At 40.7% G+C, this 144,179-nt stretch overlaps 2 protein-coding genes across 5 annotated transcripts in view; both read right to left on the bottom strand.

The window, feature by feature from the left end:
* The window catches only part of KICS2 (KICSTOR subunit 2), a 21,749-nt gene extending 5,867 nt beyond the window's left edge, over positions 1-15,882 (bottom strand). For both annotated transcript variants that reach the window (XM_058557728.1, XM_058557727.1), the window contains exons 1-2: positions 15,508-15,882; positions 9,893-10,178 (exon numbers count right to left, since the gene is read on the bottom strand). In XM_058557728.1, the coding sequence (XP_058413711.1) occupies positions 9,893-10,178; positions 15,508-15,742 (521 nt within the window). In that variant the 5' untranslated portion in view covers positions 15,743-15,882. The remainder of the gene's footprint in view (positions 1-9,892; positions 10,179-15,507) is intronic.
* A 25,031-nt stretch (positions 15,883-40,913) lies between these two features.
* C17H12orf56 (chromosome 17 C12orf56 homolog) lies at positions 40,914-136,186 on the bottom strand. 3 transcript variants are annotated; one of them, XR_009222519.1, is made up of 14 exons: positions 135,899-136,186; positions 93,521-93,683; positions 86,057-86,129; positions 72,591-72,999; positions 69,571-69,644; positions 63,976-64,120; positions 57,273-57,379; positions 56,547-56,636; positions 51,309-51,432; positions 49,098-49,172; positions 48,697-48,771; positions 44,857-45,035; positions 43,655-43,853; positions 42,677-42,738 (listed from the first exon to the last, which is right to left on the bottom strand). XR_009222519.1 is itself a non-coding variant. In XM_058557724.1 (13 exons), the coding sequence occupies exons 1-13, from the start codon at positions 136,148-136,150 to the stop codon at positions 42,612-42,614; spliced, it is 1,893 nt and encodes a 630-aa protein (XP_058413707.1). In that variant the 5' UTR covers positions 136,151-136,186; the 3' UTR covers positions 40,914-42,611. The 3 variants fall into 3 exon arrangements, 2 of the variants coding, with proteins under 2 accessions (XP_058413707.1, XP_058413709.1); XM_058557724.1 differs by lacking the exon at positions 43,655-43,853 and having other exon boundaries at positions 40,914-42,738; XM_058557726.1 differs by lacking the exon at positions 42,677-42,738 and having other exon boundaries at positions 43,337-43,853.
* Positions 136,187-144,179: the final 7,993 nt, after the last annotated feature.

Below are 144,179 nucleotides of genomic sequence, written 5' to 3'. Positions count from 1 at the left end.
AGGATAGACTACAAATCGATATTTGAAACATAGTATATAATCAATAAATGTTTATTAAAGAAATAGAACATTTACCAGAAAGCCCTTATTCAATCCTACTTCCCAAATTCCCTTCACATTTAATCAGGGTTAAAAACAAAATGGTAACTAAATAAAAAATACCTAACACTTTAGTCACTTTCCATTTATCTTAAGATAAAACTCAAAACCCTTAAAAAGGCTCACAAGGCCACATTCTCATCCTTCTCACTTTCTCCAGATATTAAATAAATAATTAGAAATGCAATGATATCACAAAAAAAGTTAAGGGAGTAATATGATTTCATTTCTACTTGTTCTAGACAAAATGTTTAAAAAATTTTTTGACCATTATCTACAATAAGAAATACATTTTATACTGTGATTAAGAACACACACATATATCAATAAAGGTTTTTAAAATGTCTTATTTACATTTACTTATGCACAATGTACTCGATTTTAATAATATATATATTTTAATCAGATTAGTACTCACTAAATTAATTTTATGACTCATGGACTGCTACCTGCTGTTTGTAAAACATTTTCTACTTTAGTAGTAACAGTAATACTGAGGAGGAAGGAGATGGGATGTGGGAGTATCCTCCCTTCCAGGTAGAAGGAAGAGGGGCAAGTACAAAGGCCCTGAGGCAAGTGAGAGCCAGACCCTCTTTCATCAATACTTCTTTCTGATGCTTCAGGTCCCTCTTCAGAGTCAGTTCCTTAGAAATGTCTTCTCTGTCCACCCCCAGACTAGGTCAGGTCCCCCAATTATAACCTCTAATTTCTTAATACCTGTCTGCCCTTTTAGTAGCTTAATCATATAGTAATTTATCAGACAAATGGGGACATATGGTCACCTTTGCTTTGACCACCTTCTTCTACCACCTTAGCTTTATTAAGTATCACAAGATTCTATAATCATGGGTATCAAGAAAACTTGCCAAGGAGCTATAAACACAGTGAGACTGTTAATAACAGGAAAACAGCATGAGTTTGGATAAAATTCTACCACAAATAACAACAGGCTAAGTTATTTTTCTGCTTCCAGCTGGAAATCATCATTTATATTCAACGTTCTCCTTGAAAGAACATGAATTCTCTGTACAAACCTTCAGAAAGAATTCTGAACAAGCTCTCCCATACATGTATACTACAAGTGTTTAAATGCTCAACAATTATTAGGATGAATGTGAATGTTGAAGCTATTTTTCATCCTTAAGAAGAGCTAAAAATTCATGCTGATGTTATTCTGCCAAGACTCTGAGATCAGCATTATGATGTATCATTTCTCCATTTCCACTGTGCTCTGTGCCCCATACCTATCACAACACACACTACAGGGGGATCTGTTAAATTGTGGTAATCCAAAAATACACACCTAGGCTACGGCTGCAAGCTTCAAAGAGTCTGAATACAGAATAAATTGACACTATTTGCAGAGAACATCTGCTGAAAAAAAAGCCAAAAAAGAAAGACAGAAAAAGAGAGGGAGAGCGAGAGAATACACCCTCCTTCACAAATCCACATCTCGGAGTTCCCTCCAAAGGAAGGGTGCAGGTCTCACACCTGAGCAGTCAGAAGCCCAATTAAAAATAAATCTGTAGCACAATGTGAATGTACCAAATGCCACAGAACTGTACACTTAAAATGGTACATTTTATGTATATTTTACCACAATAAAAATCTGCAGTCTCTTCTGATTTAAAACAGTTTACTAGTTTTTAGATACAAATACACTGAAGATATAAAGACGAATGAGCCAGAGGACTCATTGCCCTACAGGACCTCCCACGGAAGAAGTAGGTATTTATGATGGATACAAGTGGAAAGCTATACATCTCTTATGAGGAGTACAAACAAAATAAGTTTAGAAGAAGGAGCAATCCCTTTGGTTGAGATTGTGGAGGCCACAGATGAGAGAGGGTTTGAACTGAGCCATAAAGATTAAAGAGCAGGCAGGATTTAGCCATGGGAAGACGAGACTTAAATTTCTGGGCCAATCCTAACCACCCTGATTCCCCACCCTTTGCCATGTGACTCCAGTTCCTCCCACGAGGCGTGTACTTTCCCACCCTGGGAAAACGGTGGGACTTGATGGACTGGGCCCTGTGACCTGCTTTGGCCAAAGGGAGTGTTAGCAGATCTGACGCAAGCAAAGCCCAGCTTGGCTGGGCTCGTCCTTTTGCCCCCTGACCCTCGCCACAGGGTAGCTGCTTCCCCTCTAACCTTGGGCTCAGAATGAACAAACGTGGAGCAGACTAAGCCCAAAGCTCACAGTGAGAAGCCACGCCCAGAGAGACTGGGAGTGTTAAGCAGAACTACCCAGCCGAGCCCAGCCCAGGTCAGCCAACTCCCAGGAAACCCTCAAGCCCATATGTGTGAATGTTGAGGTGATATGTGATACAGGATTATTGTGGCAATAGCTAACTGATAGATAACGGAACAATGTGACAGGGTTCAGAACATGCTACCCCAAAATCTAGCACCTTGGCATAACGAATATCTTAAGCTGAAGGCAGGTGAGAAACAGCATGCACGTGAAGGACTTGCTGACCTTCCCCTGAAGCAGGTCATGAAACCCTCACGTGAGAGGTGCCCTCCCCACACCCTGAGGAAAGGAACTCCTTATCTCCAAGACGAAAGGGCACAGAGGAATGTGGACGAACAGGCCTTGCTGTTCCCCCAGTTCACTACAGTTGGCTCAGACCCTTTTTCATCCTGGCACATTTTCCACGACTCTCCACTCTCATTAAACCCAGTATAAAAACGCAGGGGTAACCGACTCTTCAGGTCTTCATTCCCTTATGAAGGCTCCCATGCCACATAAAACTTATATTAAATAAATCTGTATGCTTTTCTCTTGTTAATCTGTCTTTTGTTAAAGGGCTCCCAGTTGAGAACTTAGAAGACTAAAGGAAAGAGATACTTTTCCTCCCCTACAAATTCAAGGACATTCTAAACAAAAGAAATAACAGAAAACAAGGTAGGAAATGGCAAATACGGGGAACACATTAGATTATGGACTGTGTTTTGGCTTCTGCTTAAAATGCTCAATGATTTCTCTTTGAAGCTTCTTCCTTTTTACTAAGAGTTTGGGTGCAACTTAAGGCATGTGACGGGCCTCTGATGAATTTGATAAGGTAGGCTGGGCAAGATAGCAGAAGGCCTGAGTCTTCACTGTTAAGATTGGGGCATGTCAAAGGCTAGAGGAGAATGCGTCCCCAGAAACTGCACTATTATTAATTTTGCTGAAATGAAATTTTCAGAGTGTAATAATTAACCTTTTTGAACTAGACACACACAACTAACTGTTTCATTAACAGTTTTATCACAAATTTTTTTTTAAAGTAAAAAGGACATAAAGTCTAAATAAATCACAGTTCTGCCTTTGGTGAGAATTCTGTCATTTGAAGCATTCAGATCAAGAAACTGCTTCCTAAAATGCAAACAGAAATTTCATGTAACTCAATTTAAAAAAAAAAAAGTTCTTTAGGGACAGGCCCAGTGGCGCAAGGGTTGGGTGCGCATGCTCCACTGCGGTGGCCCGGGGTTCGCCGGTTCGGATCCCGGGCGCGCACCAACGCACTGCTTAGCAAGCCATGCTGTGGCGGTGTCCCATATAAAGTGGAGGAAGATGGGCATGGATGTTAGCCCACGGCCAGTCTTCCTCAGCAAAAAGAGGAAGATTAGCAGATATTAGCTCAGGGCTGATCTTCCTCACCAAAGGAAAAAAAAAAAAAGGTTCTTTAAATCCTAGCTATAAAATTATATGATTAAAGAATAAAAATCACTGATTGGTATATTGTTCCCATACCAGAGGGATTTTAAAAAGCTGTCTAGGATGCATAAATAATTGCTGACTTCTTTAAAAGCATTATTTCTTAAAATTACATTCTTGATTTAGAATAAATATTAATTTGCATTTATAATCTATCTTCCAGTTTTGTTTTAATCACAAAACAGAAAGATTAGCCAGAATTTTCTTTTATGCTCACTGTACAAAACAGTTAAATAAATTCAAAATGAATTCTACAGAATCAAAAAAAATTCTATTGATGCTTCCTGGCAAAAAAAACCCAAGTTCTACCTCTCCTCAAAAGTATTCAAGGAATAACAGACACCCTGACCATGTATCAGCTAAATTCATGTTTTTCTTCTAAAGGACACACAGTAAAAACTCTTATAGGATTAATGTTAATTATTCAATTTGAAATGCAGCATCACACGTGACTGTGATTCTTAGACAAGAATTTGCATTTGCTTAATAATGTAATAAGTTTACCAGATGAAGAAACCTTTAACACCATTCTACTCTGAACATAACTGGCTCCCAGAGAAAAAAAAAAAAACATGCTTTTCACCCCTCTCTGAAAGCAGATGGGACATTGCAATAACTCACACAGGATCCGCATCTCAAATCAGGGCCAGAGGTTTAAACTTCACGTTATACATCACACTTGTTAATTTATTTAATACAAAGACATTTCACCGTTTGAAAGATGAAAGATTCACACAATTTTTAATAAGCATCTGACATGGACCAGATAATACTGGGGCAAATAAGCAGTCCCTGAAGATAAATTAGGTCCTTTGGGAAAACGATTAACTCTTTCAATACAACAGAATACTAAAATATAAATTATTTCTCTAGAACACTGGAACTATGAAAGAAATATGTTTGGTGTAGGACAGATGCCAAATCAAAAAGTCTATAGAAAAAAGGATGTTATCCTGGCAAAGGGCAAATCACATTAATTTATACCTAAAATAATCTCACTTCCCAAAGAAAATCAATATATCATACAGAATTTCGAGTTCTCAGAATTTCTTAACTAAGAAATTTATATTGTTCAAATTAACACAAAGCCTCTAATTTAGATAATTTCCAGGCTAGGGTGTGTCTGTGATCAGTAATTCCCTATTAATTGGAGAAAGGCAGCATGGGTGGACGGCGGAGACTGGAGACAGAAACATTTATTGACCATATGTGATCAGCTCCATCAGGTTCCAGCAGCACCCACTCAGAAGGAGGAGGGATACAGCCAAGTGCTGCCCTAAGAGCTTCACGAATGAAATCAGGTCTTTTGCAGAAATGGGAGAAATTTTCAAGGCTCCAGGAAGTGGGATATTTCAAAGAATGTTCAAAGATGATAGATCACAAATCAAATAAAAACGAAAACAGTTAAATAGTGATAGTCATTCCTAGGAGAGACGCACACGTACACACACACCTGCACACGCACACATCGGTAAGGTTCAATACGTGGTATATCCCAGTGTCGGCATCTTTCTCTTCTTTATCCAAACATTTTTTCACGCAGACTGTGTATCAGTATCACAGGGAACTTTAAAACATACAGGTTTCGGGGCACCCTATCCATAATCACTAAGTTTTACCCTCTCGGGAAAGAAGAGAGGCCCAGGGATGGGTATTTTTCTTAAGCTTCTCAGATGGTTCAGCAAACCACACTCACAGTAGCCTTTGGGAATCACCACGTGAGCCCTCTTCCCCTTGAGACTCATGCTTCCAACTGTACTTCAGCTTTTGGTTTTCAAAAAACTATTTTATTAAAAGAAAACATATACTAATCAGATTTGATGAAGAAATAAAAGACTATTTCCAAACACAGAAAACTTGTAACCATGTAAAATTTGTTTAAAAAAAACAAAACGTGGGGCCAGCCTGGTGGCGCAGCGGTTAAGTTTGCACAGTCCACTTTGGCGGCCAGGGGTTCGCAGGTTCGCATCCTGGCCACGCACTAAGGCACCGCTTGTCAAGCCATGCTGTGGCGGCATCCCATATAAAGTGGAGGAAGATAGGCATGGATGTTAGCCCAGGGCCAATCTTCCTCAGCAAAAAGAGGAGGATTGGCATTGGATGTTAGCTCAGGGCTGATCTTCCTCAACAAAAAAAAAAACGTGTATTTTTATATGCACAGGCTATCTCTCAGGATCATAGGAAGAACTTGCTAACATTCATTGCCTCCTAGGGAGGGAATTAAGTAGCTAAGGGAAGGGGGAAGAGGGAGACTTTTCAATATGTATTCTTCTGTACTTTATAATTTTGAGCCATGTTAACGTATTACCTATTAAAAATAAATAAAAAGAAAATTTAGACTATATCATAAAGATCAAAAATACATGACAATAAAAGATAACAACTATAGAGGACATTTTGGGACAATCGGGGAAATCTGAGTATGGACTATACATTAGATGATGGTAGAAAATCAGTGTTACATTTCCTGAGTGTGAAACTAGGTTATAGTTTTGTATGGTTTCCAGAAGATATAACCTGAGTATTTAGGAGTGAAGTGTCATGACGTTTGCCTTTTACTTCCAAACAACTCAGAGAAATACAATTATATACAGAGAGATAAAGCCAATGTGGTAAAATTTTAATAATAGTGAATCTAGGTAAAGGATATATTTTTTTGTGTGTGTGAGGAAGATCAGCCCTGAGCTAACATCCATGCTAATCCTCCTTTTTATTTTTTCTTTTTTTTGCTGAGGAAGACTGGCTCTGCGCAGCATCTATTGCCAACCCTCCTCCTTTTTTTCCCCAAAGCCCCAGCAGATAGTTGTATGTCATAGTTGCACATCCTTCTAGTTGCTGTATGTGGGACGCGGCCTCAGCATGGCCGGAGAAGTGGTGCGTCGGGGCGCGCCTGGGATCCGAACCCGGGCCGCCAGTAGCAGAGCACGTGCACTTAACCGCTAGGCCACAGGGCCAGCCCCACTTCACTGGTATTAAATTCACATACATAAAATACATACCCTTTTAAAGTATAGAATTCAATGGTTTTAGCATATGCAGAGTTGTGCAACCATCACCACTATCTAATTTTAGAACAGTCTCATGACCCCCCAAAAGAAACCCTAAACCCATTAGCAGTCACTCCCCATTCTCCCTTCCCCCCCAACGCCTGGCAACCATTTTCTGTGTCTATAAATTTGTAATCTACTTTCTGTATCTATGACTTTGCCTATTCTAGATGCTTCATATAAATGAAATGATACAATATGTGATCTTTTGTGATGGGCTTCTTTCATCTAGCATCATTTTTCAAGGTTCATCCATGTTGTAGCATGTATCAGTACTTCATACCTTTTTATTGCTGAATAATATTCCATCATATAGATATACTGCATTTATTTACCCATTCACCCATCAGCTGATGGACATTTTGGTTGTTTCCACCTTTTGGCTATTATCAATAATGCTGTTATGAACATCCATGTAAGAGTTTTTATGTGCGAACATATTTTTTCATTTTTCTTGGGTATATACCTAGGAATGGAATTCCTGGTCATACTAAAACTCTTATGTTCATTACACTATTCTTGAAACTTTTCTGTAGGATTAAAAATTTCAAGATAAATTGGGGAAAAACTATAAAGTAATAATAAGAATATAATAATATATTAACCAAACTATCTTGTGCTCAGAGAGAACATGCACATTAAATGATTTTAAGTAGTACACAACTCTTATTCCCTGCAGGGGAATGTAGTAAGTGCCTACGATGTCTTCTGTCTTACTAACAGAAGACTATTACTTCATAGTCTTATCATTTATTCAGTAAATAAAGACTGATCTTATTTATTGACTTGCAAAATGATCGACAGAGACAAACTACTTATCTGGACTGGACAAGAAGTACCTCAATATTTGATACAAGCAATGATGCATACAGAATACGGGCTCTGGAGTCACAGGGCGGTGGGTTCAAACACCAGCTGCAGGACTCTGAGCATAAAAGCAGCACCATCTACACCTGTAGCTCAAATCAGATAACACACAAGAGGGTCTCGCAAGTGCCTAGCACACAGTAGTTACTCAATATGTGCTAGTTTCCTTCAAAATAGCTATACAGAAATATCCCCCCTTTACCCGCAAGCTTAAAAATCAAAAGCCGCTTTATTAAAGATACGTTGATATTGTAATTTCGAAACCAAAGACCTGTTTAAGTCTACGTCTCTATACAGGTGACCTCCGATTGTTTTGTCTGTTTCCAGCCTTTCATCTGAGCTCTAGACCCCCATTTCCAACCACCTGCTGAGTCTCCCCTTGAAAATCTGCCTGCAACTCAAACTCAGCTTGCCTCAACTTTTGCTTGCTACCTTCCTCCTCCGCCTGCCCCTCCTGACTTCTCAGTCCTATAAATGATATTATCATTGAGGTGCAAAACCGCCAAACCACCTTTGCCAAGACTTGTAGACCTTTCTTGTCATCATCTCCTTTCCCATTGTCCTGAAACCATGAGGCCCTGCTACCGCCCATCGGATTACCATAACAGCTTGCTAAACTAACCTCCCCTCCTGTAACCACTCCCTTCACCATCCCGTCCCACACTCCAGCGCCACGGAATCGGTCTAAGATAAGGATAAGAACACGATACTTCCCTCTTCAAAAACCTTTCATGGTTCCCTACTATTTACCGACTATTCACTTATTCATTCAACAAACATCTACTGAGCACCTACTATGGTGCTAGGCTTTGTTCAAGGTGCTAGAGACACAGAAGCTGTCGTGGAGCTCACATTCTAGTCGTGAGGAAAAAAACAACACCCTAAGCAAACAACAGTAACTTCAGATGGCAATAAGGGATGGGAAGAAAAAAAGGCCGGGGAACAGGACAGTGACTGACGGAGTGATAGTTCCGGTAGGAGAATGAGAGGAGGCTTCTCTGACACTGGGACCAAGCCCTAAATGATGAGTAGACCACTGGGACAGGACCATCTCAGGAAGAGAGAAGGGAAGGACTCAAACCCTGAACCTTTCAGCATTCTGGAATCAACTCTCATCTCAAAGCACCCGCGTCCTCCTTTCCTGCCTTTGCTGTCAAAATCCTCCCTGCCCTGAAAGTCATCTCAGATGCTCCCTCCTCCAGGAAGTCTCTTTGAATCTCCCCACTTTGCCCCCTTCCCCCAGTCCCTTAATCACATGAGTATTATCCTTCATTTGGGAATATAAATTAACACATCTACCTTTCTTTTTTAAGCAAAGATATCTGAACTCATATACCCAAAGGAGTGGTGTCCTTCAGAGGGATCAGTTTCCTTTCAGTCCATCATCCAGTGATTGAGCACCTACTATATGCCATGCTACAGAGACCCCAAAATAAAACGGGGTCATTCACATCAGTGATGTTCACAACGCTTCTCAAACTCTTTAGGTATTGCTTTTTGGGTCAGGCAGTGAGCAATACACTACAACCAGTCTCATTTCTTTATAAGTAGCAACTTCCTTCAAATAAAAGTTTTCCAGTTGATCAATATCTTTTTTCTCAAAAAATGAAACTGACTACAAATAACTTTTTGATTATCAAAAAAAGTTAAGTATGCCCTTTTCAAAAGCACAGATGCCTGCCTCCACTAAGGAAATTCAAAACAAAACCATGCCACAGGCACCAAAAGCAGTTATAAAGGAGTTTCCCACACATGTTAAGGCATAGCTACACCAGAGGAAGAAGTGGGTAACTCACCAAGGTGATTACTCTGAAAGGGACATTTGTTTGAATGGTGTTCTGTTAAAAAGTCATATTATTTTATATGCAATTCTTTTGTTAACTCATGCAAAAGCAGCAAAACCAGTTATAATACATCTTTTAAGGATGACCATTCTTGGTCTTTCGCTATTGCTTAGAGCAGTATCCATCCAACATTGTGTTAACTAAGCCCAAAGAAGGTGCCTAACGTATACCTGTTGATTGATTAACATGTATAAAATCTAATACAGCCATTTCTCCTTCACAGTTGTGTCATCATAGCTTTTCATAAGAGTGTCTGGAAAAACTGAGTCTGTGTGAGATTGAGAGGCTGCCCCGTTCTGGCCCCCACCCCCTCCCTCCCCACCTACACTGACCTGGAGCTGTATTTCTTGAGGATGGTGTCCAAAAGGCCAACGAGCTCCTCCGCGTTGATGAACTTCTGTGTGCTGAGGGTGTACATCTTCTCGTAGAAGTCTGCGATCTCCATCCGAGCCTGAACGAAGAAGCAGAGCTGCTCCGACAGGTGGGAGAGGAGTTCTTCCACGTGAGGAGCCGTCCCACCCAGGGCCCCGCGGCTGGTCACCACCTTCTTCAGCTCGTTGTGCAGGGAAGTGTAGATGGTGCGGATGGAATCCTTCCTGCTGAAGAAAGACTGGCCCCCTGGAAGGCAGACGACACAAGCACGTGGCAGGTCAGGAAGAGAAATCAGAAACACAAGACACCTCCCAGCACCCAAGAGGAAAGAACCTGAGCCTGCTACCTCAGTGAGTTGTCATCTGCCACGTTCTCCAACTCCTACGATTGGGGTCTAAATATTGTTTGATTCATAACTTCACTGAGGAAGAAGTTAAATGAATGCTTGGCACAACTCACTAGTATAGCGAGGGACCTGGGTATGATTTCCTTACCCAGAGACCAATTCTCCCCCACTCCACTTCAGTGAGGATTCAGATTTATTTCAGAGGAAAATTAACCCAGCAAATGACATCAACCTGGATCTAAAAAGCCTCCTTTCACATAAACTTTTTATTTATTTATTTATTTATTTATTTAATTTTTGTGAGGCAGATCAGCCCTGAGCTAACATCCATGCTAATCCTCCTCTTTTTGCTGAGGAAGACCGGCTCTGAGCTAACATCTATTGTCAATCCTCCTCCTTTTTTTTTCCCCAAAGCCCCAGTAGATAGTTGTATGTCATAGCTGCACATCCTTCTAGTTGCTGTATATGGGACGCGGCCTCAGCATGGCCAGAGAAGTGGTGCGTCGGTGCACGCCCAGGATCCGAACCCGGGCCGCCAGTAGCGGAGCGCGCCCACTTAACCACTAAGCCACAGGGCCGGCCCCCACATAAACATATTTAAAACAAAAGAGAACACCCAAATATGAAACACTGTTGTTATTCATGATAAATCAGAAAATTTTATTTCTGCTTTGCATTTTCCTTTGAATCTTATCTTTTAAACCATACCACAAAAAGGAAAACACCCACATGCATCTCCCTTACACAAAAATCCAGACTACTGGGATCCCAGGGGAAAAAGAAAACCTTAGTACTCTTGCAAGGTTGACACTAGAGGCTATAACATCATAAGCACCAAATTGTGAATCATTAAGAGCAGGAAGCAATTATAAATAAGTGCTGCTGTCACTCAGGGGACCCAAAGGAAATTGGCAAAAAATAAGAGAAAATACATCCTTTTCAAGAGTCAAAAAGGATCAAATGGCAGAGACATCATTTCCTTACTTCTGTATTAATACATGATCAACTATATTTCTAATAATTACAGGGCCAGCTGCATAGATGTTTTCTACAGCAATTCCACACCCACCAATGGGTCAGAGGAAGACATTAGGGGAATGAAAAGAAACAGGGCAGGTTTAAAACAGTAATTCTTAGGAATATATACAAAGCTCAGAGATGGGCGACAGTTTAAATTTTCTATTGATATACACAGAATGCTTTAATGAATGAATTTATTACTATTCCAAACATACCAATTTGGAGTTAAAATTATTTATCAAGGCATTTGTAAAACATCCTCTTAAAGAATGAAACATTTTACAACATTGTTTTTAGTTTATTGCCCAGTTTATGTTTCAAGAAATGAATCTTACATCCCTTCCTACGATGGTGACCACCTTGTCCCAGATTACCCATGACTTTCCAGGTTTTGGCACTGAAAGTCTGGCTTCTCTGGAAACACTTAGTCCCACATCCTGGGAACCCCTCAGCCTGGGCACACGTGGAGGGTTGGTCACCCTACTTACTACCAATTCCACAGACAAAGTACTAATACATGAACAGGATTTTCTCCAATATACCGCCTAAACAGACCGTCTAGCATTCACATCATTTCTCCTACTAATAGCAGCAAAAACCGTAAGGTACAGGTGGACTGACCCTGACACCAACATCCCACACAGGACCGTACCCTTCCTTCCGTGCCCATATTCAGTTGGGCTTTGCAGATTTTGTAAAGCGGTATGGAATAAACAGACCTCTGTGCCCAGGTCTAGGACAAAATCTCTTCGGTTAGGAAGGTAATAAGAGTACCACACAAATCCCATAAACCCTGGAAGTCTGACAGACCTAGTTCCAAATCCCAGCTTCCAAACTTACAAGCTGTGTGATGTGCAAACCACTCAGTCACTTTCAGCCTTAGGTGGTGTTGTTTTTAACATGAAACTAGTAATAGAGCTGCTAAGAAGACAAAATGCAGTAACATTTGGTCTGTAATGTGCCTGTAGCAAAGTACATCTTCAATAACGCTAATCCCTTTCCCTCCCATTTATCACTGATATAAGAAACTCTCAATACTTCACAACTGAGCTTCTGAAACTCTACAGTAAATTGGGAGCTTCAAGTACTGTAAAAAGAACAGCTATCTACTTGACAGATAGCTAGGTGACCTCAATTGTGTACTCACTTCCACTGTTAAACAGGGTGGCCTTGGTGAAAATTTTAACTCTGAGTGAAAAAGGGATACTTTCCTTCATCAGATTACCCTTATCTGGGAGAGTGGAAACACCACATAAGTACAAAGAATACCTTTAAAAGCTTATCAATAAACATCAAGCAGTAGTATGTGAACCAAGTAAAATGACACCATAAGAAAGGGAGAGACCACCAACACATTCTTCCAAACAGCTCTCTTCTAACGCTCTGAGGAGCACAATCCTATTTGTGGACTACCCTGGTTAGGGGAGTGGCCTTCCTTCATGCTGAGAAACAGGATCAAGAGACACTAGACTTCCTTCTCTTTTCAATTTTTTGAATTTACAAAATATGATTAGTTTGAATTATTTCCAGAAGGCTCTATTTATGAATTCTCATTATTTCTCAAGAGTTCAACAGTCTATCTCACATTATGAAATTTCAAGTAACAAATATTAAAGGAGTACACAAAACACCTAATTGAGTATTTTATTCTACAACTTGTTGCTAATAATAATTTTTAAACAATAGTTCTCAAGTTAAGTCATTCTCTACCATGCTAGATTCTGGCAACTAGAGGTTGAGGAAATTCTCCAGTAATGAAACAAAGGGGAGAAAAGTCTGACCTTCTAAAATCATCCACAGGCATTGAGTCAGCATATTTTAATCAGTGATCTTCCCCAAACAGGTATATTCTTCCCTCAAAGGAAAAAGCAGACTCCAAGATAAGAGCTCTGCCCAAGTTTTTCATAACTGAGCCAAGACAGAAAGACAAGGCTCCCTGTCGGGTCTGTCCGTTGTTTAAAGGCCCACACTTGCATCTATAATCAGGATTCACTGCTAAGGTCTTTGATAAACACCAGTCACAAGAGTGAGGTCAAAAAGACTTTTAAATATTTAAAAAAAGCACATTAACTTTTTGTTTTGCTTTTTAAAGAAAACTATATAAACGTTCTAATTAGCAAAGTAGTTGAAGAACATGGGAATGTTTTAAATGGCAACACAAAAATTTCTTCTCAAGTTTTTAAAAAAATGGAGAGTCAACCCAATAATCATGAAGTCATATTGTAAGCACGCTGATATCACAAACATTCCAGTACCAAAAAACTGTAAGATATTTGCAAAGTTAAAATTTAAAATCTGGAACCTAAATTTACTGTACATGTGAATAAGTTATGAGGCCTTAAAGTGAAACTCATCATTTTCAGAACATTTACTCACAAGTGATGAGTAAGGGACCTGGGACACTGAACAGTGCCTGGGCATGTTTCACAACATAAACTGCTCTGTGGTCAATTTCAAGGCGCAGCCCTCAGGCTCACCATGCAATCTGGGGTCCATGCAGAACTAATCACTTTATATAAAAAGGACCACTTCACAGAACCCAAGTCAGAGACAGTGATGGACTTCCACACAGGGGAGCCAGTTCTGTTTACCTCAAACCAGGCACATACAACTTAAACTAGAGTAGCAGATTTTTTAACTGGGGTCCATAAATAGGATTTAGGAAATCCAACTCAACCCTCTCAGATTGTAGGCAAAATTGTATTACACATATATTTGTCTGGGGAGTAAGTCCACGTGTTTATCAAATTCTCATAGATAAGCTAAAACAAAAATAAGAATCATGGTACTGGGGTCAATCACTGTTCTTCACGAGGTGGGGTAATCTAAAAACAACAAAACTGTCAGAAAATTACGCACCTACAATTTTACGGCCAGGATCCTCCCCATTTTCATACATATATACACACACACACATATATAGTATATGTAAATTATAATACATGTACAAATTTTTTATAAATCATACAGATAGAAGCACAGTCTGACAGTTCAAAGGCAGGTATTCTGGTTTGGGCTCTGTCACCTACCCACACAAGTGCACGTACACAATTTGCCCATCTGCAGAAAGGGGAATAATAACACTGCAACAGCAACTGCAAATTTGTGAGATGTGCCAGAGTGAAAAAGAGGAGGAAAAAATACACAAGGTGAAACTATCTGACCAGTTTTTGCCAATAAGTCAATGTACTAAATAACAAGTTACCTGAATAGCTAAGGCAGATGGGAAGATCTCAGAAAGCCCTGTCCCTTGAGTGTTTACCCGAAGCAAGATGTATACGGTCACCTTCAGGCAATATAAGGACGCGGGGTGGGGGTGGGGGGTATCAAAATGGAATCTGCACTCTATTTTACATTTCTATTCTATATTCTATATATGTGTCCTTCATTCATACCTGACCCTATGCCTCGGATAATTAAAGGATATAAATTAGGCCAAAGTACTAAAACAACTCTAAAAGCTCTGGGATTCATAATATTTATTATTGGTAATTATAAGTGGTAATACTTTGTATGCATGGCCCTTGGCTTTCACATATATTATTTCCTTGTGATCTACTTATACTGTTTCTGCTAGTGAAAATCAGTTGACTCAGCTCTTGCATCTTATTTTTAGGGGCAAGATTTACCATGGACGATAAGAGTGTTTACCACTTTCCCCTAAGTCCTTTTCTGCTGGTGTTAGGCATATTTCCTGCCTTTCCTATCTAGTATTCATTTATTTCTTCATTCATTAAATATTTACGGAGGGCCTACGAAGAGGGGGTAGGACTCCATCTGCAACTCTCGGGGGCTTTAACCTTAAGAAGCCAGACGATAGTGTTCATTAACTCTAACAAGGTTGTACTGCCAAATTTTGCTCCTCTGGCCGCAGCGTCACTGGTTAGATGAGTGAAGACACAGAGTTTGCTTAACTTCTCATTTATGGCACCAACCCATGCACTGGGCAAAATGGATACACCCATCGGTTTGGGGCACAGCCCTGCCAACAGCATCCACGCGATCGGCCAATCTATCTGCAGTGGAGGCCGGTGGGCGGGGCTTGTGGAAGCCGAGGGAAGGAAGGGAACGGTGGGAGGAGACCTGCGAGTGCCGAGTTGAGCCTGCGGCTAGGAGTGACAGAGACAGGGGACCCACGCCACTGCCGAGCGGGCAATTACACCCCCTTTCCTTCCTCTTCCAGGGGCACGGGGGGCGCGGCGGAGGTACCTAGTTTCTGCCCCAGGTAGGTGAGGCTGTGATAGACCTTCTCGGCCGCGGCCAGGTGGGCCAAGGCCGCCAGCAGCGACAGCCAGCTGCCCCCCGCGCTCTTGTTGGCCTCTCGTTCCTTCTCCACATTGTCCTTGGCCTTGTCGTAGGAGAAGATACCCAGGTGAGAGAAGAACGTCTCCAGCACCGCCTGTTCCACCGGGACCGGGGCGGCCAGCGGGATAGACTCCCCCATGCGAGCCGCGCTGCACCTCCACCCACGTGGCTCTCCTCTCCCTCGCACTTCCGGGTTCTCAGGGAACGTGCGCACCGGCGTGCGTGCGTGCGCGCGCGCGACCGCGCAAGCGGCGGGCTCGTGGGCGCGCAGCCGCCTGGACCCCGCCTGGGCCCTAGAGAGGATGCGGGAGAGGGCCAGAGGGGGGGAGGGGCCGCCTCTCAGCTCCTGGGCACCGTCGGCGCGTCGGTTCCCGCGGCTCTGACTATTCAGACCTCAGGGCAGAACGCGAGGCGGCTGACTCGCTGCTCGGTGGAGCTGACCGCGTTCTGAGGTGAGCTCAGCGGCCCCTCCCTGAGGCTGCGTCAGTGCCGATGACGTCACGTGCACATGACGTCAGCGGTGCGGGCCCTCACGTCTGACCTGAGGGGCGGGCGAGAAGGTGAGGCTGGTGCCTGGAGCTGTGCTCACCTTCGCGACGAGGGGTCAGTCCTCATGGCTTGTAAACCAGCCCACGTAAGTGGTTTCTAGATTAGAAGCCTGACATAGGTCAAGGTTTATGTCTTCTCGCCGTGTCTGATTCTCAGCCAGGCACACCTGTGGGTTCATGCTCACCTGTATCCTTTCTCGTCATCTCAGGTTCGTGCTCACAAACAGCTGCCAGGCAGAGCTGCTCTTCAGCTTGCCCATACGACCCAAACTACGTTAGGCTTCCTTAAAAAGTTCCCAGGATGAAGGATAAATTAATATAACTTCTGTTAAAGGATCTAAATTGATATACTTTGTCATTCAGATTAGTTACAAATTCCGTAATATTTAAGAAACACCGTAAACTCAGCTCACAGGTGTGCCTGCTACTCTGAAACACTGCTCACTACTAGCTAAGTTTTTTCCTTTCTCCTTCCTTGTACGTGCTTATTGTATGCTACTTAGTGGCGCTGTATTTAATCCTGCATATTTACATGTCTCTTTCCCATACTGAGTGGTGAACTCCCTAAGGCAGAATCTAGGGTTCATTCACCTTTACGGTCTTTTCATAATGGATAGCACAATGCTGTTTGTTGAACAAGTGAGCGAATTGCCTATTTCCATTTTTTTTTATCAAACTAGATCTGTTCTGCCATCACTACCTTATAATGCAAATCTCATAATTTTAATGAGTGTGTAGTACACCTTTTCCCTGCTCTCAAGCATATAACTGGATAAGATCAACCCTGTTAACTGCGATACAAGGCAGAATTTTATGTTATAAAGGTGGAAAAGGAGGCAGCGATCTTATCTTTTGGGAAGAATCAGGGAGGCTTCCTGGAGGAGAATGTGATGGTTCTTGGTGAATGAGTAGAAGTCAGTAATCAAAAAAGGTGTAGTACTAGCACCAAAACCAACAGACACTGAAAGAGGGTTATAAAGCTCATAAACACACCAAGTAATAAGAGAATTCCTTAGATAATAAAGGTGGCATCATAAATCAGTGGAGAAAGGAAAATATTTAATAAATAAGGAGATGTGATTGAGGAAAAAAAAGATCTTTACTCTGTACACTGCAACAGAAAATAATTACATGTGTAAAGAACAAAACCATAAACTAGAAAAAAATACAAGTGAAAATTTAATTGATCTAGGGGTAGAAAGGAGCCTTCTAATTATAAAAGAATTGGAAGAAATTACAAAGAAAGAGATTGACTTGACTCTATGAAAATGCCAAGAAAACATGATGCCAACCTGGGAAAAAAATATTTGTAACAATATGTCAGACAAAGGTTTAGCGTGCTTAACATATCAAGATCTAGTAATCAAAAGTGCAGGTTGAACTATTTTTCACCTATCAGATTGAAAAAAAGCCTTTTTTTAAAGTGCTGGTAAACATACAGTAAGTCTGTTCTTATGCATTGCAGATGGGAGTGTAACTTGGTACAACCTTTCTGGAAAACATTTGGCAATATATGTTAAGATTAAAGGACAGTATATATACAGTGTCTAAAACAGTGTCGAAGACAATGTAGATCCTCAATAAATATTAGTAATACCTATCATGATTGTTACTATTATTATCATTAGCATCATCATATCTTTTAATCAGCAGAGACCTCGAATAATACCTTGAACTTAATGGATATTCACTAAATATTTGATTGGCTAATTCTCCTTGCCTCATAAAAATTTTAAAGGAAAAGCGATAGAGTTCATGACATATCAAGCTGTTAAAACATTCAAGTTATAAGGCAAGAAGTTACCTTGAATGATCATATGATTCAGCCCATAAGCAAGATACTTTCTACAGTAGCAATAAATGTTTGTTATTGGTGATAGGTTAGCTGTCTATTGCTGCATATCAAATAACCCCAAAACTTAGTGGCTTAAAATTATAAAAATCATGTATTATCTCTCACAATTTCTGTCAGTCAGGAATTCAGGAGCAGCTCAATTGGGCATTTCTGTTTCAGTCTCCCATAAAGTTGTGGTCATCTGAAGACTTTTGGAGCTGGAGAGTCCACTTCCAAGGTGGCGCTCTCACATGTCTGTCGAGCTAGCACAGGCTGTTGGCCACATGGGCCTCTCTACGGAATGGCTTAAGTGTCCTCCTCACAGCATGGCATGGCAACTGGCTTATCCTGGAGCAGGTGATCAATCTAAGAGACCAAAGCAGAAGCTGCAACACCTTTTATGACATAGCCTTGGAACTCACACGTCACCTCGGCCATATTCAGTGCCGGCTTTGGTTGAATTTGAGCAGGAGACCAGTGAAGGGCATGAATGCTGGGAAGTGGGGATCAGTGGAGGCTGTCCTGGAGGCTGCCTACCACAGATGATGATGACATTTCCAGCATGGAGAATTATCTGTCTCTTAAAAATGTCTAAGGATGGGAGCCCTTAACTGCTCCTTTAGTGATATTGCTCAAGAAGTTGTTTCTTAATTTCAGCCGTCATCTCTCCTAAGTCTAGAAAAACAACTCTGCTCAAGACCGTTGATTTGATATTGCTCTTTACAGGCCCTTTGAAAATATCCCTAGTGACACTGCCAGTGACAAAACCATTTTAGTGATGACAGCCTATTTTGGGGCAAAAGGACATTAAGAACAGGGCAAAGCATTCCTTCCTTCATTTATTTGATAAACAGTGCACTAAATTTCATGTGTGGTCAATATACACATAAAGCGACATATACCAAAAATAATTTTACAAATTAATGATTATGCCAGTTAATCACTACCAAAATTTTATTTATCTGGGCTTCCCTTTTGCTGATCTGTTTTCTTGACCTAATACTAATATAATAATAAAACTGTCATTGATCTAACACTTACTGTGTGCCAATTCCTTTATGTATCACTAATCTTCCAACAAATCTTCAAGGTGGGTGCAGTTATCACCATTTGATTATGGAGAAATTAAGTGATGTGTTCAAAGTGCACATAACCAGTGACTGGCAGGGCTGAGACGCAAACCGAGATCTGTCTGTCTTTCCTCCACAGACATGGCTGCTGTTAGTGAGTTATCCCCATACATATATGCCTCCCACCTGAGGGGTAAGAGACTTCCACTTTGTTACTTGGGCATTTTCAAATTGTTTCTGCAGTTACCTCCCTTACTATATTGACGAAATGGTTGAAAGATATGATTTCAGTGAGAAGTCTTTTTTGGCTTACCAAGAGGAACCGGATATTTGATATGGAACAACCTCCTTCATTTTCTTTTCACATTATTTACTGAAAAATACTATACAATTAGCAATACATTATATGGCTCTTTAGCACCTAACTTTCAACTGAATTACTTTCCCCGTTGTATGTAAGAAAGTCTGACCAAAAAAACCCAACAAATTTTTTCACAATTAACTCTTCCCATTTTGTTTTTCTACATATCTAAATAAAATGTGATTTTGAAATCAAGATTAGGAGATTATACAGGGTAGTGAGTTGAGGAACTAATCCATTCTTCAAAAGAGAAAGAATATTTTAGATCTGTTCTAAATAACCATTGCCTAGTATTGGTGTAGAGCTACCCTGGCCAATATGGGAGCCATTCGCAATGTGTGGCTATTTCCATGTAAATAAATTGAAACAAAATTTAAAATTTGTTTTTCCGTTTGCACTAACCACATTTCAAATGCTCAGTAGCCACCTGTGGTTAGTGGCTACCGTATTGGATGGCACAGATACTGAAGTTTCCATCATCACAAAAAGTTCTATTGGACAGTGCTGGAAAGAAACAAGGTCATAAGAAAGAATTTCGCAGATAAAATAAGCCAAAATGAACAGCAAGTTCTGTTATTATTTTAATCCTATTTCATACTTTTTTTTTGGCAATATCCACATTTATGTTTTCTCTTTAAAATGTTATTTATGTATACATATATATATTGCTAAATACAAAATGATTATACCTAAATTTATTGAGTGGTTAATAAATTCCAGGAATTGTGCTAAGTGCTTTACATGAACTAACTCATTTAATCCTTAGGACAATGCTGTGTTTGTTGTGGAAAATATTTTTTTTAAAAAAAGGGGAGAGAAAACCAACCTTAATCCCTAACACAGAGAAAATCACTGTTGACATTTCTAGCGGATGCTGTGGTGTGCTGCCCGGATCCCGGGATGCAGCTGCCAGGAATGTTGAATTCCTCTCCAGAATTGCCTCCTGTGGAAGAAACAGCCTCACCCTAGGTTATATCCAGTAGCTGGTCAGTTGTGGAGGTACAAAGGCACAGTCGCTCCATGGGGACAATCTGGGACATCAGCTTTAGAACTTCCCATGGGACCCGTGAAAGCCTCTGTGGCAACTGCCCCGCAGTTCACCCTCTCCCTCCACGAAGTCCTGCCTCCCTTGCAGTGCTGTTCCTGCGAGCTCCCTCCGGTGAACGACCCGCATGCAGGGCTCTGCCTCAGAGTCTGTTTCCTGGAAAACCCAACCTGGGTCGGCATGTTCAGACTCTAAGATCTGGTTTTTTCTTTTTACATTTATCTATTTAAAAATTTAAAATCTATCTAAACTTATTTCATCCCAACAAATTTGATTTTTCTTATCCATTGTTTTATATGTTAATTTTTAACATTTTATGAATAATTTTGCATGCAACTAATATTTTTCTCTACCACAATTTTTAACAGTCACCTGGGATTCGTATGGCACATCACACACAGCCAGTCTTGTATTCTTGAATATTTTGGTGTTTCTTGGTTTTCACTGTAGCAGACCCTAAAACTTGGCAGACCGACACCCATTCGCAACTTCCCTCTCACTCGCCTGCCTATAGAATGGGAAAACCAAATATTCCCGTGTCTGTCATTTTCCTAGCCTTGCTTACACCTGGGGTGGTGTAAGTTCCAGCCGTTGGGAAGTAAGCTGGAGATTTCTGAGGTTGAGGGGGAAGTCCCAGGAAACCTTCTGCCTTCCAAATAAGATGGGGCGGCCCAAACTGGTGTCATCTCTTACTTATTGTTTCTGCTTTGTAAGGAATGAGACATCTAGAGCTGTAGGAGCCACCTTTCATCCATGAGGGAACAGCCAAGAAAATGAAAGGCTTTTGGCCTTGGGATCATTGAACACTTAAACCAACGCTAGCAACTACCTATGTCTGGATTTCTTGTTGTGATGAGAAAAATGCCTATTTTTTTAACCCACTAGTGTTTGCGTTTCTGTTATGTACAGCTAAAATCATTTATAGGGGCTGGCCTGGTGGCGTAAGCAGTTAAGTGCTCGCGTTCCACCACTGTGGCGGCCCGGGGTTTGCCGGTTCAGATCCTGGGTGCGCACTGACGCACGGCTTGTCAACCCATGCTGTGGTGGCGTCCCATATAAAGTAGAGGAAGATGGGCATGGATGTTAGCCCACGGCCAGTCTTCCTCAGCAAAAAAAAAAAAAGAGGAGGATTGGCAGATGTTAGCTCAGGTCCGATCTTCCTCACCAAAAATAAATGAATAAATAAAAATAAAATCATTTATAAATGTCACTATTCTTGATGTTCGTGATTAGAAGTGATGCCGTGATGAACGTCATTGTACATAAATACTTGAATAGCAACAACTTAACAGAAAAGTTAGGGAGGAAGAGAATTAGGAACCTCCATTTCCAAAGTTTCCTCTTCTTGACTATATGCAGCTTTGTCCTTAACCTTCCCATTAGCTTTTTCTTTTGGAGACCAGAAAAGTAATGCACATAAGGCTTCCTAAGTTCTTCCAAGAGGCAGTAGTAGTTGGAAGAGGAAAGAGACCTTTTATAAATCAGAATCTTATCTCTTTGAATAGGATATTTTAGCAAATGCACCATGCCCTGGTGTTCATATCCATTAATATAGAATCAGCAAGGATTTTTTGAGCAAGTATTGTGTAAACTGGGCTGCATTTTAGATTAAGTCATAAATTAACTCTCCATATACTTGACTGGAAATCATTAAGGCCTCTGGGGTTGGAATATTTTATGCCTTTGGAATAAACATGGAGAATCAGAAGCTGAACTGAACTACCATTTGAAGTAAACAGAAGCAATATTAAATTGCAAAATAGATACTGAAGTTGTGTTTGATTTCAGCCTTCTAGTGGCAGGCACTCAACAAAGCAACACCTGAATCTGGTGAGTCCCCCTCCGTGACTCCCACTTACTCACCTGGTCTTGAGACTCTTTTTAATTCTGCAGCCCCAGAAACTTCAGGTTGGCTGGTTCTGGTTCAAAGTAATGGTATGGGGATGCTTTTCAATATCATAGAGAATCAGAGTATCTGGGACCTGAAATGTCCAAGATAGACATGCTCTGAAGATGGCTCCACATCTGGCCAGACTGCCTGCAAGTTGCTCCAGACTAGACTTCCATTCATGAACACAGACGAAAACTGGACTGGTGTAAGCAACAGAGTGAAAAAGCAACCTAAGGAAATCATATATCTGATAAGGGGCTAATATCCAGAATAAAGAACTCCTACAATTCAATGGAAAAGCATAACCCAATTTAAAAATGGGCAAAGAAATCATACAAATGGCCAAGAAACATGTGAAAAGATGCTCAACATCAGTAATCATTAGGAAAATGCAAACCAAAACCACAATGAGATATCGCCTCACACTCATTAAGATAGCTACTATCAAAAAAAGAGAAAATAACAAGTGTTGGCAAGGATGTGGAGAAATTGGAACCCTTGTGTACTGTTGGTAGGAATGTAATATGGTGCAGCCACTATGGAAAACAGTGTAGTGGTTCCTCAAAAAGTTAAAAACGTAATTACCATATGATCAAAGAGATATTTACACACTCATATTCATAACTGCATAATTCACAATAGCCAAGAGGTGGAAACAACCCAGATGTCCATAAACAGATGAATGGATAAACAAAATGTGGTATATACATACAGTGGAATATTATTCAGCCTTACAAAGGAGGGAAATCCTGTGACATGCTACAACATGGATTTTGAGGACATTATGGTAAGTGAAATCAGCCAGTTATGAAAAGACAAATACTGTATGATTCCACTTAAGCGAGGTATCTAGAGTAGACGAATTTATAGAGACAGAAAGTAGAATAGTGGTTGCCAGAGGCCAGGAGCAGGGGAGAGGAAATGAGGAGTTGTTATTTAAGGAGTATGGAGTTTCAGTTTTGCAAAATGAAAATGTTCTGGAGATCATTGCACAACAACATGAATATAATTAACACTGAGGAAGAGGAGATCAACATCATAAATGGCCCATAACACTTAAAATATTTACTATCTTATAAATTACAGAAAAAGTTTTCTGACCCCTGCAAACTATATGATGTATGGCACATTTTGCATTTTTGTATTCTCTTGATGTATTAGGTGCAAGAAATGGGAACCACTCATGCCATTTTAAGCAACAAGGGATTTAATACAGGGAATCATAAGCTTACAAAATCATGGGAAAGGCTAAAGGAAGGGTCACTTAGTGGGGCCTCCAGGAATGATTCCTGGGACAAGACTGCTGGACTGGCGTACCTCGGGGAGCTGCTACCTGTACAGTAATCAGACAGCGGGGGAAGCAGGGACTCCATTGATACTGTTGAGTTCAAAGACACACCACTGTAGCTGTGATCCGAGGGTCAGGAAGCCACTGCTGCCCACGCGACTACGTCTCAACGCCCACGGAGCCAGTACCTAGACTCTGAAAGAACGCTGCAGAAAAGCCCCGTTGTGTCCACAGCTCGGTTTGCCAGCAGAAGCAAAGCAGATGACTCCAGCCTGGGGTCCACCTTCCAAGTGCTCCTAATTGGCGGAAGCAAAACCACAACTGCAGGGAGATGGGGGAGCAGTGGTTTTTCCTTCTCAGCCCCTGCAGTGTGAGAAAGCACACCGGAGGTTTGGAAGGGATGCTGAGAGCCAGTTCAGAGTACCCACGACAGCGGGTTTGTGGCTTTAGGCTCTTTCCACCTCTTCTCTGTGGCCAACTCCTTATTCTTTTATTTGAGAAAGCTTCTCTGACCCTTCCTTCTCTACCTCCACCCTTCCTGGAAGGGATGCCCCTCTGTGAGCTTCCATAGCGCTAAGCTCTAGCTCTGCAGTGTGTATGTCACTCCATCTTATAATAGCCTGGTTCTTTCCTCCCCTAGACTGCAAGCTCCTTGAAAGCAGAAACTCAGTCTTGTTCATCGTTGTGTAGGTAATCAGTGAATATTTGTTGAGAGTAATAAATAGTTCCTATATTATAACATCCCAAGTAGCATTTCATCTCCTATTTTCTTTGTTCCATACTCTTGTGTGCCAATATCTGTATATAGTGAAAGCTCAGTAGATGTTAACTTTCTGGCTTGCTTTTTGGCAGGGCAAAGAGACGTTCCACCAATATCCTATATGTGTGTGTCGTTGCTTGACTCTCTGTATACCTGTACAGAACAGCTAATATTTGAACAGTTTCAACGTATATATATGTATGTATGTGTATATATAATCCTCACAACTATCCTATTAGGTGGACACTACTTTTATTCCCATTTCATAGATGAAGACTGGGGCTTAGAGAAGGGAAGTAGCTTATCTACAGTTACACAGTGGGTGGCAGAGCTGGGACTCACATCAAGGTCTGTCTAATACCAAAATTTGTTCTTAACCATTACGACGATGATGATGATGATTGTGATAATGATGACAGCTGATGGTTCCAGACATTGTGCTAGGCGTTTTACATGTGTTATGTCAAGCAATATATTTCCTAGCATAGAATTCACGCTTAATAGTTGTTACATGTGGTAAGGTAGACAAAGCTCTTGCTATCTGTGGTCTCTTCCTGGCTCTGCTGCTAATTCACTGTGTGACCTCAGGTAAACTACTAACTCTTCTGAGCTCCAGTTTTCCCTCTGCAAATCAGTAAATGATCTTTAAAATACTTATAGTTCTAAAATTCCAGAACTCTATGAATGAATTCTACTTTGTTTTTCATTCCATAATTATTACTTCTGTATAGTAAGACTTTTCTCCTTCTCTAAACTCTTAAGCTCCTGTAGGATCTCGACTTTGTTTTATAATTTTCTTACGTCTTCCGTGGTACCTAGTCCAATCCTCTGCATAGTACATAACAGGCTCATGAGAGGTGAATATATAGATAAATAGATTGAGATCTGCCCAAGGGGAAATACCCATCTTCACAAGAAGTTGTTCTTATTGTCATATGTTACCTTCTTTTGGGGATGAAGTTCAAATCAAGTTCAAATTTCTTGCTGCCTCAGAGAAATCAGCACTCAGCACCTTTGGAAACTTTTCTGTGGTTGGAGATAATGTTATCCTTAAAGCAGAGCTGTGGTCACTGCCCGAGCATCTACTCCTGTGACTGAAGGAAGAAAGGTTTCTTTTATAAAAGTTGTGCTGCGTGTATGTAAAAGGGTCTTGGCCTGTGGGTAATGCCAGATACAGTAAAGAGTTTTCTACAGGGAACCAGTTTTTCTTCTCTCTATCTCTTATAGGGCAATCAGAAAATCACAGATCATTCCGTAGCTTTTCTGAATCTTTGAGGAATCGCTTTTTAGAAAATAAAGTTAAAACAAAGGAACTCTCCCCAAACATGTAAATGACTTATGAACAATACAAAATGTTTCTGAAACTTGGACTTTACGTCTGTAGTTCAGATAGTCTCAAGAAAAAAGCTGTCTTAAATACAAATCAAATGGGAGAATTAAGCCAAAAAGCATGTGAACAGGGAAAGAAAATAAATAACTTTTTTAAATAGCTAATTTTAGCTGCTATTTTACATTCTAGGGGAATGGCAAAATTCACCTCTGGTGTAAATGAAGCTTTTGTTTGAGGAGCGGGAAAAAAAAAAGATGGGCCTTTGGGGTTGTGAGTTGATTTAGATGGGGGAGGGTTTGACAGCAAGAATTACGTTGCTTAGAATAATAAAATTGCAGAGATTTGTAATCTCAGAAGACTCTGAGATTACAGAAGATTACAAAACTCAAAAAAGAGATGGAGGAGAAGGAAATCTGAGCAAATGGCAGCCAGCAGGGCCTGCGAAGAAAATTCAGTGAGAAATACCCTCTGTTGAAGATGGCCGAAGAACTTTTGGATACTTATGTTTCCTGTCCTGTGCTGTAGTCTAGTATACTACCTCCTCAGTATTCCTAGACTTGCAGTAGAGGTCTGTTATAAACAACCACTTGACCTAGTGGTGCTTGGGAAATAAATGAGGAGGGGACAGTGGTCACGACTAGGATGAGGTGGGGCAAAGAGAAGATAGCAACACAGGAGAGACAAAAGCAGGCATTTAGAGGGAGATGATCAAGGATTCTTTCTTAACCTTGCAGTAACCTTGGGGAATCACAGCCTGGGACACTGAGGTTATTCCAAATTACATGAAGGGTGAAAGCCTGCTCCCCAGAATGGGAAAACGTCCAAACTGTGCAGCGTCAGTATGGATGGGTCCACATGCTCTTGGTTCAATTTTCTTTAAGGACTTGAATACAGAGAATCCCTAGGGAAAATTGGAGACTGATATTAAGAACCATTCATCTGACTGGAGAAACACTATATATTTAAAAACAGTAACAACAAAACAGAACTCTGTAACTTGTTCATATGTGGATCTGTGCATTTCTTAGTAACTGTCACCATGGTAGCAAGGCAGTTTGACAAGGGTGACTTCTCAGCACAGTCCATACAAAGGAGAGAGAGGACAGCCAATCACAGACTCTCTTATATCTTCTTTATTTAATTGTGTTGATCCCATATCCCTGACTACTAGCCTCTGACACTTCTCTCCCTAATAGCATCCAGCACAGTGCTAGGAACATATTAGGCACTCAAGCATATATACTGATTGACTGAATTAAATAAACGGTGTTTCTGCTATGTCTTCCTTTCCAAGCTACAGAGAGAGTCACCCGGCAGAAATGTGATTTTAAAAATGGCTCCTGCGTTTGTCTAGGGGATCAAAACTAGGCCATTTTCCTGGTTGGGCTGGCCCAACATGGGTTCAAGTTGAGGGGAGAAAGGATGGTGAATAGGTTCTCTGAGACACTGTGTTATTAGAAGACTAACATAAGTGGTCAGGAGAGTAGTAGATTCACCTTCATCAGTGGAGCCGTTCAAAGTTCCGTGTAAGGACTTGCAGTGCTGTTTCCTGAGTGCAAAGACAAGTTTGGCAGCAGTTCCTGAAGTGTTTAATGTCAGGCCTGAGTTACAACCCTGAGGACAGGGAGTTGCATCGATCTGGGCTTCAAACTGAGAAAGCTTTTTAAGCCCCTACCCTCACCTTGTACCCAATTGACGCTCAGCCTGGGAAGCCTCCTTATTATAACTCCTTAAATTAATAATAATCTTTTATTATAGCCTTTTCCCTCATATATTCTTACATTTCATTTGCCATCTATATAATTTCTCTGTTTCAATTACTTCCATTTCTATTTTATTGTTTTGTTATTTCACATTTCTTTTTAACAGTGTTTAAATGTAGACACACCCTCTTTATTTCAATAGCCAGCGTACCCATATTTGCCACTTTAAAACCCGGGTTACTGTAGTTTCAACAGACCCCCAAAGTGTGCCACCTCCAGCTTATGGATTGATATTCTAACCGTGTTCAAGGCTGAAAGCTGCTGGAACAATTTGTCCTTGGAATTCTTTAGTGGTAGCTTCCAGTTGGTAAAGCCCAAATTTGGCCAGTCTGGTGGATCAGCCACTGGACATGATTATCATGTCACCCTCACTGGGACAGACTGAGCAGGACCAGCCTCCTGTGGAACAGCCTCCAGAAGTCACTATGCCCAGGGAGGAACAGGTTAAATCCTTCCAAACCTGCTAAGGAATTTGACCTAGTTCCTTGACACTAGAGTGTAAGTTGGAAGTATAATTGGTTGCAAATATGTTTCTTTCTTCCTCAAAGTTACTTTTGAACCCTTGTGAGATGGGGAGGAGGCATCTCTCTTCTCGGGGACTCAGATCACCACCATTGATAAGCTTGACTAATTCAATATGAAATTTGGGGAGCAGACAAATAATGTGACTGCATTTTATCGAAAAAACATTTAGGCCTCTGGTTGTGAACCTCTCTGAACACACAGTTGATGTGGTCATAGCACTCCCGTCTCCTGTCTATTTTTTGCCCCTGGGTTTAGCACAAGGCCAGGCACAGGTGCTCAGTGGATGTTTGTTGAAGGAATGTGTGACTGAATGAAAAGCTCCTCACAATCTGACTCCTATCTACCTTTCCAGTTGTATTTCCTATTGCCTCCCTTCCCAAAAGCAAATAGTTTACACTCTGGCAAAATAGCTATTTGGGTTTCCCAAAAATCTCTCCTGCTTTTCCCACGTCTGTATCTTTGCTGTTACTGTACCCACTGCCTGGAATGCTCTCATCCCTGACTATGAAAATGTTACTCTTTCCCTGACTATGAAAATTTTGCTCTTTCCTTGACTATGAAAGTGTTACTCTTTCCCCGACTATGAAAGTGTTACTTTTTTCAAGCTTCATCTCAAATCTTACTTCCTTCATGAAAATTTTACTGATTATCTCAATAAGATGTAAGCTTTTTCACCTTCTAACTCTCATAAAACTTTCAACCTCCTGGTGATTTATTATCAACTACCTTATAATTATTTTTGTGATTAGCTTATTTGCCTTGCTATATGAGGATAGGCACGGGGTCTTATTAATCTTTATAGTGACTAGCACATAGTTGATTCTCAATAATTAGTTGAAATAATTACAGTAATCAGTTTTGCTAATGCTTTACCGTGAACCCCAGCAAATTTTTATCGTTTTTCTTAATAAAATCTAAATGTTGTTCTCATACATGGACATTATTTAAACTCTAGAACTAGATTGGAATTGTATCTTTGTCAACATTTTCTCCCCAGTTAATTCTTCAGGAGATTGGAGCACACACTAAGACTCCCTCTGTGTTTTAAATCATCATGGACTTGTTGGATTCTTTTAGTGACATCATTAAAATTCGTATCTTGTGCTCCTCGAGGAAGACCTTTTGAGTGTTTTTTTCTTAAGTATGTATGTATCATTAAATTCTTAATTCTTCTGATCATTCATCCCTGTGGTCCTTGCCTGCATTACTAAAAGGTGGCATTTCTATCCATTCATCCATTTACATATGAGGCAGAGGTCTTCATGGAGACCCTTGGGGCTGTGCTTTCTGCATATTATTAAAATTTCTTTCCACAAATGACCTCTTCTTGACACTTAATGATAAAACCAAAGATTCTATTCCAATTTTTTAAAATTAGCTATCACCACCTGCAAGGCATGAAGAGAGAGGAGATGGAGCACAAATTATCCCAGAATTGAGCCTGGAAGTGAACTGAGAAACTTCCCTCTTAAAGCAGTGACACTGCTATGTGCTTTATTTCCTAAAATTTCTAGCCCTCCTGAGGAAGGCTTGTAATATCTCATTTGGGAGACTCTAGGGATTTAAGACAAAAGATAGAAAAAGGTGAACAAATTGTTCTTTACGAGATTTGGGGTAGTCTTTAATATTTATATACCAGTGTATGGGTAGCAGACCTGGATTTCAACTTTCCAAGTCTCTCGGAAGCATTATCCCTAAAATAAATGCTCCTCCAGTCAAGCCCTCGCTAGTTATTATTTTAAATAAGATTCTCTCTCTTCACCATGCTCCTTCTCTTGCAATATAGCTGTGATTCTGCCTATTTCCTCTCTGTCTCTTTATCACTCTCTCCCTATCTCCTTTCCTCCTTTCCTGATTATGTCTCTATCCTTTTTTTCATTCTCTTTACATCATAATATCTGCTCATAAAATACTTTTCCATTTTTTATGGTAATTTCATAGTCTTTTTGTCTTAATTGAGCTTGTTTTTCAAAACATCTATTTCTTATTAAAAACATCTATTGAGCATCTATGATTAGCCAGGTCCTGGGCTAGGTAAGGAGATAACAGTCGTAAATAAATCATCTATGGCTCTGCCTTCATGGGGCTCATAGTCTGTCTAATGGAGGTGGCATTCATTAAATAAATAATAGCATAAGTAACTATCTAATAACTAAAAGTGTGTGATAGGGTGGAATCAGAGATAGCCTTACTGAGAAAGTGACATTTAAGCTGAATCTTGTGAATACAAGTGTGAACGAGGTATGAAGGGCCTTGGCATGTTCAAGATAGAGACGACCAACGTGGTGGGAACATTTCGAGCCAAGGGTAGAGTGATTTGAGGGGAAGTAGGTAGGGACCAGTACATGCAGTGCCACCACAGGCCAGGTTAAGTATTTTGGACTTAATCCTAAGAAAAAGGGAAAAGCTACTGGAAAGTTTTAAGTAAGGAAAGGATATGATCAGATTTGATTATTTTAACAATAATTATGGGGAAATTGAAGATTCAGGGAACCCATAAAAAAGCTATTGCTGTAGACTAGGTGTGTAATGATACCAGTTTGGACTAGTACAGATGGAGAGAGGTGGATGTTTTTTAACTACACTGTGGACAGAACTCACAGGAGTTAACACTTCCAACTGGATGAGTTTAGATCTCTCCTGCCTAGAGGCAAAAGGAGAGGTGAAATGACCTCTCATGGAGCATAAGAATCTTACTCAAGATTAACTCATGGTAATAAAGCACAGTATTTCATTATGGAAGGAAGCAGATAAAAGAAGGAGCGACTCCATCTTATTAGAATATAAATACCACTAGGGCAGTGATTTTTATTTCTTGTTCACTACTGTATCTCTAGCACCTGGAATAGTAGTGCCTGATGCGTGGTTGTTGCTCAATAAATATTTGTGGGGTGAATGTCTAGGACCACAAGTGCAGCACAGAAGCTGTCTAAGCAAGTTGCCTTGGCAAAGACTCTGATTACAAGAAGAAAATTTTAGATTAAATTTTATCATCACCTCCTCTCATTACCTCCCCAAAGAGGCAATGAGATGAAGCTTTATTTTTCAGCCATGGGAAGTTGGGGAATTTAAGCCAATTAGCCTGCTGATCTAGAAGAAAAGAGATGGACAAAATGATGGCTTGCCTGGGACCAAGCGCAGGTCCTCGAAGCCCAGTAGCTGTGCAAGAACCCAATACTGCAAACTACAGTGAGTCTGAGGATGTGGGCGGAATTCCCGGCTTTAATTACAAACTACCAGGTATACAGGAGTTCACCACTGCTTACAGCACACATCTGTAAGACATATAGATCCCCCCTAGCCAGCAAGACCCAGGAACAAAGGCGTATCTGACTACAGTCGTCTTCCAGCTCTCCTAAATTGAAGTTTCCAAATTTAAGTAGCTGACACCACTAGTAACCTTCTGAAAGGAATCAGTTCGTCTGGGGTCTACGACAGAGGCTGGCAAACTACCACCTGCAGGACCAATTGGCCTGCCGCCTGTTATTATTTATTTTTTAACAGATTTATTAAGATATAATTCACATACCATACAATTACTCTTTTAAAGTGTACAGTTCAATGGTTTTTAGTATATTTACTGAGTTATGCTACCATCACCACAATCAATTTTATAATATTTTCATCATACCCCAAAAAAAACCCACACCTGTGAGCAGTCACTCCCCGGTCCCAATAACCAACCCAGCCCTGGGCTAGGTAACCATTAATCTACTTTCTGTCTCTATAGATTTGCCTTCTCTGGACATTCCATATAAATGGAATCATACCATTTGTCGTCTTTCGTGACTGGCTTGCACTTAGCATGTTTTGAGGATTCATCCATGTTGTAGCACATCAATATTTCATTCCTTTTTATTGCGAAATAATCCATTGTATGGATGTTTCCACATTTTGGTTATTATGAATAATGCTGCCGTGAACATCTGTGTACAATATTTTGTGTGGACATATGTTTTCATTTCTCTTGGGTATATACCTAAGAGTGGATTTGCTGGATCATATGGTAACCCTGTGTTTAACCATTTGAGGAACTGCCAAACTGTTTTCCAAGGCTTCTGGTACATTTTACATTCCCACCAGCAGTATGTGAGGGTTCTAGTTTCTCCATATTCTTGTCAACACTTGTTATTATCTGTCTTTTTGATTATAGCCATCTAGGAGGTGAGCAAGGGTATCTCGTTGTGGCTTTCTTTTGCATTTCTCTAAGCTGCAGACTGTTTTTATACAGCCTGAAAACTAAGAATGGTTTTTACATTTTTAAATTGTTGAAAAAAATCAAAAGAAAAATACTTCATGATACATGCAAATTATCTGAAATTTAAATTTGTGTCTAAATAAAATTTTATTAGAATGAAGCCACACTCATTCATTATGTATTGTCTGTGGCTGCTTTTCTCACTACAAGAGTTGAATAGTTGCAAGAGAGACTGTATGGCCGCCAAAGCCTGAAATATTTACTCTCTGGCCATTTACACCCTGATCTACAATATGGTTGGATGAGACGACAGAGGATCTGGGGTAGGAAGAAGGAAATGTGGCTGCCCAGTGGAAGTGGATTTATTTGGAATAAAAACGGAATGCAAGCAGAGACGGAAGAAATCAGGACGCTATGGAGCTTAGGCAGACCACCCTATTTTTACCTGAACCGTTGTTTTAAGATCCTTTCAAATCTGGGCTCTCCCCATCCTGCAGATTTCTCTTGGAGTTCTATTCCTGATCTGCTGCTCTGATTATACATTGTTCATCAGAAACCTCCGGGGGTTCCCCACCCCTTGCAGCCCTCTTAGTTAGGACCACTTAGCCAGCGTCCTGCATGATTAGACCTCATCCTAATTTTCCAGCCTTATTTTCTGGCACTTGCCTTCAAAAGAACCAGACACTGGCCTGAATATCAGGATTCTATGCTTTTGCTCATTCTCTTCTATTTGGAATGCTTTTCTCTTCTCCAGATCCTAGGCACAGTTTATTATGGTTATTGTGAAATATTTCAAACATGCAGAGAAGTAAAGAGAATAATATAGGAATATCTGTGCACTCACCACCAAATTTTGTCAACTCTTATCATTTTGCCATGTTCTTTAGTTTTAAAAAAAATTACAGCCTTAGATATTTTTAAAACCTCCTCAAATACCAAATCTTCTAAGTAGACCTCTTTGATGCACCTGATCAGAATTAAACTCCTCTTCCTGTGATGTCCTGTAACATTTTCTTTGTACCTCTATCATCTGACTTATTCTGCCCTTGTATAATGTTTTCTTTGAGTATTCGTTCTATGGTCATTCCCATAGAATGATAGATTATTTTAGAGAGTCCAAGGAAAAGACATTTCACATTTTTTTTCATTGTATTTATTTAAAAATGTACATAGAAATATGTACACACAAGTATTTAAAAATATATGTCTAGAACATAAAATCATGATTTCCCAGATATTCTTTAGGACATGGCTAAAGTAGATAGAGATATTAGAAAATTATGGAGTAAATAATGATGTTAAAAAAATATTGAGTAAATAAAAATACAGATGATACGGCAAAAATTTTGGAGGTTTACTCAAATAATTTAGCTTAGAAAACTTAGCTTATTAGAACAGGGACCCCATTTTCTTTATTTTTGAATACCCTAAGCATCCGGCTAACTCAGAATAGATGCTTATTGAATTGAATTGATTTCCCTCTGGGACAGCATGGTTCTGGAAAATCATACAGAACCTGCTAAACCTTCCGACAGACCACTTTTAAGACACTTTCCCCACGTTGAGTGCCCCTGGCACATACGCCAGGGACAGATGGTGCTTTTCTCCTCTCCCTTCCCTGTCCATTATGACAAGTTGCCCCAGTTGGGGCTTGATAAATATGAAATAATGCTATTAATAGTCGTTTTCTGAAGGAATGGAGACTTGGGTTGCCAGAAGGCTCTCATTAGTGTCACTTAACGGACCACTCTTAGCATGCTTCAGTTGTAGACGCTTTGGTCCACAAGCACACACTTCTCAGAACACTGTGTATGTTTTAGAGAAATCTTAGTCTTTTTAAAAATCACGAGTTCATGGCATCTTTTCATTATTGTCAACACTGAACCATCTGAAGTCACGTTGGCAGCTGAATTTGGTCTCGAAACTCGGTGGTGAGGAATCATTTTGTTGTGTAGCAAACCCTATCCGCAGTGTTAGCCACGTGATGTCATAGGTTACAAAACTACCGTCCCGTCTCCCGGCTTTTCTGAGTGAATGTGACCCTCTCGGAAGTTTCGCTCCTCCTTCTCTAAAATGATCTCATGCTCTGATATCAGAGGACCCTGATGGTGATGGATCTTTCACTTGATTTCTCAGAGCCTGTGTCTTGAGGTGATGCTTGGGAGTGTGGGGAGTAGGGGCAGCCCCTGAGGCCTCTGAGTCACAGAAGAAGATGAAAACGTGCCTGAAGTTTGGTTTAACCCCCAAAGCTTCACTCATATTGGACTAGATATGCTTCTGAGAGAAGCCTATGAAACTTCTGTACGGCTTTCTCTTCTCTCTTTCCTAACTCCCACTGCTGAGGCACAGGTCATTCGCGGTCTTCAAGACCCACTCCAGGACTGGCTTATAACCAGGGTGTGTAACCTTATACTTTATCATCCCAATGAGGACATTTCTGAAAATGAAACAGGATGCTGGGGAAAAAGGCACAAACCACCCAGGGAAACTGATGTGAAGTCACCATACTTAAAACATTTTGATCCACTTATCCCCTATAGCAGAGCCTCTCAAATTGAGGTCTAGATTTCAACTTGAAAGTCTGTGGGATTTCTTAGAGACTTTAAAGTTTTTTCATTTCAGTGAGATGCCTGTGATTTAAGAGCCTGTGTTTGCCTTGTATACATTGATCCATTAGTTTGTTCCTAAGTAGGAGAACTTGCATTGTCCCTGGCCAAAAAGAGAGCAGAAGCAGACTTCACATATGGTGACATGTTCAAGCCACATGAAGGTCAGAGGTCAGCATGGCCTGTAAATGAAGACGTAGCACTGAAAGAGAAAAGTGGAACATGATAGTAGAAGGCTGCTGAGCTCAAGAGCCTATGGTGCAGCATGCTCCCATATTCATTTTGCAGGAGGAGACAGAGTTTCAGCAAAACAACATGCATTACATTAATGATATTAATTTGCATTTAATTTTATAAGCAATAAATTATAAATTTATTTTAATTTTAAAATATAAATTTTATTTTAAATTATAAATTTATGTTGATTTTATAAGAGCATAGGAGCTTTCTTACACCTAGATTTATGTTTGTACATATTAAAGAAGCATGACAGCAAAAAATAATTTAATTTTGAAGGTCTGCAGGGATTTTAAAGTTTAAGAATCAATGCTCCTGGTTAGAGCAAAGTTTTGCTTTTCTTTCTTTGTCTTCCTAATCCAACTATGCCCTCTGGTGGTTATAGTTGCTAACAGACGTTAAATACTCGACTCCCTTTATAAATGTGTCCCTTCCAAATTCATTTGTAGGTTAGCTGTGCAGGAGGCAGAATAATCTCCTGTAGAAACAATGTTAGAAATAATGGCAGATATCACAGGATGCCCCACTGTTGACGCAAAATAACCAACGACCATTCTATAGATAGGAGAAATAAGGTGAGTTTACTTGAGCCAGAGTGAGGATTATAACCTGGAAAAGCCTTAGAAAGCGGTCCAGGGAAGCATGGTTTTCAGTACAGTCTTACATCTTTTTAGAACAAAGAACATACATTAAACACATCCAGGATACATTTTAATCAAAATTTCAAAGAGATATTCTATTGCAAATTAGCAGGTCAAGTGACCGAGATGTCAGGAAAGGGACTAATCCGGGCATCACCAATAGGGCGTCGGAGGGAAAGTGTGCATTCTTACCTTGAGAGAGTGCATTCTTTACTGGTCAAGCAGATGCACAGTGTATGTTTGATAGGCCATAAGTCAGGATTTTTAGTTCAAGCTCAATCAGTTTTGAACCCAAATGGTTACCCCATATACCTCAATATGTGAAAATCTCTTGTCACCACAAAAACCCATGGTGGCCCTGTGTCACTTGATGTTACACCCTCCTTCTCCCTCCTCCACTGTCCTCACCATATCCACAGTCACTGCCCCCACCACCACTGCTCTGTGCCCATCACCACCAAAAGCAGAAAGAGGAGAGAAGGGGGTTAGTGCTGGGCCGGCCCCGTGGCTTAGTGGTTAACTGCGCGCGCTCGGCTACTGGTGGCCGGGATTTGGATCCCGGGTGCGCACTGATGCACCGCTTCTCCGGCCATGCTGAGGCTGCGACCCACATACAGCAACTAGAAGGATGTGCAACTACGACATACAACTAGCTACTGGGGCTTTGGGGAAAAAAAAAAAAAAGGAGGAGGATTGACAATAGATGTTAGCTCAGAGCTGGTCTTCCTCAGCAAAAAGAGGAGGATTAGCACAGATGTTAGTTCAGGGCTGATCTTCCTCACAAAAAAAAAAAAAAGAAGGGGGTTAGTGCTTCCGTCAAATCCAGCATCTTTATTTAAGGGGACAACTTCTGCCCAGAAACCTCACACCCCTCCTGGGGCCTTCAAAGGAGTGGACCACCTAGTAGGAAATTTAAAGGTCCTCTTTGCCCCTCTCAGAATCTGGGACAAATATTAATCTTGCTTCCTTTTCTCTTGCCTCACCCACGGTCCCTCTTAGTTCTCCAGGGTCGAAGTCACCTTCCAAGTAGGAGGCAACAAGAAAGGAGAAGGAGATCCTTTGACCCAAGGTTTCCCCAAACCCAGCAGCCAGAAGTCTCTCAGATACATAACCAATAAACCTTCAAAGACCTTGTCTCCCCCGAGGTTTGTAACCTTCCCTCACCAGTCCTTTCTAGGTCTGGCTGGAAGAGGGAGGGTTGGGGGAGAAGCAGTCTGTCTAGTTAGTGTCCTTCACACACCACCAGCACTCACGTGCTCAGCTGTCAGCGGCACTGTGATTCCTAGGGCCCCTCCCTGGTAAGGGACGGTGACAACGTGGACTCTGCTGCGTCTAGACAGATAGAAACCGCATTTGACAGGGACTAGAACAACTCTGGAGTACTAGCGAATTCATTTAAAGTGACAAAGGGGAAATTTATATGATTTTAACAATGTAGGAAAAAATAGCTAGAAGAACATATGGACAAGTCAAACACTTAGGCTGATTAGAGTGCCTGATGGTGGTGAATTATTTAATTTGGAATTACCCTAACATTGATATAATGTATAATTTTATTGAAAATAAATGAAAATGTTCTTGATTGTTTTGTTCATCTATTGTGACGTAATAAACCACTCCAGAACTTAGAGGCTTAAAACCACCCTTTATTTAAAAAAAAGTCAAGCTCATAGAAACAGAGAGTAGAAAGTAGTTACCAGGGGCTAGGGGGTCAGGGAAACAGGGCGAGGTTGTACCTCTCCAAACCTTCAAGGGTACAAACTTTCAGTTATAAGATGAATAAGGTCTGAGAATCTAATGTATAACATGGTGACTGTAGTTGATAACACTGGATTATAAAATTGAAATCTGCTAAGACAGTAGAACTTAAATGTTCTCCTCCCCCCCCAAAGAAAAGAAAAATATGTGAGGTGATGGATGGGTTAACTCGATGGGGGGAAATCCTTTCACAATGTATACGCATATCAAACCATCACTTTGTACACTTTAAATATCTTACAATTTTATTTTCAATTATTCCTCAATAAAGCTGAAAAAAAAACAACCCTTTATTGTATCTCACAATTCTATGGATTGGCTGGGCGGTTCTACAGGTCTCACTTGGGGTGGCTCATGAGTTTGCTATGAGGTGCAACTGGGGCTGGTGCTCCTCTCTGTGGTCTCCATCTACATGTTTCCTTAGTCTGTTCCTTCACTCAACGTAGAGGAGGCACTCTGCGCCAGGCATTATTCCAGGTGTTGGGATATAGTAATGAACAAGACGAACAAGGGCCAGACCCTCATGGAGCCTCCATTCTTAAATTCTCACAGTGCAAAGAATAAGCAAGTGAACAAACACATTCTAAGGTGATATGGGTGGGGAGGCGGCTACTTTGGAGTGATCAACAAAGCCCCCTTGAAGGGACATTGGAAGATCTGGGGGAAAAGCATTTGCTAGTGCAGATTTCCAGGGCTTGAAAGAATTTGGGGATTTGAAGGAAAACCACAAAGGCCACCGTGTTTTGGGAGTAGTGAGTGAGGAGGGGAATGTCTGGGTCAGGTCACAGAGGTATCAGAGGCCCCACAGTCACAAAGGGCCCTGAGAGCCTGGTGAGGACTGTGGATTCCATCCTGGGTGATAGAACGTTTGAAATCATAAATTATATTGATTTTCTTGTCCAAAAGATCACTCCACTCTCACCTTAGAAAAAGGATTTAGGGGTCCAGGGTGAAGGCAGGGTGACTAAATAGGCTATTGCAGTAGGTGATGGGGGTTTAGACGAGGGAGGTGGCAGTAATTATGGGAAGTCAGAGATTACAGACGTATTCTGAAGGATTTCCAAGAAGCACTGCTGATGGATTGCATTTGGAGAATGAAGAGAAAGGAGAAAGCAGAGGTCTCTCAAGTTTCTCTCTCTCTTTTTTTTTTTTGAGGAAGATTAGCCCTGAGCTAACATCTGTTGCCAATCTTCCTCTTTTTTGCTGAGGAAGATCGGCCCTGGGCTAACATCTGTGCCCATCCTCCTCTACTTTATATGGGACACTGCCACAGCATGGCTTGACAAGCGGTGCGTCAGTGCGAGCCCGGGATCCGAACCTGCGAACCTCGGGCTTCCAAAGTGGAGCGCGCAAACTTAACTGATTTGCCACCAGGCTGGCCCCTCAAGTTTCTCTTTTGAGCAGTGGAGTGAAGGAAGTACCGTCCACTGAGGAGGGGAGCTGGTGGAAGAACAGATTTTTATTTTGGAGGAAGGCAAGGAAAGAAATTTAAAATTCCACTTGAACATGTTTAAGTATGTTGTGCCCACTCAGTAATTTGTAATTGAACTATATGATTTAAGGTTTATCCAAATCTGTGCAAAAATAAGCCATGTTATAACAAAGTGCCATACTATCTGGAAAATTAGAATAAATGATATGTATTTAAAGTAAAAGTTCATTAAGCAGGTTAGTGTTTCCGTTAGGATAAAAGCTACCATTTACTGAGGGGTTTTTATTTGTTTGAACCATACCAAATTGCAAATGTTGACAGTTTGAACTTGAAAAGAGCAATGCCATATGGTTTATCCCAGTATATACTAGCCACAGAACTATTTGCTTATATATAAGTGAATGACTATTCATAAAACCCCCTAAGGTAGGCTTTTTATTGTCTTATAATTGGTAAAATGGAAGTTCTGAAAGAGGTTAAATAACCTTAGCCACAAAGTTACACTACCCAGGTTTCTAGCCAAGGAGTCATGCTGCATTCCCCCAGAATGAGAAAAGCTTCAGACCCAAAAGAGACAGATATACAGACACAAGAGTGCTGGGTCTGACTGGATGGAGAACTGCTGACTGTCTCTCCTGTAGAGAGCCAAATACAAGTGGACCTTACAAGCCACTATTGCATTTTAGAAGTTAATGCAATGAACAAAGAGAAACCAGATAGTGAGTTAACACCATTAAAGCTTGCTCAAAAATTCCCATCGAATTCACTTCTTCAAGAAATTTCCAGCTTCTCTTCCATATTTATCACTGAACCTCTCTACTCTGAAAATATATTAAATATAAAACAAGTGATTCTAACCTCAGAGAAAAAAAATATAATGCCACAAGTTGGAGCATATCCCTAAGCAACAAGCTTTGATGACTTTTATCAAATGCCTTATAGCACAATTATTATTGCACTCAAGCATTCCTATACACTGTCAAAAGTGGTACTACCAGTAAATGAGATTCAGTATGGAAATACGTAAAACACATTTATCAATTATAGAGACTTCAAGCTTTTCCCTCTTTACATAGTTTCTAGATTGTCTAGATTTCAGTAAAATGGAGAAGCTCTCCATTTATTTATTCTAACACTACCTGTGAATCAATTAGGAACTCTGTAAGTGCAGAATGGCTATACTGGTTTGCTCAGTTAGTAATTAGCTGTTTAAGTCAAAGGCTGAAAAAAGTTTCCATGACTAAAAAGCTTTCTGTCCACCCTTGGGAAGAATATTTCCCACATAGCTCTTACATTGATCGTGTCAATTAGAGCCAACAATCCTTCATGGTGATGAGCAATAGAAATAGTCCCTTGTCATTTAAATCACACTCCTGCTAATGGAAAATTGAATTTTCAATTTAATAACCAAATGAATCTGTTCTTCAATGCTATATGGATCAGGGGCTCTCAGTATAGTAGCTAGTCCCCAAATTGGTCCAAAAAAGAAGGGCAGTATTTATTAATCTCTAAGTTCTCAGCCAGCTTTGATATTATTTTAATAATAATAATAAAAATAAATACCATGCACTGAATCCTTACTACATGCCACATACCATGCTATGTGCTTTACCAACACCTTTTCATTTAACTCTCCTAACCCTACAGGATAGGTTATATTATCTCTGTTTTAACTGAAGCTTAGAGATGTTAAGTAACTTCCAAGGTCCAAAACTAGTGCAGAGCTAGGATTTAAATTCAACCATTTTGGCCTCAAAACCCATGCTCTCACCCTAGAATCTTGAACCAAGCCTGAAAACTGGCTGTGTGTACCTGCCTTTTTGGTGATCCTTTGTATTCCTAAAAAGCTATATATGTGATTTTCATATTCAAAATTTTTCTACAGTTAGATTTCCTGAAAAATAATTATTTTGTGGTTGAGGTCAATATTTAGTCAATGAAATGTGTCTAGTCACTAATAGATATGGATTATGTAGTGATTTCTTGGTTTTGGCAACAATGCAAAAAACACAGTAGGAAAGAATTGTGGCAGGATAACCCTTCAAAGTATTAATTTCTGCCTCCACCCACATTGTGCAAATGAATAGACAAGCATCATAAGAAAATCAAGATAACAAACATTTAACCATTAGCTTTCAAAAAAGCTACTGATTTAGCCCTAAATGGAAAGATTCAGGTACATTCTGACAGAGCTTTTGCTCCCAGAGATTAGATAAAGTCTGCTCTCAGAGTGACGAGAACAGTGGAGAGAAGAGGCAACGTGGACAAAAAGGCACGTGGGAGAGAAACCCCAAGCCCTCTCCAGGGCCTGCTCGGCGACTAGCCCAGAGCCAGGGCACTGCCTAGAAGCTGACGCACAGCAGAGTCGATCGTCTCGTCGTCATTCTGTGGGTTCCACCATTCACCAGTGGTCAGCCCACTGTCCATCATTTGTCCAGCTTGAAGTGTTGCTTGCCTTTGTCCAAGAATCTTTTCATATTCTTCTAATTGACCATCTCTTGGGAATAGCCCCTCATCTAACAGCCCAGGACACTCATAAACACCACTTTGCCCCCTTCCTTGCCCCCAGATTGGAGGGCAGGAGCCTTGTAGTCCTTGATGGGTGATAGCGGAGAAGGCCTGGACACTTTGTGGGGTGATGTTGGGGAAGTGTTTTGTCCAAAGAAAGCAGGATTCTTTGGAATTAATGTGAAATCATCCACTGAGCAGGACAGCAGAGGAATGCAGTACCTGTTACACAATGTTAAGAAGTATCTTGTCACAGGCAGAGAATGTTAGAGCTGGACGAGAACTTGGAGAACATCTAGTCCCACACTTCCACATAGCAGAGGAGGCCCAGAAAGGAGACTCAACTTGTTCGGGGGTCAAGTAGCTGGTTAATGGGTCAGCCAGAACCAGAAATGAGATGTCCTGAGTGAGTTTAATTCTCTCTCCACTGCACAGCACAGGCAGATCTGGCTTGGGAGCTCTTTCTTTGGAGGTGGATTTTTCTCTGATCCTCCCTCAAGTCATGATAAGTTGAATGGAGGGCCCAGCTCCTAGGTTCTTAGAAGCCCAGATTCGATAGCTCACAGTAATACCAAGGTTAACGTTTTGTTGGATTAAATTAGTTTATTGCCCTAAGATATAGTGAAATCATTTTGTTAAATAGTTGGGAGAGCCACAGCTGCTTACAGACAATTTCTCTTTCACAGAGACTCTATGAGACTGCTCACGTTAGCCACAGGTGCCTGAAACAGAGTGGCAGAATGCATTTAATTTTGTTGAAGAAAGTCCAAGATTCTTTCCACATGATAAACGAGGAACTGACCTTCCTTATAGCTATGCCCGTGTTCTTCTGCTCATTCTCCCATGAATTCTTACGTCACTAGAATTTTTATAGGTAGAGAAGAGGATGTCATCCTGTTGCTCAGCATTTCTCTAATGATCACTCTCTAATTTATTGTTCTCCATGGGTTTCTGTTCCCTTTATATAGTCTTTTATGTCTTTAGAAACTTTTTTTTTCAGAGAAACACTAGTTTTAGCACCACTTTATGTGTGTCAATGTATTTAAACAGTTTTATGGCAAATAAAAAACTTTAAAGACTCCTCTTAAGTATTGATGGAACATTCAAATTAAATCTTTGTTTACAGGACACAGGGATAGCCAGACATTAAATAAATCCAAAAATGCTTCTCATAAATAATAAGTTGATTCCTGATTAACATTTTATACTCTTATTAACATTTCACATATTGTTTCTGTTCAACCAATTTCCGAACTTCATGAAAAAGTTGAGTGGTAGGTTGGGTAATAGGGTAACACAATGGGAGCCTCTTTTCCAAGGCTGGCATGTGAATAAAGTACCTGCAAATCATAAAAAGAAACAAAATAGAGAGCTTTAAAAACAAGAATTTTCACACTGGTCACATGAGAATGTCCTCACTCACTGGTATAGGGGTGTTGGGTGGGGGAGTGTAGGCCACAAGACTCAGCCAGCGTTTTGTGCCCTCTGACGTCTCCCGGTTGTGACCTAGGAGCTCTCTGATAGGGGTGGCTTTCGGCTCACTGAAGCACTTTATGTCAGCAAAGGAAGTGAAGTCCATTAATAAAGTAACAGTTATCAACGCGTTAATAAGGAAGCCAGGACTGTCCTCACCACAGTGTGAGCGGAGGCCCTGCTTCCTGTTTTCTCAGGCAATACACAGCGGGGAGGTGAACTGAAAGCACCAAGCTGCGGTGACCACCAGGGCCAGGTCAAGAGGGAAGAGTAGGGTTCATCCTCACGGCCTGAGCAAGAGTACAGGAAAGGCCAGGGGAAGAGACAAAAGGGAGACAACCTTCAGCTATCTGCTTAGATGGCTTAAGAGATTGGTTCTCAACCCTGGGCGCACATTAGAATCACCTGGAGAGCATTCTTAAATGTCAATGCCCAGGCCCCACCTCAGACAAACCGAGCAGAATTTCCACATGTGAGACCTGGGTGTTAGTATTTATTAATACTCACTTTGGTGATTCTAACGCACGGCAAGTTGAAAATCACTAGTTTACACAAGGACCACAAACCTAAATGCCCACAGGTAACATGGGGGAAAGGGCAGGAGAGGGGACAGTGGTGGACGAAACAGTACCCAATCCACCTAAGAGGGCAGCAGCTGTCGAGCTCAGGCCAGCTACTGTCCTGTAGGACTGTCACGCCATCTTGCCAGTTCTGATTTTTCAATGTGCATAACTAATCTTTTAAAAATTGGGTTGTGTGATTCATGCTACAATGTGGACAAACCTTGAAAACATTATGCTGCGTGGAAGAAGCCAGACACAACAGGCCATATACTGTAGGATTCCATTTAGATCAAATGTTCAGAATAGGCAAATCCACAGACACAGAAAGTAGATTCATTGTGCCAGGGGCTGTGCGGAGGGGAGAATGGGGCATGACTGCTTAATGGGTCCCAGTTTTCTTTGGGGGTGATGAAAACGTTCTGCAACGAGAGAGTGGTGATGGTTGCACAACATTGTGAAATGTATCAAAAGCCAATGAATTGCACTCTTTAATTGTTTAAAATGGTGAATTTCATGCTATATGAATTTTACCTCAAAAAAGAGAAGTGAGGAAAAAATTGGGTTGTGTGGATCAACTCAGGGCAGGCCAAACAAAACCATTTTTTATAGGTGCCAGAATGGAACCTATGGTGTAAAACCACACGGAGGAAAACAGGGTCCACAAATTGAGCTGAAATTCTTTTAAAAGCCAACGGAAGGCTGTAACGTATGCCTCCACATCCCTGTATGTCTCCATCCCAACTGGGAGCAAAACTATGCCTGCCGCACTTTGCTTTTCATCTTAGGTCTGACACAACCTGGGTTTTCTCCTCAATAGGTGCTAATGCAGGGCTGTGCTAAGTGCACTTGGCTCTGCCAGCCTATAAATAGAAGCAGGAACCCCTGAGGTGCAGGACAAGCTGGATGAGGAAACCAGTGCTTGCTGCTGCTTTTTCTTACTGTTTTATTACTGAGTAAGAGAGGGGTAAGTGAAACCAAAAAACTAATAACTGCAGTCATTAATTGCTTCTCCTTTAATGGAGAAACATTGTTTTTTGTTTAGTGACTCAGTTGAATTCATGATTTATTATTTCCATAATTTATCATTTCCTTCAGTGGAGTTTGTTACTCACAGCATGTTAAAGTCATGACTATTTCTGTGAGATGCTGGCTGCCATAGAGAATGAGTGAGAAGCAGTTCTTCAAAGAGAGTGTGATGTTTCACTCGTCTTTTCTGGCCAGGGAATATACTTCAAATGGCATTGGTTCTTAGAGCTCCCCCAAATCCTACCCTACCACAGATCAAAGGGAAACATCATTATAAACAAAAATAGAATTTCCCGTTGTCACTTAATCTTCTAAATACTGGGCCACGTTGCAGTTTTGCATGAAAATCAGAAATGTGTGGATTTTAGTGCAGATTAGATTCAGACTTTTTCTTACCTGAATTCTTCTCTGTAGTCATTCCTAATATACTCAGCTAAAGTCTTGCTGTACTGCAGGCAGCTTCTGAGGATGTAGAACTGCTGGTACAACAGAACTGCTTGGCTGGGACTTAGCAGCTGAAGCGAAGCTAAAAGCCCCTTCACCACTTGTTTCACAATAGTGGCCACAAAAGTCATCTAGACAAGGAAAATGCAGTTACATGTAGGCTGCACCTGTTTCATAAGAGCACCTATTTCAGCTAGAGTCTAAACTGTGAATCTAGGCTGAAGTGTTCACCACCTCTTATACCAATGGCCTTGCACTATTTCTCATTGAAGTAGTACTCAGAAAGCACCAGACCATAGACCAACTGGATTTACCAATTGCCCCCCTACAAGTAGGATCAGAATGAGTTACTGACTGTCAAGGAAGTTTTGGCTCCAAAATGGGAGAACATTGGAAGCAGGAGTGAGAATAGAAGGGGAGCTCAGAAAGGTCTATGGCCTACTCCAAGAGGGAAGATGGTTTCTCTTCTATTCTACTGTTAAGAACAAATGGCCGATAGACATAAACTGCCTGTGACCTTCAAAGAAGGTTCCCACAAGGCAGTGGTTCTCAAAAGTTAGTATGCATAAGTCACCAGGCAACTCACTCAACATGCAGAATCCTGGGCCCCACTCCAGATATTTACCATAAACAATTCTGATGGATTTGTTCCCTGGACCACACCTTGAGAACACTAAGTGAAAAAGCAAAGAAAACCAGGCTTGACACATGCAAGTGACATTGATGTCACTGTTAGCTGGGGTTTTCATCAAGAGCACTTCTGCTATCATTTCTTAGGGGGGAATTAAAATGGAACAAGTAGCAATAATGTGAAGTTATTGGGTTCCTGCTTCTCACACACACACAAAGCTGTCATTCTCAACAGAACCAAATAATAAAAAATAAGAACAATGGGTTCCACAAGTCTTTTTTTTTTTTTTTCTGGGGAGTGTTGCATTTTCAAACTACTGTCCATAAATGTAAGCTACTGTGAAAAACAAAAAGGAATGCTAGCACCCTTTCAAGCTCTAACCAGGAGGCCACTCTGTACACCCATTAAATTAATATCAATAAATGTGTTGCCTTGTTTATTGATGTTGCTACTGGCCCTTCCTAAGTAAGGCAGATGGTTTGAAGTGTTTTTCCCAATCCAAATCCATTTACACATATTGACTAAATATTGTGTCAGGCAAACATAGGCTGAGGTTAGAGAGTCTGCGGCAATAGAACAAAACATTGCCCATTAGGGATTAAATTTTAAATTTCTTTAGCATCTTGCTCTAACCAAGTAAGAAAATTGGCCAGAGCTGACTGACATGCAGGTGTGTTCAATGATCCCAACAGTTTCCTTGCTTGCAAATGTCTCTCAAATGGTCTATTTCTACCCATACTCTTTAGAATTGGGTTAATATTGAAGCTTTCAACAGTGTTAGTGGTCCTTTTGCCACCCTTCATCCTGACATGCTTTATGGTCACAGACTGGCCTCATACTCAACTCAACTCCTTTGGTGAACCAACCCTAGAGGTTGATAAAGAAATCTTCCTGTTGCTTGGAGTCCTTAGGACCCCAGATGTCACACATCAGTTCAGACGATAGGGTCGGCCACCACCGCACAGAAAAAGTAAGAGTCTTGAATCTTGCCCATATGAGTTTCTGTTGCTATGAATGACTATAATTTTATGACACTCCTTGAAGTGGGCCTGAGACTGGTTAGGGTCTGTGTGCTGATGAAGGAGCCAAGTTCATGGGCTCAATCTCTGTATAAGGCAGTTGGCTGTACTACTGACAAGTGTACCCTTGGGCTCCAGCCAGGGTTTTGTAAAAATGTGTCACAGGGATCTGGCAAGAGAATCTAGATTCCCTAGGACAGAGTCAACATCACTCTAGAAAAACAGCTCAAAGCAGGGAACCACTGATGCCAACAGAGGCATGTTTAGACATGGAAAGAGGACATATCACCTCATGTCAGATCCTCCATTAGCTATGAAAATTTAGTTTGGATTACCAGCCTTTGAACAGATTACCAATTAAATGTATGTTGATTCAATGTATGAATACATGAATGAATAAAGGGAGACTAAGTTTGGGGAGATGAGAAGAGATTAAGGGAGGAGGCCTTTATTAGAAGTAATTCAGCAGATATTTTACTAAACATCTGCTATGTGTCTAGCACAACAGACATCTGCTACCCTCATGGCACTTGGAGTCTGTTGGGGGAGAAAGACATCATATCAGTCATGACAGACGAGGTTATGCTGTGGTAACAAATCTCACAAAATATCAGTGCTTCGCTTAAAACAACAAAGGTTTACTACTTGCTCACACTGCATGTACCTCATAGGTCGGTAGGGGGTTCTGCTCACTGTAGTCACTCAGGACCGTATGGAATGTTGCCAGTCACATGCCAGAAGGAAAAGAGAATGCAGGGAAGCACACACTGGCTCCTGAACCTTCTGGCAAGAAGTGACACAGACAACTTCTGCTCACATGCCATTGGCCAAAGCGAGAATAGAGACCCACTGAATTTCAAGTGGGGAGGGAAGTATAGTCCTACCACGTGCCTGGAAGGAGAGAGAGCAGAATATGTGTGGGCACCAACAGCTACCACAGGAAAGGACCAAACAACAACACAAACAAATGTAAACTGCAACAGTGACAAGTCCTACGAAGGAACGGAAGACGCCACACTATGATGACGTGTGCCTAAAATGGGGGATCTGACCTGGTCAGAGGAAGGGGCACTGAGGCCAGAAGGATGAGTAGGAGTTAACTAGGTGGAAAAGGGAGGGAAAAGCATCACAGACAGAGGGAATGGTGAAGGTCCTGTGTTGGAGGTGGGGGTGTTGGGGGTGGGCAGTAAGAGACCCACATAGCTGGGAGAGGCAGGGACTAGAGGAAGCTGTAGGGCCATAACATGCACAGCCTTGTAGGCCATATTAAGGAGTTTAGTCTTTTTTTTTTGTGAGGAAGATCAGCCCTGAGCTAACATCAAGGCCAATCCTCCCCTCTTTGCTGAGGAAGACTGGCTCTGAGCTAACATCTATCGCCAATCCCCCTCCTTTTTTTCCCTTTTTCTCCCCAAAACCCCAGTAGATAGTTGTATGTCATAGTTGCACATCCTTCTAGTTGCTGTATGTGGGACGCGGCCTCAGCATGGCCGGACAAGTGGTGCGTCAGTGAGCGCCCGGGATCCGAACCCGGGCCGCCAGTAGCGGAGTGTGTGCACTTAACTGCTAAGCCACAGGGCCGGCCCAGGAGTTTAGTCTTTATTCATAGGTCTTTATTTATTATGAGAGATTTAAAGCAAGCGATGACATAATCAGATTTTTATTTTGAATAGATCTCTCTGACCGTAGTCTGGTGGGAAGACAGGGACAGACCATGTAGATGCAATTGTGGTGTCAAGGAGAGAGATGGTGACCTATGGACCACGATGGTGGCTGCCAGGTCAGAATGTCCAGATGATCCTAAGTGTCATGTTCATGCTCGCCAACTCAAACTGACTATTTAAGATAAATGGTCATTTTTTCACTTAATTTTCACTTTTAATATTCTGTTTCCTACGTGTATCTTAGGGTTTTTCATGAAATAAAGATTACATTTGAGATGTCATTTCAGTGCCTTAAACATTCAGGCCCCAAACATAAAAACATTTTATTTTAATTAAATAATAAAATCATCAAATTTACATTTTGCCTCTGTTTTATAAACTTGGCTACTTCTAGAGAAAATTTGTGTTTTATTAATTAAGCACAGAGTATCTGTTTCATTAGCCTTGAGTGGCGGTTTTGTTTTTGCTTCTAGGTACTTACTATGGGAGGAAGACTTTGCAGAAAGGACATCATCCAGCTCATAGCAAACCTCGTTGATCCCAATCCAAGACTTCCCTAAGAAACTCAAGGAAATTAACAAGTTATATTCATGAAGGTCGAGTTGTACCTAAAAGGATATTCATTCTCAAATATATTTTATCTGAATTAATCAAATTTTTAAAATCAGTATTTAGGAAAATAAGCTAGATGAGCACTTAAGAGCAAATGTAGTTTCATTTAAGTCAACCAATTTTGGACACCATCTCTAATACAAGCATTTTTTTAAAACGTATATTATTCATCATATACTATATAATCATATACTATACATATATCATATAGTAGGCATATGATATATATAATAATCACACAATATATGTATAATAAAATATATATTGTACCTGCTGAAAGACAAGAAGTATCTCATATAAAAGTGCTGTAGCTGTATCCGTATATTCCAGGATAAGCTTCTGTAACTAGAATTTTAAATAATAATCAATGCAATATTGTTGGCAGAGCCAGAAAATGGTAATTTCTCCTGGGCTCCCTTTAGGTACTTAGAATTTTTGATTAACTGAAAATATAATTAGTGTGGTCAGTTTTCCTCTTCCATTTGGTTTAGTCAGGCTCAACAAAAGTTGCTCTCATAAAAGGACTACACATTTAATAATAGCTAAGAGAGTGGGTCAGGGAAAGAAGATACAATGACCCACAGAATACTAACACAAAAACATTGCACACTTGATTTGCAAAATCATTCAGATCAACAACCCTACTTCCTTTCAAGAATGTAGAAATTTGCTCCCCAGAATTAAGGTGGGAGAGCCTCTGGAAAATTTAGGCTTATGCCCAACTTGAACTATAACTCCTTCTGTGGTATGGGTAAATATAGAGCTTAGCGACATTTTTTTGCTCTCAAGAACTCCAAACAGTTGGTGAGGCTGTCTTCTAGCCCATAGGCTACTTGGTGCATGAGAACTGGATCTGTGGGCATGATACAGGCCAATACGTTTTCCCTGACAGTAATCTTTGCAAGGAAGAGCTCTAGTTTGAAATCTCCCACTCTATTAGACTGTGGAATAAAATTTATATGATCTGCTCATGGCCACACTAATAGCCCAGGTGCAAAAGATCAGCAAATCCAAAAACAGGAAATTCAGACCTATCATTTCTGCCCACTAGATATTTTCATATGAAATACCATGGGCAAATCAAATCAACTAATCCAAAACCAAGCTCGTTATTTCTCCTTTGAACCTACCCTTCTTGCTGTAATTCTTATCTGACACCCAGGCCAGAATCTAAAAGTCATCTAATCTTCACACTTTTATTTTCACATCAAGCTATCAACTCAATTTCCTAAAAATTTCTGGAAGCTATCCTCTTTACAACTACCATCATTTTTCTTTTCTTTATGTATTTATTCAACAAATACGCATCAGACACTGTACTGGGTGTTGGGGATATAATGGAGAGCAACAGAGCCACAATCCCTGCCCTGGGAACAGGCATCAATCTAATAACCAAATAAATAAATGCCTAGTTGCAAACTGAGACAAGGCCTTGAAAGAAAAGAATAGGAAGTTAGGAGGGCTCTAACAAGAAAGCTTAGTCTCGCTGGGGGTCAAGGAAGGCTTCCTTCTGGCCCATATCATCCCTCACCTGGACCATTGCATTAGCTGCTTAACAGCTCTGCCTGTCTGAGTCTTGCGTCCATCTGCTCTTTTTTCTTTTTCTTTTTCCCAGTAACTTTATTGAGATAATAATGGTTTATAACATTGTGAAAATTCGGGTGTACATTATTGTTTATCATTTTTAATCCCTAATCCACTCACTCCACTATTGAAAGTGGTATTGTTGATGCTCCATATACAGTCTATAATCATATATTCATGTTATATTTGATTAACATCTGTCTCTCCAACCAGACTATAAACTAACAAGGGCAAAGATTGTGTCTATTTTGCATCTTGTTTGGACCCCACTGCCTAGCACACTGTTTAGCTCATAATAGATTCTCAATAAATATTTATGGAGAGAATGAGTGAATTTGAGTTTTCTAAAACATAACTCTGATTATATGTTTAAGAACTATCAAATCATGTCCTATCCTCTTTTAAAAAAAATTCTGTGTTGGCCATTTAAAATAAATTAATAATAAGCTGATTTATTTTCTCAGAGTAAGTGCTTTCTAGGCAATTTGATATTTCTAATGCATTAGTAAAACCACAGAAAAACAAGTAACTCTCACTGAGTTTGCATAGGTAAGAAGATGGTAAACAAGGCAGAAGAGTTAACCCTAAAATCTCTTAAGACGGTGCTTTTTTACCCATTAGACCCTAATGTGGAATTACATATACAGAAATATTTGTACAGAGACAGATTTATCTAATATACACAGAATACTAATTATTTTCCTTAGTATAAAACATATAAAATGGATACATTAATAGTGACAAAATAGCTATCTAAGTTTTGAGGTTAATGACAAAATATTTAGTCCTTGATTTAATTATATTTCTATATTCTACACTGTCATGGTCCACATTAGGAGACAAGAAGCCAGGGCCCCTATATATTCTATCTAGTCTATCCCCAAATTCTTATCTCACCTCAGCATCAAAAGACTTCTCAACTAAAGTTGAGTCAGCCACCAACTGGACGTCAAACACAGGACAAGATTTTGGAATCTGAGGCTCGCTAATTAAAATTACCAAGAGATTAAATAGTGTTCCCCTGAAAAAGTAAATAAAAGGCAATTAATGAGTCAAGTTTGAAAAGAAAAGCAGTGAAGCCAAGTTTGCAGACACTGAATATAATTATACCTAAAAGTACTAAGCATTGCAGACCATTCTTGACTGAACTTTCGGATCCTTGGACATGCAAACAAATGTCTAGTGATAAGACATTTAAATGAAAATATAATTTCTTGGTCTTTTGGCTCAGAGCAAGTACAGTTCTGGAAGTTCACATAGCTTGGAAAAGAATCTGGATTTAAGGGAAATCTGGGTGATTTCAATCATAGAAATATTTTCCAAAGGGCTTTTTATGGATTACTAATTCCAGGAAACATTATAGTCAAAAGAGATTCTGTGGCCAAAGGAGGTATGGGAAATAACTGGTTAATCCAAGTTCACTGTATATCTTTGCTACAGGACTTCTCAGAGGCTTCAACACACTAATGTGCCCTGTGTGACTCCAGGACAAAGAAGGGGTATGAAGCATTCCTTAAAATGCTCATTTGATCACAAGTTCTTTGACTCTAGAACCCTTTTTTAACAAAGCATTTCAGAGGTTTACTATTCCACTGAAGACCACTAGCTACTAGTTAATAAAACTAGTATTATACTTCAGGTCTCCTGCTTTCAAATGCAGTGTACTGTCCACTGACATACACTAATAACGCACTTAAGGGTTACTACGTTTGAATAATGTACCATATTATTTGAAAATAAAAAGGCAAAAAAACAATCACAATTCAAATTGAGCATGCTGAGGAGCTGGGTTAGTAACACCATCTTCATATTTATAGTACGCCATCTTCACACATGGTTGAAAAGGAGCTGGAGGCAGACCACTAGGAAAATGAGTTGCCTAATTGAAGACAATATCAGAGTAGCTTTGAAGGGTAGGAGTAGTAAAAGTACTTACAGATAGGACTGTACAAAAATTCTCTATGACCATAAGCATCCCTTTCATAACGGAATAAAGGAGACCATGAACAATCCTTGTTTAGTAACATTTGAGGCTTCCTAATCTTTTTACAATTATTTAAATCATTACCATGATTAGAAGTTCATGATTAAGTAAAATTCTAATAAAAATATAGTTTCCCTCCATTTTCCAACTCAAAAAGCAAGTGTAGTTCTCATATCTGCAAAAGAAGAATCATGTCAGCACATTTCTCAAAAGAGGAGGCTACATCCTACAGGATATTTGCTACTGTTTTACTCAGGCTGTTTTAAAATGGCCAATCTTACTTTTAGAAGACCCTTCCAAAATCAACAAAACACTCCATTTAGAAGCTTTTCCTGGGCCGGCCCCATGGCTTAGCGGTTAAGTGCGCGCACTCCGCTACTGGCGGCCCGGGTTCGGATCCCGCACCAGTCGGGTGCGCACCGTCGGCACGCACCGACGCACCACTTCTCCGGCCATGCTGAGGCCGCATCCCACATACAGCAACTAGAAGGATGTGCAACTATGACATAGAACTTTCTACTGGGGCTTTGGGGAAAAAAAAGGAGGAGGATTGGCAATAGATGCTAGCTCAGGGCTGGTCTTCCTCAGCAAAAAGAGGAGGACTAGCATGGATGTTAGCTTAGGGCTGATCTTCCTCACAAAAAAAAAAAAAAGCTTTTCCTGATATTAACTTTGAGTTGACATGCCATTCACTGTTATATTTAATTACAGTGCTTTATTTTCAGCAACAGCTTCTTTTCAAAGTATCATACATTCTAGGCTAAGGGAAGGAACTCAAATTCTGGGTCACTCGCTGTGATAATATATGAATTCAACCATAACAATAACTGAAATATGAAAGGATTATGGCACATTTCAAGAAGAATACAATGAAGTGGGCTGAACTAATAAAATCTCCACTTCTGAAAAAAAATAAAGAGGAAAGTGCTGAAATTAATAAATGCTTTTTTATTTGCTTAAAAGGAATTTAATTTGAAATCTACCCCTTCTGCCAACTCAATTTAAAATCCACAAGGCCAATAAGAGATAAAAGAAATTTTAATCTAAATAGTAGTTTCATCCTGAAAATAGACTTATTATAGGATTGACATTACAGTCTTAATTTTATTTATTTATTTATTTTCCCCCCAAAGCCCCAGTAGATAGTTGTATGTCATAGCTGCACATCCTTCTAGTTGCTGTATGTGGGACACAGCCTCAGCATGGCCGGAGAAGCGGTGAGTCGGTGCGCGCCCAGGATCCAAACCCGGGCCGCCAGCAGCAGAGCGCGCACACTTAACTGCTAAGCCACGGGGCCGGCCCTGACATCACAGCCTTAAAAATGGTGCCAACAGTTTGATACTTTCATTTAGATTGTTATTATTTCCAATGTAAGAATTCTTAATGTATTACAATATCTTAAAATACAGACTTTGAAGGGCAAACTCATAGTTTCAAAGTTAATCTATGTTATTGTGATAGGCAGAATTCTAATATGGCTTCCAAGATTTCTGCCCCCTGGTATATACATCCTATATAATCCTTTCCCCTTGGGTATGGGCAGGACCTGTGAATATGTTAGGGTCTCACTCTTGTGATTATGTTATGTTAGATGAGAAAGGTGAAGGGATTTTGCAGATGTAATTAAGGTCCCTAATTAGTTGACTTATGAGTTAATTAAAGGGAGATTATCCTGGGTGAGCCTGATCTAATCTGAGAGTTGAGGCCTTCCCTGAGCTCAGAGAGATTCTCCTGCCAAGAAACAAGCTGTCGTCAGTTTTACAAAACTAATTTTGCCACCACCCACCCAAATGAGCTTGGAAGAGGGCCCAAGCCTCAATGTGACTGCAGCCCCAGCTGACACCTTGATTGCAGCCATGTGAGACCCTGACCAGAGGATTCCTCTAAACTGTGCTCAGATTTTCTGATGCACAGAAACTGTGAGATAATAAATGTACGTTGTTTTAAGCCACTAAGTTGGTGGTAATTTGTCACATGGCAATAGAAGACTAACACAGTTATATTATACCTTTTCTGTGCTGGTTAACGCTATGGTAACATGATTTGACTCTATGCATATGAAAATTGACTGAAAAGTTAGTATTACAACCAGACTCTACTATAGCAATATAATATATCTATTGAAAGACACGGAAAGAATTAGTCATATCAGGAAAGAGGGGTGATATAGTAGGGCTGATGTGGTCAAACCAAGTTAAGATGGAACAATTTAAAACACAACACTTTACAACAGAGATTAGTAAGTGATTTTTTCCAACTTGGATAGAGAAAGGTAGGGACCAAAAGGTGGATAAAAAGGGTAACATGATTTAACAATAATTTCAGGGCCGGCCCCGTGCCTTAGTGGTTAAGTGCGCGCGCTCCGCTGCTGGCAGCCCGGGTTCGGATCCCGGGCGCGCACCGACGCACCGCTTCTCCGGCCATGCTGAGGCCATGTCCCACATACAGCAGCTAGAAGGATGTGCAGCTATGACATACAACTATCTACTGGGGCTTTGGGGGGAAAAGATAAATAAATAAAATCTTTAAAAAAAAAAACACAATAATTTCAGTGTGGGAGAAGACAGAAATATCAGAAACAATCTTGAATCTCCATCTTGGAGACTGGGGAAATGGCAGTACTATCAACTGCCTAAAGAAGTATGCAGAGAAAATAATAGGGTATATTATCCTCATTTGCTGTAACCAGGGCTCAACAAACTATGGCCTGCAGGCCAAACAGTCCAGAGCCTGTGTTTGTAGATAAAGCTTTATTGGACACAGCTGTGCCCATTCATTTATGTATTGTCTATGGCTGCTTTTGTGCTACAGTGGCAAAACTGAGTAGTTTCAACAGAGACTGTACGGCCAGAAAAGCCAAAAATATTTACCATATGGCCCTTTAGAGAAATGTTTTGACCACGCCTGCTATAAAGCATAGTATGCCCAGAGTCCCTGGCACATAGCAAGTTGCTAAGAAATGTTAATGAATATTATCATTAAAATTTATCTGTAAAGGTCTCTAATAAATAGCCTGCACAAATATTACTGAGTTCTTATTCTTCCCTCTGGTTCAAATGTTTTAGAGTCTGTAGCTCTCATCCTTCTTCTGCCTTCTAATATAGGAAATTTAGATAAACGATTGGTGAGAGTGGAAAAAAATTAAGATTTTAGCCAGACATTGCCCAAGGATGTAATTCATAGACTATAAATCATATAAAGAGGTCAAGCAGATAATATGCAAAGCACGCAAACACATACTTTCTGTGACAGCGAATGCTCTTGTCCCTCACTATACGTTCTTCCATTCTCCCTTTGAATAACAGATGTCCCCATTGCCATCTGAAGTTTAGCTAGGCACATAGCCATCCAACTACAGACACATTTTGCAGCCTCTCTTGCAGCCAGAAATGGCTAAATGCTTAAAGTTCTCACCAACAGATCTTGAGCAGAAGTCTTCTATGACTTGCGTAAAAAGGAGATTTGCTTGCCTGCTGCTACCTGCTTCCCACAGGGTGTAATGAAGGCAAGAAGGTCAGTCAGCTTCAACCATGAGGACAAAGATAGCATGATAAAAGATGGCAGAGCAAGAAAATGGAAGGAACCGAGGTCTCTGGCTGATCTTGTGGAGAAAAGCTTGACTATTTACTCGAGACAGTCATGTGAGAAAGACGTAAACGTCTGTCTTCTTTGGGCCACACATTTCAGAGTATCTTTATCACAGCAGCACACCCTATATGTTAATAAACCCTCCAATGTCATTCTCTCCAAGGTCACACAGTTATATATTAAATGAAGCTCCTATAATTCCTGCCTTTGCAATGTAATTTTTCTGTTATGTGGATATAAGGGTACTCTGGGAAATTCTGGTAAAGACTCCCTGGTTTTTAATGTGTGATGAGTCATTTGGTCTTTTTCAAGTTCACCAGACGATGACAAAAGATAAAATTATGCTGAAAAAATCTTTGTGCCCTTAATAATCCAGAGAGACAGCGAGAACTCAGTATGTGCCAATTAATCTGTTCATCACAGAAGGAAGTGGAGAGACAAGGGTTTAGTATACTTTCAAGGGTGTTGAGCAGAGAAATTAGAGAGTTATGAGTTTGGGAAGACACTCAACAGAGTAGTTAATGGGTTGCAAACACAAGGTCTCAATGTCTAAAAGACCTTACTTCTTAGCTGCCAATGTGTTCAGGCGTGATGACTCGGTTTCTGTTTCTCTGAACATCAGTCCCAGGGTCTGCATAATTTCAATGCATGCCCTAGAAAACAAAGGGAAAAAAGCACGGAAATGGCATGATTTTATTACAAGTTCAGAATTCGACAAAATCCGTAATCCTTAATAGAATTGCACTCAGATATCCATGTGGAAAAAGTACAGGAAGGACACTCTGTATATCAAATTGCCAACACCAGTTGAGTGCCCACTCTGTGATGGCTACATGGTAAGCACTCAGAAAGATTTGTTGAATGAATGAATTAATAGCTAGATGTCAGGATTAAAAGTCATTTTCATATTGTTCTCTTTACTTATATTTTTTCCAAAGTTTTTATGATAATCACACACTACTTTATTATTAAATTATTTTTAATAATTTTATTTTCAAGTAGGTAATATTTGGCTCAAAATTTCAAAGGTAAAAAAGAAAATGCAGCGAAAGGTGTCCTTCCTCTAGACACCCATTCTTCCCCTTTTGGGACAGCCAATATTACTAGTTTCTTGTGTAGTCTTTCTTTAAAAATTAAAACAAAATGAATGCTATTTTAAAAAAATCTATGTGAAACAAAACTTGCAGCACCATTCATCATTAATACAGTATATATTTTGTCCTGTGCCTTCTAGTTATCTTTAACACCTGAGGGGAAAAAGGATCTATGATTATCCAATTAGTACTTACACCAGTTCATCGGCCCTTCGGCTTTTATTCTGAAGTGCGTTCTTATCCCTAGACTCTGGCAAGTACTCACGAAGTTTGTTCACTAGGAAATAGAAAAGGTCACTGGTCTGTGAAAGCAAGCAGGAAAGAAGATGGTCATTAAGGCATTGGTTGGTGAAACTCTCTATCCTTACACAATAAAAATATGAAGAAATGATTTGCTCCTTGATTAGGGAGGAAGTGAATTACAGTATCTGTCATTAATACTAGCATAACCTAAATGGAAACATACTTCTGCTTACGACCAGGAGACCACTGTCCTGGTGAATAGAGCAAGAGCTAAGCCCAGGGGGTGACGCTGGGCGATGCCTTCTCCGCTCGACCATCAGTCTTGAAGATCATCCAGCAGCAGGTGTATAATCTCAGGCAGGTCATTCAGTTACCTTGCAATAATCTATTAAATGGGGCTACCATAATCCCTGCCTTTCCAAAGTAATTTGGCCTTTGTGAGGATACAATGAAATAATGGCTAGACAAGCTCTCATTTTAAAATGTTTACTAATACGAAAACAAATGTATAGCACTAGTGTAGCTAATGAAGATGGTGCAGAATGACAGTAATACTTCTGCCAATACTGTGGAAATGTGAACTGCTATTTCTGCCAAAATACACGCTGACTTAAGAGTGGGGAACTAATTTTTTTTGTGTTCCTGTCCAGTCTCATGAGATAAATCAAGCATGAAAATCAGCACTGGCCCATGAAATCAGGCAAGTTGGTACTAATGAGAAGTATAATGTGATGGCTTCCCTTTCCTATTCCTCTACCGTTCATTTTTTTCCCAGGACTTTTGTTTACTAGTGGCAACTTAGACTCTGTTTAGACAGGTACAGGTGTGCCCTTCTTTAGGTGAGGCAGCATGAGAAGAGGCTGAGGATGCCAGTGGAGGGAGAGACAAGAGGAGGAGGAGTGGATGTACACCGGGGCCTAGAAGTGCTGGGGTTTACCAGTGCCTTATAAATTAGCAGAGGGCAGCAGCTTTACACACTGACTCTGGAGCCACATTCTTTATGTTCTAATCTCAGCTCTGCCCCTGGTTAGCTGTGTGACATTTGGCAAATTAATTATACATTCCGTGACTCAGTCTCCTCATCTCTAAAATGGGGTTAATAGTATCACCTCATGGGGTGGATGTTAGCATTAAATAAGCTAGCATCTGTAAAGCCTGAACAGTACTTAGCATATCATAAGTGCTTTATGAATATCAGTTGTTATTATGGTCTCTCACCTGCTCAGTGGTTCAGGAATTTTCACCCTTAAAATTCTAAATCTTGACGGGGGTGGTGGTTATGCAGATACATACATTTGTCAAAACTCTTTAAACTTACCCTTAAAATGGGTACATTTTATTGTATGTAAATTATACCCCCAATAATTTCTCCATAAAAGATTTACAAATGGCCAATAAGCACATGAAAAAATGCTCAACCTCATTAATCATTAGGGAAATGCAAATCAAAACCATGAGATACCAGGACCAGCCAGGTGGCGCAAGCAGTTGAGTGCTCACGCTCCGCTGCAGCGGCCCGGGGTTCGCAGGGTTCAGATCCCGGGCGCGCACCCACGCACCACTTGTCGAGCCATGCTGTGGCGGCGTCCCATATAAAGTGGAGGAAGATGGGCATGGATGTTAGCCCAGGGCCAGTCTTCCTCAGCAAAAAAAGAGGAGGATTGGCAGATGGTAGCACAGGGCTGATCGTCCTCACACACAAAAAAGTAAATAACAAGTGTTGGCAAGGATGTGGAAGAATTGGAACCCTTGTGCACTGCTGGTGGGAATGTAAAATAGTAAACAGTATGGCAATTCCTAAAAAATTAAAAATAAAATTACCATGTGATCCAACAATTCCACTTCTGGGTGTACTCCCAAAAGAACTGAAAGCAGGTCTCAAAGAGATATTTACACACTCATGTTCATTGCAGCATTATTCACAATAGTTAAAATGTGGAAGCAACCCAAGTGTCCACCAATGGATGAATGGATAAGCAAAATGTGGTATATACATACAGTGGAATACTATTCAGCCTTAGAAAGGAAGGAAATTCTGACATGTGCTACAATATTGATGAACCTGGAAGACGTTATGCTAAGTGAAATAAGCCAGTCACAAAAAGACAAATATCATATGATTCCACTTATATGAGATATTTAGAGTAGTCAAACTCATAGAAGCAGAAAGAATGGTGGTTGCCAGGGGTTGGGGGAGGGGAGAATGGGGAGCTATCATTTAATGAGTATAGTTTCAGTTTTGCAAGATGAAAAGAGTTCTGGAGACAGATGGTGGTGATGGGTGCACAACAATATGAATGTACTTACTTAGTGCCACTGAACCATACACTTAAAAATGGTTAAGATGGTATATTTTGTTATGTGTATTTTACCACAATAAAAAAAACTGAAGAAAGAAAAACCTCATGGAGAAAAAATAAAAGGTTAGGAAAGAACATAAATAGAGAACTCTTTCATTCACTCATTCACCCACTGAACACATAACTATCTATTGCCAGCTATGCGGCAGGTGCTATGCTAGGTAATGAGATAACATCATGAACAAAACAAACAGACATGGTGTCTGCACTCCTAAAGCTTACAGTTTAGTCAACCTATGAAGAAGTGTTCTCAGAATTTAAAACTTTACTTGTAGGGGCTGGCCCCGTGGCTTAGCGGTTAAGTGTGTGCTCCACTGCTGGCGGCCCAGGTTCGGATCCCGGGCGCGCACCGACACATTGTCCGGCCATGCTGAGGCCACGTCCCACATACAGCAACTAGAAGGATGTGCAGCTATGACACACAACTATCTACTGGGGCTTTGGGGAGAAAAAGGGGAAAAAAAGGAGGAGGATTAGCAATAGATGTTAGCTCAGGGCCAGTCTTCCTCAGCCAAAAGAGGAGGATTGGCATGGATGTTAGCTCAGGGCTAATCTTCCTCACAAAAAAAATAAAATAAAATAAAAAAACTTTACTTGTAATAAAATTTTCTAAAAGATTAATTACATATATATATATTTTTTTTTCTTTCCCCCCATCCTCTCACTCAGGAACCAAAAATTAGAGCTGCCGCTAATCTCCCCACCCCAGTGTGGGTTCCTGAGGGAGCTTCACACCACCTTATGTTCTCCAGAGAGCCCAGCGCAGAGCTGGAAAACCACTGCTTTAGCTTAAGGCTGTGATAACCATTTAAATTAAAATGCTCCTACAAGAAGATACAAATGTTGACTTTTATTAGTCATATACATTAACCTTGTTAAATGAGTATGAGACTAGATTTTGGTCGAAGATTAAAGAGAACAAGGCTACCAGGCCTTGATGGTGGTGGGGAGGGCGTGGGGAACTCCATTAAAGAATGGAAAGACCCCAGACAGGGACACTGCCCATGTGCCTTTTATCTCCCTCTCTACTCACTCTGGCCTTTCATTTTCAACAAGTGAATTAGAAGATCTTCTATTTTAGTCCATCTAAGGACATGACATTAAAGAACAGCTACAGTATTTTCAAGTAAGGAAGAGAACATGAATGCTTTATTCCTAGACTTCTGATCAGGTTAATCATTATGAATTGGGTACGGGACCTGGTACGTGCATGGCATTGTGTTAGGCCTTAGTGAGAATGCAAAGATGAGTAAGACACATGCCTGTCCTGAAGAAGCTCATGGAATATTACGGTAAAAAAGAAAAATATACCAATAACTATAATAAACAGGAGAATATCCGTGCTCATTCATGAGGGTAGGATCCGTATCTGAGTCATGCTTGCATTTCTGATGCCTGTTACCATGCCTGGCACAGAGCAGGCATGCAATAAGTGTTTGTTGAATTGTTAAAGAGAAAGTGCCATCAGAGATGCCGTAGAACCACACTGGCCAGTACGGTAGCCACCGGCCACATGTGGCTATTTACATTTAAACTGATTAAAACTGAATAAAATTACAATTTCACTTCCTTAGTCACTGGCCACATTCAAGTGCTTAATAGCCACATGTGGCCGGTGGCTACTTTACTGAACAGTACAGATTATAAAATATCAAAGAAAGCTCTGTGGCACAGAACTGCCGTAACAGAGCAAAGAGAGGAGGGTACCAAAGTTCCCCATTAAGGATGACAGGAAAGGCAGAAGGATAGCACTTGAGATGAGCCTTGAAGAATGGGTAGGCCTTTAACAAGAGAAAACGGAAGAAGGAGTAGCCTAGAGATAGCAAACAGCAGGGGAAACGTGGAAGGCCGGAGGACAGGGTGTTCACCCCACCCCAAGTGGCTGGAGCTGTTAGAGGAAAGACGTGAGCGTGGTGCAGTGGTGGGTCGAGTGGGTCAGGCCTAGCTTTGTTCTCTTTCTCTACATCCTTCCTTTGCTCCACAGCCGAGGCCACCTGCATCAGGCCCATTTTAAGACTGGAGATGACCTCCAGGTCAACACTCTGGTATTCAACGTCAACACTCTTCCTCCTCAGTTCTCCTACCAAGACGTCTGCTTTAAATCCAGTCCCCTGATGTGTCCAGTCTGTCCAACTGGACTTCCTCTTTGGGCCCTGTGCTGAGTCCTTTGCCGCTCCTCTCCCAGCTGCTGGCTTTACTCTCCACAACCTTTACATCCTTGCTGCCTCCCCAACCCCACATCCCATGAAGGCCCTGGTGCCAAACTCTAAGCAAGCAGATCCTCCTGGTGCTAAATGTTTGTGCAGACATCTGGGTGTCGCCCACCCGCGTGCTGCAGGGCCCTGGTGTTTCATTTTGCACGTTCTCTGTGTGGAGATGACCCTCACCCTCAGGCACTGTGCCTTCTCCGAGAGCATCCACAGCTGTGTTAGTTCCCCCACGGCCTGCCCTATGCAGATGTTGGCCCCTTCCTGATAACCTGCCCTGCTAAAATAAAGGCCACACCTGTCCAAATTTGGAATCTGTGACAGAGGTCATGAGTGGAGAGCCTGACGTGCCAAAGCCAAGGTGTCTGCACCTAACTTAGGGAGGAGCCACAGGGGGCTTCTGAGAAGGCGGGGCCACACCCTCAGGGTTACAGATTCAACTGATACCATGTGTGGGATGGACTGGAGAGGTTTATCTGGGTGGGACAGAACACCAATTTCTTTAGCCTTTCCACAGGAACTCCATTTCCATCTTCATAATCACCTTGGTTGGTCATTTTGATTCCTATCCCTGTATTTTACACAATCCTCTGAAATTCTAGAGTCAAAACGTGGGTGGTGTATTCCTAAAAGCATCTATCCAGGACAAGCATTATAGACTATGCAGCACTACATCATCCTTGCCTGTCTCAGTGTTTGGGACATTCGACATACTATTCTCTATAGCTACCCTCTAATTAGGGTGATCAACCATCCCAATTGCTTGGGACTGTCCTTGCTTTTACACTGAAAGTCCCATGTCTTGGGAACTTCATCAGTCCCAGGAAAACCGGGACAGTTGGTCACCCTCCTCTGGGCAAACCAGGCTGGTTGGCCATCCTACATGTGAAGCACTTAGAACCTAAGAAATAGCCAGGACTGTCTTACATGGTTGGGGAGGCTGTGCACTTCACGACTGCTCTATAAAATGGTAGCAGCTATGTATGAGACCACTGACCAGAATTAGGACACAGCATATAGCCATCAGCATGAGCTCGGCCCTAGGCAGGGCTCACCCCTCAGCTGGGCACCACACCACTACACCTGGGCTTCTCAATACCTTCACCTAAAACTGACAATGAAACTAAGTAAGACTTGGAACAAGTCTATAACTTGCTGAGTGACAGCTAGGAGGCTTTGACTCCCAGGAGTCACCTTTTTTTTTTGTTTTTTTGTGAGGAAGATCAACCCTGAGCTAACATCTGATGCCAATCCTCCTCTTTTTGCTGAGGAAGACTGGCCCTAGGCTAACATCTGTGCCCATCCTCCTCTATTTTATATGGGACGCCGCCACAGCATGGCTTGACAAGTGGTGCATCGGGGCGCACCCGGGATCCGAACCTGCGAACCCCAGGCCGCCAGAGTGGAGCACACGCACTTAACCGCTACGCCACCGAGCCAGCCCCCAGGAGTCACCTTTTTAAAAATAACTGGCCTACACTCAAAAGTAATTTTTTAAAATTATATTATATTGTAGGGGAATCTGCACAGAAAACTTGAAATCTACTTTCTCATCTCATTGTCTGTACTTGTACATCTCGCATGCCAGAAGCTTCCCCACTAATGATTTCTCTCTCTTTTTTTTTTTTGTTTGCTGAGGAAGATTTGCCCTGAGCTAACATCCATACCTGTCTTCCTCTATTTTGTGTGTGGGTCACTGCCACAGCTTGGCTGACAAGTGGTGTAGGTCCATGCCCAGGCTCCGAACCCATGAACCTGTGCTGCTGAAGTGGAGCGTGCTGCACTCAACCACTATGCCACGGGGCCCGCCCTGATTTCTCTTTTCTTTGACTCTGCCAACCCAACCCACGTGAGCTACCACTTTTTTGCTACTACTCTCCTCTCTGCACATCCCCTGCAACACGCATGTATACATTACTGATTACATCACAACGTTTCGTGTTAAAACAGAATTGCATTAAATTTAATCAACATTTTAAAATACAGCATCAGAATACAAGACAGCATTTATTTATATTTTACTATACGTTGCATTTGATAAACAGGTGAAACAAATTTTAATGATTAAAAATAAAACAAAATACCTACTTTCCAGAAGAGCCTTTTCAGAATGAAGTTTTTCTGGGCTGCTGCTTTAAATTCCGTAATTAAACAAAGTATCTTCCTCAAAGTGTTGTCTTTAAGAAAAAGTTCAGATTTAAATTGACTGAAGTGCTTAATTTTCTCCTCGGATCTACAGGAAGACAAGAAAATTTTCCATGTAAAAAATGATAAGAATCAGCAGTTGAGGAATATCAATGATTATTGACAGGTTTGTAAAACTTTGTTTCTAATGGAATTTTAATACAGTTTTGTACTTCTAGCTTTATTACTCCTCAGCAATGAAACTTGCTACCCCCCAAATTGAACTATTTATTACTCTCCAAACATACTTATTGCCCACGCCCTTTACTCAAGCTGTTACCACTATCAGGAACTCTCACTGTCCCTGCTAAACTTCTGGCCCTCTTTCGTAGTCTAGCTCACAGTTTGTTCACATACCATTTACCGTAATCCATGAACCATATGTAATATTATTTGCTTAATACTTTTTCTTTAAATCAACTCACTTTTTTTTTGCCCAGAGGAATTTATTTATAAAGAAAACTTTGTATCACTACTTTACAGAGAAAACCAGTATCATTTGCCATAAATAGAGGGTAACTATAAAAATAGCAGGAAAGCAACACAAATTCTGAGTAGATGCTCCGTATTCTGAGCCTGAGGCTTGCTCTCTCTCTGACAAAAAGGCAGAGGAGCGGGTGTCAGAGAGCTGCCACTGCTGGCACCAGCCGGGAGCTTCTCCCTAATGAGATCAGATGAGGCGGAAAAGGGAATCACTTTTTCACCACGGAGTTCAGAGTTATGTCACGCCACGTCAGAGTACCACACGAAATCATCTCCCACCACCGACCCACGTGCCTTCCACACTTCAGGCAACGCCGGCTTAGCTGAAATGAGCACCAGCTTCTCCTCAGAGCCTTCCCCAATGCCACCAGGGAAGGGTGGCACTTTTCCCACAATTCCCACATCATACTAATCCTGTGTCACCCCACTGTAGTTATGTGCACTTGTCCTGGCCCCTCAGCTGATCTTCAGCACCTTGAGAAAATGTTACCGGGTGAAACATCGTTTCCGGCGCCGACTGTGCTCAGCAATAGCAGCCTGCACTTCATGGAGGGCTGACTCGTGCAGGTACCTGGGTGCCTCTCACGGACCAGCTCCTTCAGGCCCGGTGAGGGGCTGACGGGGAATTACTATCGCATTTATAGCACGGCGGAGGGGTTAAGTGCCCTGGCCAAGCTCACACAACTAGTGATTCAGAAAAGCAAGGAGAATCACAGTTGAAGGAGAGATGTTTCATGTTCTGAGTAGGTTGATGGAAACTTCTTAGGATTTCTGACTTGAAGCAAAAATATCTTTACCACCTACTACACAAATCTTGATACCAGCCATTTATCCCAATAATACTACATGGAATCTTGGTTCTTGCCCACCACCTCTCCCTTTATTTAAAAAAATCTAATGGGGCCGGCCCGGTGGTGCAAGCGGTTAAGTGCGCGTGCTCCGCTGTGGCGGCCTGGGGTTCGCCGGTTCAGATCCCGGGCGCGCACCGACGCACTGCTCATCAAGCCATGCGGTGGCGGCGTCCCATATAAAGTAGAGGAAGATGGGCATGGATGTGAGCCCAGGGCCAGTCTTCCTCAACAAAAAAAAGAGGAGGACTGGCAGATGTTAGCTCAGGGCCGATCTTCCTCACACACACACAAAAAATCTAAGATGTTCTCCTCTGTCCAATCAATGAGCCTCTCATATTAACACAAAAATTAAGGCTTACTGAAAAACAGTGGGGATACTGGAGGAGAAATGATCATTAAGAATTCAGTGAAAGCAATCACAGAGGCAGAAGAACATGATTATGTGCATGGGGGGCAGGGTCAGACAGGCTGATCAGAATCCTAGATCTGCCCCTCCTCAGCTGGATAATTACCATGCACAAGTTACCTGGTCTCTTTGTGCCTCAATTTCCTCGTCTGTAAAATGCGGATGATGATGGTACCTATCCCATTGTGCTGTTTTGATACGTTAGTGACAGAATTCTATTTTGAAAACCCAAAGAATATTTACTCCTTTGAAACTGAAGGTGCCTTGCAGGCAGAGACCATTTCTTGTGTATCTTGTGCATACACTGCATCCCTCACAGTGCATTTTACATCACTGCATTTTAAATATGTTGCCTTCAGGAGTTAACTTTGCAAGAAATATGCTTTTCCTGAGTCAAGATAGTGGAAGAACTCTCCTTCTTGCCTTCAGGGATAAATTTCAAGCCACACGTATACAAAGTTAGAGCCTATTTTATTACACAATTAGCTTTAAAATCACATTAAATAAAGCACCAAAATTAAAACTGATACTTTTTTAGAGTAAACATATGAAAACATGTAGGAATTCTTTTTTTTAAAGAATATTTTAATGTCATTCTTTTTTTTTTTGCCTAGGAAGATTCGCCCTGAGCTAATATCTGTTGCCAATCTTCCTTTATTTTGTATGTGGGTCACCACCCCAACATGGCCATGAGTGGTGTAGGTCCGTGCCTGGGAGCCAAACCTGGGCTGCCGAAGAGGAGCGTGCCAAATTTAACCACTAGGCCACGGGGGCTGGCCCCACATGCCGAAATTCTAAGCTATCTGTACTATCATCTTTTTAAAATAGAAATCACAAGCATTATTTTATTTAACCCCTACATACCTCAGAACATATCTCAGAATAAAACCAACATTTTCTTATAAAATCATCATTATCACACCCAACAAAATTATGAGTAATTCTTTGGTATTGTCTAATACCCAGTCCATATTCAAGTGTCCTCTATAGTCTTAAAAATGTCATTTTATATTTGGTTTGTTAAAATCAAAATCTAAATAAGATACTTGTTGTATTTGCTTGTTATGTCCATTAAGTCTTTTAAAAACTTTTACTATGGAAATATTCAAACATACACCAAAATGGAGAAAATTGTATAAGAAACCCCATGTACCCATCACCTAGCTTCAATAATTTTCAACATTTTGCCAGTCTTGTTTTATCTATTCCCTTACACACACACACACACCTCTACCTTTTTTAAATTGAGATAAAATATACATAACATAAAATTTACCACTGTAACCATTTTTAGGTGTACAATTCAGTGGCATTAAGTGCATTCACAATATTGTGCAACCATCACTACTATCCATTTCCAGAACTTTTTCATCTTCCCTGACAGAAACTCTGTATCCATTAAACAATAACTCCCCATTCTCCTCTCCCCCGACCCCTGGTAATCTCTATTCTACTTTCTGTTTCCATGAATTTGCCTATTCTAGGTGCCTCACAAAAGTGGAATCATACAATATTTGTCCTTTATGTCTGGCTTATCTCACTTGGCATAATTTCTTCAAGGTTCATCCATGTTGTCACATGTGTAAGAATTTCATCCTTTTTAAGGCTGACATACCCACCTTTTTACGTCAGATTCAGGTTTAAGTGTTTTAACAAAGATACTTCATAGATGCTGCTGTGTGTTCATATGACATCAAATAATGAGGCACAAAAGTCTGGGGGTCTCACTGAAGTGACACTAAGACCATAACGGGTTTAGTTACTTACAAATAGCCCCTCCATTTTGAAGTTCTGCTTCATCTTTCTATCTAATGATATCATCCACTGGGGACTGTTGCATGAATCCATTATTTCACCAGGGGATGCAAAACTGGTAATTTCCTAATACTGTTAAACCTTCCACATCCATTAGCTGGAATTCTGTAAAATGGAATTTGCCCTCATCAACTTGGCTACTTGGTGACCCCAAACTGATTATAGTTCATGCAGGAAAGGCAGGATAAATGCTTAATTCTCTCCATTTGTTTGCTGATTTGCAGAGTCAGGAATTGGTGTGCTATTTACTTAATGGAGTTCAATGCGTTTTTATTTCTTTCTGGGGGGGGCGGAGCAAGGAGGACTTTCTCTCTATGATACATCATTATACATTTCAATTTTTGTATATTCATTGTGCTTCAACCATCACATTCATTACTTTTTCTGATACTCAAATTGTCCCATCTTTGGCTATTAGGAGCCTCTTCGTGTGGTCTCCCGTGTCTTTTAGTTAGGGCCCATTACTCTTTGCCTTCTGGCACAAGCTGTTTCAGACTCATTTTATATACTTCCTGCCCCTGACATAGAATCAGTCATTCCTCCAAGGAACTTTGGTTCCTTTTAGTGAGGAATGAATATGTGTCTTTTAAAATGAACTTACTCTTAGCTCATCTACATGACTCCCAAACTTGCCCAAGACTGAATTCATTGAGTGCTTTCTATGTGCAAAGCACTGTTTTCAGTAAGAAAAATACAAAGATTGGTAAGACATACTCCTTGCCTTCCAGGGGCTCACAATATACTGGAAGAGATAGTCACATCACAAGTAACTACTTCAATATAAGGCCAACTGTCATAACAGAACTATGAAGTCTGGATAAAATCCAAACTCCTTAGCCTTGCATGTAAGGTCTCAGCCTCTATCTTACCCCATTCATTCATTCATTCATTCATTCATTCTGTGAAGGCTTATTGGCAGCCTACTATGTACCAGTGACCAAGGTACAGACCCTGCCCTTAAGGAGTATACTGTATAACAGGGCCACGCATAATCAAAGAAGCAATCATAACATAGACTGGTAAGAGCTACAAGATGGGTAAGTACAGGATGTTATGGAGGGGCCCTTATTAGTTTTGAGGGGTCAAGAAATAATTTTTAGAGAAAGGTATGGTAAGCTAAGACTTGATGAGTTGACATTATTCATGAAGGGGAAGAAGAAAAGAAAGTAGGGTCCTGAACAGGGCCATCCTGTCAGAGCCCAGAGGGAAGATAAACAGGGAGCTTTCTGAGAATTGTGAGTTCACTTGGATCAGGAGTTTAGGGCAGGAGTGGGGGGAACCCAATAGTGGAGGATGGAAAAATGAAAAGGGACATCAGGAAGGTCTGTGTGAGCTGTTAGAGTTTAGATCTTCCCCTAAGGGCCATGGGGAGCCATTCAAAGGCTTTAAGGGAAGAGTTATGTGATCAGATTGTGCTCCTAAAAGATTCCTCTGCTGTCATGGAGAGTGGTCTAGAGAGGGGCAAGAGTGAAGGCAGAGGCCAGCTAGAAAAATACCACAGGACGCAGCACAGAGATCACTGGGCTGGAGCACGTGGGATTGGGAAGTGGATGCTATCCAGTATACTAAAGAAGTACAATAAACCATGTGGTGATTGGCTGGATGTGGGGGATGGTGAAGGGGAGAGAGAAGGCAAGGGTGACATCCAAGATTCTGGTTTAGGACATCTGGAGACAATGACATCATGCCCTATGGTAGGAAACACAGGAGGAAGGTCAGGTCCCAGGAGGAAGATGCTGAGTTGTGTTTTGAATATGCTGACTTTAAGGTTCCCATGAGACATACAAGAGGGGATGTCTAGTGGGAAGCTGTGTTTGTACCTAAAATCCAGGGCAGAGAGTTGAGGTAGAAGCATCAATGCGATGGTCAGCAAGACAGAGACTTAGGAGAGGCAGGGAGGAGAGACCAATCCCCAGGCAGCTCTCTCACCTCGTCACTCCTTACCTGTAGGGCTTTTGACTTCCCACTGCAGGACCGAGCTCACTAACATAGAGGGGATCTTGTAAAAGAGTGGCTTTCTGGAAGAGGAAAAAGTGGGAAAAGTCAATTCCCCCTACTTGTAGTCAATATCACATATCTATTCTTTAATCCCTTCTACAGTACATGATTTGTTTATATAACTCATTCCAGGGTGTGATAATATCACAAGGAATTTTTTTTCTTACATAGTTTTTAGAAAGTTTTAAACATAATGTTTGCTCATTATGAAATAAAATTATCTATCAAAATCAAACAGTACAGAAATACAGAAAGTAGAAGATAAAGGTTCCCTGTCTCTCCCTACCCTTCCATCCCACTATTCAAAGTACCTTACTATTATCAGTTTGGTTTATATCCTTTCAGGCATATAAAAACATATTAATTATAACATATACACTTATATACATATAAGATGATATAGTTTTATCATGTATATTTAATACTAGCTAAATTCTATCACATACATTAATCTCAAACTTTTTTTTTCACTTAATATATGGTGGACAGTTTTTCATGTCTGTGTATACGGATCTACTTCAATCTCTTCAATGATTACCTAGTATTCCACAGCTTAGATATACAATAATTCCGTTAACTATTCCGCTATTAAGGGAGTTATTTTTTCCTTAAATCTGTAGTGTTGTCATTTCCCATTCATTCTTGGTCCTCAAAACAAACAGGCAAGTAGTGTTCAGCAAGTTCCCTAAATAATCTTCTATTTATGTTGAGGCTTAATAGACAGGTCAGAAGGAATTTATGAAATGTTGCTGATTTACAACTCCAGACAAGCTTACCCCTGTCTTATTCCTGATATTTCAGAGCAGGGTGGTGGGTGAGTGGGTGGGCGGTGGGGGAAGTACGTGCTTCTTCTTACTACTTTTGTCATTGTTCTAAGTTTTTTTTAAAAAGTGCCTTTTCCCCCTCTTTAAATGTTTATGCTTGCCTTAAATCTAGAATTTTAATTTAGGGGTACTCCTTAGTTATTTAGCTTTCTAGAAGCTACCTTCACAATATATAAAGGGCAAAGAATTGTCATATTTCATCTTTGTAGAATTTGAGATTCTAAACAACCCAAATGTAATTACTTTTGGTGAAAGTTACAGATAAAACAGGTTACTGAAGAAGACCCAACTCTTTGGAAACTCTTAAAATCAGAATGAGTGTTAAATTTCTAACTGGACGGTTGGGGTTAATTTTACCTGAAAGTGTAGAGAGTGTTAACACGTCCAATTCCTTCTCCCAGGAGCACTTCCCTACCTTAACATGAAAGATGATTCCAGATCTCAGGACACAAGAGATGAGTTAATCAAGAGAAGTCTGACTGATTGAGGAAATGATTTATTTTCACTTTCCTAAAACTTATGAAGACATCACCAAGACTAACCAAAGCTGACCAACCTGATGAAAGAATTCAACATCACAACTTTTTAAATGTTTATCTTGAATTAACATCTTATTCTTACTAGAATGAATGCTAATCTGATTCTTCATTTATGTATGAAATATTTGCTTACTCATTTTCCATCTTTCAAGGGAGAGAACATTATTTTTAACGATAATATTTACCAACTTATAAAGATAACCCCTCTCCACCCACATTTTTTTCAGTGGTCATAGAAAAAAAAATCAGACTATCTGGGTTCAGCTCACAGCTCTATACTGGTTGTACAGCCTTGCATATATCATCTAATTTCCCTGGCCTCGATTTCCTCATCTATTCTATAAAATGAGAACAACAGTCCTCATCATAGTTGTTGTGCAGATTAAATGAGTTAATATACAGAAAGCATCAGAACAGTTCCTACCGGATAATAATAATGCATGTTAGTCACTGTTATTGCTTTTATTATCAGAAGGGCTACGAGTTGGCCTATTTGACTTGCCCCAAACATGCCTCTGCTGCAGAATTAAAAAGTAGTACTTAAAACCAGGAGTTAGTCAATTCAGGAAGCATAAACAGTCATTTTGAAATATTTAGATAGATTTTTAAAAGTCAATTAAGTTTCAGTTTTTCTATTAGAATATATGAAGTCTTCTTTTAATAGACCAGGGTTTTCCCTCTATTTATGACTCATTAACATTCTGAATTTGGATAAAACTATTTAAAATTTTAGAGAGGAATTTTAAATGTTTAACACTTAATTTAAACATTTAACATTCTGAACTGTACTATGAGAAAAAAATTAGAGTTGTCTTGCAATCTTTCACAATTTTTAGCTGTTTATAAAAACCCCTGCCTCCTAGCTTTTTCTGAGTGAAAAGAACCTTTCATATTTCTTAATATTATTACATTGGAAGATCAATAATAAAAATTATATATCACTGAAGGTAACTAAAAAGGATCATACTATTTTAATAAACTACTTATTTTTAAACTGATCCTGGTGTAATAAAAAGATCCCCAAATGGGAGTTCTGACTTTGCCCCTAAACTTACTATATAATCTTGAGTAAGTTACTTAAAATTTTTGTGCTTCAGTGTCCTCATTTATAAAATAGGGGACTTAGACTAGGTGATCTGTATAAAATTATCTGACCCTATGACAATGACTCCCATTAACCTACTTTCAATGTGCAGCTAAGAAATAAGAAACATATTGACAATGTTGAACCTTCTCTGAGCTCTGTGCTCTCTGAAAGCAGAAACGGTTGAGAAATCCCCCCAGCTAACTGCAAAAGACCACCCTGCTCAGAAATATTCCAGGATAAGCCTGTCTGCATCCTTCCTCGTGATTCCCTTGTTTACCCGCCTCTAGAAAACCCCAAGTCCATCTCCTTTTCTTAAAGACACTCCTCATTAATGAGCATTTTCCCTGTTGCAATAGCCTGAATAAAATCATCTCCTTAATTGTCCAGTGTGTTTTGTCTTTCACGATATTATTAAATTCCAATGCCAAATATCCAAAATGGGGGGGTAGAGCAGGAAGGGCATGTTTGCCCTAAAAAACAATACTCACGTCCAGGTTAACTTCTGAGGACACTTACTATAATATAATTGTTCCATGAACTTTTTAGGTGCAGAAATATGGATGAGGTTGTGGAAATAATGTACAAGTGAAGTTCTGACTCCTTCTTCTCTAGGTTTGGGTTGCTCTGTAAAGGGGAGGCCGGGGAGGAATTTCCTAAGTAAAACTCATTTCCGTTCCCACTGCACTCAAAAGGGATTTCACTTTGAGAGTCTCTGTGATCTGGAAATCCCTGGGGTTCTTTTGTGTTTGCTGTGCAAGATGGCACGCTGACAGCCTTGCCAGTGGCTGATGTGGACTGAAAGCTCCTCCTGGAGGGGGTAGGTAAGGGTCGAAAGGCACGTTGGCCATGACGGGACAGCTTCTTGAGGTCTGAAGGAGGACAGAGGGTTGAGTCCTTGGACGACGTGCTGCTCTCTTGGTGGCATCTGTCGGGTAGAATTTGGAGTCAAACATGATGTTCAGAATTTAACAACAAGGAACGAAGAGAACCTAATCACCCAACTGCAGCACTTTAAGACTCTGAAAGTAAATGTTTTCACATAAAAGGAATGGTTGTTAAGAGAAGGAAGGGATTTAATCTCACTTGCTATTACCCATTGCCCTGGGGGAGGTAGGACACAATTCTTCAATATTCTTTACTGCTTTCAGAAATACAATTCTACCCAATGTCATTTAAAGAAGCACTTTTTATATCTACAGCATTGTGCCTGTCCTGCACGGAGCCCCAGTACTCCCATTGAAAGGACTTTTCATTCTAGTTTTGAAACCTGATTGTTCTTTCTTTGTGCATTTCTAATGGATCCTATAAAAAGAAAACTATTCGTACGGAGATGTGAAGAGAGATTTTTCTTAATAGTGTTTTCCTTGATTCATCTCTTGCTAAACTCTTCTGACTTTTCCAATATTAGCCCAACAGCATCAGCACTTTTCTCAGAATCAATCCTGTGTCCCATCCTTCACCTGCCCTGTTCTCTCCAGCTCACCATGACCCATTTCTCTTCTCTGCTGCACAGGGAAGTGAGTCGTAGAGTATGATGGGATCTAAGTTCCAATCCTGGCTCTGCTACTCAGTGGTTAGGTGACTTTGGTTGACCCAAGCCTCAATTTCCTAATTTTAAAATAGGAACAATAATAGCACCAATCTCGTAGAGATTCTGTGAGAATTAAATAAGAAAATACATGCAATGTGTTTGTGACACTGGAAACTCAATAGGTACTAGCTGTTAATATTATCCTAGATTGCCTTGAATTGCTGGTTTATCCTGTTATATTAAGGTATCTTGTCTCCCTTATGGGACTGGAACCTCCATGAAAGTGGGAAGCCACTTTGTTTTCATTAGTTCTTAAATTAATTTTAAACAGGCATAAAATTCATTCACTGTCTGTGCAGTGCTATGAACAGTGCTGAGTTCTAACCCTCAGCTCCCTCCCCCACTCACCTTGCATGTGAGTGCAAGCACACACATGCACACACACACATGCACAAAAGTGCTCACCACAGTTCACTCATCCAAGTTCCATCCCCCGTGAACAGCCACCTTGCCCAACCCTTAGGCTTAAGGATGTGCACACTGGCGTTGTGGTCCCAGAGCGTGATCTGGAAGGGGAGCGTGAGAGCATCCCCTCCTTCCCACACTCTTCTTGCCCTCTGGAGTGCACACAGTGTGGCCAGATTTTAAACACACGACTGAACAAATCACTGTATATGACCCACAATCCTGAATGCTGCACAGTAATTATCTTACATTACCCTATTTCTTCATAGGATTTCTAGCACTGTTACCACACAAAATTGGGGTTCTCTGCCCAATGCACATAAATAAGCCAATTAATTACAGCATCAGCCTTTGGGAAAAGAGATCAGCTTTATTCTCTGCAGGGAGAACAGGGGGTGTGTGCCCTCAGATCTGTCTTCCCAGTTCAGGATTTGGGGCAAAATTTAGGAGGTTAGGGAGAACAGGCTGGCACATGGAAATGCGGGTGGGACAGGTTTTGATTGGTGGGCTTCAAGCATTTATGGTAAAGTTTTAAACATCTGTGACAGAGTTCTAAACATTTAGGATGGGTTTCTAAACATTTTTGATGAGGTGGGGCAGGAATTTTAACACCAGATGTTCCTGAATGAGGGATCCCTCACTTCTAATAAGAGTCTGACTTTCAAGTTCTGGTTATGTCCTGGTCCTTGGGTTCCATGGGAAGGAGGATCTATGGTTCTGCTGTCATTTCGGGTCACGATTTCTTCTTTTGTGCGTGCCCTGGCTACATGACTTTGCAGATTTTCTGAAAGGCAAGTCTTAATCACTCCGTTGACAAGAGCTGGGGTCAGGTGAACTGGTCCTGGAGGGCCCATGGTTATAGCATTATGTAACAGTGTTATCAAAGTGTCTAAGAATATAAGACTCTCATGCTATGATTTCCAGGTTAATGAAAATGTCTAGCCCAGAAATGGATGATACTCCAGTCCTCTTTAAAATGATAGCTTTATTTTATTCTTGCAGATAATATTTTCTAAAATTTTCTCTATGGAAATTGAAGAGAGTTAAATAACCAGTGCATAGGTTATGTTAGATAATGTTACGAAATTATGTTAAAATGTTCATTTCAGGTGCAAAATATTTTGTGTGAAAGTTCAGCAAGATGATTTCAGGTAGTTACAGAAAGTCTCACTTAAACTGACTGTTACTTACTCAGTTGTACGAAAAATCTACTACTTTGGAGAGTTAGAAAGGGTTTCTAAGAAGGATTTCTTTTTTTGGCAGCATAAACGAAAATGCCATGGACATTATAGCTTCACCAATTAAGCAAGCCAACTCATAAAACTAAACTGTATTCTTCATTTGAAAGTCAATAACACCCACCCTTACTAGTCCAATTAAAGAGTAGTAGTTCATTACTAAGCAAGAGTTCTAGAATCTTGAATTTGCATGTGTCAACTTCATATTACAGAACTAAGTTGCTAAAAGTCAGGTGTGTTTTCTAATGAGCTGATTATGTATCTCTAGGGAGAGCCCAGCCACAAAGGAGGAAGAGATGAGAGAAGTGGGAAAGAGAACTCCGAAATCAAAACTATGTACAAATCATGTTCTTCCTTTTTCTCTCTGTATCAAAGACAGATAAACTCCTTGAGGCTGAAAACGTTAGGTTAAAAGTCACAGTCCAAAAAGCAACTGGAAAAACTGAACAGCTTTAGAAAAGCCTGATAGGTGCAAGTTCAGCTAAGAATGAAAAGTATATAGGGCCGGCCCCGTGGCTTAGCGGTTAAGTGCGCGCGCTCTGCTGCTGGTGGCCTGGGTTCGGATCCCAGGCACTCACCGACTCACCGCTTCTCTGGCCATGCTGAGGCCGCATCCCACATACAGCAACTAGAAGGCTGTGCAACTATGACATACAACTATCTACTGGGGCTTTGGGGGAAAAAAAATAAATTAATTAAAAAAAAAAAAAGAAAAGTATACATTCTAGCATATTGGCTCTATCAAGAAATGAAGAAAAATGGTAAATTAGAAAAAATGATTATTTGATTTAAGAAACTCTTTAAAAAGATAAGAAAGAAGTTAAATAAATATGAAAATGGAGAGTTTAGTTTTCACGGAGAGCTAAAAACCTATCCGACTGAAATAGATGGTCAGATTAATATGCTAGAATATAAGAAACCAAGAGAACAATAGAGAACAAAAATTCTTCCATAAAAAGTCATATAGACCTAGATCTCAAGATCTAGAATTTGAGCTCTCCTGAATAAAAAATTCCCCCTAGGGCCAGCCCTGTGGCTTAGCAGTTAAGTGCGCACGCTCCGCTACTGGCGGCCTGGGTTTGGATCCTGGGTGCGCACCAACGCACTGCTTGTCTGGCCATGCTGAGGCCGCGTCCCACATACAGCAACTAGAAGGATGTGCAACTATGACATACAGCTATCTACTGGGGCTTTGGGGAAAAAAAAGGAGGAGGATTGGCAATAGATGTTAGCTCAGAGCCGGTCTTCCTCAGCAAAAAGAGGAGGATTAGCATGGATGTTAGCTCACGGCTGATCTTCCTCACAAAAAAAAAAAAAATTCCCCCAAGAAGATTCTACTAAAGCAGAATTGGTGAACTATAAGCAACTCTATATGGAAGAATTCAAAGTTAGAAAATAATTCTCAGATATCTAAGAATAACTGAGAGGCTGGTAGAGTCCAGTAGCAAACTCTTCACAGGCATGTGACCCAGAGTCACATAATATAACATTCAAAATGTCCCAGATGCAATCCAAAATTACTTGACATGTGAAGAGCCAGGACAATCTCAGTATCTTATGAAGGAAAAAACAATTAACATATTTCAATACTGAGACGACAACGATATTGGAATTATCAGACAAACACTTTAAGGCAACCATTATAACCATGCTCCAAGGAATAAGAGTGAACCCCTTTGAAACAAATGGGAAGACAGAAGTCTCAGCAGAGAAACAGAAGATATAAAAAGGGACCAAATAGAAAGTTTCAGAGGAAAAATACTTACAATAACCAAAAATTTTAAAATTCACTGAATGGGCTCAATCAGAACAACGGAGATGACACAGGAAAGAGTCATTGAATTTGAAGATAGATGAATAGAAATTATCCAAGCTGAACAACAGATAGAATAAAGATTGAAGAAAAAAGTGAACAGAATCTCAGGGGATTGTGTGACAATATGAAAATGTCTAATATCATGTCTTCAGAGTTCCAGAAGGAGAGGAGTAAGAATGTAGTGCAGAAAAAATATTTGAAGGAATAATGGCTGAAAACTCTCCAAATCTGCAAAAGACATAACACAGATTCAAGAAACTCAGTGAATCCCAAACAAAATAAACTCAAAGAACTCCACACCAGACACATCATACTCAAACTGCTGAAAATAATAAAGGAAATTAAGAGAGATTTAGAACTGCATGGCAAAACATGTCAAAATACATGTGAATCAGCTAAATCAGATTTTAGAGGAAAATTTATAGCTGTTGTTGACTCTATCTTGTTTAAATTCTATGGAAAGTGTTGATTTTTTTGCAGGCAATCAACTGCTGTATGCGTTCTGCTCAGGATTTTTACTTGCATTCAGAGGGAGAGGTGGGGTAAACTGTGCCTACTCCATTTTGACCAGAATCAAAACCGTAATTAATTTTGTTACATCAAAATTAAAATTCTATTAAATAAAAGACACCACATATACAAAGATAATAGGTAGCTGACAAAATGGGAGGAGATACTTTTAATGTCTAAAATCAATAAGCAGATTAATATATAGAATGTACAAAGCAATTCTGCTCCTGAATGTATCTCCCAGGGAAATTTTCAAACAGGTCCATAAATGGAGGAAGGGAAAAGCGAAAAGGAAGAGGAAGGTAGGAATAAAAGGATGGAAGAGAGTGAGGGGCAGAAAAATGAATATTGATTTCACCCCAATGCTCAATAAATTTTTTTTTGTATTTTTATAAATATATAATTGATCAATGAATATTTGTTAATGAAAAACTATGAGCAAATTGCGTGCAAGAACATATATCTATTTCTCTTCCTCTTGAGTTTCTCAACATCCTGGATTCACATACTTACACACATAGTGTATTTACATAAACACAGGATTTGGTCCTCTAATAGAACTACAACAATCTATTGCATAAGAAATTCTTAGAAAATTAATATAGATGATATCTCATGACAAATTATTACACAACATTTTAATTTTTTTAATATTATAATATTTATTAGTGAGAGTAGAAAAGAGGAAAGTCATTCTGTCTCAAGGCTTGGTCAAGGATTCTGAGGATGCTGAACAGATCATTGCTCAGGGCCTGACTTACTCATCATCAGCAATAACAAAAGAGCTGAGCTTTAATGAGGACTCTCTAAGTGCCACACACAGTTCAAGCACTTTACATGATTAGCCCTTACATATCATCCCTGTGGGGTGGGAACTACTGTGAGCCCCATCCTACCCAGGAGGAGGGGAGCCTGGGAAGATTCAACAGCCCAAGGCAGAGTCAGGATGTGAAGTCAGTTAGTGTGGCTACTATACAGAGAGGAAATACACAGCTCCTTTTTTCTACTTTCTGCCAAGAAATGCTTCTTCTTAGAGAAAAATGGAAGGTTCACCTTCTTGGTTGATTGTTTTTTTTCCTTTTATTTTGCGAATGTACAATTAAGTGCAGCACATTCTCATTTCATAAAGGCGCCAAGCTGGTCAGCTCCAATCCTGTTTATTAAACAGATCGGTTTCTCCAGAAGCTCTTCTGCCTATTTGCCAGGCACTGCAGTTAGAAAATCTGCCTTTAAGTTTTCATTAGCTAAATATCAGTAGAGGCTACGGGTGGATGTAAACTCAGACCAAAATCTACCCTGGTGGGTATGGGCCTAGCAGACCTGGACTGACGGCTAAGCATTGCCATTATTTCTTTTCTTCTTGGATTATTCAAGGTGAACTCAATTAAATTTACATAAATCTTGCTCTGTGCCAGTACTATAAAAGTGTTCTATTGATCTCAATCTTCCTCTATGTTTTTTTAACACTTGCAAGCAACATGCAGTCTTGTTTTTCCCCCCAGCTTTAGGGGACTCTTAAGAAGGTCACAATACATTTTTCCTAAAAGAACATTTTGGTGCAATACCTACTTGCATTTGCTCCTGTAAAATGCACGTGAGTACATGGAACTACCCACTAATGAGGAGCTACACTAAAGACAGAGAAACCTAAATACTGAATCTCATTATCAGAGATCACTAGTCTGCTTTCTATCCCTTAGGTGTTAAAAGGCCTGTTGTTTACTATTACCCTGAAAAGTAATCATACTTATGTAAGTCTGATATCCCAAGGTAACTGCATCCTTCTTATGACCTGCAGCTTCTCATAATTAGGTCTGAAACTTTACCCCTCGGAGGTGTTTCAAAGCTCTGTTCATGATAACATTCTTCAGTCCTCTAATTGGTGTTTTCTATCCTAGCCTGCTTTTTGTTTACATTTTTGAGTCAAATGTTTAATTATGGAGATGACAGTGCTAGAAAACTATGGGATAGTAGACCTAACTCCCCCTACTTTATTTGGAAATCACCCCTCCCCTCCACACATGGAGCACACAGAAGCAGCCATGTTTTTAAAGAGCCTGACCTCTTGGCGATGGTGGATATTTTTCAGCAGTGAGCCGTTTATTCAAGCTAGGTATCAGAGACTTTCCCAGGATTTTTAAATTTGATGCAAGAAAGTGCGTGAGTTAGCCTTTGTCTAGTGGTGGGAGCTATAAAAAGTGAATTTAAGACAGTTGGTGACTTTGCTGTCCCATGGAGGGAGGACATGGTCTTCAGTGAGAGAAAATGATTTTTTATGATCCACAAACACTGGAGGAGACAGAGACGAAGTCCTTAGGCACTCAAGCCCTCACTACACCTACATCTCAACTTCATTCCTACTGTGCTACATTCCTATGGTTTTGTTTCCAACTTTGGCTGATTTTGCTCATCACTGTGCATCTAAAATTGAACACAGAGCCTAGCAATTAGAATACTCCAGATTAAATGGATAGACAGAGCTACATTTGCATCTATATTTACATCTATATCTATATACATCTGTTGAATGAATGTTGAATTACATGAGTTGCCCTAGTAATTCCAATAAATTCCCCTTTTAACCAAAGTTGGACTTCTGCCACGTTTAATAGAGTTCTAACCTCCACAATAACCTAAAACAACTACTGCAAACATTCATTAGAAATGCCTTTTATTTTTCTAAATTGGAAGAAAACAACGAGACTATCAGAGTGGTCTAGAAAAATTGGGGCATTATATGCCAAACTGTGAAATGAAGACTACTGAGACTGACAGCACGTGCATGGCCATCACTAGCACGGCCTCTTCCTCAATTCCTCCAGTTAGGAGGGCCACGTAGGAACTTCCCTTAGTGCCCATGACAACAAGGCGGAGATCCCTCCTCCCAGAAGCTATCAACTATGAACTCAGGGCAACAGTGGAAGTGCAGCAAACCCTTCAAGACATGCTTTATAATAACCTGGATTCAGATGAAATTGTGCTTCCCCAAGCCTATACAGTGCAAGCCAGGCTAGGTTGTAAAGAACATGATTATCATGCAATAAATATTAAGTACCTACTATGTACCAGGCACTGGGCCAAGCACCAGATATGTGTCCGTGTACAAGAACATCTAGGTCCCTGCCCTCATGGAGCTTACATTCTAGTGGGGAGACAGACAGTACACAATGAACATGTAATTATAGTTATGAAAGTGCTATGAAGTAAACAGAGTACTCTGATGAAGAAAACCTGTGTGTCTGTTGGAGCGTGGTATATACTGTAGGATGGCTGATCAGGAAAGAACTCCCTGAGATGTGGGCCTTCAAGCTAAGACCTGTAGGATGAGAGAGAGCCATGTAAAGAGGGGAAAGAAAGTTCAAAGGCCCTGAGGTGGAAGAAACTTGAGGTGCTCCAGCCAGTGTGGCGAGCAAGGGGTGAAGTTGAAGAGATATGCCAAGGTCTCGCAGGGCTGTCCAGACATGTAAGAAGTCTTATTTTCCATGCAGTGGGATACCACTGAAAGACTTTAAGCAAAACGGGACATTTGAAAAGATCACTTTGATTTTAGGTGGATAATGGAGTCAGGTGGGGGTGGAGAGGTACTGTCTTAGTTTGTTTGGGCTGTTATAACAAAATGCCACAGACTGGGAGGCTTATAAACAACAGCAAATTGATTGCTCACAGTTCAGGAGACTGGGAAGTCTAAGGTCATGGCACAAGCATGGTCACCATCTAGAGAAGGCCCTCCTCCTGGTTCATAGCTGGTGGCTTCTCACTGTGTCCTCACATGGTGGAAGGAGCTAGGGTCTCTAGGGCCTTCTTTATAACACTAATCCCATTCATGAGTGCTCCACCCTCATGATGAAAGCACCTCACGAACGCCCCACCACCTCCTAACACCATCACCTTTGGGGGTTAGGATCGCCACATACGAATTTGGGGAGGACATAAACATTTAGACCACAGCAGGCACCAAGAAAGGAGGCAGGGAGGGTAGTTAGAGGTGTTCTAAGTCCAGGTAAGAGTCCAGGTAGTTTGTAGTAAGGTGCTGGCAGGGGAGACAGAGAGAAGTTGATGAATTAGTGACATACTGTGGGTGTAGAACTCAGGAGCCTCAGTAATCCAGGAGCAGACTGACTATCTCCCCAGGAACTCCTCAAGCTTGGTAGCTGGCTAACAGAATCATCTAGGGAGCTACCAAAGACAGATTGCTGAGTCCCATCCCTAAAAGCTTAGGATTCAGGAGTCTGAGGTAGAGCCCAGGAGTCTGAACTCTCCATGAGCCCTTGAGAGACTCTGATACAAGGCGAGGCTTGAAGACAGCATGGATTTCTGCCATTATCCAGGTCGGCTTTATTCCCACACCCTAGATGCTTTGGGCTGTCTCCTCACATGGCCCAGCTAGCACATTAAGAGAGTAGACTAATCTCAAAGCAGTAATAACACATTAGGAAACAGCAATGGATGTCCTAGATTCTGGCTTATTCCAGCAAGGTGAAGACCCCATAGCCAATCTAACATCAAACAGCAGGAGAGCTTGGGGAAATGAGCTCTCCTATTGAACTGACTCTCTAACCTTGTTTTGGATACTTAGCTTTGTTAAGAAAATTTTCTAAAAGTGTGTGGTTTTATCTTTTGTAAAAGGCAGAATGGTAGGCATACATGAATCTTTGGTAATTGGGGTCCTTCTGAGCTTCAGGATTATCTTCATTATTACAGTCTGGAACTGGAGTTGGTGAGTTGAATTGGCTTACAACAGCAGGCTCTGAATGGCAGACACCGAGAGGAGGGGGCTTCAGTGCCCCTCACTCCTAGGATCTCCAATAGCCCCCCACGTCCACCCCAAGCAAGCCCCACAAATAAATATATATATTACATAAAAACAATGTATTTGTGCCTACCAAAGGAAAAAGAGTTTCAAGCCACTTCAAATAAGCACACATTCTAAGTAAATGAGTCCGCTGATCTCCGCTTTTGCTGCCCTGTTTTATGGAATCTCTTACGGAAATTCTGGAACCTTCACTGGCTCCAGGAAGGATCTGATACTAGTCCAAATTTTCTGCCTTATATACTGGTATAAACTTAAAATTATACTAGTTATATTCCGCTTCGGGCCAAGATGGAGTAACAGGGACTAGCTATACCCTCCCACCTGATACAACCAAAAACTGGAAAAATATATGGAAAAAAAACAACTTTTAAGACACTGGATATCAGGCAAATTAAGACAGTGGGAAACGAACAAGGTGAGACCTAAGAACTGCCCCAGCTTACTGTCTTGAAAAAGTTTCCAGGCCATAGGGCGGGGAGGGGGTGAGAGAGACTGATTGTGATGATGGTTTCATGGATGTTTACATAGGACAAAATGTATCAAATTGTACACTTTAAATATTGCAATTTATTGTATGTCAATTATACCTCAATAATGCCATTAAAACAAAATTCTACTAAGAGAGCTTCTTTCCTTGACCTTCTGGCTTTAATTCCTGTTAAAATGGAAATCCCACTGAAGGGGAACCAGTTTAAATTTGAATTACAGTCATGCGCTGTGTAACGATGCTTTGGTCAAGGATGGACTGTACATCCGACGGTGGTCCCAAAGATTACTACCATGTGCCCTAGGTGTGCAGTAGGCTATATCATCCAGGTTTGTGTAAGTACACTCTATGATGTTCACACAACAAAATCACCTAACGACGCATTTCTCAGAACATATCCCTGTTGTTAAGTGGTGCATGACTATATTAAGTTATCACGTTGTGGTGTCAATAAAAACCCAAGAGCAGAGCTTTATAGGGAGAGCAGGATGCCTACTAGGGAAGGCTAGAGAGGACTGCACAGAGGTGGGAGAGAGGGACCAGAGGGGAAATGGAAACCAACTTGACAAGTGTGTGGACAGCTGGAGCCCGCACAGGTGGTTCCGTTGGAAATGTGAGGGGCTGGGTTTCAGTTGCCACGATAAATGGGGAGCACTACTGGCAGTTAGTGGACAAGAGCCAGGAGGCTCAAGTCCCACAGTGTGTGGGATCACTCTGCGTGACAATGAATGGTCCCACACAAAGTGTCAACGGCACCCACTGAGAATCCCTAGTGGAAGGAATTGGGCTACACAGGCTGTTGGTGGCTCCCCATTGCCAGCATTACAGAGGGGTCTCGGTGTGTGTTCTGAGTGGTGGTTTGCAACGCAAAATAGAACACTCACTCGTCAATCTTGTCTTAGCCAGTAAGTTTCTGATGTTTCAGCTTCAAATATAATCAGAACCTCCAAAGCCCTGAGAACCCTGACAAGAACACAGAGACTTTTTTTTTTCAAGACTTCTTAGTTGTTTTTTATTTTTTTGGAGTATAATGGACATACAATATTCTATTAGTTTCAGGTGTACATCATAGTGATTCGATATTTATATACATTACGAAATGATGACCATGATAACTCTAGTTACCGTCTGTCACCATACAAAGTTACTACATTTTTATAGCTAACTCCTTAAACTCTAAAAACCTTTAAGAAAATTACAGTTACTGTAGCCAACTTTCCACCAATTTTCTTGTCCAGAATAGTTGGTTGTAAAGTTAAAATTCTGTATAGCAAATTGGTGATGTGTTCCAAGTAGAAAAAAGAATCTTCCTAAACCAAAAAAAATTTTTTGGTGAGAAAGGAAGTTATAATAAGGAAATTTAGATTGAGAAGAGACCTTGTAGGTCATCCTGATCCAACAGCGAGAGAAGGTGAGGGGAGAGAAAGTGCAGTGGGAAAAGGCCCCTTCTCAGCAACCTAAGTGATTGCACAACATGGTCCACTGCAGGTTTGTGAATATTCCCTGGTTAGGAGTTCGCTTTTTCTTTCTGCAATGTTGTCCTAATGTGGCTATTTCCCCCACACCATGACCTGTCTTTCAGTACCCCAACCCACATTAATTTTCCCCAAGCCTATATATTCCCGCACTCATGGCTCTTAGAATCCTGCTCCCCTCCTCCTTCTAAAGTCTAGATACTTTAAAGTGTGTAATAGAATCCTACTTCGAGTTATGCAGCTTAGGAAACTCCTTTATAAATTTATACCCAGACTTCTCTCCCACTGTATGGATCCCTCTTGACATCCTTATTTCTCTGAAAGGCATCACCTTGCAGTCGCCTCAGCTTGAAACTACAGTGGTTTCTCTCTCCATCTCTCTTATGTTCAATCAATTGCCAGTCTTGTAGATTTCGCCTCTGAAATGTCCCTTCCGTCCATCCCTTTGTCTTCATTCCCATGACCACCAGCCTAATTCAGATTCTCCTTACTCCTCACCAGTCTTTGGTCTCTCCTGCTTCAATCCATTTTAAGCATAACTGTCAGATTATTTTTCTGTAATAATGGTTTTTATCATATCATTCTCCTGCTCAAAACTTTCAATAGTTTTCTCATATCCCATGAAATGACATGTAAAGTCTTCATCTGAATTTTTAAGACCCTCCAAAGGGCCCAACAGTAAGCCCAATTTACTTTCTAACTTTGTATCTGGTGATCATGTTCTATTTTTATTTATTTATTTATTTATTTATTTTTCTGTGAGGAAGATCAGCCCTGAGCTAACATCTGATGCCAATCCTCCTCTTTTTGCTGAGGAAGACTGGCCCTGAGCTGACATCTGTGCCTGTCTTCCTCTACTTTATATGGGATGCCACCACAGCATGGCTTGACAAGCGGTGCGTCGGTGTGTGCCCGGGATCCGCACCCGCAAACCCCGGGCCTCCGCAGCGGAGCGCGTGCACTTAACCACTTGTGCCACCAGGCCGGCCCTGATCATGTTCTGTTTTTAAATTACACTAGACTGCTTACCTTTCCTGATACACGTCCCGTTTTCCTGCCTCGATCTTAGCTTCCACTAGTCCTTCCAACTACAGTATCTCCATCTCCAAGTGCACTACTCCTTTACCTACTGCCATCTGGCATCTAGACTTCTCCCCACGACTAAATGTAATCTTTCCCCTTGTTAAATATCGTTAACAGTTTGCTCAAAACCATTTACGACAAGTAGCGTGTGTACTTCGTATTATCTTTATTCACGCAAATGTCATATACCCTGGTTAGAATCAGCTTCTAAAGGGTGGGCACAATGCCATACTCATCTTCGTATCCATTCCAGGGCCTGACACAGTGCCCTACACAGAACCAGAGCTCAATACATGTTTTTGAATTTAATTTTAATCAATTACTTGTTTATGTTGTGACACCTATATATTTAGTTGAAATGAGAAAAATTATACTTCACTACTTAACCAGCTGGACTTGAATTTAAAGAAAGTTCTCTCAAAATACTTTCTTCATTATTACATATATGAGATAAACAGAACTCAGTCCAAAGCCATTAGTATAGAAAAAGTGTTAAAAAAAATTTGAAATGTAAAATAAGTTTTGGTCAGCCAGTTAAAAACATACTCCAAACAACAATCTCACCTGAGAGAGGATTCATTCAGACTCCCAGGCTCTTTGCCTCTCCAAAACACAGGGCCATTACTCTCTTCTTTGACTAAAAAAAAAGTTAGTTGGTCATTAATTGCATAATTTGATTGAATTTAGGAAGAAGATGCAGTCACATGTACTGATCTGATGAGTGTTCATAAATTCTCAAAAAACTTACAAGTACGAAATTATAAGCTGGGTAGCATGAGGGAACAAAAAGAACTTTGGCTTTGACATTAAAACGTGCTAAAGTTCAGACTCTTGTAAAGTGTACACTTTACAAGTTACTTTATTGCTCCGACCTCAGCGTCTTCCTTTGTAAAAATGAGGATGATAATTCTGTGAATGAAAATGAGACAATGTGTATAAAAATGACTCACGGCGATGCCTGGCAGAGTAGGTATACAATAAACATTAGCCTGATTTAAAGCAAAAATCAAAGAACCAATCATAATTTACATCAAGAAAACTGTCACGTCCTCCCCATTATGTGAGTGTATTTTGTTTATTTATTAGCAGGGATAAATAATAATAGTACCTAATAAGTATGCTTAACAAGAACCAAATATACGTTTCCATAAGCTACTGCAAGAGGTCAGTATGAGCTACAATTCTAACCTCCAACGGCAACTTGTGTTCCCTGTCACAGCACCTCCCATCCCTGCAGAAGAAGAGCTATGAGTCAGGGATGCACAGGCCACACAGAGAAAGGGAGGGAACGAGGGAAGGCCCTTGCTGCCACACAGAATCCCTTTTGGGGATTTCCCTGGCTCTCTTAGCTGCTTCCTTTCTTGGCTTGCTTGCTTCCCTTTCCTCCTCTCTTCCCTCCTTTTTTTTTCTCAATTTGTTTTTCTTTTGAGATAAAATTTACATAAAATGAAATGCAAAACCTTAAGTGTACTTTCACTGAGTTTGACCCATTTCCTTTTGAACTGCTCTGTGCAACTCTTCTCTCTCACTCCCGTGGGTCTGAGAGGAGCCCAAGGCACCTCCATGCTTGGAAGAAAGAACTCGCTCACTTCAGAGAGTCAAAGACCATGCCGGGTGGGGTCTACAGAAAGATGGAGGGTGTGGGCCATTAAAGCTTGCTCTGGTCTGGGCATAAGAGGTCAACACGGCCCCCTTGAAGTCCAGCATAGCTCATCAGAATCGGAGACCACCTGGGGATTTGAGGCAAAAGGCCTGATGATAAAAAGCATTCTTCATGAATCTGCAGCTGCAGGGGCTCTCTGTTGGAGGGGTCAGGGTGTAGTGGTCATCTGTCATTGTGTCTTCCCAGCACCTCCTTTCTTTGAGGAACTGTACTCTTCCTATAGTTACCACGGTGCCCCCATCTTTAAACAGAAAAAGATTGCTCCTTCCATGAAACTAATGATTAAGCTTCAGTGTTCCTCACTTGCCTGAATTCCTTCCAAAGTCTTAGGAGAGGCCCTAACAATGTGTTCACATGGTCAAATGTTTTTGTAAAATATGCAAAGGGAAGATGTTTCAACCACAATCATTTAAGACCATAGGCTCATCCCACTTCGATTTTTCTTCGGTCTCACTTCCCCTCTTGGGAGTAGCCATAGGCACTTTATATTTGTGATTTCTTCTGCCCAGGTTTCTACAGAGTGCTGAAGTCATATTTGCTGTTTTAACTCTTTTTCTCAAGGAGGGCTCTACAAATTGTATGAGTTTCAGTTCCCACAAAATCTGGATCCACCTCTGCCCTAGCCATAGCTGACTGGTCTGGAGTGGGCTTCTGATCCAAGTTGGGCCAATCAATGTCTCCCCCTAGACTTGTGACATCTGGACCTGAAAGGCAGAGCTAGGAGTCTTTGAAGCTGGCTGGGCCCTAGAAGAAGGTCCCCCACAGGCTGTTCAGGCCCTGGAACAGGTCCCTAGGTTTCTGGTTTTCAACTATTTGGCTCTTCTGTTCCCCTTTTAATTCCCTAAGAGACTCCAAAAATCCTTCAATAAATTCCCTTTGGCATTAAAATAGGCAGAAACAGTTTTTTCTGCTTGCAAGCTAAGAAGCTTTACTAAAAAGTAAGTGTTTAAGACTCCAATTATCATAGAAACTTCTAAGAGTAGGCATTTCACAAATGTGGGTACTAAATGTGATACAAATAATGCCTTTGATTATTGCTGGAATTAAGGAGAACATATTAGCACGTGTGGCCCAGAGGTCAGACAGGTGTGAGCCTATCTCTTGCTTCAGGACCACATATTACAGAATATGTAGGGGGTGATCCACTGGGGTCCTGGGTATACAGTGATACCCAACCCAGGGAACAAGCAGCTCGGAGGAGAACTGGAAACAGAGAGCATGGCATTGCTGGCGAGCTGGGAAGGGGAAGGAGATCTCTGAGGCTTCTCTGTTAGGAAGAATGATCCTGTACCTAGGATGAAGTTGCCTCTTAAGCCTGATTTCTCCCAAGTTCACTAACCAATCTTGAACTTTCTCTTTTTTGTGCGAGGTCATTAAAAAGTTATGACAAAAAACAACTTTAGTGTCAATGTCTCTGCCTCTCTTTATCTTAGCTTTAAATTTTAATTCGTAACAATGGCGTGGAGCATCTTAGGACCCTCTCTGCTCTCCAGCGAATAATGAAGTACAGCTTGATCTCTGTTTCTACACATGGTAGAATGTTTGGTCTCCTGGATGCCACTGACCAGAGTCTGGCAGGTATACGGCAATGATGACAAGAGAGCCTGAATACAGATCCTAGAGAATAGAGTTGTCTGCCAGTGTACTCTCTGGTGGGCGCGCAGCAGCTCAGACTCTTCCTCAGGAGCTAAGGTCTGCAGTCCTTCAGCCATTTAGCACAACGTACATCTGATGGCATGTTCAGTAGTGCTGGTCAGCTGAGGAACTTTCTTAGAAGGGACACTACAAAAAGGATGCATCTTCTTTGTGAACTGCAAGAGGTTTGATTATTTTTGTCAAAATCCTATTTCCGGCAGGAAGACTGCCGAGCTTATGTAAAAATTACCCACTAAACAGAGACTCATCAGTGCCTTGTTGTTTTAGTTTTACCCCACACATCACTGGTTTTAGAGAATGTTTAGGTTTTAGGTTTAAAATAAAAATTATATCTCTATACACATATATACATATATATGTAAAACTTAGGTTCCATTTACATTTCATTAAATTATTATGTTTCATTCTAGTTTGGGGATTAGTCTACCTTACATTATGCCAACGTTTCAAAAGATACCACTAAAGCCATTAAGGTCTTTTATATGATACTAGAGCTGCAATGACCAATTTGGTAGTCACTAGCCACCCGTGGCTATTTAAATTAAATTAAATTAAATTATTCAGTTAGTAGCACTAGTCACATCACAAGTGCTCAGTGGCCACTGGCAGTAGATGGCTACTGTATCAGACATTGTTAGACTAGATATAGAACAATTCCATCATTGCAGAAGGTTCTATTCGACAGTGCTGTTCTAGAATGTACCTGAAACTCAGGGGCTAATAACTCAAGTCATTCTAGAGCTTTAGCTGCCAATGCAGTTCACCACTGTTGCTCTGCCTGTCAGAATTGTTCATGTAGAGTTTAATAACCATCCTCTTTCATCTACACATAAAAAATACAATTCAAAATGCAAACTGTGGCCCATATAAGGACACGTGTGTACTATGGAGAAAAGTTTCTTTTTCTGTACATCTCCAGAAAAGCAGGGCCTAATTAGGAATCCTGTTAAATGTGTGATGATTAAACTAGGTATTTTTACGATAAATGATTTGCAATTTTGAGCTTCCTTTGTTGACTGGAGTGTGAGCACCTTTGCCACATGACACAAATATTCCCTAGGCTTTCACCCAAGAGGTTTGGAGTAAGTTCTAATAATTATCTTTATTTAAATGCTCAGTAGTTAATGTGTGCTGCTTCTCCAGGCATGTCATCATTATTAACACTGAGGACTCCAGTAACAACTACTGTCAAATAGATGGTCAGGCAGGTGTGAGCCTATCTCTTGCGTCAGAACCACACATTACAGAATGTCTAGGGGGTGAACCACTGGGTATACAGCGATACCTAACCCTGGGAACAAGCAGCTTGAAGGAGACCAGGAATCAGTGCTTCACTGTTGGCATGTGGGGAAGGGGCAATGTTTTTGTCCTCTAATGTGTGCTATGTATGACTCCTTGTGACAGGAGCAGTTTTGTATTTTCAAAAGCCCCTGCGAAAAAGTGTCAGATGGTACCTTCAAGGATGGGGGAGCTAATTCTATGAATAGCCATGTGCATGAACATAAGATAAGGTTTTTTAAAACTCCTCACTGCTTTTAACATCATTTGCAAAGTTTCTAGGAATTTGAATTCCATAAAACTTCTACCTGTAATTGGCTTAATTTTTTTTTTAATTTTTTTTTTCTTATTTATTTCCCCCCAAAGCCCCAGCAGATAGTTGTAGGTCATAGCTGCACATCCTTCTAGTTGCTGTATGTGGGACATGGCCTCAGCATGGCTGGAGAAGTGGTGCGTCGGTGCGCGCCCGGGATCGAACCCAGGCCGCCAGCAGCGGAGCGCGCACACTTAACCGCTAAGCCACGGGCCCGGCCCTGTAATTGGCTTCTTTAATGTGTGTTTTTATCTCCTTATACATGTTGGGAGAAAAAAAAAGCCAAGAATAATTATGCTTGTGGACAAGGATACATATGCATTTAAGGCAACCAACACCAGTTAGGTATCCTAATTAGTGTGACAAGAGACCTGGTGAGCAACCGGGGATTTAATAAGTCCGCTAATTACAACAGCTTCTACAAACAGTTTCCGCTAATTACAACAGCTTCTACAAACAGTTGCCATGCCATAGAGGGTCAGGGTGGAAAGGGGCTCGTCCGTGAGCGTGTACAAACATCGTCAATTTTCTCACACTCTGTAGCTACTCAGTACTCCACCAGGCTCTGGGTCTGACTTGGGGTGAAGTCTAGTGAAGAGTGAACGGGCTGCTCTGGGCTGGTCTAGCAACACGGGCTAGATATCAGAAGCAGAAGGGCCTACCCAGGACCCTCTCGGACCTCATCCTTCTTGTCTCCTTCTATGCTAAAGATGCGATCTCAACAGCTGACTGCTTTCCTGCTGTGTGCCCAGCCCTGCCCACATTATTTCATGTAATACAGCAGCCCTGTGAAGCTACTAATAGAGACCAGGAAACCAAGGCTCACAAAGGCTGAATGACTTGCAGACAGTCACACAGCCAGGAAAGGTGAGAGCCAGAATGCAAATCTGGGCTTAGCTGCGTCCCAAGTCCATGCTCTTTCTCTCTGCTTTTCACCCACTCCCAATGCAGGATGGATACCGTAAGGGGCTCCTTTATATATATCACATTTCACAGACATCCATATATATAAAATAAGACTATGAAAGTAAACAGTGTGATGCTGAACTATATATTCTATTTTATTTTTAGCCATTCGTCCTTGGATTTTCAAAACTTCACAAGAAAGGTTTAGGTAAAGCCCAAATGTGAAATACAAACGCAGGGCAGCTCTGGTTGAGTCGGGTGAGCTCCGCAAGCCCTGACTCCTCATCCTCCCCTCCCTTCCCCATCCCACGGTGGATCTTCTAGATCTCCTTGGGCATGATGGGAAAATCACCTGCACCAGACGCTGAGCTCCCTAAAAACAAGATCTAAGGATGACATTCATCTTTTTCTCTAGGTGTGAACCATAGTTCTCGGATGAACAGATTCCCAATCCATATTTTTGAATGAAGAGTGAATGCTGTTAGTAACCAAAATAAACCATAATTATCAGGGCAGGACCCTGTGGCTTCCCTTGATGGTGGGAGCCCCAAGGTTCACAGAGACAACTCTCAGGAGTTTTCCTAAAGCCAGGTTCACAATCTTTCCAGTTACCCTCTGCACTTCTTCACCAGGGTTTTCATTAAAATCCGTGGTGGTTAATAAGGTTATTAAAATCAAATAAGAAATGACCAAATGGAATCCAGATTCTAATTCATTGGTTTTTTTAAACTAATATTTAGTGAACACACTTCTTTTTCTATTTTTCTTTCTTTGTTTCTTTCCCCTCCCTCTCTTCCTTTCTTTCCACTTTTTTCTTTCTTTCCTTCCTTTCCACATATCCTTATTCATGGCAAACTATGTCTGGACACGATGCTGCTGATAACAGATTAGTCAGCTCATCCTCAATGTAAAGAACATTATATTCTCAACATCACTAATTGTCAGAGAAATGCAAATCAAAGCCACAATGAGATATCACCTCACCTGTTAGAATGGCTATTATCAAAAAGTCAAAAGATAACAAGTGTTGGCGAGGATGTGGAGAAAAGAGAATCCTGTGCACTGTTGGTAGGAATATAAACTCGTACAGCCACTATGGAAAACAGTATGGAGGTTCCTCAAAAAACTAAAAATAGAACTACCATATGATCCAGCAATCCCACTTCTGGGTATATATCTGAAGGAAATAAAATCACTATCTCAAAGAGATATCTGCACTCCCATGTTAATAGCAGCATTATTTACAGTAGCCAAGACATGGAGACAACCTAAGGATCCAGCAACAGTTGAATGGATAAATAAAATGTGGGGTGTGCGATGCAATATAATTCAGCCTTAAAATATGTACTATTATTCAACTTTAAAAAAGAAGGAAATCCTGCCATTTGTGACAACATGGATGAACCTAGAGGCCATTGTGCTAGGTGAAATAAACCAGACACAGAAAGACAAATACTACATAGTGTCACTTATGTGGACTCTGAAAAACGTAAACCAGGGGCCAGCCCAGTGGTATAGTGGTTAAGTTCACGAGCTCTGCTTCAGGGGCCTGGGGTACACTGATTCAGATCCTGGGCTCGGACCTATACACCACTCATCAAGCCATGCTGTGACGGCATCCCATGTACAAAAGTAGAGGAAGATTGGCACAGATGTTAGCTCAGGGACCATCTTCCTCAAGCAAAAAAAAAGAGGAAGATTGGCAACAGATGTTAGCTCAGGGCCAATCTTCCTCACCAAAAAAAAAAATAATAATAATAATAAAGGTGAACTCACAGTAACAGCTAGTAGAATGGCAGTTACCAGGGGCTGGGGGTGAGGGGAAAACGCAGATGCTGGTCAAAGGGTACAAACTGTCAGTTATAAGATAAATAAGTTCTGGAGATCAAGATGTACAGCATGGTGACTGTAGTTAACAATAATGTATTGTATACTTGAAATTTGCAAAGAGTAAATCTCAAGTGTTCTCACCACAAAAACAAAAAAAAAAGGTAACTATGTGACATGATGGATATCTTAACCAGCCTGATTGTGCTGATCATTTCACACTGTATACATATATCAAAACATCACATTGTACACCTTAAATATATTCAATTTTTATTTGTCATACCTCAATAAAGCTGGGGAGGAAAAAAAGAACATTATCTTTTTTGTCTCATAAAGAAATGTATCTTTTCTTATGTCGCTTTAAGAAATATACATTACATACCTTTTTTGTTGTTAGGATTGGCATGATGAAATGGAAATAAGAATTTCCTGACACCTTTTGATTTCTCACACTCTTTTTTCAAAACACTTGAAGAGTAGATAATACGAATGTGTTGGTTGGTTTCTCTACCTGGTGAACTCAAAAATTCTGGGTCATCATCAATCTGAAAAAAAAATTGATTGATCTGATTGAAGACAAATACAACTGCTTATCTAATCTGGGATAATAAGTCCCCCAAGCTTAGGGCAAGTTTAAACTGCATTCTTTCTTTTTGTTTTTCTCCCCGGGAAGTCTTTCCTCTTCTCATTGTTAGGTTTCCCAATTCCTCGTCTATTTGTTCTAGTCCTTACTAAAAATGTGCTCAGCAACAGAACCCAAGAAACTATTTACACTATTGGATTGCTAAATAAATAGTAACAGTGTTTTTGTTTGTTAAAATATATCCTTCCCCACTTCTATTTTGAAAATAAATTTTTTTCTAAAAGGTCACAAATATGTTCGATTAATTGGGTTTAAACTAGATTTTTCTATGCAAGAGACAATGTCCATTTGTAGGGAACAGTCTACAAACATTCTGTGAATTCAAACATCTAGGTTTGAACTATTGTAAGTTTCCTGCTCCTAAATAGCTCTCTCTTCTCTCCAAGGTACCCTGTTTTCTATTCTTAATTAGAAAGGGAAAAGGTCTCAATAAATACTTAGGATTTTTAGATCTTCTCTTTAACAACCTACTTCCCTTTTTATGACAGGTAGGCAGCAATAGCATCTGACTGAAAAGTGAAGCCAGAGAGTCACCAGAGGCTGATTAAAGCCATTAATTCAAGCATCAGGAGGCATTCCTCTCTAGGCTTTTTGCAAGTACTCACAATTTGGGTAAAAATGTTTCCTGTGATCATCCAGTTTCACCATTCTCTTTTCACAAATATGTGAAGGAAATATCAAATAATAATAATAATAATTTAAAAATATAATTCAGAGTAATTAAAGATAGGAAGATGGATTAATGAAAAGCTATCAGGATCTACTTAAATTTAATTTTCTAAATTATTTTCACATATATAGAGTTATGTAATTCAAACCAGGCTAATGAAGCATAGCCCAGTGGAGGTCTTCAGGGGATGTGCTTTAGTTAATAATAAAGTTTTATAGTTAGTAAAGGAATTCTCTTCTGCACAAAAGATTCTTTATAAAAGCCTTAAGTTATTTGAAACCTGCAAAGATATGTTTATAAAATTAGAGTCATATTATACATATAGCTAAGTTTTTTGTTTGTTTTGTGTAACTTTGTATTATGAATATTTTCCTCTTGCCTTTGTCAGGAAAAAATTATGAAAGGCTTTGAGATCGGCAAAAAAGATTATCCAGGTGTTCTCCACCTTTTATTGTCTTTGAGCTGTTTTAAAACTCTGTAAGTTGTAGAAAACTGGTAATAACACAAATGATTCTTGTTCATACTGATACAAATCGATAGTGTCCAGTGGAATACAACTTATTACTGCCCTTTGATAAAAAGAACAGCTCTTGGACATCTGGACCAGTGAGATTTTGTGTTTCTGTTTACTGATCTGAAACTATAAGCACTTTCAGTATCTAGGTGTCTGTAATTTAGAACAGCCTTTACCTCTTGTTGTGTTATTGGGTATATTTTCCTATTTCCAGAGGGTATTAATAAATTATTTATAAAGACTCTTAAAGGAACTCTGTCTGATGGCTGGTAGAGATAAATAAGCACTTAAGTAAAATGTTTCTGCCATTTTCAAAAAATAAGGAAATTTAACATCTAGTACTTTAAATGTGCTGTACTTAAGAAAACTATTCTTACAAAAACAAACTCAGAAGTCTTAAGCATATAAGTTTATGTAATTAAGGTATGTCTTTGGCAAAAAAGAAAAGTTTAATAATTTTGGCTTAATAAAAACAGCTATATCTTAAGCCAGCCCTGAAGGTCTAGTGGTTAAAATTTGGCACACTCTGCTTCAGTGGCCCAGGTTCGGTTCCACAGGCATGGAACCACACCACTTGTCTGTCAGTAGCCATGCTGTGGCGGTGACTCACATGGAAGAACTAGAAGGATTTACAACTAGTATACATACAACTATGTGCTAGGGCTTTGGGGAGGAAAAAAAAAAAAGAGAGGAAGATTGGCAACAGATGTTAGCTCAGGGTAAATCTTTCCCTTCCCAAAAAAAACCAGGGGCCAGCCCCATGGCCTAGTGGTTAAGTTCGGCACACTTCACTTCGGTGGCCCAGGTTCAATTCCCAGGCACGGACCTACACCACTTATCAGTGGCCATGCTGTGGCGGCAACTCACTACAAAATAGAGGAAGATTGGCACAGATGTTAGCTCAGGGCAAATCTTCCTCAAGCAAAAAGAGGAAGATCCGCAACAGACGTTAGCTCAGGGCGAATCTTCCTCAGCAAAAAAAAAAAAAAAAAACCAGCTATATCTTCTCAGATTTATCAGTGTTGCATAAAAATACATATATCTTATTCTACTGGGATTTGTTTTTCCTAAATTTATACAGATTTACTAATCAAATAAGCCATTATTACTCATACATAATGTTAAAAACTATGAAAAGTGTAAATTTGTGTTCAAAAAAATGGAATCATTATTCTGACAAATTTTTATTTAAACTTTATGTTTTTTTTTTAATTTTTTGTTTATTGCAGTAACATTGGTTTATAACATTGTAAAAATTTCAGGTGTACATCATTGTACTTCTATTTCTGCATAGATTACATCACGTTCACCACCCAAATACTAATTACAACCCATCACCACACACATGTACTGAATTATCCCTTTCACCCTCCTCCCTCCCCCCTTCCCCTCTGGTAACCACCAATCCAATCTCTGTCCCTATGTGTTTGTTTATTGTTGTTATTATCTACTACTTAATGAAGGAAATCATACCGTATTTGACCTTCTCCCTCTGACTTATTTCACTTTGCATTATACCCTCAATGTCCATCCATGTTGTCACAAATGGCTGGATTTCATCGTTTCTTATGGCTGAGTAGTATTCCATTGTGTATATATACCACAGCTTCTTTATCCATTCGTCCCTTGATGGGCACTTAGGTTGCTTCCAAGTCTTGGCTATTGTGAATAACGCTGCAATGAACACAGGGCTGCATGTACCTTTACAAATTGGTGTTTTCAAGTTCTTTGGATAAATACCCAGCAGTGGAATAGCTGGATCATATGGTAGTTCTATCCTTGATTTTTTGAGGAATCTCCATACTGTTTTCCAGAGTGGCTGCCCCAGTTTGCACTCCCACCAGCAGTGTATGAGAGTTCCCTTCTCTCCACATGCTCTCCAACACATGTTGTTTCCTGTCTTGTTAATTATAGCCATTCTGACGGGCGTGAGGTGATATCTCATTGTAGTTTTGATTTGCATTTCCCTGATAGTTAGTGATTTTGAACATCTTTTCATGTGTCTGTTGGCCACTATATATGTTCTTTGGAGAAATGTCTGTTCAGGTCTTTTGCCCATTTTTTAATTGGGTTGGTAGTTTTTTTGTTGTTGAGATGCATGAGTTCTTTATATATTTTGGAGATTAAGCCCTTATCAGAAGTATGGTTTGCAAATATCTTCTCCCAATTGTTAGGTTGTCTTTTCGTTTTGTTGATGGTTTCCTTTGCTGTGCAGAAGCTTTTTAGTTTGATGTAGTCCCATTTGTTTATTTTTTCTATTGTTTCTCTTGCCCGGTCAGACGTGGGGTTTGAAAAGATGTTGCTAAGACCGATGTCGAAGAGCGTACTGCCTATGTTTTCTTCTAGAAGTTTCACAATTTCAGGTCTTACATTCAAGTCTTTAATCCATTTGGAGTTAATTTTTGTGTATGGTGTAAGGTTAAGGGTCTACTTTCATTTTTTTGCACGTGGCTGTCCAGTTTTCCCAACACCATTTGTTGAAGAGACTTTCTTTTCCCCATTGTATGTTCTTGGCTCCTTTGTCAAAGATTAGCTGTCCATAGATGTGTGGGTTTATTTCTGGGCTTTCGATTCTATTCCATTGATCTCTGTGTCTGTTTTTGTGCCAGTACCATGCTGTTTTGGTTACTATAGCTTTGTAGTATATTTTGAAATCAGGGAGTGTGATACCTCCAGCTTTGTTCTTTTTTCTCAGGATTCCTTTAGCTATTCGGGGTCTTTTGTTGTTCCATATAAATTTTAGGATTCTTTGTTCTATTTCTGTGAAAAATGTTGCTGGAACTTTGATAGGGATTGCATTGAATCTATAGATGGCTTTAGGAAGTATGGACATCTTAACTATGTTAATTCTTCCAATCCAAGAGCACGGAATATCTTTCCATTTCTTTGTGTCTTCTTCAATTCTTTCAGAAATGTTTTATAGTTTTCGGTGTACAGATCTTTCACCTCTTTGGTTAAGTTTATTCCTAGGTATTTTATTCTTTTTGTTGCAATTGTAAATGGGATGGTATTCTTAATTTCTCTTTCTGCTACTTCGTTGTTAGTGTACAGAAATGCAACTGATTTTTGTATGTTGATTTTGTATCCTGCAACTTTACCATATTCGTTTATTACTTCTAAAAGTTTTCTGGTGGATTCTTTAGGGTTTTCTATATATAAAATCATGTCATCTGCAAATAGTGACAGTTTCACTTCTTCCTTTCCAATTTGGATCCCTTTTATTTCTTTCTCTTGCCTGATTGCTCTGGCTAGGACTTCCAGTACTATGTTAAATAGGAGTGGTGACAGTGGGCATCCTTGTCTGGTTCCTGTTCTTAGAGGGATGGCTTTCAGTTTTTCACCATTGAGGATGATATTAGCTGTGGGTTTCTCATATATGGTCTTTATTATCTTGAGATACTTTCCTTCTATACCCATTTTATTCAGAGTTTTTATCATAAATGGATGCTGTATCTTGTCACATGATTTCTCTGCATCTATTGAGATGATCATGTGATTTTTATTCTTCATTTTATTAATGTGGTGTATTACGTTGATGATTTGCAAATGTTAAACCATCCCTGCATACCTGGAATAAATCCCACTTGATCATGGTGTATAATCTTTTTAACATATTGTTGTATGCGATTTGCTAGTATTTTGTTGAGGATTTTTGCATTGATGTTCATCAGTGATATTGGCCTGTAATTTTCTTTTTTTTGTGTTGTCCTTGTCTGCTTTTGGTATCAGGGTAATGTCAGCTTCGTAGAATGAGTTAGGGAGCTTCCCCCCCTCCTCAATTTTTTGGAAGAGTTTGAGAAGGATAGGTATTAAGTCTTCTTTGAATGTTTGGTAGAATTCACCAGGGAAGCCGTCTGGTCCTGGACTTTTATTTTTGGGGAGGTTTGTGATTACTGTTTCGATCTCCTTACTGGTGATTGGTCTATTCAAATTCTCTACTTCTTCTTGATCCAGTTTTGGAAGGTTGTATGATTCTAAGAATTTATCCATTTCTTCCAGATTGTCGAATTGCTTGGCATATAGCTTTTCATAGTATTCTCTTATAATCTTTTGTATTTCCGAGGTGTCTGTTGTAACCTCTCCTCTTTCATTTCTGATTTTACTTATTTGTGCCTTCTCTCTTTTTTTCTTGGTGAGTCTAGCTAAAGATTTGTCAATTTTGTTGACCTTTTCAAAGAACCAGCTCTTGGTTTTATTAATTTTTTCTATGGTTTTTTTGGTCTCTATTTCATTTATTTCTGCTCTGATTTTTATTATTTCCCTTCTTCTACTGATTTTGGGCTTGGTTTGTTCTTCTTTTTCCAGTTCCTTTAGGTGCATTGTTAGATTGTTTATTTGAGATTTTTCTTGTTTGTTGAGATAGGCCTGTATCACTATAAACTTCCCTCTTAGAACCGCTTTTGCTGTATCCCATAAATTCTGGCATGTCGTATTTTCATTTTCATTTGTCTCCAGGTATTTTTTGATTTCTTCTTTGATTTCTTCGTTAACCCAGTCGTTGTTCAGTAGCATTTTGTTTAATCTCACGTATTTGTGGCTTTTCTGATTTTCTTCCTATAGTTGATTTCTAGTTTCATACCGTTGTGGTCACAAAAGATGCTTGGGGGCCAGCCCCGTGGCTTAGCGGTTAAGTGCTCCCACTCCGCTGCTGGCGGCCCGGGTTCGGATCCCAGGCGCGCACCGACGCACCGCTTCTCCAGCCATGCTGAGGCCGCGTCCCACATACAGCAACTAGAAGGATGTGCAGCTATGACATACAACTATCTACTGGGACTTTGGGGGAAAAAATAAATAAATAATATATTAAAAAAAAAGAAAAGATGCTTGGTATTATTTCAATCTTCTTAAATTTATGGAGACTTGTTTTGTAGCCTAATATGTGATCAATCCTGGAGAATGTTCCATGTACATTTGAAAAGAACGTGTATTCTTCGGTTTTTGGATGGAATGCTCTGTATATATCTACTAGGTCCATCTGTTCTAGTGTGTCGTTTAAGGCCAATGTTTCCTTATTGATCTTCTGTTTGGATGATCTATCCATTGGTGTAAGTGGAGTGTTAAAGTCCCCTACTATTATTGTGTTACTGTCTATTTCTGTTTTTATGTCTGTTAATAATTGCTTTATATATTTAGGTGCACCTACATTGGGTGCGTAGATATTTACAAGTGTTATATCCTCTTGTTGGATTGTTCCCTTGATCATTATGTAATGCCCTTCTTTGTCTCTTTTTACAGTTTTTGTTTTAAAGTCTATTTTGTCTGATATGAGTACTGCTACCCCAGCTTTCTTTTCATTGCCATTTGCGTGGAGTATCTTTTTCCATCCCTTCACTTTCAGTTTGTGAGTGTCTTTAGGTCTGAAGTGTGTCTCTTGTATGCAGCATATATATGGGTCTTGTTTTTTTATCCAGTCAGCCACCCTATGCCTTTTAATTGGAGCATTTAGTCCATTGACGTTTAAAGTAGCTATTGATAAGTATGTACTTACTGCCATTTTTTAACTTTTTTTTTTTTCCTCAGTGTTTTCGTAGTCCTTCTCTGTTCCTTTCTTCTTCTATACAGAATTGATGGTCACTTTAGTTTGACCTCTGTCTGAAAGCTGTACTCTTAACTCGCCTCCTCCCCCCTTTTATGTTTTTGATATCATATCTAACCTCTTTTTTGTGCATTTGTATCCATTACGTTCTAATCATGGAAATAGATAATTTTTCCTATTTGTGGTCTTCTCTTTGCCCCTTAAATCAGTCCCTTTAACATTTCTCGTAGCACTGGTTTCTTGGTGACAAACTCCTTTAATTTTTGCTTATCTGGGAAAATTTTGATCTCTCCTTCCATTTTGAATGATAACCTTGCTGGGTAGAGTATTCTTGGCTGTAAGTTTTTTCCTTTTAGCACTTTAAATATATCATGCCATTCTCTTCTAGCCTGTAAGGTTTCTGCTGAGAAGTCAGCTGATAGCCTTATGGGGTTTCCTTTGTATGTAACTTGACATTCTCTTGCGGCTTTTAGGATTCTCTCTTTATCTTTAATTCTGGACATTTTGATTATGATGTGTCTTGGTGTGGGCCTCTTTGGGTTTATCTTGTTTGGGGCTCTCTGTGCTTCCTGTACCTGGATATCTGTTTCCTTCCTTAGGTTAGGGATGTTTTCATCTATTATTTCTTGAAATAGATTCTCTGCCCCCTTGTCTCACTCTTCTCCTTCCGGGACACCTATAACACGGATGTTAGTGCGCTTGATGTTGTCCCAGAGGTCCCTTAGACTGTCCTCACTCTTTTTAATTCTTTTCTCTTTTACCTGTTCACCTTGGGTAATTTCTTCTAGTCTTTCGTCCAGCTCACAGATCCGTTCTTCTGTATCCTCTACTCTGCTTTTGAGTCCCTCTAATGAATTTTTCATTTCCAGTATTGTATTCTTCATTTCTGATTGGTTCTTTTTTATATCTTCCATTTCTTTGTTGACATTCTCACTGAGTTCATCTATTCTTCTCCCCAGATCAGTGAGCATCCTTAACACTCTTTGTTTGAACTCTCTGTCGGGTAGGTCGCTCATTTCTGTTTCACTTAGTTCCTTTTCTGGGGTTTTGTCCTGTTCCCTTACTTGGAATGTATTCTTTTGCCTCCTCATTTTGCCTCTTTCCCTGTGCTTGTGTCTATGTATTAGGTAGGTCAGCTACGTCTCCTGCTCTTGGACAGGTGACCTTATGTAAGTGATGCCTTAGGAGGCTTCCAGTGTGCTTCCCTCAGTTCTCAATGTTCCAGGGGTGACCCCTATGTGGGCTACGTGTGTCCTTCTATTGTGGCCTGTTAGCTCTCCCTATAGGCACCCAGGGAGGCTGAGTTATGCTCCTGGTCAGCTGTTGTTATGCTCAGCTGCTTGTAGTTGTTGTGGGCCCTTCAGTCTCTTTATAAGGTGTGGGGAGCCCCAGCACAGTTGGCTGCAAGTTCTAATACCACATTTGTGTTGCAGTATTTCTTTTAAGTGAGTAGGCCCCCAGCGTGGCAGGTTGTTAGGCTCAGGGCCTTACAATTGCTGTAAGCCTCTAGCCTATTAGGTCTCTTGTCAGCTCTCTGAGGATTGCAGCTGGGTGGGGCTGGCCTCAGGCACAGGAGCACCCAATCGTTTCAGGCTTTGGAAGGTGGGGCAAACCTCCTATGTGGGTCTTTGAGAAGCACAAGTCTTCTGCAGCTGACAAACCCTGCCGCCCACAGGTCCACACACACAGTCAACACAGTCCTGCCCTGTGTGAGCGCCCCGACCTCCCCAAGCAGACCCAGTCTCTCCACGGCAGGAGCCCCACACACCCCGCCATCGCCCCACACTCTCCACCCACTCCTTGTGCACTCCCTGCCCCGCTCAAGTCGGCTCAGTTCCCAGGCTGTAGAGAATCCAGTCACCAATCTATGTAGGCCCACAAGTTGCCTGAGGGCTTGTTGTTGGGTGGGGCCAGTCTCTAGGGTGGGCTGCCTGCCCTGGCTGAGCTGGATTAAATCGGTGCTCTAGCGGGTGGGGCAGACCCTGGGTTAGCAGGCCTCAGGGAGAACTCCAATGGCATCTGTGTCAGCACGCCCACACCAGGCCACAACAATGGCCGCCGCCAATGTCCCAGTCCCTGGAGAGGTCTCACCCCTCACCGAGATGCACTCAGGGCCTATTAGGTGAGTCTCTTTTCACCACAGCACTGTGCACCTTTCTTTCTGGTGATTTTAGGATGCTTTCTGAAACGGGTGAGTTTGTGTGCGGGCCCTTTAAGAGCTGGTTTTAGTTTCTTTGTGAACCGGGTTTTCTGGGGGTGCTCCCCAATGTTTTGGTAGCAGGCAAAGTCAGATATTATGCTGCTGGTCTCGATTGTGCTGGGTCCACAAAATGCCCCCAGTGGGGGTGCTCCCCGGCTCAGGGCCCCGCGCCTCCAGGGAGGCTTCATACCTGTGAGCTGCTCCTGGCGGCTGTGAAGCTGGCGGCTTGTGAAGGCGGCGTTTTTCCTCTCCAGAAGGGAGTCTCTGCCTCTTCTACCTCAGTTAGGATTGTCCGTTGTTGCAGGAGTTCCTCTTATCCAATTTTCAGTTCTGTCTCAGGGGTAATTTTTCCACGAGTAGTTGTAAATTGGCTGTGTCCACGGGAGGAGGTGAGTTCCGAGTCTGCTTACGCCGCCATCTTGACTCCGCCCCCTAATTATGTTTTATAATATCTCAGATTGAAAATAATTTGCAAGCTCTTTAGATAACTTAAAACCTTGGACTGATATTAAAGTGAGTTATTTAATGGATAATCATTAGATAACAAAATAATTTTTAAGTAAGAGGAAATACTCAAACACTGGCTACTTGAGCATAATTTTAAGTGTATATACTTTTGCTTCTTATTTTTATATTCTATAGAAAGGCTATATCTTTTGGTCATGTTAATGAATGTGCTCATTTACAAAGGTTCCATGCTTATGAAAGAGGTTCTTTCCAAGATGTTACTTTCCATATCTATTTTTAAGTGTTTCATTTTCACTTTGACTAAATAGGTAACCAAGAATTCTTTCTCAGGCACCCATGATCCTCTTTTAACCAAGTATCCAAATCTCCTCTAATAACCTCTTGATTTTTGCTTTCCCCAAATCAGATCCTAATTATAAATAAATATATAAAATTTCAGGATATATAAAACTTGCAGGATATCTTTTACACCTAAAGTATCTTTGAGATTCCCCAGAGGGCCCCTGAAAAATAATCACAAAGATCTGTTCTTTCGCCTTATAAAAAGAGAAGTGCTTGAAATAATTAGGTTCATTTGGTCTATTTACTATTGTAAATTTCATGGGAAGAGTTATGCAATCAGAAGAGAAGCTCAGCCTTCCTTAGGTTAAATTTATATTGGTAAAATATGATAAATATTTCAGAAATTATATGGTTTATGGCAAGTTGGAGATTTGTCAATGCCCTTACTGTTCATGACATGTTTTCATATATCAGAGTCTTGGTGGTACTTGGCCTCATCATATTAGACAATAGCAGTATAGTGTTATCAGTCATAATTCAGACATTATGCAAAATGTTGACTTGGCCACAGCCTTGCTTTTAATTTGAATTTACCAACTTCTAGACCAGTAAATTTTTAGTGGGGAACTATGTCAGTCTTCCCTATGCAGTTTGTAAAAAATACAGACATCTGGGCCCTATTTCAGACTTACTGAATCTTTTTACTTGCTATTCTTGGTTTAAAGCTGGTCCATTCATTGCATAATATATATGTATTATATATATATAATATCTATATAATGGCATTATATAGATATAATATCTCAGTATTATCATACATTATATTCAAGACTCTCTCTATATAAAAATTATGTTTATTCATTTTTACAAATCAGATGTAACTTTTCTGGATGTCTTGGAAAATAGGCTTCATCACTATCCTTAGAGACATTTTGTCTAATTTTTTACAGTGGCTTTATTACCTTTGTTTTGCATGCCATAGGAACATCCAAATTTTCTTGTCAGTTGCCTATTCTTATGAACCCTCATCAGACCTTTCATATTTGAAAGTTCTCAATAATAAACCAACCACAGTCATTTGAAGGCTCTGTCTCTACAGGTAGTTTTTCTTTTATTAAGATGCTTGCTTGAAGCTTCTACTATAAGCTAAAGGTCAGAGTTTGCGTCTTCAACTAAGAAGGACCGTCTCACAGCCTCCTGGAGAAAGGACTGAACCAGGTTCTTCAAGCTATTTTTTTAAACACATATTTTTTTTATTGAGGTACAATTGACTTGTAATTCTTCAAACTATTAACACTTCAAAGCCACGCTGACATTACTTGGACAACTCTCAAACCACCCCAGTGGACTGAGTCAGGATTTCCAGGACTCTATTAGGTTAGACAGCTTCACGAGACTCTTGACCCAAGATCTACCAGGACAAGAATTAACTGTATCGGATTAAATGAAACTAATGGGGGAAAATTCATTTTGGCTATTTGTGTGGAGTATTATTGATGTTGTTTTAACATCTATTTTCTGGATATAAAAGGAAGCTGTTTCTCTTTCTTCTTAAATGATAACTCATGTGTAACCCACAATTTAGTAGATTCTGCTTCTGTAAACTGAAAATGTTTAAATATCTGATTTTCACTGGCTCTCCCAGAATTGAGAAACTCTTACTAGATTCAATAAGGATCTTCCTTCTTTTTTTACCAGGATATAAATGGATACATTGATTGTATAACCAAGGCCTTATGCGAAGTGTAATATTTAAAAAGGATGCTCATTTAACCATGTATGGCATGGCAAACCATTTTGGCCATTTAAGGGCCAAAGCTTGGCTGTACTTATGTCACCAGTGCTGACAAAGCCCTCCCAGGGAAACTGGTCTGGCACCTAGCTTACAGGGCCCAGCCTTACAGGTATTAGGAAGGTCACTTCCTGGCAGGCCAGGGAACAGGACCTCAAAATTTTCTCAAATTTATAGGGACTGCAGGAGAAATCTGGTGGAGAGAGTTTCTTGGGCTTCATTTCCTAGCCTTGGGAAAGCAAATAATAGAGGCTTTTGAAAGTCTAACCTGACGTTCAATAGGAAAACTTCGAGACCGAAAATAAATTTATGGCTGCAATAGTTGTTCAGTCCTCTAAATTTGCAAAATATTTTTAAGGAGGTCTGTTTGGTAAATTAACACACTTGCTGCACCTATGAAATAATCAGGCCAACTAAAGACAGCCTGATTTTGTGATTAAGAATAATCTTTGCTTTAAGATGACTATGATGGTGGAAGTGGGATGGACGTCAGGAAAAATTGTGAAAGACTTTGAAATGGGGGAGAAAAAGATTAGTATTTGAGGTATTTTACAATGCTGTAACTTGTAGAAAACCTTTTTGTGTTTTTTAAAAAACAAATAGAAAAAAAATTTCTAAGTGGTAAACCCATCAACTTGTCTTTTTCATTTCTTCCCTTGATTTATGCTTAGAGATGCCTTCTGCACCCCTAAATCAGATAAATATTCACCTGTATTTTATATTTCCTTTACAGCTTCCTCTTGACAGTTCGCTCTCTAATCCTTCTGGAGCCTATACGGGGCAAGCTCCTTAAGACTTTGGTCTAACTGGCTGTGATTCCAAGTCTATTTAGTATTAATCTGATGAAAATAATGTTTTAAGTAGAGACAGAATGCAGATAAATATATCAATATTTCTGAGTCAAACTGCTTATTAGCAGTTTGGGGGGACAAAGTATTTATAATAATTTGAATAATAATTACACAGTTCATGGAACACCGCACATATAATCTTATATAATAATACTCGCAACAAATCTATGAGGTAGCCATTATTAACCCCAATTTGCAATGAGGAAACTGAGGTTCAGAGAGAGTTAACTTCACAAAACTAGTAAATGGTGGAACTAGAATTCCAACACAGGGCAGTCTGTCTCCAAAGCCAATTTTATAAAGACAACTAAGGTTTGAGAGCACAGGCCTACTAGTAGTCAGAGGTGGGGATTTTGTCAGGGAGAGATAGAAGTCTTTCCTCTAAAAACCAGGCTGGAATCCAAACAGCAATCAAGCAGCTGGATTCATTATTATGCTAGAGTTGCAGTCAAATTATGTTAATTCCTTTATTTGGAAGGAAGTAGAGCCAGATCTCCTTTTAGTCGCTGTAATCATCGAATTTGGTTAGCTTTGTCATTCAAGAAGATAATACCTTCCTTAAATACACTATGGTGGCATTCACAAAAAGCATTCAAGTAAATTTTTTCTGCATTCCTTGGCATGGAAAGATGTCCATGATACTCTGTAAAGCAAAAATAACAGATCATAAAACGGTATGTGGAGTATGGTTCCATGGGTGTGTTAATGCATAGAACACAGTTTGGAATGTTGTACACCCAATTTTCTTGTGTGTGTGGTTAACTATGGTTATTTCTAGATGATGGGATTATAATTTATTTTTATTTTTATTTATTTTAATCCTAATAATCATCTACATGGTATGATAAAGACAGTTGTCTGGCTGATTTTTTTTTTAATATTTCAACTGGTAGCTCTGGCACCTCATAATTATAAAATATAAATGTATGCATTCTTCCTTGAAAATTTGTCACCAAAGAACTAAGCGGAGGACAGTAAGGACAACATCTCATATGACTCATAAAGATAGTTTGTTTACAGCAACCTAACTTTTAAGAAGTTGTCCATTTTTATGCACACTAGGAGGCCTCCATCATCAGGGGTGGTAGATGATTACACTGATGACTGTCCCATAGCTGTAAAAGGGGGGTGATGATGGATAAACAGAGTAATTATGAATAGCAGTAACGTTACGTCAAAAAGATCTACCACCGTTCACTTCCCCATTCTCTCTAATGGCGTATGTAGCAATCATCATCTCAGCTACAAAGCCTGTGGTTACAAAGTTGTAGATAGAACAAAACTCTGACCAAAAAAACATTTAATTGAACTTGGACTTGAATTACAAGAGCAAAGTATTAAAGTAAGGAAGGTGGTTTCTTTCACTCTCTTATATTTGCTTTTCAAAATAAAAAAAAAATTTTTTTAATCAAAACCTTTTTGTAAAGACCACAGCATGTTTCTGAAGCATGAGAGGACCACCCAGGAGCTAAGCAAGGCTAATGTACATGTCTCTGGGGGGTAAAGAGTTTTTTGACTAGAAAGTTTCTCTACTGTCAGCAGTGAACAAGGCAAGGAGACTGAGTGCAAAGAATACGCTGTCAGGGCCTGAAGGAAGAAAAGAAAGCTCTTAAAAGGGATATAGCTCAACTCAATCTCTTGCTAGCAATTTATTTTAGATCTGGTGTTAGCTGAAAAAAGTTTTTTTGCATTTCCATCAGAGACATCTTTAGGAAATTCAAAAGCCAAAGCTCCCATTTCATCCCAAAGCATGAAAAGATGATACATAGATAGATAGATAGATAGACAGACAGACAGACAGATAGATAGACAGAGAGGATATTGTAATGGTCCTATAGAACTATTTGGTTTAAAATTTTCTAACTTTATACCTTAAACTTTAAATATTGTGAGTTAAGTTCTATTTCGTAAATGAATATTTCGCTTATTTAGGTTGGAAATGAGATAAGGTTATTCATTGTTTCCTACAGCACTGAATTCGTGTTTTTAGGACTATTTATCAAAGTTGAAAAAGTGCTTTTACCCAGATATTTTCTAGCACAGGTAATAATATCTGCAGAATATCTACATGAAAATAATTTTAGAACTCCAAATCAGGACACATGACCAATTTTTTTCCATGACTTGCTGACATACAAACTCCTATATAACAATTAAATCACACTGTTTATATATATTTGATACATCACCTCTTTTAAATATAACTGCATGACATTATTATTGACCCAGTGCTGTACTTACACGGCTCCCCAAATATCAAGGGTAACTTTAGCTGTCTTTTCTCATTAGAAACTGAGGCTGGCAAGTTGGAGTTATTTGCAAATGGCCTCCTAAGTTCTCCCTCCCAGTCCATATTATAAAAACTCTAAGACGATTCACGGGTTGTCGCGCTTTCCAATATTTGACCTGACTTTCTTTGCCTCTGAGAAAGCTGCCCACTGTACAACCCCCATCACTGGTAGCCTGGGGCCATGTGGTTCACCAACTGCTATCTCCCGGTAAAATTTGGGCTTTGGGAAAAAGTCTTAAAAAAGCTTGTTACCTGTGTGAAGGAAAATAAAGGAAACCATGCTGGCTCACCAGCCAGGTGCACCTTTTCGCAGTCTGTGAAGTTAAAAGGGTAGGTAGGTGTGCAGGAAAGGGTCAACTCAGCAGGTCTGGGTTGCTCATACCTTGCACTTCCAAAGAAAGGCCTATCTTCACGACTGGTCCTTGGCCTGATCCTGGGACATAACCTCTGAGCCTTGGAATATTCTGCCTGATAAGAGTGTTTTGTATGCCGGAGATCCTGGGCCATGCTGTACAAGTTTGATCAGACAAGTTTATTCTGACTACGTAATTGACGGTAAACCCCCGTTTTTGCTGGGGATGGGGGTGAGGAGGTGGAAGGGGGCTGGAATCTGAGCAGCCAAGGTCACTCATGCAGGCCCTGCATGCCTGTGTGACTGACGCTGAATAAAAACTCTGGACACCAAGGCTCAGGTGAGCTTCCCTGTTTGGTAAGACTTGCCACGCGTCGCCTACGTTGCTGGGAGAATGAGGCACATCCAGGCTGCTCCACTGGGAGAGGCCACCCGGAAGCCTGCACCCGCTTCTCCTGGGCTTCATGCCATCACCTTCTCTCGTCGCTGACTTTCACCTGTATCCTCTCACTGTAACAAACCATTTCTCAGTCCTGAGATTCCTTCTCCTGGGCTTCATGCCATCACCTTCTCCCGTCGCTGACTTTCACCTGTATCCTCTCACTGTAACAAACCATTTCTCAGTCCTGAGATTCCTTCTCCTGGACTTCATGCCATCACCTTCTCCCGTCGCTGACTTTCACCTGTATCCTCTCACTGTAACAAACCATTTCTCAGTCCTGAGATTCCTTCTCCTGGACTTCATGCCATCACCTTCTCCCGTCGCTGACTTTCACCTGTATCCTCTCACTGTAACAAACCATTTCTCAGTCCTGAGATTCCTTCTCCTGGACTTCATGCCATCACCTTCTCCCGTCGCTGACTTTCACCTGTATCCTCTCACTGTAACAAACCATTTCTCAGTCCTGAGATTCCTTCTCGTGAATCATCAGCACCAGGGTGGTCTTGGGGACCCCCTCACAGTAGGACAACCATCCCCAGGCGTAAGGCCATTGGCTGCCTAGGCCACTGGTTCTGCCTCCTTTGGGCACTGCACGTCCTTGCCCCTTCCCAGGCCATAAGTCACACAGAGGCCAGCCCACCTTCCCATCCTTCCTCTTCAAAGGACTCATAAGGATTCTGGTCCTTGTAGCCAGATTCTCTCCAGTGTGAAGATGGGGAAAAGGGAGAGATTAAACATTCAAACAGTGTCACATACAATACAATAAAAGCTAACATTTATTGAGCACTTATTACATGTTCTTTTAAGTGCTTTATAGGTATTATCTCACTGAATCTTCATACAACCCCATGTGTCAGTAAAACTATTCCCATTTTGCAAGGAATACAAGGAACCTGAGGCTCAGAGAGTTAATTGACCTGCCCCAGGTTCCACTGCTAGTAAGTGGCAGACCAGAGATTCAAAATGAAGCCTGTGTTCTTAACTTATACAAAACGACACACAAAGTATAAAACATGCACTACCAAGAAACTAACATACATACTGTGGATCTAATAACAAAATTGCTTCTATTATGAGATAGGACAACGTTACGATGAGGTGGATTTTTGTATTCTCACTGTGAGACAATGTTTAAGGAGAAAGACTCTACTATACAAACATGATTACTAAGAAAACAAATGTCACACAACCCTCAAAAATTCCAAACTTCCTAATTACTGAATTGACCCATTTTGCTCAGGTGGCTCTCATTTCTTATGCTTTCTGATGAGTCGTCCACCTACAGAGACCCTATCAAAGGCCTGACAACAAGGAGGGATTGAAACATGAAAGAGGACCTCAGACTAAGAATGCCTAAAAAATGAACTTCACAGAAAATAAGGTACAAAGATCAGAATCAAAATCACTGGGAAATCAGATTTCTGAGTGGAAGGTCATAAAGTGTTCTAAAGGAAAGTCATCAAGCAGAAAGAAATCTAACTAGTATAAATTATTCTAATTAAATTGTTACGGGTCAATTCATTGTTTTGTGCCCTAATTATTAAGTACATCATGGGCCAGCCACAGTGGCCTAGTGGTTAAGTTCAGCATACTCCACTTTGGCAGCCCGGGTTCAGTACCTGGGCACAGACCTACACCACTCATCTGTCAGTGGCCATGCAGTGGCGGCAGCTCACATACAAAAAAAAAAAAACAGAGGAAGACTGGCACAGATGTTAACTCAGGGCAGATCTTCCTCAGGAAAAAAAAAAAAAAGTACATCATGACCAAACTAGGTAATAATAGTCAATATCTTGACAGAAATTTGGAATGTTGGGGAAACACTAGGAAGCAGCAGTCAGGAAGTCTGATTTCTAGTCTGGTCTAGACTATAACTAGCAGTGCGACTTTGGTCAAGTTAATCTCTTTTGGCTCTGATTTCCTCATGCATAAAATGAGGAACACGGAATTGGTGTAAGCTCTCTTTCAGCTTGAACAATATATATATTTTAAATACAAAACTATATTATAACTTTACAATATTAAAACTTAACTTTGCTAATGTATTTCAGGAAATATATTTACATGATCAGGAAGAACCAGATGGGCTTCTTTGCAAAGATGCAGGCAAAGAGCATGTTTTGGGGGAGGAGAGTATATTTACATAAATACGTAATTTACCCATGCATTTTGTTAAGAACATTCCTTATGAAGAATTCAGTATCTATATTCCAAAGAGTCTATACTTTGTAAAAGGTAGTGGTACTAGCAGACCTACAAGAAATACTAAATGGAGTTCTTCAAGCTGAAATGAAAGGACACTAGACAGTAACTTATATCCACATAAAGAAATAAAGAGCACTGGTATAGATAACTACACAGGTAAAAATAAAAGTTAACTGTATTTTTTTTTTGTAACTCTTTTTTCTTTTATCTAATTTAAAAGACAACTGCATACAGCAATATTTATAAATCTGTGTTGACGGGCACATAATGTATAAAATGTAATTTGTATGACAATAACAGCACAAAGGAGTGGGGAGGGAATGAAGCTATACTGAAACAAAATTTTTGTATACCATGAAATTAAGTTGATAATAATCTGAACTAGATTGTTATAAATTAGAATGTTAAGTCTAATCTCCTGGGCAAACACTAATTTAAAAACTCAGAAAAAAATAGTTAAAAAAAAAATGAGGAGAGAATTAAAATTGTATGCTAGGAAATATCTATTTAACACGAAAGGCAGCAGTAAAGGAGGTATAGAGAAACAAACAAACAAAAAAAAAAGACATAACATATATAGAAAACAAATAGCAAAATGACAGATGTAAACCCTACCTTATTAGTAATTACAGTAACTTTAAAAGGACTAAACACTCCAGGGCCGGCCCCGTGGCTTAGCAGTTGAGTGCACGCGCTCCGCTGCTGGCGGCCCAGGTTCGGATCCCGGGCGCGCACCGACGCACCGATTCTCTGGCCATGCTGAGGCCGCGTCCCACATACAGCAACTAGAAGGATGTGCAGCTATGACATACAACTATCTACTGGGGCTTTGGGGGGAAAATAAATAAATAAATAAAATCTTTAAAAGGACTAAACACTCCAATTAAAAGTCAGAGATTGAAAGAATGGATTAAAAAACACGATTTAACTATCCTATCTCTACAAGAGATACACTTCAGATTCAAAGACACAAAGAGGTTAAAAGTAAAATGATAGAACAGATACTCCATGCAAACAGTAACCAAAAGAGAGCTAAAATGGCTGTATTATCAGGAGGCAAAATAAGACTTTAATGCAAAAAATTTTACTAGAGACAAAAGAGGGACAATTTACAATGATAAAGGGTCAGCCCATCAAGATATAACAATTATAAGCACATAGGCACCTAACAACAGAACCCAAAAATACATGAAGCAAAAACGGAAAGAATTTAAGGAAGAAATAAATTCAACCATTATAGTTGGAGACTTCAATATCCCACACAAAGATTCGAGCAGAAATTAATGAAATCGTGAATAGAAAAACAATAAAGGAAATCAATAAATTAAGAAGTCGATTCTTTGGTAAGATGAACATAATTGACAAACCTTTAGTAAGACCGACCAAGAAAAAAGAGAGAAGACTCAAATTGCTAAAATCAGGAATGGAAGAGGGGACATTACTATCAACCTTACAAAAATAAAAAGGAGTATAAGGGAATACTATAAACCATTGTATATCAACACATAAAATTGCCTGAATAAAATGGACAAATTCCTAAAAAGACATGAACTACCAAAACTAACTCAAGAGAAATAGAAAATATGAATAGACCTATAACAACAATATGAATGGACCTGTAAGAAAGATTGAATTAGTAACCAAAAAAAACTTCCCACAAAGACAGGTACAGCACCAGATGGCTTCACCGGTGAATTCTAAAAAATGTTTAAAGAATTAACACCAATCCTTCACAAACTTTTCCAAAAAGTAGAAGAGGAGGGAACACTTCCCATATTATCCTGATACGAAAACCAGACACAGACATCACGAGAAAAGAAAACTACAATATTTCTTGTGAATATAGATGTAAAATTTCTCAACAAATGATTGCAAACCAAATTCAGAAACATATAAAAAAGATTAAAAGGTACTCAAGTTTGAGCGCTACAGATATATGAAATGACCTTATGGGCCGGCCCTGTGGCTTGGCGGTTGGGTGCGTGCGCTCCACTGCTGGCAGCCAGGGTTCGGATTCCGCTGCTGGCGGCCGGGTTCGGATCCCGGGTGCGCGCCGACCCGCCGCTTCTCCGGCCGTGCTGGGCCGCGTCCCACGCTGTGCAACTATGACATACAACCATCTACTGGGGCTTTGGGGGCGAGGAAGGAAGGAAGGGAGGGAGGGAGTAAGGAAGGAAGGAAGGAAGGAAGGAATGACCTTAGCATAAACATTTACTCATTCAATCACCTCCCTGGTTCAAGAAAATTCTAAATGAAGCATTAATGCGGGCATGATGAAACCTGACTTGCATGATGTCAATTTTTTCCTATTTAGAAAATATGGGTTTGAGAGATTACTATTAGGGGGCCGGCCCCGTGGCTTAGTGGTTAAGTGCGTGCGCTCCGCTACTGGCGCCCGGGTTCGGATCCCGGGCGCGCACTGACGCACCGCTTCTTTGGCCATGCTGAGGCCGGGTCCCACGTACAGCAACTAGAAGGATGTGCAGCTGTGACATACAACTATCTACTGGGGCTTTGGGGGAAAAAATAAATAAATAAAATTATAAAAAAAAAAAAAGAGAGATTATTATTAGAATTGCTCTGATCCCTTCCTTTACACCTGGCCTATTCCATTATTCAGCAAGGAAGCTGGAGTTTTGTTTGTTTTTTCAATTTACAAAGTTAGCAGTTTCTCTGTTTAGGAAGTGATGCCAAACAAGGAAGAACTCGGTTATGATAAGATCTGATTAAAATACATATTGTCAAGTAAAACAGCACCAGGAAGAAACAAGCAGCAAATCCAGAGGAGAGACATTCTACAAAAAATTGGGGCCATATCTTCAACAAATCATGTAAAAAGAAGGCAGGGAGAGGAGTGATAGTTTTAGTTTAAAAAGTGCTCTAAGGGGCCGGCCCTGCAGCCGAGTGGTTAAAGTTCCACATGCTCCACTTCAGTGACCCCGGTGTGTGGGTTCAGATCCTGGGCGCAGACCTACATCACTCACCAGCCATGCTGTGGCGGCGACCCACACACAAAATAGAGGAAGATTGGCACAGACATTAGCTGAGGGCTAATCTTCCTCAAGCAAAACAAAAAAAGGAAGATTAGCAACAGATGTTAGCGCAGGGCAAATCTTCCTCAGCAAAAAAAAAAAGAGGGGATCTAAGAGACACAACAACCCACAGGTCTATCTGACCATCACAAAAATAGGGGCAAAAGATGGTGTATCACTACTGATGGGATGTAATAGGAAGTGCACAGCACCAACTATGAGTATTCTTCCCACAAAACTGAACCCATATCCCACCACCTCAGTTTACAGAAAATAGAGGGGATAGAGGAGCATGTTAAACGAATCCACAGAGACACAATCAGGCAGATCCAGAAGGTGGGAAATTCTCCAGAACAAGTGACCTGATTTCTCTAGCAAATATGTGACAGAAAAAATGAAAGAGGAAGGAAGAACTGTGATAGATTGAAAGGGATTTAAGAGACAGATAACCAAACACAACGTGTTTGGATCCTAATTCAAACAAACCCACTGTAATTCAAACAAACAAACTCACTGTTTTTGAGCAAGTGGGGAAATGTGAACACTGACTGAATATTTGATGTTACAAAGGAATTACTGTTAATTTTTTAAGTGTGATAATGGCATTATGTTACTTTTTTAAAACAGTCCTTACTTCTTTTTTGTTTTTGTGTGAGGAAGATCAGCCCTGAGCTAACATCCAATGCCAATCCTCCTCTTTTTGTTGAGGATGTGGCCCTGGGCTAACATCCGTGCCCATCTTCCTCTACTTTATATGGGACACCGCCACAGCATGGCTTGACAAGCGGTGCGTCAGTGCGCGTGCGTCTGGGATCCGAACCTGTGAACCCCGCGCTGCTGCAGCAGAGCGCGCGCACTTAACTGCTGCGACACTGGGCTGGCCCCAACAGTCCTTATTTCTTAGAGATATTTACTTAAGTCTCTACGGATGAAAAAATATGATGTTTGAGAACTGCTTTAAAATAATCCTCCAGGGGGGAGCTTGGATGGAGTATAGATAAAACATGACCAGCTAGATGTTGATAAGTACTGAAGCTGGTGACGGGCATTTGGTGAGTCATTATGCTTGTCATTCTAGTTTGTTTAGGCTTGAAATGTTCCATAAGAAAAAGTCAACAAAAGAGAGAGATGACAACCAAATGCAATATATGATTTTTGATTGGGGCCTAGTTTGAACAAACTATCTATCTGTAAAAGACAGCTAGAAACAGAAAAGCTATGTGGCCTTCACTGAAACAGGGCTCTCCTTGGTTCCACTGATTTGGATTTAGACAAATATGTCTGTAGAAAGTTGACCAAGTACATGATAGTCTGTCCTTTAAGAACATATTTGCCCTTCTGTTCTGCCTAGAAACTTCTATTCTTCCTTCAAGACCAAGCTCAAAAGTTACTTCCTCAGTGAACCTTTACCCGTTCATCCTCCCAACAGAATATGTCCCTTCCTGTTCTGGATTCCCACAATATTCTGTTTATTATATCTATTTTTTCACATCTCACTATCATTATCTGCTTATAACTTTTTCTTCTTTCGCATCTGTTTGCCTTCCTCTCTAAATTATGAGTTACTCAAAAGCTGCTACCATTTTTTTATTCATTTATATATTTGCAGTCCCTGGTAATTCAAAACATTGGTAGAATGCTACATATAAAATCTAACATCCTTTCAATAGGACTGTACCAGCGTAGAAAGAAGAAAAATATAAACCAGAGGAAAAGGAAAAAGGGAAAAACTGAAGGCAGATGTCATACATTGGGCACAGTTTGGAGATCATTTTACTTAATGGGACATTAGGTAGTGGAAGTAAGCCCCCAAAAGAGCTAAATTGTGACCCATCTTTCAACTTCCATGGTCCTTTCCAGACCTATCTTCCTCTCTGCACAGCAAGCTCTAACTCTACAGTCTCCAACAAAGGGAGGAGAGCAAGTAATAAACTAACTCACTCAAGTTGCAATTTAATGAATTACCTTTTTTCCAAGAGTATTTCAGAGAGCATCTGAAGGAGGACCAATGGTAAACCCAAAGGATTCAATCTACTGATGAAGTGTCCAATCAGTATATGGAGATATCTGGAATGGATTTCCCTCCAATTAAACCACATTAGCAATTACCTACGCCACACTGCACATAAGCTTACTCCTAAGTAGAAGCTATTTTTACATTAGCATTTGGCAAATCCTTCCACTGTCATAATTAAAAAACTCATTGCAGTCTTCAGCAGGTGGTTTTTTTCCATTATACTCTACCTGGGCCTTAGTGTACCAATCCCTAAGGAAGTCTGAGTAGATGAGCTATTTTTGGAATCTATGAATATTGCTGGCATGAATGACCCACCCACATATCCCAAAAGGAATTACCAGTTTGGAGAACTGGGAAGTGCCCCATCATAATATCAGAGACTCCCTTGACTATTTCAATGTTAGGCTTGAAAAATCATTGCCTCAGGGCCAAAGACTAAAAGAAAAAGAAAGCTTCCTTTTCTCGGTCCTGTGAAAAGGATGCTACATCCCACCTGGGTCTTTTCAGCCAAACCTGTCCCTGAACCTCATCAGCAACAGCAGTGACACCAGTGTCAGCTTTGAAGGACAACAATCTCGAATACAGAGAGGTGGTGTGGGAGAATGAAAAAGGTGTTTTGTTTATAACTCCATCCCCTCCTTCCTGACAACCAACACCCAGGAATCACATAATTTGCATGCTGAAGTAACTATGTTGTCCCTATTGCAACACGTACAAACTTCTCAGGAAATACCATGAATCTGCAGAAGGCCAGTTGTTACTGCGTGCATGCTGGCTCTGAGGTCAAAAGACCTAAGTTGACATTCCAGCTCAAACGTTTTCTCAGTATGTGACCTTATGCAAACATTTACCCTTTCTCTGCCTCAGTTTTCTCATCTGTAAAAGAGAGATAATATCACCTTCCTTATAGAGTCAATAAGATTAAATGAGATAATCCATGTAAAGTGTTTGGCACAAGGCTCCACACAGTACATACCCAATAGATACTGTTATAATTAATGACCTTTGATTGTTCATGGGAACCTCAGTAACGCAATACGGAGCCAGATTCATGGTCCACTCAGTCTAGCATTTATCTCTGATGGTGGCAGCAAGGGGCATTTTGGGACAGAAGTGAATGCTCTTTTTTTATTATTATCTCAAATGAATAGGCTTTATCTGGAAATATCCCTAACTTCTTTGACTAAATTTCTAAGAATGATATATCACTCATAAATGTATCTACATCATTTTGACCATATTTATATATGCAACTGGTCCTGATTTATCTTACTTATATTAAAATACTACTTTCAAAATGCAAGAGGGTAGCCCTTATTTCTTGTTTTCCAACATTCTGTTAACAATTCCCTATTTACCTTATCCCTTAGTCTTGATTTCATAGTCACGATTCAGATTTCTTCTATCAGCTTTTAATTTCAGAGAAAAAAGAGCCCTAAGCTTTCAGCAGTTAATTATCTAGTTTCTAATTTATTCAGTCCAATCCATCATGGATATTTTTGAGTTCCTACTGCAAAACACATAATTGAAACACACAGAATATAAGATGGAGTTTCTGTTCTCAAAGAGCTTAGAGTCTTCTGGGGATGCAGTCAATCAAACTTCTTTTCTTTTTTTTTTCTAATGACCTATGATGTATGGAGGCAGCTGTAGCCTAGAGATCAAGAACGCTGACTCTGGACCCAGACTACCTGGGTTCAAATTCTGGTTCTGCCCCTCAGTGGATGACCTTGAGCAAACTGCTTAAATTCTCTGCTAACTTCAGGTTCCTCATCTGTAAAACTGAGCCAACAGTATTATCTGGGGTTGTTATAAGGAGAAAGAAGTTCTAAGTTAAGCACTTAGAACAGCAGCTGGGTGGGACAGAGTAAGCACTCAAAGAAACGCCAGCAATTGGAGGTAGGCATTAGAGCTGTTCACAAATATTCCTGTTCTCTCTTCCAGACATGTGGAACGCACACATGGTGGGATCACATTTCCCTGCCCCTTTTAAGTGAGACGTGGCCATGTGCCTGACTCTGGCCAATGAAATGTGAGAAGAAGTAACATGTGTCACCTCTGGGTAAAAGCTTAAAACCCTGCACAGGGCTGGCCCTGTGGCTTGGCGGTTGAGTGTGCGCGCTCCGCTGCTGGCGGCCCGGGTTCAGATCCCGGGTGCGGACTGACGCACCGCTGCTCCGGCCATGCTGAGGCCGCGTCCCACATACAGCAACTAGAAGGCTGTGCAACTATGACATACAACTATCTACTGGGGCTTTGGGGGAAATAAATAAATAAATAAATAAAAATTTTAAAACCCTGTACATAATCTGCTGAGTTAACTTCCCCCTGCCCTGGTGATTAAGCAAGCGTGTACTAGACGGAACCTCTGACACTAAGATGTGTGACTGAGTATCACATATCTTGTGACGAAAATGAGCAGAGCCCCTTGCTAATCCACAATGGATGAGTAGCTTGAACGAGACACAGACTCCATGGTGTGGTAAAGCACTGAGACTTTGGGGCTGTTTGTTAGTGCAGCTTAACCCAGGCTACCCTGACCAACACAGGAGCATTCCAGTCACTGGGGACACAGCAGTGAATTTGACAACCTGACAAAATGCTGCCCTCATGGAGCTTCCCAAGACTTGAAAGCAACACCCAGACCATTCTGTGCAAACAAACTACTAAGAAGAAGCCGAAATGACCAATGAGAGTTCACACCTCTTTCTGCCTCCCACAGTCACAGCTCTGAAATGCTACCAGTGAGTCAAAATAGAGGGAAAAAGCTAAAGAAAAGAAGAAGCACCCATGATACGGTCTCATCTCACATACTCCTACTACCTCTCAAAATGCATGACAGATACAAACACAAAAGAAGCATGAAGAGAGCTGAACCCGGGCATCAGGAGACCTGTGAGAATTTACTCTGACTCTGCCACTAACTGGCTGTGTAACTCTGGCCAGTGTGATGAGGTGTGAGTCTCCAGGGTCCCTCAATACTTGGAAATAAGGAAATACGGTCTCCCCTCCTAAGAGGTGAACTGTATGATGGATCGAGCATCCATTCATTCATTTACTCATTCTTCCAAATGACAAATAGTTAGTGACCACCTACTATGTGTCAGGACTATAATACACAGTGACACAGGGATGAACAAGACAGACAGGTTCTGTTCTCATGGAGCTTACATTTACTATGGGAGATTAATAATAATAAATCATTAAACAAGTTAACTTTATAATGCAGACAGTGATAAGTGCTTTAAAACAAACAGGTATGATAGTGTTATGGGGGAATGGTATCTCAGATTGGGTGGTCATGGAAGGCATCCCTGTGGAGGTGATGCTGAATTTGGAAACACAACTGACAGGAAGGAATCAACCCTCTGAGGATCTAGAGGAAGAGTGTTTCAGACAGGATGGCAAGTGCAAAGGCCCTGAGGCATGAAAGAAGAGCATAAAGAGCTCAGGGAAGAGCGGTAGGAGATGAGTCAAAGATGGAGGGATCAAATCATGGAGGCTCTTGTAGGCAATAAGGAGTTTGCAAGCTCATCAAGATTTTGACACAGACAAGTGCTATAATTTAATTTATAATTTATGTTTAAAAAAACCATCCCAACTGCTATGTGGAAAGGAATCAGTTTGGAGGCAATTTTCAATAGTCTAGATAAGGATGGGACAAGTGGCACCAGAAAAGGGGCTAAGAAAGGTCACAGTTGGATACATTTTGGAAGACAAGTGACAGGGTTCAGAACACACTACCCCAAAATATGGCATCTTGGCATACTGAATATATTAAGCAGAAGGAATTTGAGAAAATGGCCGATGCAGGAGAGTCTCTCTGACCTTCCCCACCTCCTCCCCTGAAGCAGATCATAAGGCCCTCCTGGGAGAGGTGCCCTCCCCATACCCAGAGGAAAGTAGGGATGCCCTTATCTCCAACACATGGATGCCGCGCGGAATCTGAACAAACAGGCCTTGCTAGGTTCCCCCAGTATTACCCTTAGCTCTTACTCTCTTTTTGTCCTATCACATTTTTCCACGACTCTCCATTCTTCATCAACTCCAGTATTTAAAACGCACACGTTTGGGCCGGCCCCGTGGCTTAGCGGTTAAGTGCGCGCGCTTGGCTACTGGCGGCCCGGGTTCAGATCCCGGGTACGCACCGACGCACCGCTTCTCCGGCCATGCTGACGCCGCGGCTCACATACAGCAACTAGAAGGATGTGCAACTATGACATACAACTATCTACTGGGGCTTTGGGGGAAAAAAAGGAGGAGGATTGGCAATAGATGTTAGCTCAGAGCCAGTCTTCCTCAGCAAAAAGAGGAGGATTAGCATGGATGTTAGCTCAGGGCTGATCTTCCTCACCAAAAAAATAAAATAAAAATAAAATGCACAGGTTTAACCATTTCTTCAGGCTTTCATTTCCTTACGAAGACTCCCTTGTCATGTAAAATTTAAATTAAATAAATCTGTATGCTTTTCTCCTGTTAGCCTGTCTTTATCAGTTTAATTTTCAGACCCAACCAGGGACTCTAAGAGGGTCGAGGAAAACTTCTTCCTCCCTACACAAGTCAAGAGGATATACTGAAGTGTTGGATGTGGGGAGTGAAAGAAAGAGAATTAGGGATGATGGAAGATGATTTCATTTCCTTAAAATAGCGAAAACTAAGGAAGGAACAGGTTTGGGGGTGGAAATCAGGAATTCTGTTTTTGAACATGTTAAACTTGACATACCTACTAAGCAGATTTTCAAGATGAACAAAAGAGATAATGTATTTTAAAACACCCAATACATAATCGGCACTCAAAAAAAATAGTTATTTTCTTTCCAAATTTACTAAATCTCCTAAAGCCAGGTGTCCTAATTTTAAAAGAGGGGATACTAATATCTATTTTACAGATTCACAGTGGGCCTTAATTGACTTAATAAATGTGAATAAAGATTATTAATAACTAACATGTATGTAGCTCTCACTATGTGCCAAGTACTATTTTAAGTGTGTTACATTTAATTAATTGAGTCCTCCCAACAACTCTACAAGGAAGGTACTGTTATCTCCATTTACAGCTGAGGAAATGCAGGCACAGAGTAGAGGTCAAACAGCTTGACCAAGTCTATGCAGGTAGAAAGAAAAGTTGAATAAAAATGTATTACTAAATACCCAAATGTATACTGCAGATAATAATAAATTCAGAAACAGAAGAGACAGATTATGTGGACTATTTAACAAATATTTATTGACTACGTCATCTGTGCCAGGCACTGTTCTAGGAATGGGAGATACAGAAATGAACAAAACAGCCAAAAGACCTGCCCTCATAGGCTCAGTCAAAGAAAAGCAATTAGGACAAAAACGACTTGGGCTTAACCTAGAAAACGTGTAGGATCTGAATACGGAAGGGAGAAAGCAGGGATCAGCTGGCAGACTACAGCGGCCCCTTCAGCACAGCCTGTGACCTGTTTCTGTCCGAGCTACCGATGTTTCTTGCATTTTTTAAAGGAGGAAGAGGAGGAGGAGTGGGGGGAGGAAGAGGAGGAGATGGAGGAGGGGGAGAGGGAGGAAGGATGAGGAGGAGGAAGCAGGGGAGGAAGGAGGAGGAAGAAAAGGATTGTAAATGTGACGATCTGAACAAGCTTGAAGGAGGAGGATATGTACACCGCAATCAAACCAGCCAGGCTGTAAAAGGTGCGTTCGCTGCCTGTTCAAGAAGCCACATGGCGCCTGGGGTGGCTGGAGGGCAGACGCCCACTGGGGGGTGGTGGAAAGACAAGGACAAAGGGAGGCAGGAGGCAGAGGCAAAGGCTGCGGGAGCTGACGGATTTTTTTTTTCTCTCTGTAGGTGATGGGATGGCACTGAAGGAGAGTGAATTCACAGGAAATTCACTGTTCTGGATAGTTGGTTCCCATACGTGAAAAATATGCGTTTAATCTCGGAAGGCCTTAAAGAATACTGTTGCACACAACAAGAGCAGAACTCTAGGGAATTCTTTCAAAAGTAACTTTTAAAGAAAACGTCAGCCTTTTATAAAAGCTCTGCCCAAGTAACCTTAGAAACTTTCTTGTAGGAGATGAACCACAGCAAAACACCTACTGAGATCTTCGAGGGTACTTTTAAGCTCCTCTTTGCTGGAAGGGAAATCTCACTTGTATCCAACCTAAGTTCTGCTCTAACTTTTTGTTGCCGTTACCTTCAATTTTTTTCCTTAGGGGCGAGAATGGAATTTTATCTGTATGTTTGCAGTTTTTTTCCTGAAATGTAACTGCAGCACGTGACATGAACCAAAGAGAGGAATCTGGCGGAACAGCAAGCAAGGAGGGCTTTATGCCTAAGAGACATAAAGGACTGGTTTGCTTAAGGGCTTTACTGACCTGACAGTAAGAACAAAGGCAGAATAGGAACCTGAGCCAACTGAAAGTTAAATAACAAACCAAACTTGTACAGTCAAATGAGAACACTCTGAGAATGGAAAAGGATGTCTAAAGAGTTGGCCTTAGAAAGAGGACAGCACCCAGCAGAAAAGGAGATTAAACAGTTGATCTTTCAAGGAAGGAGGAACCGGTTCTAAAAAACAAAGCTGCCTGGCACTGAAATCATGTAATTGAAGCCACTGAGTGAGCACGGATAGAAGGACGACTCTATGAAATATAACACAGAAATCAGGAACATTCTCTGCACTGTGGTAGTAAGCAAGGACACAGTGTTCATTAAGGGATGATTGTCAACTACATCTGTGGCTACTAACTGGTACTAAGTAAAGCAATTCCATGACACCCGTTTTTCACATATCCTATGGAGCTTAGTACAAGCCACTGAACTATAATAACTACAGAACTATTTTATAAAAACTTAGAGATTGTTAAGGCTTTTATATTTATTTTTTATTTATATTTATTTCTCACTGAAACAATATTTTTTTAAGTGAGTACCCATTTTAAAATACCATCATAGGAAACACTTCCATATTCATTTCCTACTGCTGTTAGAACACATTGCCACAAACTTAGATGGCATTAAACAACACAAATTTATTCTCTTACAGTTCTGGAGGTCAGAAGTCTGAAAGGAGTCTCAATGGGCTAAAATCAAGGTGTCAGCAGGACTGCACTGCTTCTGGAGGCTCTAGGGGAAAACCTGTTTCTTGTCTTTTCCAGCTTCTAGAGGCTGCCCACGGCCCTTGGTTCATGGCCCTCTTCCACCTTCAAAACCAGTAGAGTCTTTCTCACGCTGCATCACTCTGTCATTGACTCTTCTTCTGCCTCCCTTTTCCACTTTTAAGGATCTTGTGATTACACTGGGTCCACCTGGATAATCCAAAGTAATCTCCCTATTTTAAAATCAACTGATAAGCAAGTAACCTTAATTCTATCTGCAGCTTTAATTCCCCTTTGCCATGTAATGTAACATATTCATGGGTTCTGGGGATATCTTTTGGGGGCCATTATTCTGCCTACCACAACTTTAACCAAAGTGTAACTATATCGTGCAAGATGGACAGTCACTCTATCAACAAGGCTGAAATCTCAGATTTGCTCAGCACATTTATAGACATTCCACACTCTTTTATATGCCTGAAAGGTAAACTTTGTACATAAAGCATGACCAAATAAATTGGTATGCCTCTATGTAGGATTCTTGGCTTGGGGGGCCTAGGGAGTTTTACTGTTTTTTGCAGATTCCGACAGCTTAAAAAGATACATAAACTACTTGAATACGGATACTGTCTCTTTGCGGGAAGAGTAACAATATCCTAAAATTATTACTTTTTGTCAAAAAAATAAATGTTTACATTGCAGACACTAGAAAAAGTTGAGCATTTAATGTTTTTAAAACATTTTGGTCATGTCCCGGTCAGCATTATGGTGGAGTGAGCTTCCCCCATTGAACTCTCCCCCTCTAAGACACAACAAAAAGGACATTCATATTCCAAGAGAAGCTATTGACACAACACAGGGGATGTCTGAGGCACCCAGGCAGCCAGACACCCGAGGACTGAGGTGCTGGAATCCCCAGAGTAAGTGCAACGAGGTAAGAGGAACTCCCTTCCCTCCCCAAGGACTGCGACCCAGAGACTGAGACCACGTGGCTCTCACAGGAGGGGGAGGGGTGGCTCACCACGTGAAAAACGGCACTTTCCAAGACCCCTCACAGCCTGAGGGGAGCCCCCTACAGAGGGAGCAGAGCTGTTGTGAGGGTAGTTTCAACAAGTGAGCACCTCAGGAGAGCAGAGAGCAACAGCAAGGCGAGAAACCTCTGAGATTGGGGAGGCGAAAGTAGCGCCCCTCCCCTACCCGGCCTGCCTGACTGGCGCTTCAGCTCAGCCCCGTCCCCAGAGGCAGCGGTCCCCAGGCGCCCAGGCCCCACCAGCAGGGGCAGCGTGACCGAGCCCCACCCCCACAGGCAGCGGCTCCCAGGTGCCCGGGCCTGACCAGCAGCAGGGCAAGCCTGCACACCCGCACCAGAGGCAGCAGCAGCTCAGGCCCCACCACACCACAGCCCCAGCTGCTCCAGCTGGATCAAGCCACGGCTCCAGCGTCCCTGGCTCCACCGTGCCACGGCCCCAGCTCCTTCGGCTGGACCGTGCCCGCCCCCAGCTCCTTTGGCTTGATCGCCCCCCCTCACCCCCCAGCTCCAACTGCCTCGGCTTGGCCTGTGCCCAGGCTCGAGCTGACTTGGTGCCAGCAACTTCAGCCCAGCCCACTCCAGTTCCAGCTTCTTCGGCCCAGTGGCGCTCCAGCTCCAGCTTCTTTGGCCCAGCAGCACTCCAGCTCTTCCTTCTTCAGCCCAGCGGCACTCCAGTTCCAGCTTTTTCGGCCCAGCGGTGCTCCAGCTCCTGCTTCTTTGGCCCAGCAGCACTTCAGCTGCAGCTGCTTCAACCCACCCACACCTGAGCCCCAGCTGCTTTGGCCTAGCTGCGCTCCAGTCTCAGCTGTTCCCACGCTCCAGCTCCAACTGTTCCCACGCTTCCCCCCAGCAGCCTCCACTCAGCCACACCGCAAATCAGCCAGGGGCCAACGAAAGTGCCCCTGGCCTGTGGATTGAGGCAGGCCAGAATACACAGCCCTTGACCCACACCCAGCCACAGCAAGAGGAAACTGTGACCATATATTTTCACTATGAGGAAAAGTAAGCCAACACCAACAGGCATCATGCAAAAATATATTAAATCTCCAGACCAAAAGGAAAATGACAAGCACCCAGATGTAAACCCGGAAAGCAGAGAAATGTATAACCTTAATGAAAGAGAATTCAAAATAGCCATCATAAAAAAGCTTAATGAAATACAAGAAAACACAGACAGACAATTCAATGAAATCAGGCATTTCTTCACGAGAGATTGAAACTATAAAAAAAAAAATCAGAAATCTTAGAGATGAAAAACACAATAGAGGAGATAAAGACAAATCTGGAAGACTTAAGCATCAGAGCTGACAATATAGAGGAAAGAACTAGCAATATTGAGGAAAGCAATGCAAAAGTGCTGCAGATGGAGGAGGAAAGAGAACTAAGACTAAAAAGAAATGAAGAAACTCTTTGAGAAATATCCGACTCAATTAGGAAATCCAACATAAGGATTATAGGTATTCCAGAGAGAGAAGAGAGGGAAAAAGGAATAGAAAACTTGTTCAAAGAAATAATATCTGAGAACCTCCCAAACCTGGGGAAGGAGCTGGAAATACCAGTGAATGAAATAAATAGATCTCCTAAATATATCAACACGAAAAGACCCTCTCCAAGGCATATAGTAGTAAAGCTGGCAAAAGTCAATGATAAAAAATATTAAGGGCAGCTAGACAAAAAAAAAATAACATACAAAGGATTTCCTATCAGGCTCTCAGCCGATTTCTCAACAGAACCTTTACAGGCTAGGAGAGAGTGGAACGATATATTCAAAATTCTGAAGGACAAAAACTTTCAACCAAGAATACTCTATCCAGCAAAAATATCCTTCAGATATGATGGAGAAATAATAACTATCCCAGATAAACAAAAACTAAGGGAGTTCATTGCCACAAGACCCCCACTACAAGAAATGCTCAAGAAGGCCCTCATCCCTGAGGAAAAACAGAGAAAGAGGATTCAAAGTTTTGAACAAGGAGGAAAATAGGTCAACAAAACCAGAAAAATTGCAGTCCTCTACCAAAATACATTAGCAAACCCTTAATTATAAAACCAAAGATCAAGGGAAGGTAAGCACCAAGCATAAATATAACCTCATCATGTTAAACACGAACTCACAACACAAGAAGGAATAAGATGTGACAACAATAACTTAGAAGGGGAAGAGGAAAGGGATCGAGTTGACTTAGTCTAAGGGAATAAGAGGCCATCAAAAAATGGACTATCACATCCATGAGATTTTTTATACAAACCTCGTGGTAACCACTAACCAAATAATCAGAACAGAATCACACACGATAAAGAAAGAGAAAAGTAAGAGAACCCCCATACAGAACTACCAAACTAAATTGGTAGTCAGGACAAGAAAGAAAAGAAATGCAAAAGAACCGGAAAAAGAGCGATAAAATAACAACAGCAAGCCCCCATAGATCAATAATTACCCTAAATGTAAATGGATTGAACTGTCCAATCAAAAGACACAGAGTGGTGGGAAGGATTAAAAAGCAAGACCCAACAATATGCTGCCTCCAGGAAACACATCTCAGCTCTAAAGACAAACACAGGCTCAGAGTGAAAGGATGGAAGACAATACTCCAAGCTAATGGCAAACAAAAGAAAGCAGGTGTTGCCATACTTATATCAGACAAAGTTGACTTCAAGATAAAACAAAGAGGGGCAATATATAATGATAAAAGGGACACTCCACCAAGAAGACATATCAATTATAAATATATATGCACCCAATACAGGAGCACCAAGGTACATAAAGCTACTATTAACAAACCTAAAAGGAGATATTAACAACAACACAATAATAGTAGGGGATCTTAACACCCCACTCTCATCAATGGACAGATCATCCAGATAGAAAATAAATAAGGAAATAATGGACCTAAATGAAAAACTAGATGAGATGGACTTAATAGACAGATACAGAGCACTCCATCCAAACACAGCAGATTATACATTCTTCTCAAGGGCACATGGAACATTCTCAAGAATAAACCACATGTTGGGAAACAAGGCATGCTTACATAAATTTAAGAAGATTGAAATCATAACAAGCATCTTTTCAGACCATAATGCCATGAAGTTAGAAATCAACTACAAGGAAAAACCGGGAAAGTGCCAAAGCTGTGGAGACTCAACAACATGCTACTAAACAACCAATGGATCATTGATGAAACTAAAGGAGAAATGAAAGCATATCTGGAGACAAATGAAAATGAAAATACACCATACCAACTCATACGGGATGCAGCAAAAGCGGTCCTGAGAGGGAAACTCATAGCAATACAGGCCCACCTTAACAAACAAGAAAAAGCCCAAATAAGCAACCTCAAACTATGCCTAACAGAATTAGAAAAAGAACAAACAAAGCCTAAAGTCAGCAGAAGGAGGGAAATAATAAAAATCAGAGCAGAAATAAATGAAATTGAAACTAAAAAACAGCAGAAAGGATCAATGAAACAAAGAGCTGGTTCTTTGAGAAGATAAACAAAATTGACAAACCCTTAGCCAGACTCACCAAGAAAAAAAGAAAGAAGGCTCAAATAAATAAAATTAGAAATGAAAAAGGAGAAATCACACCAGATATCACAGAAATACAAAAGATTATAAGAGAATACTACGAAAAATTATATGCCAACAAATTGGATAATCTAGAAGAAATGGATAAATTCCTAGACTCATACAACTTCCCAAAACTGAATCAAGAAGAAATAGAGAACCTGAATAGACCTATCACAAGTAAAGAGATTGGAAACACTAATCAAAAACCTCCCAAAAAATAAAAGTCCAGGACCAGATGGCTTTTCTGGAGAATTTTACCAAACATTCAAAGAAGACTTAACACCTATCCTTCTCAAACTATTCCAAAAAACAGAGGAAGATGGAACACTTCCCAACACATTCTACGAGGCCCAAAGCCAAGCAAAGACAATACTAAGAAGGAAAACTACAGACCAATATCCCTGATGAACATAGATGCAAAAATCCTCAACAAGATATTGGCACACCGAATACAGCAATACATTAAAAAGATCATACATCATGATCAAGTGGGATTTATACCAGGGACACAGGGATGGTTCAACATCCGCAACTCAATCAATGTGATACACCACATTAACAAAACGGGGAATAAAAACCATATGATCATCTCAATAGATGCAAAGAAGGCTTTTGACAAGATCCAACATCCATTTATGATAAAAACTCTGAACAAAATGAGTATAGAAGGAAAGTACCTTAACATAATAAAGGCCATATATGACAAACCCATAGCCAACATCATACTCAGTGGGAAAAAACTGAAAGCCATCCCTCTGAAAACAGAAACAAGACAAGGGTGCCCACTCTCGCCACTCTTATTCAACACAGTACTGGAGGTTCTGGTCAGAGCAATTAGGCAAGAAAAAGGAATAAAAGGAATCTAAATAGGCAACGAAGAAGTGAAACTCTTGCTGTTTGCAGATGACATGATCTTATATATAGAAAACCCTAAAGAATCCATTGGAAAACTATTAGAAATAATCAACAGCTACAGCAAAGTGGCAGAGTACAAAATCAACTTACAGAAATCAGTTGCATTTCTATATACCAACAACGAACTAACAGAAGGAGAACTCAAGAAGACAATCACATTTACAATTGCAACAAAAAGAATAAAATATCTAGGAGTAAATTTAACCAAGGAAGTCAAAGACCTATACCATGAAAACTATAAGACATTATTGAGTGAAACCAATGATGACATAAAGAAATGGAAAAATAGTCCATGCACTTGGATTGGAAGAATAAACATAGTTAAAATGTCCATACTACCTAAAGCAATCTTTAATGCAATCCCAATAAGAATCCCAAGGACATTCTTCACAGAAATAGAACAAAGAATACTAACATTCATATGGGGCAACAAAAGACCCCGTATAGCTAAAGCAATCCTGAAAAAGAAGAAGGCTGGAGGAATCACAATCCGTGACTTCAAAACATACTACAAATCAATAGTAATTAAAACAGCATGGTACTGGTACAAAAACAGACACACAGATCAATGGAACAGAATTGAAAGTCCAGAAACAAAACCTCATATCTATGGGCAGCTAATCTTTGACAAAGGAGCTAAGGACATACAGTGGAGAAAGGAAAGTCTCTTCAATAAATGGTGCTGGGAAAACTGGACAGCCACTTGCGAAAGAATGAAAGTAGACCATCTTCTTTCGCCGTACACAAAAATTAACTCAAAATGGATCAAAGACCTGAAGGTGAGACTTGAAACTATAAAACTCCTGGAGGAAAATATAGGTAGTACACTACTCGCCATCAGCCATAAAGGGATCTTTTTGAATTCCATGTCTACTCAGACAAGGGAAACAAAAGAAAAAATAAACAAGTGGGACTTCATCAGATTAAAGAGCTTCTACAAGGCAAATGAAACCAGGATCAAAATGAATAGGGAACCCACCAGCTGGGAAAAAATATTTGCAAACCATATATCTGACAAGGGATTAACCTCCATAACATATAAAGAACTCACACAACTAAATAACAAAAAAACAAACAACCCAATCAAAAAATGGGCAGAGGACCATACTCATATCAGACAAAGTAGACTTCAAGATAAAACAGGTTAAGAAAGACAAAGAAGGGAAATATATAATGATAAAAGGAACACTCCATCAAGAAGACATATCACTTATAAATATACATGCATCCAACATAGGAGCACCAATGTACATAAAGCAACTATTAACAACCCTAAAAGGAGACATCAACAACAACACAATAATAGTAGGGGATCTTAACACCCCACTTACAGCAATGGATAGATCATCCAGACAAAAAGTCAATAAAGAAATAGTAGACTTAAAGGAAAAACTGGACGAGATGGACCTAGTAGACATATACAGAGCACTCCATCCAAAACCAGCTGACTACACATTCTTCTCAAGCACGCATGGAACATTCTCTAGGATAGACCATATGTTGGGAAACAAAGCAGGCCTCAATAAATTTAAGAAGACTGAAATCATAACAAGCATCTTTTCAGACCATAAGGCTATGAAACTGGAAATGAACAATGAAAAAAAAACTGGGAATGTGACAAAAATGTGGAGATTAAACAACATGCTACTGAACAAACAATGGATCATTGATGAAATTAAAGGAGAAATCAAAAACTATCTGGAAACAAACGAGAATGATAATATGCCATATCAAACCATATGGGATGCAGCAAAAGCGGTCCTGAGAGGGAAACTCATAGTGATACAAGCCCACCTTAACAAACAAAAAAAGCCCAAATAGGCAACCTTAAATTACACCTAACAGAACTAGAAAAAGAAGAACAAACAAAGCCCAAAGCCAGCAAAAGGAGAGAAATAATAAAAATTAGAGCAGAAATAAATGAAATTGAGACCAAAAAAACAGTAGAAAGGATTAATGAAACAAAGAGTTGGTTCTTCGAGAAGATAAACAAAATCAACAAACCCTTAGCCAGGCTTACTAAGAAAAAAAGAGAAAAGACTCAAGTAAATAAAATTAGAAATGAAAGAGGAGAAATTACAACGGATACCACGGAAATACAGAGGATTATAAGAGAATACTATGAGAAATTATATGCCAACAAATTGGACAATCTAGAAGAAATGGATAAATTCTTAGACTTATACAACCTCCCAAAATTGAACCAAGAAGAAATGGAGAATCTGAATAGACCAATAACAAGTAAAGAGATTGAAATAGTAATCAAAAACCTCCCAAAAAATAAAAGTCCAGGACCAGATGGCTTCTCCAGTGAATTTTACCAAACATTCAAAGAAGATTTAATACTCATCCTTCTCAAACTATTCCAAAAAATAGAGGAAGATGGAACACTTCCTAAATCATTCTACGAGGCCAACATCACCCTGATACCAAAACCAGACAAAGACAATACAAAGAAAGAAAATTACAGGCCAATATCGCTGATGAACATTGATGCAAAAATCCTCAACAAAATATTGGCAAACCGAATACAACAATACATTAAAAAGATCATACACCATGATCAAGTGGGATTTATACCGGGGACGCAGGGATGGTTCAACATCCGCAAATCAATCAACGTGATACATCACATCAACAAAACAAAGAATAAAAACCACATGATCATCTCAATAGACGCAGAGAAGGCATTTGACAAGATACAACATCCATTTATGATAAAAACTCTCAATAAAATGGGAATAGAAGGAAAGTACCTCTACATAATAAAGGCCATATATGACAAACCCACAGCCAACATCATACTCAACGGGGAAAGACTGAAAGCCATTCCTCTGAGAACAGAAACGAGGCAGGGCTGCCCACTCTCACCACTCCTGTTCAACATAGCACTGGAGGTTTTGGCCAGAGCAATTAGGCAAGAAAAAGGAATAAAAGGAATCCAAATAGGTAACGAAGAAGTGAAACTCTCACTATTCGCAGATGACATGATTGTATATATAGAAAACCCTAAAGAATCTGTTGGAAAACTATTAGAAACAATCAACAACTACAGCAAAGTTGCAGGGTACAAAATCAATCTACAAAAATCAGTTGCATTTCTGTATGCTAATAATGAACTAACAGAAAGAGAGCTCAAAAAGATAATACCATTTACAATTGCATCAAAAAGAATAAAATACCTAGGAATAAATCTTACCAAGGAAGTGAAGGACCTATACAATGAGAACTACAAGACATTATTGAAAGAAATCCATGATGACATAACGAAATGGAAAGATATCCCATGCACGTGGATTGGAAGAATAAACATAGTTAAAATGTCTATATTACCTAAAGCAATCTACAGATTCAATGCAATCTCAATCAGAATCCCAATGACATTCTTCACAGAAATAGAAAAAAGAATACTAAAATTTATATGGGGCAACAAAAGACCCCATATAGCTAAAGAAATCCTAAGAAAAAAGAACAAAGCAGGAGGCATCACAATCCCTAACTTCAAAACATACTACAAAGCAATAGTAATCAAAACAGCATGGTACTGGTACAAAAACAGACACACAGATCAATGGAACAGAATTGAAAGCCCAGAAATAAAACCACACATATACGGACACCTAATTTTCGATAAAGGTGCTAAGAACATGCAATGGAGAAAGGAAAGTCTCTTCAATAAATGGTGTTGGGAAAACTGGACAGCCACATGTAAAAGAATGAAAGTGGACCATGTGCTATCGCCATTCACAAAATTAACTCAAAATGGATCAAAGACCTGAAGGTAAGACCTGAAACTATAAAACTCATAGAAGAAAATATAGGCAACACACTATTTGACATTAGTTTTAAAGGAATCTTTTCGGATGACATGCCTACCCAGACTAGGGAAACTAAAGAAAAAATAAACAAGTGGGACTTTATCAGATTAAAGAGCTTTTATAAGACAAATGAAACCAGAATCAAGATGAACAGACAACCAACCAGCTGGGAGAGAATATTTGCAAAACATACATCTGACAAGGGGTTGATCTCCATAATATATAAAGAACTCATACAACTGAACAACAAAAAAACAAACAACCCGATCAAAAAATTGGCAGAGGAAATGAACAGACAATTCTCCAAGGAAGATATACAGATGGCCAATAGGCAAATGAAAAGATGCTCAACATCACTAATCATCAGGGAAATGCAAATCAAAACAACACTAAGATACAACCTCATGCCCGTTAGAATGGCTATAATCACCAAGACAAAAAACAACAAATGTTGGAGAGGATGTGGAGAAACAGGAACCCTCATACACAGCTGGTGGGAATGCAAATTGGTGCAGCCTCTATGGAAAACAGTATGGAGATTCCTCAAAGAATTAAAAATAGAGATGCCCTATGATCCAGCCATCCCACTACTGGGAATCTATCCAACGAACCTGAAATCAACAATCCAAAGAGGCTTATGCATCCCTATGTTCATTGCAGCATTATTCACCATAGCCAAGAAGTGGAAGCAACCCTAAGTGTCCCTCAACTGACGACTAGATTAAGAAATTGTGGTGTATATATACAATGGAATACTACTCAGCCATAAAAAAAGACAAAATTGTCCCATTTGCAACAACATGGATGGGCCTGGAGCGTATTATGTTAAGTGAAATAAGCCAGAAAAAGAAAGACAAACACTGTATGATCTCACTCATATGTGGAATATAAACCAACACATGGACAGAAAAAACTGGACTGTGGTTACCAGGGGCAGTGGGGGTGGGGGGTGGGCACAAGGGGTGAAGGGAGTCATATATATGGTGATGGACAAACAAAAATGTACAACCCAAAATTTCACAATGTTAGAAACCATTAAAACATCAATAAAAAAAAAAATGGGCAGAGGAAATGAACAGACACTTCTCCAAAGAAAATATACAGATGGCCAATAGGCACATGAAAAGATGTTCAACATCACTAATCATCAGGGAAACGCAAATCAAAACCACACTAAGATATTACCTTACACTCGTTAGAATGGCTATAATCACCAAGACAAAAAGCAACAAATGCTGGAGAGCCTGTGGAGAAAGGGGAACCCTAATCCACTGCTGCTGGGAATGCAAACTGGTGCAGCCTCTATGGAAAACAGTATGGAGATTCCTCAAAAAATTAAAAATAGAAATACCTTATGATCCAGCTATCCCACTACTGGGTATCTACCCAACGAATCTGAAATCAACAATCCAAAGAGGCTTATGCACCCCTATGTTCATCGCAGCATTATTCACTATAGCCAAGACATGGAAGCAACCCAAGTGTCCCTCGACTGATGATTGGATAAAGAAGATGTGGTATATATATACCATGGAATACTACTCAGCCATAAAAAAAAAGACAAAATCGTCCCATTTGCAACAACATGGGTGGACCTGGAGGGTATTATGTTAAGTGAAATAAGCCAGAAAGAGAAAGACAAACAGTGCATGATTTCACTCATATGTGGAAGATAAACTAATACACGGACAGACAGAACTGTCTGGTGGTTACCAGGGGCTAGGTGGGTGGGGGGTGGGCACAAGGGGTGGAGGGATGCACTTATATGGTGACTGATAAACAATAATGTCCAACAAAAATTTCACAATAAAAAAAAATTTGGTCAGAAATTTAAAAATTTTTACATTTTAGTTCAAGAGGATGCAAATAGTGACAATGAGGAAAAGGCAGTTTTACTTCCAACTTTTACTCCAAAAAAGCAGCAAATAAATTTGCAGTGATATTAGCCCACAGCAGTATTTTAAGTAGGAAAGAAGCATTTATTTCTTCATTTAATTTTCTTCTTTTCTTACAGACGTGTTCCAAACAAGCCATGATTCTCTTGGCAAAACAGCCCCATCAAGAGTCTCGCCAACCTCTCCCTAGGGGATGCAAAGACTCGGGTGAGGGAAAGAAAAATGAGGCGAGACACCTGTCCCCAATGGAAAAAGGAAGCACACACCTGGAGAGCAGCTCAGACAAAGGGAGCCAAGGGGGAAAGAAAAGTAATTGGAGAGGAGACAGCTTCCACTCTGTTGCTGGGTTATAAAGTGAATCTATTCCTGGAGGAAAGGGATACAGTAGCAGGACCAAAAACTGGGCCTTGGCGGGGCTGCGCCAGATTGTATCGCCTTCAAGGCTCCGCTCTGATGACTCCTTCCAGGAAGTTTTCCCAGCGTAGCCTGAGCCCCGCTTGGATCAAGGGACCCGCTTGAGATGGCCAGGCATCCTGTGCACATCTCATTAATGCATGCATGCATTCATTCATTCACTTATGCATACTGAGCACCTAACATGCTCTAAGAGCTGGAGATAAAAAGGTAAACAAGGCATAATAGCACTCATCGCACGGCATTTATTCGCATTGGTGGTAGCTTTCTGTCTCTCCCACAGCAGCTTCTAGGAAGGGGCCCTAGTTCATTTTTGCATCCTCAGGGTCTAGCACAGCGCCCGGCATAGGCCGGGTGCTTAATAAACGAAGGAATGACCTTAAAGCACACTTTTGATAGGGGGCTATGTTCTTAAATCTGTAGTCCTATTTTGGGGTTCGGGGGATGACCGGTACACAGAACGGGAGAGGCATCTTTATTCGGGTGCATACAGCAATCCACAGCTTTCCTCTGTGGCTGCTAGTACCCAAGTAAGTCAGAGCGCGAGAGTCCAGGGCGGGATGGGGAAGGTCCGCCACCCCTCTCTCCTCCTCCTCCCCCTCCTCCTCCTCCCCCTCCCCCTCCCCCTCTCCCTCCTCCCCCTCCCCCTCCCCCTCCTCCTCCTTCTCCCATGCAGAAGGGCTGGGATGGGGGCCCAAGAAGGGGCTCTCGCGAGCCCGCCTGCCCGCCCGCGCTCCTCACCAGGTCGATGGCCACGACGTCCCGCAGCGCCACGACCCGCCGGACGGACTTGGGCGGGTTCTCGGTCACGTAGATGAGCCGGTCGCTGAGCACCACGTACCTGAAGGCGTGCTTCCCCGAGTCGGACACCACGACGCACGGCTCGTAGGCGCGGATGGCGTCGTAGACGGCGGGCGGCAGGTGCCTCCGCAGGAAGGCGTCCAGGCGCCCGTTGGCGCGCGCGGGGAAGCCGGCCGGCGCGGCGCTGGCCATGCGCGGCCCGGCGGGAAGATGCGCGGCAGCGGACGCCCGGCCGGCCCGCCCCGCTGGAACCCGCGCGCGCCACAAAGCCGCCAGCCCCGCCGCCTCCCCCGGGCGGGGGCCGCCCCGACCCCGCAGCCCGAGCCCGGCCGCTCCCTGGAGCCCCCGCGCGGCACCGCCCCCATCCTGGTCCCAACCTCAGGCGACAGGGGCCGGGGCGAGACGCTGGTCCTCGAGGCGATCTCCGGCACGCCCCCTGCCCGGGGCTCTCCCCGCCCTCTGCTCACGCCGGTCCCCACCCTCACCCCCACCCCCTCACCCAGCCAATGCGGACCACACCGTTCCATACTATCTGCATCGAAGATGCGGTTTTAATCTGGCTTTCTGTTACAAACTGGAACGAGATGGAACTTACTGATTCATTTTTAAATACGCAGAACAACACTAGAACCCTATTAAGACCAATCACAGACAGTTCGAGTTTGATTCTAACATCGCCTGGCATAGCTCTCTAACTTTTCACGAGTATAAACGTAGGCCTTCTTTCTCCAACTAAGTTAGAGGTCCTCTGAGAGAAGGGCTTCTTATCATCAGTCGATTGGGGCACACCCAAGCCTACCTAATAGATATACCGTGTTTCCACTGCCCAGGACAAGGCCATGCAGACAGTTGGGGCTCGGTCTGTGTAGGGTGAAGGAGTGGGTGAGGCGGGCATCTTGAAATGGAAGGGTATAGGTTGAAGAATGCTGACTGTGCAGGTCTGAGGCCGAAGGGTAGTAAAAGTACTGCTTCCTTTTTACAGACCAGAAATAACTTCTTATAAATTAGGTTAGGGAGTGGGAATGCAAAGGGGTGCAGCCTCTATGGAAAACAGTATGGAGATTCCTCAAAAAATTAAAAATAGTGGGGCCAGCCTGGTGGAGCAAGCAGTTAAGTGCACGTGCTCAGCTGTGGCAGCCCAGGGTTCCCCAGTTGGGAACCCCCCGGGGGGCGCACCTGACGCACGGCTTGGCAAGCCACGCTGTGGAGGCGTCCCATATAAAGTAGAGGAAGATGGGCATGGATGTTAGCCCAGGGCCCGTCTTCCTCAGCAAAAAGAGGAGGATTGGCGGATGTTAGCTCAGGGCCCATCTTCCTCACAAAAAAAAAAATAAATAAAAATAAAAATAGAAATACCATATGATCCAGCTATCCCAGTACTGGGTATTTATCCAAAGAACCTGAAATCAACAATCCAAAGAGGCTCATGCACCCCTATGTTCACTGCAGCATTATTCACTATAGCCAAGAAGTGGAAGCAACCCAAGTGTCCCTTGACTGACGATTGGACAAAGAAGATGTGGTATATATATACAATGGAATACTACTCAGCCATAAAAAAAGACAAAATCGTCCCGCTTCCAACATGGATGGACCTGGAGCGTATTATGTTAAGCGAAATAAGCCAGACAGAGGAAGACAAACACTGCGTGATTTCACTCATGTGGAAGATAAACTAACACACGGACAGAGAGCACAGTTTGGTGGTTACCAGGGGGAAGAGGGATGGGAGGTAGGCACAAGGGGTAAAGGGACGCATTTATATTGTGACTGACAATAATGTACAACTAAAATTTCACAATGTTATAAACTATTATGACATCAATTTAAATAAACAGATAAATAAATTAGGTTAGGGAGATGAGAAGGACACAGCAACAGAAACTTGCCTCCAATAACCATAGGTGAGAACTTTCATTTAAATTCCAAGTCCAAGAAAAGTCATTGTCTCTCCCTCCGCATTCACCCACAGACCTGGTAACGCAAACCAAATATATATATGTTGTTGTTGTTTTTTGGCTCCAGCTACCCGTAACCCAGAATCAAATTACATATTATTTTATATTAACATTAATTATTAATATTCTTTGTTGCAATTTATCTTCTCCTTTTCCTCACATTTTACTATTGTATACTGTATGTTGTAAGCAATTTCAGATCCTTTGTGGAAAGAGGGTATAAATAAGTTAAAATGCATAAGTGGATATTGCAGACGAAATCACTACAAAAGGGAACTGAGGAGAAATGTTAGGCTCTGGCTAAACAAGTCTGAGGAACTAAAACAGTAGCAGCAAAGAAAGAGGAACAGTATTTCTTTTCTTGGAGAGACTGTCTTTGGTGGATAAGGAGAGAAATGCCACCTGCTGACACAATCTTAAATGACCTAGCTTTTAAAGTTTTCTTAGAATCTTATACATCTGACTCTTCATATCTTCATAACTGGATGAAAAATGAGCCCCAGAGAATGGCTATTTCGTCTAAAATAAAGATTATTGCCCATCTAAACCACTCTAAACAGTGGTGCCTCAAACCGACAGAAGGCAAAGGCCCCTCACCTTTGACAAACAGCCACACCTCACAAGAGCCGCTGGGAGGCAAATGCCTAAATCACAGGTGGAATGTGAGGCCCAAGTAGGGGAAAAGGCCTCACTCAGGGCTGCTATTCGGTGTCTCTCAGGCTTCCTGCTCCATACCCACTTCCTGGGACAAAGAGAGACAGAGTGACTGTAGCAGGACCAGAAATGATACCACACCTGATCTGTCTGCCCAGAAGCCCATCGTAAATGAGCTTTCAGTGACAAGGGCACTAGGCTTAACAAATGCTAAGCTGAAGCACATGAAGAAGGGAGTTTGACAAAGAGATTGGTGGTTAAAGTGACCTCAATTAAACGTAACTTTGTGGCACACAGAGAAGGCCATTCTCATGGTTTCCAGGCACTTAGCATTCTACACCGTTGCCAAGGTAACAACAAAATTCAGACTGCAGGAAAGGGGGTGAATGTAGGAGATAGGTCACTGAATATGAAGTCAGGAGAACTGGATTAGAGCTCTGATTTCTGAGATTTTTGGAAAGTCACTTAACCTTTTGGAGCCTCAGTTTCATCATCCGTAAAATGAAATTACTACTATTTGTCCTGCCAACTGAAGAGTTCGTGTGAGGATCAGATGCAATGAATTATGAATTCCAAAAGCAGTAGAGGCACATAAGGTATTCATGTTCCCTTATCTTTTGGTAAGCTTTATGTGGATAGTTAACATAAATACACCCGAGATAGGCACTTACTCCTTATCTTCTAAGTCCATCCAAACTCAAGAAGCATTTGGTATAGATACTGTGCCATCAAGCACTTAATAGATGTTTCTTGATAAAATTTTCAAAAGGAATGGAACATTACTTACCTGGAACTAATCCCCAAAGGCTTTCTCCTTGACCAGAAGAACAAAGTCTTAGGTCCAGGGATAGTCAGTTCAATTGCAGTCATGTGTCACTTAATAACCAGAGGTTACATTCTGTGAAACGTGTCATTAGGGATTTTGTCATTGTGCAAACATCATAGAGTGTACTTACACAAACCTAGGTGTTATAGCCTACTACACACCTGTACTGTATGGTACTAATCTCATAGGACCACTGTCATATCCATCATTGGTCTGTCATTGATCGAAATGTCATTATGTGGCACATGACCATAGTTTGAAAGGACAGTAGTTATGAGTGTAAGACTGTAGAGCCAGATGACCTGTGTTCAAATTCCAGCTCTCCCACTCAGTGGTTGAATGACCTTGTACAAGTTACTTTAGTCTCTCAGTGCCTCAGTTTCCCCATCTGTGAAACGGGGTAATAGTACCAACCCCATAGGGTTATTGTAAGGATTAACAATGTTTTTAAAGTACTTAGAACAGGTACCTGGATCTGAGTGAACACTATATATATGTTTTAAAAATAAATTGAGGGCCGGCCCGTAGCTTAGTGGTTGAGTGCGTGCGCTCCGCTACTGGCGGCCCGGGTTCAGATCCCGGGCGCACACCGATGCACTGCTTCTCCGGCCATGCTGAGGCCGAGTCCCACATACAGCGACTAGAAGGATGTGCAACTATGACGTACAACTATCTACTGGGGCTTTGGGGGGAAAAAGGAGGAGGATTGGCAATAGATGTTAGCTCAGAGCCAGTCTTCCTCAGCAAAAAGAGGAGGATTAGCATGGATGTTAGCTCAGGGTTGATCTTCCTCACAAAAAAATAAAAAATGAAAAAATAAATAAAAATAAATTGAGGGGCTGGCCCCAGTGACCTGATGGTTAAATTCAGCATGTTTCACTTTGGTGGCCCAGGTTCGGTTCCCTGGCACAGACCTACACCACTCATCGGTGGCCATGCTGTGGTGGCGACCCACATACAAAAATAGAGGAAGACTGGCAACAGATGTCAGCTCAGGGCAAATCTTCCTCAGCAAATAAATAAATAAACTGAACAAGTGTGTGATTTCTGGTACATATATGGTCATTCGATTCCCCATATACAAAGTAATGTCAAATTCTTCCTCGTTGGATGCTAGTTTAACCTTCTTAACTTTAGACTAAAGTTCAAGGCAAAAACCTAGTATACATACACACAAACAAAAGAATAACATTTTTGCTTTTCTTTTTTCAGCTGTGTTTTTTGGTGGAGAAGTGATCAGTGGGCCACAGGTCATAAGAACCCCATGAGGGTTTCAAACTAGAAGTACGCTTCAATAGGTCTAGGGATCCTAAGTGTTACCGTCTCCCAACTTGAAACTGAAGACAGAGAGTGAAATCTGTAGTAGGAAAATAGAACCTAAATTTTTAAAGATGTCTGATTTAGGACTCTCTCAGTGTTTCTACTTAGTATTAATGGATACTGATCACTTAAATATCTACAACAGTGAGCAATCAGCTGACATATGGAGGAGAGAGATCATTCTAATGAAGCCTAAGGGACCATGCAAATGCTTTGGATTTAAAAAAAAAACTGTTTTCTTGAACTAAATAATGCTCCAATGCTCTATTCTGCCTCAGGCTTCCTGCTTCACACCCACTTCCTCTAAAAGAAACCAATGATGGGACTAGGCCAGTAAAGACCTCTTACCTGACCTATTTTCCAACTTCTTTCTCTGCCATGAAGCCCATCATGAAAGAGCTTTTGGTCACAATGGCACTAGGCTTAACAAGGACTGAGATGACAGAAGAGAATCTGACACAGACCCAGTGCTTATCAACTCACAATTATATTTTTTTGATTCAATTAAATACATTTCACAAACATTTACTGAGAAATTATCCATAAACAGAAGCAGGATAAGACTTATTTTCAGTCTTCAAGAATTGACTGTCTAATAAGACAGTCACTTTCAAATTAAGACAACCACACACAAATTAAATTTGTAAATTTTCTTCTTTTTTTTTGTGAGGAAGATCAGCCCTGAGCTAACATCCATGCTAATCCTCCTCTTTTTGCTGAGGAAGACCGTCTCGGAGCTAACATCTATTGCCAATCCACCTCCTTTTTTTCCCTAAAGCCTCAGTAGATAGTTGTACGTCATAGTTGCACATCCTTCTAGTTGCTGTATGTGGGACGCAGCCTCAGCACGGCTGGAGAAGCGGTGCGTCGGTGCATGTCTGGGATCCAAACCCGGGGCGCCAGTAGTAGAGCGCGCGCACTTAACCGCTAAGCCACGGGGCCAGCCCTGTAAATTTAATACAAAACAAAACATATTAAAATATATTAATGACATAAGAGAGGTTAAAAGAAAAAGCAACATCAAAGAAATGATCAAACAAGCCTGGCTGAGGAAATCTGGAAATGCTTCATGAGGGAGGCAGCATTCAACAAATGGTCAAAGAGGGAATGAAACAATTTCTTTTTTCCTTTTATTATAGTCAGTTTCTTTAAGGCTCTTTTTTTTTTCTGATTATGAAAGTACTACATGGTCACTGTGGAGAATTTTTTAACATCCAAAAAGGTACAAGGAAGAAAACAAAAATCACCTGCCATCTCACCACCTGGAGACGACCTTCAAGTAATGGATAAATTTCCTTCCATGAAACTGCTCTGTTCAGTCCACGAGAGCAGCTTTGAGGGGCTAATCTAAGGTAGAGGAAGCAAGGAAAGGAACAGAAAAGACAGATGTGACAGCAGTATGCTGACACTGAACTGGGATGCTGAATATGCAGGAGATAAAGGTGCCCCTAAGAGCACTGAGTTATGTCGAGTGGTTCAATGCACTGGCAGAAGTAGCCACCTCCGGAGGGAGATATATTTCCGGGGAAGATCATGACTTTGGTTTTGGGTGTGTTAGAGTTGAAGGGCTGGTGAGATGTGTAGGCATCTTGGAACACAAGTTGGGAGTACAGAATATGAGAACGAGAGATAGAAAATGGGAGATCATCTTCACAAAACTGAGCGTGGAAGCTGTAGAAATCGATCATTACTGAGTGAGCAAGTGCAGCAAACAGAAAACCAGGTGGTAAAGAACGCAGCCTTGGGGAAGACATGTTAGGAGAGCAAAAGTAGGAGTGTAGTGAAGATGACAAAGAGGAACAGGCAAAAAGTAAAAGGAGATTGAGGATAACATAGGATCAGAAGTCAAGACAGGAGAGAACTTCAAGGAGGAAGGAAATGGTGAACAGAGACGTTGAAAGAAATAAATAAATTACTAAAAATGGTCACAGGGTTGGATAATTTGTAGCCATTTTAGTAGAGTGATTTGGGAGTACGAAACAGATTACAAGAAGTGAGAGAATGGAAGAGTAAATGAAGGCAACAAATATGGTGTACTGAAGATGAGAAATCTAGAACCAAGAGGCTAGGGTTCTAGCCTGCCATTTACTAGCTATGTGACTTAGGATAAGTTACTTAAAATAGATCCACCTTGGTTTCCTTATCTGGAAATTAAAAACGATGCTGATGATACCTGCTCCATCCCTATAGAGTTAGCAGGAACAAGTCAGAAAAGATAGATGAAGACATATTGTAAATCATAATGAAATGTATAAACATTACCTATTTCAATTCTTTCAAGTACTCTGGCAATTGAAGGAAAAGGGAGATACAGCACAGGAACAAAGTTTTATTGTTACTATAAGAAAGGGGCCTCAGCATATTTATAGGAAGAAGAGCTGACTTAGCACTATAGTTCTATATGTCATCATCCTTAATGGACCTTCACTTGAGAAACAGGAATTAGGAGCACAGAATTGGGAGTCAGGCTATGTGGGTGTGAATCCCAGCTCTGCTACCTACTTTTATGTGCTTCAGTTTCCTCATCTATAAGATGGGGATAATGATAGTACCTCCCTCACCGAGTTGTGAGGATTAACATATGAACACTTAGAACTGTTTCTGTCACATAATAAATGCTCAAAAATATTGGGAATTAATACGTAAATGTATTGCCATATGCAAGTGGACATGCTTTAAGTTAAAATAATGACAGGGTTGTCAGTATTTTGATAACTGGCATTTTATATTGGTATGAGATGAGAAACCGTCCATCCCTTCATGGACGGGGTAGCCAGAACATGGAATTGTCAAATTTAATATCCCTTTCAGGTCGTCTTCAGTTGGATTCCACCAAGTGCTTCCTTATTTGTCTTGAAATGAGTTTACGAAATTGAGAGATTTTTACAATCCTAGGTATTTGAACTACCATAAAGGGCCAATGTTACTAGACAAACTATAGATAAGCTGTAGATACTAGATAAGCTGTAGATAAGCGTCATATGATATTTAACATACGAAGTATCCACAAAATGAATTTACAAATGAAAAAGGTAAATTACAATACACTGTATTTTGATGCTTTTTAGGATGAAGCAGTGGAATATAACGAATATATTAAAGACTTTGAAGCCACTCAGACCAGGATTAGTATGGCGCCTCTATGGTTGACCCACACAGGCCACAGCTAATGTAAGAATCCATGCAGTTATCCACTTATTGATCCTGGGCTAGACTCTGGGGATACACTGAGACAGATAGGACAGGAATCCTAGCCTGACATTTTAAACAAGTAAATTACAAACGTGATGTAAAAGTGACTCAAGATATCTTATACTGCATATGAAATGCCTCTTGCAGTGCCTTGAACATGGTGCGTCACTAAATAAATGTAACTGTCAAATTGTTACATTAATTTTATTCTACTTCTCTTTCCATTTCCCCTCCCAAGTTTTTGTTTGTTCTTCACTGTAGTCTCGGTGAC

This window comes from Diceros bicornis, chromosome 17 (assembly GCF_020826845.1).
Source record: "Diceros bicornis minor isolate mBicDic1 chromosome 17, mDicBic1.mat.cur, whole genome shotgun sequence".
In the NCBI taxonomy this organism is placed as follows: domain Eukaryota; kingdom Metazoa; phylum Chordata; class Mammalia; order Perissodactyla; family Rhinocerotidae; genus Diceros; species Diceros bicornis.
This window is presented reverse-complemented; position numbering and strand designations above follow the sequence as displayed.

Bases quoted from the DNA above. Each gene is read 5' to 3' on its own strand.
- C17H12orf56 (XM_058557724.1), bottom strand. From the start codon at position 136,150: ATGGCCAGCGCCGCGCCGGCCGGCTTCCCCGCGCGCGCCAACGGGCGC. The intron at 56,637-57,272 runs GTAAGTACTAAT...TTTGTTTTCTAG, and splicing joins CGAAGGGCCGATGAACTGGT to GGCATGCATTGAAATTATGC. The intron at 45,036-48,696 runs GTAAGTACCTAG...TTCCTTGTCTAG, and splicing joins TGCAAAGTCTTCCTCCCATA to ATGACTTTTGTGGCCACTAT.